At 40.0% G+C, this 121,330-nt stretch overlaps 11 protein-coding genes, 1 long non-coding RNA gene and 1 other non-coding gene across 21 annotated transcripts; 7 read left to right on the top strand and 6 right to left on the bottom strand.

The window, feature by feature from the left end:
* Positions 1-6,790: 6,790 nt before the first annotated feature.
* Positions 6,791-21,170, bottom strand: slc22a17 (solute carrier family 22 member 17). The gene is made up of 10 exons (XM_067486568.1): positions 20,707-21,170; positions 19,177-19,707; positions 14,118-14,221; positions 12,845-12,999; positions 12,574-12,739; positions 11,742-11,866; positions 11,214-11,319; positions 10,825-11,048; positions 10,091-10,202; positions 6,791-8,037 (listed from the first exon to the last, which is right to left on the bottom strand). The coding sequence occupies exons 2-10, from the start codon at positions 19,651-19,653 to the stop codon at positions 7,761-7,763; spliced, it is 1,746 nt and encodes a 581-aa protein (XP_067342669.1). The 5' UTR covers positions 19,654-19,707; positions 20,707-21,170; the 3' UTR covers positions 6,791-7,760.
* A 198-nt stretch (positions 21,171-21,368) lies between these two features.
* LOC137104826 (uncharacterized) lies at positions 21,369-31,619 on the top strand. Its single transcript, XR_010911744.1, has 3 exons — positions 21,369-23,201; positions 24,194-26,996; positions 30,171-31,619. It is a non-coding gene; the product is annotated as an uncharacterized lncRNA (long non-coding RNA).
* A 460-nt stretch (positions 31,620-32,079) lies between these two features.
* cebp1 (CCAAT/enhancer binding protein (C/EBP) 1) lies at positions 32,080-35,506 on the bottom strand. The gene is made up of 3 exons (XM_067486560.1): positions 35,359-35,506; positions 33,586-33,879; positions 32,080-33,484 (listed from the first exon to the last, which is right to left on the bottom strand). The coding sequence occupies exons 1-3, from the start codon at positions 35,359-35,361 to the stop codon at positions 33,179-33,181; spliced, it is 603 nt and encodes a 200-aa protein (XP_067342661.1). The 5' UTR covers positions 35,362-35,506; the 3' UTR covers positions 32,080-33,178.
* A 176-nt stretch (positions 35,507-35,682) lies between these two features.
* On the top strand, positions 35,683-39,653 carry ngdn (neuroguidin, EIF4E binding protein). The gene is made up of 11 exons (XM_067486550.1): positions 35,683-35,822; positions 36,061-36,120; positions 36,476-36,547; positions 37,098-37,235; positions 37,321-37,405; positions 37,497-37,549; positions 37,665-37,770; positions 37,991-38,165; positions 38,671-38,821; positions 39,187-39,250; positions 39,509-39,653. The coding sequence occupies exons 1-11, from the start codon at positions 35,802-35,804 to the stop codon at positions 39,526-39,528; spliced, it is 945 nt and encodes a 314-aa protein (XP_067342651.1). The 5' UTR covers positions 35,683-35,801; the 3' UTR covers positions 39,529-39,653.
* Positions 39,654-40,920: 1,267 nt separating this feature from the next.
* Positions 40,921-55,067, bottom strand: pabpn1 (poly(A) binding protein, nuclear 1). Of its 3 annotated transcripts, none has more exons than XM_067486551.1 (7): positions 54,612-55,067; positions 52,297-52,405; positions 49,695-49,762; positions 48,542-48,648; positions 47,651-47,738; positions 47,003-47,154; positions 40,921-41,196 (listed from the first exon to the last, which is right to left on the bottom strand). In XM_067486551.1, exons 1-7 carry the CDS (start codon positions 54,744-54,746, stop codon positions 41,001-41,003), a joined length of 855 nt encoding a protein of 284 aa, XP_067342652.1. In that variant the 5' UTR covers positions 54,747-55,067; the 3' UTR covers positions 40,921-41,000. The 3 variants fall into 3 exon arrangements, with proteins under 3 accessions (XP_067342652.1, XP_067342655.1, XP_067342653.1); XM_067486554.1 differs by lacking the exon at positions 54,612-55,067 and adding an exon at positions 54,188-54,354; XM_067486552.1 differs by having other exon boundaries at positions 41,188-42,106; positions 54,612-55,064.
* Positions 52,992-75,921, top strand: thtpa (thiamine triphosphatase). 5 transcript variants are annotated; one of them, XR_010911743.1, is made up of 5 exons: positions 53,020-53,872; positions 68,512-68,581; positions 68,826-69,314; positions 69,418-70,611; positions 70,823-71,167. XR_010911743.1 is itself a non-coding variant. In XM_067486559.1 (4 exons), the coding sequence occupies exons 1-4, from the start codon at positions 53,816-53,818 to the stop codon at positions 72,228-72,230; spliced, it is 627 nt and encodes a 208-aa protein (XP_067342660.1). In that variant the 5' UTR covers positions 52,992-53,815; the 3' UTR covers positions 72,231-75,921. The 5 variants fall into 5 exon arrangements, 4 of the variants coding, with proteins under 4 accessions (XP_067342660.1, XP_067342657.1, XP_067342659.1 ...); XM_067486559.1 differs by lacking the exons at positions 69,418-70,611; positions 70,823-71,167 and adding an exon at positions 72,220-75,921 and having other exon boundaries at positions 52,992-53,872; XM_067486556.1 differs by having other exon boundaries at positions 69,418-71,167.
* zfhx2 (zinc finger homeobox 2) lies at positions 55,437-66,836 on the bottom strand. Of its 2 annotated transcripts, none has more exons than XM_067486546.1 (5): positions 66,680-66,836; positions 64,463-64,621; positions 63,513-63,573; positions 58,969-63,176; positions 55,437-58,516 (listed from the first exon to the last, which is right to left on the bottom strand). In XM_067486546.1, exons 1-5 carry the CDS (start codon positions 66,683-66,685, stop codon positions 58,085-58,087), a joined length of 4,866 nt encoding a protein of 1,621 aa, XP_067342647.1. In that variant the 5' UTR covers positions 66,686-66,836; the 3' UTR covers positions 55,437-58,084. The 2 variants fall into 2 exon arrangements, with proteins under 2 accessions (XP_067342647.1, XP_067342646.1); XM_067486545.1 differs by lacking the exon at positions 66,680-66,836 and adding an exon at positions 66,119-66,633.
* A 553-nt stretch (positions 75,922-76,474) lies between the features above and the next one.
* Positions 76,475-92,452, top strand: dcaf11 (ddb1 and cul4 associated factor 11). 2 transcript variants are annotated; one of them, XM_067486548.1, is made up of 15 exons: positions 76,475-76,534; positions 77,008-77,233; positions 78,439-78,566; positions 82,740-82,858; positions 83,733-83,797; positions 84,033-84,133; positions 84,446-84,592; positions 85,742-85,796; positions 86,078-86,146; positions 86,412-86,469; positions 87,905-88,090; positions 88,261-88,414; positions 88,498-88,650; positions 88,737-88,843; positions 91,317-92,452. In XM_067486548.1, the coding sequence occupies exons 2-15, from the start codon at positions 77,022-77,024 to the stop codon at positions 91,443-91,445; spliced, it is 1,683 nt and encodes a 560-aa protein (XP_067342649.1). In that variant the 5' UTR covers positions 76,475-76,534; positions 77,008-77,021; the 3' UTR covers positions 91,446-92,452. The 2 variants fall into 2 exon arrangements, with proteins under 2 accessions (XP_067342649.1, XP_067342648.1); XM_067486547.1 differs by having other exon boundaries at positions 76,481-76,671.
* Positions 92,453-92,596: 144 nt separating this feature from the next.
* Positions 92,597-95,753, top strand: fitm1 (fat storage inducing transmembrane protein 1). The gene is made up of 2 exons (XM_067486549.1): positions 92,597-93,895; positions 94,922-95,753. Exons 1-2 carry the CDS (start codon positions 93,624-93,626, stop codon positions 95,598-95,600), a joined length of 951 nt encoding a protein of 316 aa, XP_067342650.1. The 5' UTR covers positions 92,597-93,623; the 3' UTR covers positions 95,601-95,753.
* On the bottom strand, positions 95,738-101,368 carry psme1 (proteasome activator subunit 1). Its single transcript, XM_067486555.1, has 11 exons — positions 101,153-101,368; positions 100,829-100,861; positions 100,678-100,740; positions 100,467-100,568; positions 99,580-99,637; positions 97,911-98,008; positions 97,709-97,777; positions 97,540-97,607; positions 96,612-96,666; positions 96,331-96,417; positions 95,738-95,981 (listed from the first exon to the last, which is right to left on the bottom strand). The coding sequence occupies exons 1-11, from the start codon at positions 101,189-101,191 to the stop codon at positions 95,901-95,903; spliced, it is 753 nt and encodes a 250-aa protein (XP_067342656.1). The 5' UTR covers positions 101,192-101,368; the 3' UTR covers positions 95,738-95,900.
* A 3,180-nt stretch (positions 101,369-104,548) lies between these two features.
* pck2 (phosphoenolpyruvate carboxykinase 2 (mitochondrial)) lies at positions 104,549-113,775 on the top strand. Its single transcript, XM_067486367.1, has 11 exons — positions 104,549-104,894; positions 108,741-108,953; positions 109,080-109,264; positions 109,365-109,435; positions 109,598-109,733; positions 109,833-110,020; positions 110,153-110,315; positions 110,419-110,634; positions 110,923-111,060; positions 111,601-111,696; positions 111,782-113,775. The coding sequence occupies exons 1-11, from the start codon at positions 104,863-104,865 to the stop codon at positions 112,249-112,251; spliced, it is 1,908 nt and encodes a 635-aa protein (XP_067342468.1). The 5' UTR covers positions 104,549-104,862; the 3' UTR covers positions 112,252-113,775.
* Positions 113,776-116,084: 2,309 nt separating this feature from the next.
* Positions 116,085-116,156, bottom strand: trnac-gca (transfer RNA cysteine (anticodon GCA)). The gene has a single exon. It is a non-coding gene; the product is annotated as a tRNA-Cys (tRNA).
* Positions 116,157-116,277: 121 nt separating this feature from the next.
* pomp (proteasome maturation protein) lies at positions 116,278-118,515 on the top strand. The gene is made up of 6 exons (XM_067486897.1): positions 116,278-116,434; positions 116,744-116,841; positions 117,266-117,326; positions 117,832-117,933; positions 118,031-118,124; positions 118,221-118,515. Exons 1-6 carry the CDS (start codon positions 116,432-116,434, stop codon positions 118,286-118,288), a joined length of 426 nt encoding a protein of 141 aa, XP_067342998.1. The 5' UTR covers positions 116,278-116,431; the 3' UTR covers positions 118,289-118,515.
* Positions 118,516-121,330: the final 2,815 nt, after the last annotated feature.

The following is a 121,330-nucleotide window of genomic DNA, read 5'->3' as shown; positions in this document are numbered from 1 at the left end:
AATACAGCAATAATGTTTGTTTCTCATGAGGAGCTACAGCATCAACCTGTCTGGGAACGTGAGTATTTTGGTTGCATTTATGAGCTGACTTTCATTTGCAATAACTTTTTCCTGCTGCTCAACAGTGAGTTTCCAATCAGCTAGTGCTACATTTTTATGGTGAATCTCAGATAATCATCTATAATGAGTTTATTTTGACCTTTTATCAGCCTCCCCCAGAAGCCAATAACTCTTTTTTCCCTTATCATTGCGGAGAAGACATCGTTGAGTGGAGCTCTTTGGCCATCTAATGGTGGATAAGTGTAGTTTACCTCAAATGCTTTAACAATCACACTCATCAACATGAGTTTTATTGCTTCATTTAACCTTTTTCTGACCCTAAACATTGTTAGTGCTTCACTGAATCATCCCTCTGTATAATGAGTCTGCGCTTGACCTTTTTCGCCCCTTTGATTCATTTCAGCTGTGCAGTCAGATGCTTACAGTAGCAGCATTGCAGGGTTTTGTCTCACAGAAACAAAGAGCAAAGGTTGAACTTGCCTCTTCTCATGTCTTAACACGAAAAGTTTGGATACTGTTGTCGGGTGGTGCTGCTTGAGTTTTAATTACAGCTAATTCCTCGCAGTGCATTTTTTTCATTTTGGTGTGATGATTCACTTTGTTGTCACTTCTTGTCTTCTTGTCTTTTTGAACTCTCCCCCACGACCTGAGTGAGTAAAATAAAGGAAATATTGCATCCAAAGCTTATTTTTTTCTTTATTCTACTCGTGTTGCATGGAGAACAAAGAAACTAAAATATTACAATTGTGCTACATTCTTGAAGATCCAGTGAAAGGCTTCATTCTTCCTCATCATGTGGTTTCTGTACAAAGAAAACAAAGATTAGGAAAATTATCAAGACATTTATTTTGCATCTTTCTGCACCGGTCACAGCTTTTTGTTCTCATCTTGTTGACATGGGACTCAGCGATGTCTTCTGTCTCTTCTGCTTCCTCAAGCTCATGCTGCAACCTGTGCAGCTGCCAAGATTTGAACTGGATTGTTCCTCTAAAACGAATATTAAATGTTAAGCATGACTTGGCACAGCTTCCTCTGCCACCTTCTTATATGCTTTGATTTTCAGTTGGAGTTTATCCACCAGGTCCTGAAGGCAGATCAGACCCAGTCTTCCTCTGCCGGTTAAATCAAATCAAAAAAATAGATAATTTTCACAACAACCTTTTCATCTTTTGTTTCACTCTTATCCTAATAACTGTGCTCTTTGTGTTGCCGTTCACACCTTTCACTGATTCAGTGTTTTTACTTAGCTCCACATCCAGTTCAATTTCCAGCTCCCTCACCTTAGAAACTGCAGCTTTAAGTCAAAGGCAGAGAATGTTGTGCTGTACAAAGTATTTAGATGCTGACATAGACCTGTGATCTTTCCAGGGCCTAGTCCTCTGATTTGGACAACTTTCTGACACACACTTATGACAAATTCTTTATTAATGAACCAATGAATTGTTTGACATATCATTCAGAAGGTATTTTAAATGAATTCCAATTCCATGTCCTGTAGGTGCCCAGAGGTGTGGGAGTGATGAGTGTAGATTCAGTGCAGGTGAGAGCTGTAGGGTTGAGTCTTTACCTGCAGTAAAATTCCTTTAGTCTGCCTATAAGTTCTTTGTTCTCCTCAGCAGGTGTGTAGGCCTGCTGGAAATTAAAATGTCCAGTTGAACATGCTCAAATTAACAGCTCAGTTTTCCCAGATGCAGGTGTCTGAAATGTTTAGGACACCGTTTAACATTATTTATAACATTTGTGATTTTTTTTCGTATATAAATGTTAATTCCTGAATCTAAAAGTACATTTATTTTCATCTTAAAAATAAATGCTATGCGTTATACCAGGCGCACACAAGAAAGCAGGAAATGATTCCGATAGTTTGTCATAACTAGTCATCTTTTGCATTCAAAACCTAAAAGCTAATGTTTTCATCTCATCAGCATTAAAGTGCCTCAATAATGTAAATGTTCCCTGAGCTCCAGCTACAGTAAACACAGCAACTATGCGCGCAGCTCTGTGCCAAAGTATCTGAACCGTTTTGTTTCCTCCACGGGATAAAGAAAGTCGCTTTAATCTGCAGCATCACTTATGTTAAATATAAATTACGTTGCTGCTTGTTTGTGTGTGGCGCACACTGCTTATCAGAGAGAATTATGGAAAACCATAGAAAAAGTTATTCGCACTTTTACAAAACATGCCCAGGTGCGCTCACGTGATAAATATGACAAAAACCTATTGTTGTTTAAAATGAGAATGAGAAGGGAAATACAGTAAACAACCAAAGTTAACCGCATTAATCTTTTTTTTTTTTAACAATTTACGAACATCATAGTTTTAAGAATGTTTATCTAAAATTGGAACCAGCTTGAGATGCTCTGCTCGTTATCACCAACAGCCTGTTAGAGGCTCTGTCACAGCCGTAGAACGCCTTCAAACCTGGGGGTGCGGGTCCGACCGCTGTCCGTGTGATGAGCAGCTCATCAACAAACCACAGTCACTTTACATGTGACGGAGCCAAAGGCTGAGGATCTGCGGCAGGAAGCTTCAACAACTCAACTTCTTTTCCATTTTTGGCCGAAACAACCAGAGTCTGAGCTCAGTATGGTTGGCAAGGCTGTACGTTGCTTTTCAGGAGAATAACTAATTTTATACATTTATTGCATTACATTTTATTGTATTGTTGCATACGATCACTTGAGGGTTAATACTATTTAATATTTAGAATTTAATTATCTGTTAAATTAAAATAGAGCATCTGCTTGACTTTAAAGAAACAAATATGAGTTAATATAAATACTTCGTTTGTGTCAGTGGACCTAATGAAATATGAAATTATTTTTAAACCCACATCACTAAGGCGGCACAGTAGCCATGGTGACGACGTCTAGTGACGTGCTGCTAAACCAGCAGAGCCTCGCAGTCCGGAGCTGTCGCAGTGCGTCTGGACGCTGACAGGAAGTGGGGGTTTGAAAAGTGGCCCTTCAACTTGTAACCAAGAAACCTCTGAGCGAATGAAACAGGGGCCGAGCTGAGGACATCTTCAGAAAAGCACTGTGAACTTTGACCCATAAGGCGCTTTGTTCTGAGCCTCTGTCACTGTCAAAATACAGCAGATTAAGGCGACCGTCAAATCAGTTCCTGTTATATATGTGCAAAAAATATTAACGCGATGATATTTTACGAGTTCACGACCGACAGGTGGAAAATATTTGATTATTATTGTAATTTTTGAGAGACACATCAATTTAGTTAATAAAAACCTGTGGAACATTGAAAGTATAGGACAAAGATGGCACCTGGGCCACTTAATGCTTAAATTCGGTTTGTTACAAGCGCCATGGAAACGACGTCAATTACTGGAACTAGCAGGAGCCGGACGTCTGAAGTCAGTGCAGTCAACCTGGGGTTGTAGTAAGTTTGCATGTTTTCATTGCTGGCGCAAGATTAAAGAAGCAAATGCATTAATAAAATGTGTAAACTCTGAGTTTCTCAAAATTAAAATTAGGAGCATTAGACAGATTTTACAAGTTTATGTCGCCTTCAAACCTGGGGGCGCGGGTCCGACCGCTGTCCGTGGTGATGAGCAGCGCGGCAGCCATGGCAACAGTACTGAATGACCCCCAACATTTAAAAGGAGAAACGAAGCTATATAAATTAATCCTTTTTTAAGTGGTTGAAGAGACTAATTTAAGTGCAGTTATTAGCATGAAGTTAAATAAATAACTATTCATTACAATTCATGACCATGATCTATTAAACTGCTCTCATTTTTCTCATGCCCCTTGTGACCATTTCTCAGTTTCATATACTGAAAAAAATACTTTAGTTTTTAAGGAGCATAATTAAGGCTCCTGAATCTGTGCTTTACTCTCAGTTCAATTCAACTTTATTTATATAGCGCCAATTCACAACAAAGTCATCTCAGGGCACTTTACAGAATAAAGTCAAGATTATAAAGAGGTATAGAGAGAAATCAACAATTCCCCCTTGAGCAAGTCCTAGACAACAGTGGAGAAAAAAAACTCCTTTTAATGGAAGAAACCTCCGGCAGAACCAGGCTCACGGTGGGAGGCCATCTGCCTTGACCTCTGCTGGTTTGCTGCCTTCTTTTTCAGAGGGGCAACACTATCGAGTATTGTACGTAGTGAGGCTGCAGAATTAACAAGTAGCAAGTTAATCTACTTGTGCAGGAGAAACATTAAGGAGACTACTTTTTATTGTATTAACATATGGTGAAGTAAATGATGAAAGAATCATTTCTTTAAATTTGTTAACAGCTTTTTCACTTAAGCATCTGCTATTGTGGAATTTTTCCCTAACTGCTATATAGTCCGTTATTGTAAATTCAAATGTTATTAAAAAATGGTCAGACAGAAGAGAGTTGTGAGGAAATATGGTTAAATTATCCGCTTCAATTCCATACGTAAGAACAAGGTCTAACGTGTGACTAAAACAGTGAGTGGGTTTATTTACATTTTGGGAAAAACCAATTGAATCTAATAATGAATTAAACGCAGTGCTCAGACAGTTACTGTCAGCATCTACATGAATGTTAAAGTCACCCACTATAATGACTTTATCTGTACTAAGCACTAAATCAGATAGAAAATCAGAAAATTAAATCAAAAACTCTGAATAAGGCTCAACTCTGGATTGTCATTCTTTTGGTTGTTTAATAAAACCAGCCATATTTCTGGATAAGAAAGCTGCACCATCTAAAGTAGGATGGATGCCATCTCTCCTGATCAGCCTGGGTTTTCCCCAAAATCGTTTCCAATTATCTATGTAGCCCACATCGTTTGCTGGACACCACCTAGACAGCCAGTGGTTGAATGACAACATGCGGCTGAACATGTCGTCACCGGTCAGGGGTCCAGAGAATGTTCTCTTACCCTTTGTCAGAATTTACTTATGCTGAACTGCATGATGAGCTTGATTTGTTAATGCACTTATAATTTTTACTTTGATTGGTGATTCTAAGGCCTTTATTTATTAAGTTGTAGTTTTGCATTCAAAGACCATTATCAATGTAAGTATGAATAAATGAACAGTATGTGAGTCAGTGTTTTAGCAGCCTGTCATCACCCCCACTGCTGTGCTTCCTCTTTTTCACCTGTGTTCTTATATGCAGTGTTGATTACACTGAATTGACTTTCTTGCTTTCACTTTAACATTTATTCCACAACTTGTAATGTAACAAGTCATAAAAAATGGCATTTTCTTGTTTATTCAACTAGTTTTATTTGACATGAACTCAGGCTATAGCATGAAGGGTATCATAACTCGTCACTGGACAGATCATTAGTCAAGTCAAGCCAAGTTAATCATACTGATAATAATAATCAGGATATAATTGTTAGGACTTAAGTGCAACATACAGGAGAAATTAAAAACAACCTAAAGCTGACAGAAGAAGTGGTCAGTAAAAGTTCATAATTCCTTTAAAAAAATCCTCAGCAGCACAGTGCAAGTAAAAACAAAACTCTCCTCCTCAGCATCACATCACACACCCTTACAACCAAGGAAAAAGACCTCAGCCCACCATCATCGATGAGGACTTCTGAAGACTTGCTTTGGTAAATCTATCATGACTTAACATGCTGTCTGCAACATGTCATCGGCCAACACGCGTGTGGATCAGGAGGTCTGGGGCCCTCTGCGGCTCCTGGTTTGGAGCCTAATCACTGGGCCCTTTCTCCAGCCACAATAAAAAAATGCATCCACATGTATCGAGTTCTGATAAAAGTCTATGGACAACTCCTCATTTTAACTTCTGCTGTAGTTTGTTTGTTCTTTGCCCCAGTACAGAGGTTTTAGGAAAGGAAAGCAAACAAAAACCAAAGTTGGTAACTAGTATATTTACTCAAGTACAATTCCAAGGTACTTGTACTTGTTAATGGACTACTTCCACTTTATGTTACTTGTACTCAACTACAATTCAGAGGGAAATATTGTTTGTTTTACTCCACTATATTTATTTGACAGCTTTAATTACTAGTTACATTTTGCAGATTAAGATTGTTCTAAACAATTTCAATAATAAATGCTAATGTAACAAACTGTCAGTACTCAAAGTTAAAAAAAAACAACTCCACCTCTGCTGCTTTTGTTATACATCAAGTTTCTATTGTAACACAGATGTTTGACCTAATTTACTGCTTACTATACATTTTCTTTGCCAAAATGTTTGCCATTTCTTTGCACTATCAATATGCTTCAAACTTATACTGTTGGCCTCCACTGTGACCCCAGCTCATTGTACAACACTGGCAGCAGTAAGATATTCACTTCTAAATGTATTTGAGCAAGGTCATTAGAGGATTTCTGCTTGATTGGTCTGTGTTGAAAGAAGCATTGTAATTTCATAACTACAACTACCTGAGGCACTGCAGACTATTTTGGAGCGTAGCAGGGCGAGGAGAGGCAGGGCTGGCCGGAGCACAATGGATTGATTTTTAATCTCATGCTAGCACTAGCTTAAGTTGCACATTGTGGTTTAAAGTAAATTTCTAAAGCATGTACTTTACTTGAGCAAAACAATTTGAAGTGGGGTTTCTGTTTCTACTTAAAAAGAGTGTAGTGTTCCAACCACCTCTGACCAAAAACAAGCCCTTTACCTTCTTCCAAACATGCAGATAGGAAAGCTGTGGCAGCTGCATGATCAGATAAATACATTTATTCCATGCTGCATCATCGCAACCCAATATTTTGCTTAATACCTAAAAATTCCAGGTATCTTGATAACTTATTGATTATGCATTTTAATACCATAAATAAGATATAAATAAAGCTGACTCCAGGCCAGTAGCTACATTCATATAGTTTTTCAGAAAGATGTCCATGTTCAAAGGGCTTATTTAATTTCGGGTTGTGTTGGATTTTCTGACCTCTGATTCCAATATCAATAATACCATCTTTTTGTTCATCAGAGGACTTAAAACATAAACTATGATTCAGAACACTGCATTTATTCCCTCTGTTAGAGGCTGCTTCATAAAATTAAGATGCCTCCAGACCTGGGCTTATACTACTCAATTACTGCAGTTAAACAAACTACATCTAGAGTATTTACAAAGCGTGTACTATCATAAGCCCCTCAGTCTGAGAACCTTGCTCCATCACTGTTTGAGAGTTGATCGGGAAGCATCAATTCACTTGTATATCACACAAAAGTATAAATAAATCTACTTTTGTGTACTTTTCGTACACTTTCTCAGCACTTATTGTGTAGTCTCGCACAGCAAATGTGACAAATAACAAACAGCCTATACAAGTTAGCAGAAGTGCTGAGAATAACTTGAGACTACAGCTAACATCCGTAGGACAGACTCACTGGAGAGTGGTGTGCAGCAGTGGATGCTGGTGTGTGATGTAAGTGGATCACCCACCCTCTGGTCAAGAAGAGGACAAGACATGGTACAAAAATGAAGACTTCTCCACCAAGGTGTGTGTGTGTGAACATGAACAAACACATATCTAAAGAGGAGAAAACAGAATGGTGAAGAAAAATGGCAGCTTGTGTTTGGAATGACTAGAGGTGATATGTTAGGAAGCTTAGAAACTCGTCTGTCCACGGTAATCGATGCAGCCCTTCAATGTCCATCCATCTCCCCTGTGCTGCTCGCTCCTTATTTCCTTCGCATGAACATGATAGATGAGAACATTCTTGCTGCATGCTGATTCAAGCACTGTCTATTCCCCACTTTCTGGGTCTTTTAGGTCTCTGGGTTTGGTGTAGCAAGCAGTGGGACGTTGTCCCTTCTCCTCCTGCCCAACGGGGGACGTCTGTACTGCTCGCCGTCGGCCAGCGTCTGGGGCAATGGCTTCCTCTTGCTCTCAGGGAGCAACAGAATGGACAGCACAGCCAGCAGCGCCAGTGATGAGTAGACCACGTGGTGCAGGAAGTAGCCGTAGTGGTTCCTCAGGTCCATGAGCGGGGAGCTGAGGCGACCTACGCAGCCCAGGGCAAGGACAGCGCCCACACCACTGCCCCTGTACACACATCCAGATGTTTTTACAGATTCATGACTTTTTAAACCAGGAATTACATGAAATGGGTGAGAATGTTAGTTTGTTTCATTACAACAAAAAGGATCATCATAGTTTCAATGCTAAGTTGACTTTGTGGCTACAACAGGTGCTGTGACTCCTTCAGATTCATAAATTGAGATATGATACACATGCTGTTAACTCTAGACAGAACCTGGCAAATTGTTTCCCGTTCACTGTCTTTAGAGTCCTAGAAATATTCATTTTATAATCCAAATTAAAATGTATTTCAACACAGCACTTTTATTGAAGCATTTCACTCTTCATGCTGTTATGTAACATAAGTGTGATCCCAGTTAATTAGTATTAATGTCAATGTCAGAAATCCTCTCCTTATTAGAGATTGATGTAGTGTTTCTTTCTCGTAATTTTTTACTAAATTAGTTTGGCAACACTTTAATCCTAAACAGGCTGTAGTAACACAGTTTACATCTTAAATTTAACACGTTACAATATATTCATATTAACAATGATAATAATTAATCAATCTACTTTGCTTTGCATAGCTCTTTCTCTCTCCATGCTTTGATACAGTTTCAAGAAGATGTAATGGCACTGATTAAATTTCCTGGATTTCTGCATAATTGGTCATTAAATGTAATCAAACTCTTACCAAAGTCACAAATATCAACAAACAAAATATTTCTAAGCAGATAAAACACAAACAATTATGACTAAAGTCTTTATTGAAGAAATCTATTAAACATACAAAGTGGCTTTGGACAGTAATGACAACACTAGGATTCTGATGTCAACTGGAGTCAGGTGCAAACCTGACTCCAGTTGAAGGGGGGTGGTGGCTTAGAATTACTTTGACACTATTAGATTTTTTTAAAGTCTATTCCCAGTCTATTTTTGTGCTATTCCCAAGCAGTATCAGCTTATGTGGCCCATGTCTCACAAAAAAGAGATCTGAGATTTGTATGTACAGTAGCTGGAAAGGCTTTCAGAGTAACCTCAAAGTCTTTAGATCTTCACTACTCAGACATATCCTCTATAGAGATCAATAGCTTTCAGCTTGTCCCTTCAGGAGTCACCACAGCGGAACGTGTTCCACACGCTGATTTGGCATGAGTTTATACACCAGATGCAGGGTTGCACCGGGTGGGGTAGGATTCAAACCCACGACCTTCTGCACCCCAACCAAATGCTCTCCCTACGAGCCACCAGGCCCACTTTGACATATTATCTATATATGGAGATACTACTAGAGCACATCACAGAATGTTTAATAAGGTAAAAAGAAAAGAAAATGACTGGAAGGAATCATTGTAGTTTTTTTTACATCCTAACAGTTATGGTATCCATGGCAGGAGACAACAGTGGAACCCTTGACTTTCCAAAAACAACACTACAGCACACCTTGAAATCCCATAACACTTGTCGGAAAATGTCTACATAGATGAAACTAAAGTAGAATTGTTTGATTGTTTGGAAAGAACAAAAAAAGAGAACCGTGTACTAACATGAAACTCGTGTATACTGGATAAGCATACCAGTTATTAAATCACTATTATCATTACTTTTCCATTATCAGCTTAAAAATATATTTCTTATTAACATTTGGCACTTTGATGAAGATCAGAGGTGGTGGAGTGGTTACAGCTGCTGCCTGCAGATTAAGTGGTTAAGATAGTAGATGGAGTAATGGATCAACATTAGATATTCAATGACCAATTTCTGTAGAAAACTAGATAATCTCAAGCAGTGCCATCACTTGTTTTTGCAACTGTATGCTCGCATACCATTCATGCTCTGTCACGTTCTGCACAGCATTTGACATATTATCATTATCAAATTACAATAAATAAGAAGCTACAAAAATTCTTGGATTGGTAAGAAGAGTGAGCCTCATTCAAAAACATTTAGAAATAATATCTGGGAAAATATTAAGAAGGCATTGTAAGAACCGATTCATATTAAGATATTTGGTGCAAGATTAGGGTAATATTGGGGTTAGGAATAGAAACCAGGTTGTGTGTGAGTGTGGTCGTACCTGATGATGGTGGGTATGACCTCTGCTGTAAAGAGGATGCAGAGGGAGGCTGTGGCCTGAGAGGAGAACAGACCCAGCACTGAAAAAACTGTGATGGCTGTCTCACTGAGATCTGGAAGGAAGAAATTTCAGCTTTTTACTTTCAGATGATATATCATGAATCATGATGCCCTGATGTGTTTCACTTTTTGAACCTATTCTTCCCCAGACTTCCCCGTATCCAGCAGTAGACACAGATCACAAGAGAGCAGCTTCTAGGAGGAGGTCCCCTAGAGTAAAAGCCCATCCATCTGCCCCCTCAGCCTGTGATGCTGAGTAAAACACAGCTTTGACTTTGCTACTACTGCAGTGTCCTACATAAACTATGTAATACTCATGTTCAGCCAAATGGGGGAGACTGAGACTCAGGCAAACACTGTGGAAAAACAAAGGCATCTGGATCATATTTTCTTATGGACAGGCCAGCTGGTTTGATTTTAATCTATTTTATAATGCATGAAGCACAGGGTCAATATGACACCCATGGTGAAAATCCATCCAGTATGAGCCCCAGTGTGAGGCCAATAGTAAAATCTAGTTTACATTCATTCCATTAGGATTTAGGGAACCGTGGTTTTTAAGCCTAACACAAAGGTCACATACTGGTTCTCTAACAACAAGGGGTATTTCTATTAGTCGCTTTCCTTATTTACTTCTAGGCTGACTTTATAAAAAAACAACTAAAGCCCACTTACACTCCATGAGTCCCAAGAGGATCAAAGAAGCAAGTCCTGTCATCGTCATGGAAAGAAGCAGGATGCCGCGGCGCCCGCACCTGTCCACAGTTGCCCAGAGCAACAGCCAAGCACCACCCCCTGCACACACAGACAGCAGGTAGGTCCAGTAGAAACTAGGGGCGGTGCCTCTGACATTACCTCGAAAGGAGCTGTAGCAGTGACTGATGCCATGCGAGATGAACCTGAGGGAGGACAGAGAGACAGAGTATGAGCAGGTGTGTTCTCCAAACAGGTCTTCAGTGGAAAATGGCAAGAAAAAACAGAAAATGTGAACATTGAAACACTCTGACAAGAATTTAGCAGCGCTTTAGTGTCAGTCTTCCATTACAAAGTGTGCTGTGACTTACGAGGTGAAGCCCAGCACACACATGTTCTTCCAGATGTTCCTGCTGTGGAAGAGCTCAGGGAAGGACAGGTGGGGCTTTGTTGAAGGGGCTGGCTCCGAATCCAGCTCTGCAGAAGAATATATTTAATCACAACCTGACTTTGTTTTTAATCATACCACACAGACTTATGTAGAGACCTCACAGTATTTGATATTAACGCTTCTGCTCAGTATTTGTAACTAGTATAAAAACTAAAAATGGTTTTAGGTATATATTTTTATTCTGGGGCTCTACTGTAATAGTTTTGGACAACTTAGAATTCCAAAAACTGCTTATTTTTCTAATATTAGACATTTATGCAGTACTTCTGCATCAAGTCTGTGCGAAATGCTTTGTCTCCTGTCTCGTTTAGCCTCGATTTGAGTCCGATAGCTATGTGTGGCTTGGATATGATATATCTGTTGTGACAGTCTACAGGCATATTAACAGCACAAAATATGTTCCTCCAAATTATAATTATAATAATTTGGAGGATCTAAGGTAGCCTACCCGTGAAGCTTTCGTCATCTCTCATATCTCTGTTGGAGTTTCTTCTATCACTGAATGAGTTCATGTCTGCAGATCGCTCTGAAAGAAGGAGCCAGCGAGGAGACTCTGGAAATACCCCTGGAATGCTGCAGGAGAAGAGAGACAAAACAAATGTCTGGCTTACACCCCTTGGTCACTGCTGACCTTACCCTAGCATGCACACTATCTAGATGCATTAACAATTAGTGGCTGTGACCCAAATTTTCCGTTTAGGAAAATAACCGTGTCATAAAGTAAAAGAGTTCTTTCCTTCATAATCCAGCTTTCCCCTTGCTCATATCAAAATCTGCAATTCATTGCCAGTAATCTTTCTAGAATCTCTGTTAATTTGATTTTGAAACTGCAACAAAGGCTTATCTTAGAACAGAGTTCTTAAAACAACTGGGGTGGCCCTAATGTGTTCTGACATGAGCTAATAGGCTCGTTGGTGACAAGGGGATTGGAATCGATCAGATCCAACAAAGCAAGTCAGCTGACATCAAGACACATCGGGTATCTGTCATTTCTCTGAACACAAGTTCAGGTCCAGAAAATATCCCAATGTTGATAATGATTTATGTACAAACCACGTTTTATAATCTGAGATTCATTAATTTTTGTTTGACCAATCAAATAAGCCAAGTTAGAGTTTGATGCCTGCAACATTCAAATAAAGTAGGAAATGATATTGGTTTGAAATGATATGTTGGGGAGATCTAACTATAGACAATATAAAAATAACAAGAAACAGCAGAAGCTTATAAACAAATACTCATATACAGCAACAGGCAAACAAACACAGACACCTTCATACCCATAGCTGAGAAACAACGTTAGTGGTGCGGCCCCAGCTCCCAGGAGGCCCCTCCATGACTGACAGCCCAGGGCAATGGCCAGCAGCAGCAGTTCTCCAGCTACAGTCATAAGCCCGGCCAGCATGGTCACTACAAGGCGCAGAGATGGTTCGCACAGCTCCAGACCTGAAACACAATCACAGTAAAACACAGTAAACCTTTTTCTGCATTGAATCTTTTGCTGATGATGTGTGTGTTGTTTTAAATACCCAACAATGTTAAAATACTCACGGGTGATGTACAAAGTGAGGTAGACTCCTGCACTAGCAGCTGCCAGACAGAAACGCATGACGATGAAGATGGAGGGGTACGGAGAGACACACACAAGTACCCCAAACACCACTGCCAAGGTCAGGGAGGTCAACAGAGTCTTAGACCTGCCCAACCTGCAGCCACACAAGAGAAACAATTAAAACAACACAAGTACTGCAGGAAGTCATAGTAGAGCTAATACATAATATAAACAATAAGAGGGATAAAATAATGCTAATATCTGTGTTACAAAAACAGGATCAGTGTCTAAATTCTACACTTGTAAAGCATCATTAATGCTGTTACTGCACAGCTAGTTTTATGCCATATACATATAATTCAAAGGAAAATTTAAGTTTATCAAAAGCTGATCAACTAAAAAAAATAAAGAGCTCATAATTTCGAACATAACTAAGGCGTGATTTTAATATAACTGACTTTTCAGTTTAAGATTACATCCAAGGATCTGCAAATACCCCAACTAAACAACCTACACAGATGTAACGTATGCTTGCTGAACAAAGCCTTCAAAAATAAAACAATGTGCCAATAAGCAGCTCAAGTCACAATCACTGCATGTGATGATCCACCAAATCTTGCTTCCTTCAGCAGTTTTGCTTCCAAGCTGCTGATTAGCTCTCTTTTATCTCTTTTACTCTCCCCTTTTATCTTCGTACACACTGTGTGTTCTCAGCAGGCTGCATTAGTTCACCAGTCTTAAACAACAAATGCTGTGCTCCATTGGTCAGCAAATTAACGATGGCTGTTAGCTGATTAAATTGTCATCATCTCCCTCACAAACCTCCAAACTACACCTTTCACTCAGTGGTTTACAATCAGACAAAACAGCAGAAACAGACTTATTTGGAAAACTTTGGGTACGTCTGAAGTCCTCATATCTAGCTAAATAAATTATACAATTTCATTTCTTGTGTGTAGTAATATATTTTTGTGTTTTTCTGCAGTAAATAGCAGGATTTTTCCCAAACAACGATTTCTTACTCTTGGCTCGTCTGACACAACACTCTTCCTGTCGACTGGTGGCCACAAGCTCCTGACTGCATGGAGGTAGACACAGTAAATCTGCCGTAGAGCTAATTTCATTTGAATAATAACAGCTAAGCTTCTACTTGTACTTTGTGTGTGTGTACATTAGTGTATGTGTGTTGCACAAAGGATGGCAAAGTAGTGAAACTGCAAAGTCAATGCAAGAAAGTGAAGACAGACAGACGTGTTTGAGAGTATTTATTACCTGTCAGCGGCATAGCCTAAGCCCAGACAGCCAGTCAGGATACCCAGGATGAAACATACTTCCTCCACTGGGACCAGCCAGTACTGACCACACACCAAACCCCACTGAATAGCAGAGACATGGGGGGGGTCTGAAAGTTATAGTCTGTTCGGGTTAGTACAACATATTAACAACAAGGAGAAAGCAAGGACAGGTGAGTAAACCCGGTAGATTCCAACAGAGATTTCAATGACCATATCAAACGCGTTTTACTTTGTGCAAACAAAGCTGCATACATTGTCAGTAACAGTGTGGAGTGTCTGCAATAAATCCAAATCAATGGCTTCTCCCTTCAAGGGTTGCTACAGCAGAATGTGCTCCAAACATTGATTTGGCATGAGTTTTTTCGTTGGATGCCCTTCCTGCTGCAACCCTCCTATTTTATCTGGATTTGGGGCCGGCACCAAGGTTGCCTTGGTGGCTAGGCTAGTGGGGTGGGATTTGTACCTGCAGCCTTCTGCAACCCAAACCAATGCTGTACCACTGGGCCACCAGTCAGGAAGTGTAGAAGTAGCTTTGCACCACGTATCATAGGAGCTCCTCATTGGGGTGTGTGTGTGTGTGTGTGTGTGTGTGTGTGTGTGTGTGTGTGTGTGTGTGTGTGTGTGTGTGTGTGTGTGTGTGTGTGAATAAGAAGCAGAGTCAAGCACTTTGAGTGCCAAAAGGTAGAAATCGCTATATTAGTGCAGAACATTTTAGACTTAAAAGTAGAGAGGGTGTCTCTGCCTCCCATTCTACTTTTGAAAATTCTGGGAACCACAAGTAGGCCTGCATTCTGAGATCGAAGTGGTCTACTGGGATGATATGGTGCTATGAGGTCTTCTATATATGATGGAGTCTGACCATTCAGAGCTTTATATGTAAGAAGCAGAGTTTTAAATTCTATTCTAGATTTAATGGGAAGCCAATGGAGAGAAGGTAAAATGGTAAAGGTAAAATATGATCTCTCTTGCTAGTTCCAGTCATTTGTTTTATATGTGACGTAAAGGACAAGTCCTGGTCAAAAATAACTCCACGGTTCCTTGCAGTAGTACTGGAGGCCAGACTTATGCCATCTAGACTAACAATCTGATTATGAAGTCATATTTCTGAGATTTTGGGGCCCAAATACTATGACTTCAGTTTTGTCTGACTTTAGAAGTAAATAATTGTGGGACATCCAGGCATTTATGTCTTGTAGGCTTGAAGCTTGATTAACTGATTTTTTTAATCTGCTTCCATAGATAGATATAGCTGGGTATCATCAGCATAGCAGTGGAAATTTATGGAGTGTTTTCTAATAATGTTGCCTAAAGGAGACATATGTAAAGAAAAAAGTATTGGTCCTAACACAGAGCCTTGTGGAACTCCATAGCTAACCTTTGTGTGCATGGAGGATTCATCATTAACATGAACACATTGAAATCTATCAGAGGTGGTTTAATTACAGCTTCCTTATAGGCCTGTGGTACATAACCTGTTTCTAAAGATAGATTGATGATATCTAATATGAACATATCTATTAAGGGTAAATCTTCCTTGAGCATTCTAGTTGGAATAGGCTCTAGCAGACAGGTTGTTGTTTTAGATGAGGTAATAAATTAGCTCAGTAAGATCTATGGGTAAAAAGCAGCCTAAGAGCGATTGGGGCCTTATTGATGATTCTAGCACTGCTGTACATGAAGATCTATCTGTAATTTTTGGGGGGAGGATCTGGTGAATTCTCTCTCTAATGGCTACAATTTTATTCATAAAGAAAGTCATGAAGTCATTGCTGCTCAAAGGTAAGGGAAAACTAGGCTCAGCAGAAATATGGCTCTTAGTCAGTCTGGCTACAGTGCTGAACAGAAACCGGGGGTTGTTCTTGTTTTCTTCTATTGTTTTTTTTTTTGTCCTTTCGGCTTATCCCATGAGTTCAGGGTCGCCACAGCGGATCATTGTCTGCATGTTGATTTGGCAAAGTTTTGAATAATATGCTGTTCTGGCATCTGGCATTTTTCCTTCGCCCTTTTTGATTGACTGTTGATTTTTTTTTTTGGAAACCGGTAAATTCTTATTATGGAAGCTGGCAGAAGGACAGTGGAAATGTTCAAATGACACTTGGCTGTAAAGTGTGTAAAGAGGACAACAAAAGTAAAGAGAACTTGCACTAACTTTGAAATGTTGTTGCCTTGTGTTCTACCTGTTTAAAGAACTCCGCCAATATGTGGAATATCATTGAGCATTTACACCACTTGGTAAGCAAGTCTGGCTTACTTATAAAGAAACAGGCTTTTGGGATTGTACTAAATTGCTGAACTAATTAAATAATTATTACTTTTAGGAGGAAAGTCTTTTTCTGTTTGGTTTTGGATATAAAACACATGTTTTGATTGTTGCTGTTGCCCTGCTATGACGTTTATGGAAAAATAATCATGTGTACAGTTGAAGGTGTGAACAGGATTGGATTAAGATCGGATCAGAGGGTGGGCTCAGAGAATGATGCAATTTAAGGCCATTAGACCCACGATACAAAACACAGGAAGATACAAGCACAGGATATGACTCTGTGTGGTCATCAAACACAGTAAGGTGTATTAGCGGTGTAGGTGTATTACTTATTAGTAATAAGAGTGGTACTACAACCAAAAGAGCAGCCATGCATTGCAGACAGTACAGTTACATCTGTTAAACAGAAAAACAGATATCTGCTCTCAGGTCTGACTTTTAATCACATTAAGCCATCCCACTGATTTGCACTAACAGCTGAGCTCTGCTAATGCCCCGGGCTGCTGAAACCAAAAGGTTTTTAATGATGTAAAGAGAGATATCGAGAGCAGTGGGCCGCTCATAAAAAGGCCTTGCATAATTGGAGCCTCTGCAGAAACATAGAAGCCTGTCACATAATATCAGCCAGTCTACTGGTTGCAACCAACTGGGTAAAGGGCGGGACAGCAACCTGTAGTGCTCGTACGGGTGGAATGCTGTGGACAACAGCAGGGGACAAAATGCACACAAACAGGTTCCGAAACTCCCCAGACCTGTTTAGTGACTGACTTTGAGTGCCAATCATGTTTGTACCTTTATGAAGGACTGAAACCTGCAGCCATCATATCAACAAGCACACCACTGTCCCTTTTGGTGAACTCAACTCCAACGTTGGTAAAACGTGTTTTGTCGGAATTTCTGTTCAGGTTTTTTAGTCAGATCCATGACCAGAGAGGTTTCACATGAAAAGAAACATGAAAGATGGTGACTAGAAATAGAACACATGATTTATATAAATATAATTATTGGAATTCTTTCAATCTATACAGCCACAATATTTACTGTTGGATTTAATGTGCTGGTCAGTGGTCACAATGGGTAAAATTCAATGCTGGCCATGATTGACAGGTGTGAGTACACATGGTGCTGATTAATGTATATATTGTAAACAGGAATATACTTTATTATACTGATGCAAAGAAAGCGACACAGTATTTACTCATTAGTGAGGTGAAGCTGAACAGAGGCTAACAGACTGCTGGCTCACCATGAGAGAAAGAAATACTTCGTGGACTAAAACTGACTTAGGTCCTTGTCTGATTATTCCCAATGTGTAAACTGAGAGATGGAAATCCGTATAATCTTTCAACTACATCTATATTGATTCGTATTCAAAATGCTCCCTCTGGCAGGGCTTTTCTATGTTCAACTTGCTGCAGTGGTGTGGGTGGATCTTTAGCAAACAGCCCTAATTCCACGGCCAAAAGGCCTAGGTGTGGTACCCGTATTAGTGGACACAGAAATGAAACAGCACTCAGAGGCCACAGGGTGAAAAACTGTAAACAACATTCCGGGCTTTGTTACAGATCACTGAAATACTAACTCTGAAAGAAAATGCAGGGTTTTTTTTCCTATGATCTTCTGGACTGACAATGCAAGTCAAAATGTCAAGCCCAGCATGAGTAGTCTACAAAGTGACAAAGTAATCATAGGCAATACGAAGCGTGTGACACAACCAGGATACGCTTAGAAATGTGAGAATCTGACCTAAATCTATCTTTACACTCCCATGGCAACCTGAGTTGATTGTTTTCTCTTTACTGTGTAACATCCTCCAAGAACGGGGTTAAGAATTTAGATGAAGAATCTAAACCTAAATATCTGTACAGGCTTCTTTTTCAAACTTGTCAATATTCCTGGTGTAAGACCCAATGCTATTTAAGGCCATGGTGATCTTATATTAACCAAATGTTCCCCTTTTCACTGGAGCTAATCTTCAACCTGTGTGCTGTCTCTACCAGGAAGGGAGTTACACTTACAAAGGTTAAAGATACAAAGTTGTGGGCTGAAGGTTGAGTGAGTGAGACAAATCATTAATTTTCCCCAATCCCTGTTTGAAAACAGTTGCTCTGGTGCCATTGGGCATGGCCTTTAAACACATTTAAACACATTTAAACACATTTAATCCCATTTACGTAGAACCTGCTACTGATCAATTCCAAAACCCAACTTTTAGGATTTACTGTATAGATTGGTAATCCCCCCTCTGTCTGCTTCAGTAATAATCTGGTGGTAAACAGGGAGGTCCCTCTGTTTTAAAGGAACTCTAACCTCTAAACTTTTAGACATGTCTCAGACATTACTAAAACCCTTCTTCTATAACCTCTTTCATACAACTTTACAGTGATTTAGGTAAAACTCATTTCTCAACTCATTTCCAGCAATGGTGGAGTGAAGGTCAAACAATGCTTGGTTTAATAACAAATAATTAAAATGCACTTCCATTAGTCCTGTAAGTAAAGTCAAGGCTTTGGAAAATCATTAGCAGTTATATAACATAAAAGCCATTTAAAGCATATGGGATGAGACCTAAAATTCACTGGCTTGGTCCTTTAAATCTTTAGTCTGACTCAAGGGTACCAATATGGGCAGCTGTATTGCAAAAAGAGAGACTCCAAGCTCAGCAAGACCCTCCTGTGGATAAATACAGGATTAGTTCAGTCCACACATAAAGAAACATCTTGCCTGAAACAGTGAAGTGGACAGGAAGCAGGATCCCCGGCCCAGGCTTTACCTCAGTAACGATGTTGTTCTTCAGCCCCTCTGTGACGTTGTAGTCCCAGCCGGCCTCGCAGTTAACCACAGCTGACTGGCTGCCATTGACATACTGCTTACACTGGGACAGGCCTCCCCTGTCCCCTGGCCTCTCTCCCTTCTCCCAGGGCAGAGAGGCATTCAGTATCTCCGGTGAAGGCAGGGGCCCTGGGAGATGGCAGCGGTGGGGCGGCGACAGGGTGATAAGGGGATCAGAAGAGAGGAGAAAGGCCAGGAAAAGGTTGGGCAAAATGGAAAGAGCAATCAGCACTCTCTGCTTCTTCCTGCCCAGAGCCAGGACCATCACCTCACCCGTGGGAGGTAAGGAGGGTGGGGCAGGCAAAGAGGAGGAGGACGGGGCTGGAGAGGAGGGTATGGGGGATGAGGGGAGAGACGGAGGGGGAGCAGGGCATGGGGAAGGCGAGACGAGTGGGGGAGAGTCCGGAGATGGCATCATCAGGGAGTTAAAGGTGGAAGCTGTGGTGATGGTCAGTAGAGAAATGTGGGAGCGCTGTGTGGAAGAAAAGAATTACACAGCATTAGTGTACATCAGTATATGCTAGTACTCTGACGGGTGATGTGTGGTTTTTAAAAGGGCAACGATGTTTAGGGACGTAGAACAGTTCAAATCCTAGGCTTGTTGGTTTGATTCCTGGCTCCTCTTGTCACATGTTGACATGTCCTTGAGCGAGAAACCAAATCCCAAATTAGTTGCTTAGCGAGTGTGTGCCAGCTGCTAAGCAGCTCCTTCACTGGTGTGTGAGTGTGTCATTGTGAGTGTGAATGGGGGAATGAGATGCAGTGGAAAGTGCTTTGGGTACCGATACGGTAGAGAAGTGCTATATAAGTGCAGACCATTTAGGAGACATGTAAAATATTTTATGTCATCTCTTTACCACCAATATAGCTTCACCACATGTTGTGCGTCATTTGCAGTGTGGACGTTTAAGGTAACAAAGCATTTTCTCTAACAGCTCCAGAGTAAGAGCTTGTGCACCAGGTCAGTGGACAAGTTGGTCCCACTATTTTAAACACAAAAGAATACTTCAGCTTATGTCATAGAATATTGAAAATCTTTGAAGATTTGAACTCGATAAAACGAATCACCTTAGGCTTGACCAAACTGTGATGATTCATTTACTCTATTTTATCCCACTATTGTAAAACTTAAACCGCACAATCTAAGCTATGTGGTTGGAATACAACAGCAACTGGGTGTTTTGCGTCTTCAGCAGCTTTTTCTGTCAGTGCACACGTCTGTTTTCCACTCACAGGAAGTCTGACAGAAAGGACTCCTACAGGGTTATATAAGAGTTTTGCCCGGGAGGGGAACGGACGTGGGGGAATGTAACACACCGGGAGCTGCAGGCCTCTGTGGAGGCACTGAAACACACAACAGGGCAATGTGTACACAACATAATGTTGTTTTTTTTAAAAACGTGGATTAGAACCTCTCCTGACTGACAGCTCTTATTTCAGCATTTAAACGATAAAACGTAATATAACTTACCGTTTAAGGTGATGCTAAATGTGTCCCAGGATCCAGCTGTGCGTTGTCTCCTCCAAATATCCAGACATGTCGGGGCGAGACGGTCACCGTAACGTTTTCTCCCCTGCGCCTCGATGCCAGGTTGCTTTGTCTGTGAAATGAAAATACATGTCTTTCCCGGAGAAGCGCTGCTCTTTCTGATAAACACCGGTTCTGCCTTTGGCACGGAACGGACAGCGAACTGCCGTTAGTCCCAAGACGAGCTGACGTTGACCCCCCAACACTTTGAGATGTGATGATGCCCGCTGGGGATGCTCCACTTCTCTCCTACCTACCGTCGCTGCTTTTCAGTCTTGTTACTGAGTCAAAGTTTCTCCCTGTCCACATTAGATATAATAATGAAATAACGCAATACTGTGCCCGACATAATCTTAAAGGGGAACACGTCGTCAGTGTGCCGGTGGCGAACAAAGAGCGACTGGAAATGCATTGGCAGAAGCCTTGTTAAAGGGTCCAGCAGCTTCGGTACACTTCGAGAGGAATCGGCTAATTCCGTCATAGCGACATCTCCTCGTCTCACCGCTGTCAAAGATCGTCTATAATGAGCTAGTTGGGGACTGTGACAAATTTAACCCTCCATGCAGTTTTGTGTACTTATCCGTCCCACTGCCTCTTATGTGCGGGTGTTGATGGGCTATATGTCATTTGATACAGTGCTTATAGACATTAGTAAGGAAACGATTTGCCATAAAATAGTAACTATTCTGAACCATCTTTAAAACCAAAATACCTCAGACTCTAAGAAAATGTGTCAGGCGTATTTATTATTTATGTATTATTCTTATCTTAAATTTACGTATTTTGGTGAACTTGAAAGTTTTTCTGATATCGAAGAGGATTTTGAAAAGGTTTTCTGGCTTTTACATTTTAGCATGACAACAGTGTAGTCACGTGTTTGTGCAATGGTCGATACATATTCTACATTATCAGTAGGTTCTAGTTTTCGTTTTAGTTTACGTTTATTGCAGTTGCCAGCAAAACGTTTGCACTTACCAAAGAAAGTAAAACAAGTACCACGTAAAGTAAAGCAAGCAACGTTTACGGTTTAAAAGTTTTTTGTTTCATTGATGTAGTGTGCCAGTCTCTTTGTAGAAACAGTAAAAGTAGTCCACAGAATCAGTGGCAGAGGGAGAAATCTGTTCAGTTTCCTCTCTGTACCAAAGGAGACTCTCGAGGTACCGCAATAACGACGCCCTCTCGTGCGAAGACAGTCGTACTTGCACGCGAAGTATGGCTCTGGGTTCGGCGCAGTTCCTAGTAGATATTTTTATTGACAAATAGTTTAATTGATATAATGTTAAATTAATACATAGTTTAATTTGAAAGTTATAAATCGATGACCTGTGTTTATAGCCATGGAAAATATAAAATATAAAGGGATAGAGACACATTTAACAAACGTGTCATTTGACGTCAAGTTGTAATTGGAAACGTTTTGTATTTGTAAAGAATTATGTTCTGTGTGTTCTGTCAATACACTCGATGAACTGGTGTAACCCCATTGATTAAACCACCGTGTGGAACTATCGAATTAAGCACATTTCCACTCCGCTTCTTCCTGTCGTGACGCGAGCGGAGCTGAGCTCGGCTACAGGCGTTGGTCTTCAACTTCGGCTGCGTTCGTAGATCACGTGACTAGCATTTTCACGTTCACGTAGTGGTCCTTTCGAGACTCCCTCCTTCGCGGGGTTCCGGTAAGATGGAGAACTGAGCAGGTGTACCTGTGAGTGCGTCGGACGTAAGTTCCTTTAAATACTGTATTGAAGCTCTCTTCCCACCGAGGTTTCCCTCTTATTGACAAATCTAGCCTCAGAATTATAAAAATGGCCCCATCAAAGTCTAAATGAGATAATATTAGTCCACTTGACCAAAAAGATGAACACGACTGCGCTAAAGCGGACCTGATGGATACTGACCAGTCCACCACATCTAAACCGTGCAAAGGAGCTCATCCACGAAAAATGACAAAACCAAATGAAGGATGAAGTCTCAAACAATTCTTGAAGCAATTAATTATCTACAATAAGCCTAAGCAGAATTGTGCTGCATTATCCAGCCTCACCAGGGCATAAGAGTTTAACGCAGCACAGTTCAAGGATTGTAAAGATAAACTGAAGGAGATGGGGGGGAAAAGTGGAACATTTACGAAAAGAAAACTGGGAATTACAAGGAAGGTCGAGAGAACCAGATCGTTATACACGAAGATGGATCGTCAGGATCAAAGGAATGATGGAGAAGATTAACGCAGATACAAGAGAACAGGTTTATCCGCCTGCTCGGCAAGATGGCTCCTAATTTGGAACAGAAAATGGATGACATCGTGGATACAGTGCACCGGGATGGACAGAAAACTGAGAACAGAACACGCAGCAGCATTGTCCAGTTCACAAAACGTCTCCACAGGGATTCGCCCTGCACGTTTGTGGACGATCTCACGAAGGAGGACAAGAGCAGCGGTGCGAGGGGGAGGGAGGGGGCTATTTCCGCGGTCCATTTGGATAAATAAACGGTCGTTTGATTGAGGTTTGAAACTAATTACGAAAGTCACCTTGCCAGACAGAATGACTAGTTATTGTTATGTGAGTTAATAATTGAAAGAGGAAATTCCTGCTTGTTCTTAAACTAGAACGTAGCTTTCTTTAAGTTATTTGTTTAACTGTTAATTTTTCTCCGTTGCTGCGTTGTTGACCAGATGGACACTTTGAAAGCCAATTTATCTTTTCTATCTTTGAATGTGAGGGGTCCCAAGGACAATGTGAAACGAAAAGCTATTTTATATTGTGTTGTCCTGCAAGAAAGTCACTCATGTACCTCAGATGTTACAAGTCAGTCGGGAGACAAAATACTGTTCAGTCACTGTTTTAATAGATCAGCGGCTTTTGCCATTTGCTTGAATCATCATCATTACATTGAAATGTAATTACACAGAAGACAGATGCAGTTGTTTTGAATATAGGTTCAATAAAGTTTCGTTTATGATTTTAATGAACATTTGTGGTTATAATAATTTCCAGAACAATACGTTTTTACTGTCAAAAATCTTTGATGTGGTTACTGAATTCAAGGATCTTTACAGTACTAATCTGGTTGTGCTCTGAGATTTTAACATAGCACCTGATGGTAAAACGGATAGACGTCCTCTCAGGATTTCCAACAGCCCTCATAACACATTTTTCCTTTACTTCTGTAATATCCACTGATTGATATCTGGAGGAACAGGGGGATACAAGCCAGTGTTCAGGCATAAAACCTGATGGGAATCTCAGATTCAGAAATTACATCAACACCTGAAATGTGTCAAAGGTCTATATATCAAGTGCACCTACCACTGATCATTGTTTATTAATATGCGACCAAAAATAGGCACCACCAAGAGAAATACTTTTTGGAAACATAATGCTGAATTGTATGTAATGAATTTTGTTTTTATTTATTTTTTGTCCTGTAGGTTTATCCCGTGAGTTCAGGGTCGCCACAGCGGCTCATTGTCCGCATGTTGATTTGCCCTTCCTGACGCGACCCTCCCTAATTTCTACCGGGCTTGGACCAGCACTGCACAGCTGGGGTTAGAATGTTGGGGGTTCAGTATCTTGCCCAGAGACACTTTGACATATAGCCAGGACAGGGAATCGAACTACTGACCCTGTGGTCTGTGGAAAAACTGCCTATAGCACTTGAGATACAGCCGCCCCATGCAATTGTTTACGATGAATACTGTAACTTAATTAGGGACTTAATGTGATAAAATTTTATTCGACAATTGGAAGCTACTGCAGCAGATGGGAGGTTTTAAAATTAATAGACAAATTTCAATTAACTTTGAAAAAATAAACAAAGAAATTAGACAACTTGAACAACTGGTGCAATATATTGATGAACACTGTCTTCAATGCAGAGTCATAAGATCCAGGGCCAAATGGATTGAAAAGGGTGAAAGAAATACTGCTAATTATTGTGGTGTGGAGAAAAGAAGAGAAGAAAGAAATGCTTTTGATACTTTTATGAATAATAACATTGAATGTAATAACCCTAAAGTAATAAGTGAAGAAGGATTTATACTCTGTGTTTGCCTTCTATACTGTTCTATAAAGCCTCTTATTCCAGCTATTAGTACAGACTTGATGAATTGACATGTTTGAACTGGACACTGAAATCCAACAAATGTCTTTACGGAAAGCTCCAGGTCAAGATGGCCTCACTTCAAACTTTTACAGTGTTTTTTTTTTGGGAAGACATTAGAACTGTTGTTCTATACTATTCGAGAATGTTGTGCTCTGACAGCTACTATGAAACGGGTTGATAACCATAATCCCCAAACCAGGCAAAGCACATTGCTGCTAACAGACTTAAAGAGGGACTCAAATTATCGGTGAATCACTGATTCCTTCCTTCGAGGTCGCTCCATCCACAACATCGTGAGATCGGAACATCCTTTTTTGTTAACCACACTAAAACACTTTGGGTTTGAAGAATATTTTAGTGGGATGATAGATATGTTTCATAATGATATTAATACTTCTGCTATTACCCTGGGGAACCTGTTGAAGATTGAAGTCCAGAGAGGCATCCGTCAAAGGTGCCCAGCTTCGTCCCTGCTTTTCATTATGGCTGCAGATTTGCAATTATGATCAATAATTTTTAGTCATTAGCCAACTGACTAATCATGCAGCTTATTTCTTAAAAATAAGGGTGAAATTCTAGAAGCTCTAAACACTATTTCGTCCTTCGCAAAGGCCTCAGGCCTGCACTTAAATCGGAACAAATGTGAACTAATGGCATTAACTACTATTCAAGACCCATTACAAATTAAGTCAAGTATTTAGGGGTAAGTATCTCCAAGGACTTTAAAATTGTTTTACCACATGGTTACAGAGAGACCTAAATATATTTGGAAGAATTTTACTATCACAAATGAAAGGTCTGTGATGATTCATCTTCCCAGTCTACTCCTTAGAAATCTCTGATAATATAATCCAATTGATTAACCAAAATAATTGCAATTTATTTGGAAAATTAAGCACCGTTATATAAGAAAGAGTGACCATTAAATCACTAGACTGAATTCCATTGATTTTCATCTTATGAATGGTTCCTTAAAACTCAAGTGGCTACAAAACTTCATAAATCAGTTTTGGTCTTTTTGGTTTAGGATGTAGAATATTTATTAAAGTGTGATTTTTAGATTAGTAAATTGCCAATTAAGTTATCACAATTCCTTGAATAAGTCCTCCAGTACTGAAAATTCTGTTTTAAACATCATGTCTCTCCCCATAAACTACCAATTTGGAATAATAAATGCATTTTAATAACAAATAAATCATTCTATTTTAATGATTGGATGGAAAAAGAATTAAGGTCACTTCAACATGTTAGACTGATGACTTCAGGCATAAATACAATATCACCTTTACTATTTAAGAGTTTTATACTGTTATTAATATAACTCCTCAAGCCCTTATTGGAACAATTGAGGGTTTTTTACTTTATTAATTAACAATATCTTAAATATATCCAAGATTGTATATTTAAAACCAAGACATGTAACAGGATGCACTTTCCAAAGAATGTTCTCCCTTCTCTCGAAAAAGCAGGTATCTAATGATGGGAGTTTGTCCTACAGATTGTAAGAAAGTTGGGTGCAAGTCTATTAAATTCCCTATTTTACCAAAAACTAAAGAAGTTCATTGTAGAAAAAAGAAAAGAAACATCTGAAATTTAATATCGAAAAGAATAGTTGTACTTTCTGTGAATCAGCGAAACGTCTTCTCTTTTTTTGTAATATTTCTCATGTATTTCCTGGAGGATTTTCATATCTGGACTTTGAATACCAACCTGGACATACAAATCATTTTAGTAATATTCAATTTAAACTCAATATTAAAGATAGAAAGTCAAAATTCTCACTCAATAATATAATTATACTTGCCAAATATTCATGTATGCAGTAAATTAGTCATTTATTTATCTTATTTTATTCCATTTTATTTATTTATTATCCATGGCTTATATTATTATGTCTATGTTATAATGGTAATTACTGCTACTAACTTTGTTTGATTTGTGTTGTAGCATACGTTTGCCTTTTCTGCTCACAGTCAAATGTTGCCTATGCAAAGAACTTAAATGCTTGTAATTCTTTAAAGGAAATAAAGTTATTTATAAAAAAAAATGTCTCCCCCTCTGCAGACACCTGGTGGCGCTTAAAAATCATAAACCACCACGGAAAGGGATGTGTTACACTGAACGTGCAGGTTTGTTATTTCCTTAAGAATAATTAAACATGCTTAGTATGTATGACATATTATATGCTCATGTATTTTCAGTCATATCTAGTCATTATTCTGCTACCACACTGTAAATTCATTTATAGCATTCAGTCTCAAAGAAACGAACTATTCAGATCAAATAACAGACTGAACTGGAAAATCCATTACTAGAAAGTATTGCAACATATTTTAACTTTTCTGATTATAAAAATTGAGGCTGAAAGTATTAAAAGATCAAATGAAAGTAAAGTAAGTTATTTTACTGATACCTTGAAAATAGCTTGAGGAAATTACGCACTGCAGTATTAATGTCTGAGTTACTTCATGTGCTTGAGTGACTGTGTTGCGTTTTCTTATGAAGAAAAGCACCAGCAGAACATTTGGTAATGACTGCTCAGCTACACTTGATGGCACCAACACTGTTCCAATGGAGCCTGTAGTGAATTATTGAGTGATCCAGCATGAAAGTTGGCAAATAAATCTGATTTTAGTTTACGGTCATGTGCAAAAGTCTTTCAATTCTATGTTTTTTGTCTAAATATAAAATACAAAATCATCTGATTGTAACATGGCTTAGTATTAGGCAAATATAACCTCAGACTAAACCTAGCAGCTTTTTTTTACCTTGCCACTGTTTTCCTCTCCACTGTTGCCTAGGGATTGCTCAAGGGGGATTTGTTGGCTTGCAGCTACATACTTTTATACTCTGGACTGTGTTATGTAAACGACCCTGAGATGACTTTGTTGTGGATTGTTTATTATATATATATATATATATATATATATATATATATATATAAGGGGCATTTGTATATGTCCTACCACAGCATTTCAGCTGGGTTGAGGGTCTGGACTTTGACTAGGCTCTTCCAAGGTTGGTGAGAGATCATTGTCCTGTTGCATGATCCAATTTCCATGAAGCTTAAGCTGTCAGACAGATGATCTGCCTCACATGTGCCTCTAGAATCCTCTGGTATAGAGAGGAGTTCGCGGATGACCAGGTGACAGCAAGGGGCCCAGGTCCTTTGGCTGAAAACAAGCCTAAATAATCCCCCCCAAAACCACCACCACCTTGTCTGACTGACACAATTAGGTGGGTTCTGTGTTTGGTTTTCACAAAACATGGCACTGGGCATGAAAGTCAAACAAGTCCACTTTCATCTGTCCAAAGGACATTGCTCAGTCTTGTAGTTTGTTCAGATGCAGATTTGTGAACCTCAGTTGTGTTATTTTTAGACAGATGCTTTCTCCTGGCAACTCCTCCAAACAAGCTGTACTTGTTCAGTCTTCTTCTAATTGTGCTGTCATGGACTTTAAAGGACACCTTCACTGATATTAACATTGCTTCTTTTGGTTCTAGTTTGGGGAGTAAATGTATATAAATGCCATTAAACTAACCGTTGACTCCACCGTAGTAAAATATCTTTCTCCTTCTAGCTGAAAAATGTCTCCAGATGACATCACTTGGAGGAACCTTCAGTTTGGATGATGTCATCTTGTTGCTCACACTATGAGTCTGTAATCATCATGGTCAACCTGCTTTCCAGAGCTCCTTCAGATGACATCACCTGAACTCCAAATTATGAAAAAACTCCTTTGGGTGATGTCATCTAAAAGAGTTTTTCAGCTCGAAGAAATATTTTCAAACAGGGAAGTGTCAAAGCATTATTGTACAGTTACACCCTAAACTAAAGCTATAGAAAGCAAGTTGAAAAATGTTGAAGTTGCCCTTTAAGAAATAAGATCCTTAGTGAGGCCTGTAGGGTTTGAGATGGAGCTCTTGGTGGTTTTTTTTGTAATGCTCTGAGTATTACATGGTCTGACTGTGGGGTGAATGTGCTGGGACGACCAGTCCTGCGAAGATGAGGAACCATTTTGAATTTTTTCTACTTGTAAATAGTCTTTCTCACTGCAGAACAGTTAACTCCAACGTAAACATGTGTAGCAACAATTGCTTCGCTAAGACCACTGTTCTTGTCTTCTTGACGTTGTGTTAACACACACACAGCAAACTGCCAGACTTCTGTTTTTATAGACCCCTGCAGAGCTGCAGGTCTGCAGATCGTCAGTTAATCAAGGGCTGATGATCAGCAGCACCTGGCTGCAACTTCCCCTTTTCGATCCTATGGAAACTTTGTATTGCCCACGTGTGTTTTTTTTTTTTTTCTCTTTGCTTCAAACGAAATAATGACCTATTGGAAAATTGTTGTTGTTCATCTGAGGTCAGAGTTGTGTTACACTAAAACCTGCTATGATCAGATCATTTTTGTTCTATGTTTTAAACACAATAAACATAGAATTAAAAGAGGATGTACTTACCTTTGCACACGACGGGACCTAGGTCAGAGAGAATACCCCATTCATTCTAATTATGGCGTTGATATTGATTCATTTTAATAGAAAATCCCCATAACCTTAAATGTAATTGTCTTCTGTTTTGACAGCATGACTCACACAAATCGGAAATCGCTGTTACTTCCCTTCCAAGATATCACCTAGATATGACAGATAGTGTTAATGTTTGTGGTAAATTATCTTTTGCTGTCACAATTTTGCTTCCCTTAAATCGCTTTACCGACAGTATAGCAAAAAAAAGTTGCAGCCGTTGAGTAGCATCATTATTATAGACACATTTGAACAATTTTTGGCAGAAAACAACAAGTGTGGATGTCGTCTTTAGACAGATGTGTAACTCTGTAACCCTTTTAGAGCTGTGAAGCTTAGAAAGCAGGTGTCCCCTGGGCACAGACCCCCCCCCCATCCCCCCATCCCTCTCTTTAAGGGCCCACAGATTCAACTTTTTTATTATGGTTTTATTTGTGTCTCCTTGTGATCATTCACATCTGTTTACAGTTATTTACATGTCTTTTTGGTCATTTGCACCGTTTTGTGACCACTTTGTGTCCATGTTCATGGAACAAGAAAAAGAAATATTAACTTTCACTTCATGCAACGACCTCTAAGGCCTTTGCCCAAAGGGCCTGATCTGTAAGCCCCCATGGAAGCTGCCTCTGGTTAAGAACATATCGGATTTTATATATAAAAGCGAAGAGCTAAATCTTTGAAATTTGAAATTGAGCTAAAACTTTATTCTTTTTTTTGGGTGAGACTAGATTTCGCTGTTTGTATGTTGACATATGATTTGTCTCTGCTCTGTAGACAAAATTGCTCCATTACTGCAGCCACCTACGAAGACGCACTACTTCATTAGGGCTGTGCCGGGGTTCATATGGGCTGCTGCTGTTGAGTAACTTGGTATGGATTCGGTGAAACACAGTCTTTCTTCACTCTGTGGAGATGTTGCAGTCCTGGGACCACAGATTGCCCCACACAACACTGTGGGACATTTCAACAGACATGGTCACACAACAAGTCATTATGTGCCTCTGAATACAAAGCAGGCTGCAAGAAACCTGTGTCACACTTTCACTCTCCTTGTTCATTACCAACGTGATAGAAAAGCTCATTTATCTAATCATCATGAAAATGGGATTCAGTTCGTAAAGTTGTAGCATTGTGTTTCTCTCATTGTCACTTTTTAGTTTCGTTGTGTTTTCACACTGTGATTTCAAATTTTATTTTAAAAGAGCCGTGTTGTTCTGAAGTACAAACTTAAATTATTTTACTTGAGTCTTTTCTTTTATGTAACTTTATACTTCAGCTTCATTATAGCTGAAAAGAACATTTTGTCAGCACTGCATTTATCTGATAGTTGTAGTTATTATTAACCTACTTTACAACTTAGGATCTTTGTCAACAGCCTAAAATCCCTATAAAATATGATGTTGACCTGATTAATGGATTCATCAATAAAGACATTTAAGCGGCAAATTCTTTGTTTTACATAAAACAACCAAATATGTCACACTTCCATGTTTTGCTATATTTCTTTTTTAAGCTAATTTAACGGTTTAATATTTCTGAGTTTTTCAATACAAACATAGTAAAGGTGTCGCTGTGGGCTCACTGGTTCCTGAATATTCAAAGTCATATTCATCAGCATATTAATATTTAATTTAAAAAAAACAATGAATTCCATACAATTGCCGTCAGAGAAGAAAGTACTTAATACGTCGCGTATTGTTTTGAGATGAGGAATATTTTAACGCATAAACCTTTGTTTATGTAATTGAATATTTTCACAACATAATTTTGCTTAGGTAAAGGGTCTGAACAGTTCCTCCATCACTGCCTTTAAACTGCTGCGACAACACCCGGTCATTACCAAGATTTGTAGCTTTTAATATCACGTATCTTTTACATAATAAAATCATTTTTAAAAATGACTGGATGGCATAAGATGTAGCTCCTGTCAGTAGGGTTTATTATATCTTCGGGTTTCAACAGCTTTCTGCTTCTAAAGCTTTCTTGGTTTGGTTGGTAACTATAATAAGGACAAATTAATGTTGTGTAAAAAAGCAAATCATCTGCATAAAAGAGAAGTAAACATCTGTATCTAAGTGTAAATTAGAAGTGGATGCACTTTTTTTTTTACATTTTGAATCATACACCTCTATGTTATTCTCATAATGTTAAAAACTATACAACTTTTGTTTTGGTGTGTATTAGATAATAAAAAAAGATTATGTGGCTTGCTGCCCCCACCCCCTCCTCTCTGTCCCCTATCTCTGTGTCCCTTCACTACCATCACAGCCACAGGAAGGCCCTGGCAGCCCAACACACTGATACTATCTTTGCGCTCCTCGTCTCCGTCCTCCACTATGTTGAAATCTTGCCCATCCCACAAAGGGAAATCGCTGCTGTACAACGGTCCATGGCATGACGTCCGTTTCTGTGGGTAGACAGCTTACGGTAACTAATGTGGCAGGTGCACGTCATGCTCCCCGATGGAGGATAGAGTGGAGAATCAGACAGTAATAAGGCACAGTGTTCATACTGGATGCAAATCACACCAAGTTGTGCTCTTTAAAGGTGCAGTGCACTGTAATCAAAGCTTCAGGCTTCTGCATCTGTAAAAGCTCTGTACTCAAGGTTCTGTGCAGAATATTGTGCCTATGTTTTCATATGTTTTCATTTTTAAGCATCACAAATAGTAAACGAAGGTTCATACAGGCAAAAGCAGTTTTTTTTTATTCAGCACAACATATACCACAGGATTGATTTAACACTATAACTTCATAAAACACATTCAGTCACATTAAAAGCGGCGTCTTTACATATTTAAATGTACTTCTGAATCTTTTAAGTAAACCTACACTCACATCAAGTATTATAAAGAGAGCGACACTTAGATTTCATTGAATCCTGTACAAACCACAGCTTGTTGTGTAACTGTGTTGGGCAACAACACTTACAATCATCTCTGGCGATGACAAGAAGTATCAGGTAGATGATAAGGACATGTTTGTTAAATCAGATCATACAATAATTCAGGTTGCTCCTCTTTTGAAAACAGTGTCCACATGCATCCAGCAGTAGCCACAACTTCACCCAGATGGATTCTGATGAATGTCTTCAACGTTTCTATATCTACACAAATTTTTCATGTGAGTTAAATTTGAACTGAGCCTAATTCAATCTGCTCTCAACTCTCAGTTTACAGTTTCTAACATACAGTGATCTATATTCAGATCTGCCACACATCCTCTTTATACAGTCAAATTCTAACAGTACAGTACTTTCATAATATTCAGACCTCTGGTTTGCTGGGTCAAAACCAAAAAAAGTTTCAGAAAGCCCAAGTCCATGCTAAAGTCCAAAAAGGAAGTCTTTAGTGAGTGTTAAGATAATGTAGGATCATTCTTTAAATCGTTTTAAAGTGTAATACCGAATCAACATGAACAAGCTAAGAAATCATGTATGGAACACATGAACAAACTCTTAATTCACTGTGTGGGTCAACTTTTCAAATCATTCTATTCAGTTTCATCAATTCAACAATTAGGAGTTTCGTAATAATTTCCATTATATATACATATATTATATCAAATCATCAGTTTCCTTACTGTCTATCCTAATATTCAGTTGTGAACACAACCAGTTGGCTCTTAGGCAAATACAACATTAGTGAATGTAGTTCAGCTGGCATTTTAAACACAAAACGTTGCACAAAGAAGATCTAGTAGGTTTCGGACTAAGTGTTGGAGGCCTGCCTCAACAACAATGTGATGCCTGTAACTGCTCGCTAACTGCAGGTGCTAGGTGGTTCACATTCTGGACTCGCCTGCGCCTCCATCCTCTGCTCCCTGCAGATGTCGCTGTGACAGGATGTGTTTGAGAGTGTCCAGCTCCTGTGTCAGCTGTCCTATTCTTATCTGCAGCTTCTGGTTCTCCTCCTGCAGCTGCACAGCTCTCTGCTGGGTCAGCAGGATCCTCCTGCGGGCTTTATCCCGGCTCTTCCTCACAGCGATGTTGTTCCTCTCCCGCCTCAGGCGATACTCTGTGCTGTCCTTGCTGATGCTCCGTTTGGTCACTGGGGCCCTCAGGCTGGGCAGGAGGAAGGGGGAGAATTCCTGGGGGTTTGAAAACACAAATAAATTCAGGGTGTGTGTTATTGGGATAAAGGTGGTGACTGAGGAGGATCTGGATTTGGGTCTATTGTCTACAGTCTCACCTGCTGAGTGTTGGCGTGGCTCTGGTGGTGGTTCGTGTTCCCGGCACTTGAGGCAGTGCTGACACAGGATGTGGGGTAGGGCAGGTACGACAGTCCCATCATCTGCTCTGCCACTCTCTCCTCAGTGCTGCCCCTCATCAGTCCCTGAGACTGGCTGTACGGTATCATGTCCATCTGAGTCAACTGACTGGTTGAGCCGCCCTGGTTGGAGCTGACAGGGTTGAGGGTGTGGGTCTGACCTGGGTATGTGCTGGCCCACTCCTGGATGACAGAGGACACCCTGGAATCAGACATCTGGATGGGTTCAGAGGCAGAATCAGATTAGTACTTCATTACATGTTATTATATGTACATTGTTACATTTACTTTATCAATGTGGAGCTACATCCCCATCACACTATAGTTAAGGACGTTGTTTGGTCGCTAAATATGCAATAAAGGATTTCAAATGTATTATTGCAACTTAGATGAGATGACAAAAAAGGTCCTTGTATTTTTATGCTTTTTAAAATAGAAGAAGCAACATACAAACAAAACCATTTGAAACAATAACACCAGAAGACTCAGTAGCTCCATGGTGCCAAAATTAGACAAGTGAAAGATGTTTGTTGTTTGTTTCCTACAGACATTTCACTTTTCCACTACTTTATACTTTTACTGCTGTGGTTCACTGAATATTGTTAGTAGTTCCTTGTAAAGTGAACAACAACTGGAAACCACAGTGCAAAATGCATCTAGTTTAAATTTCAACAACAGATAATATATATACACATACATTTGAACAGCTATGATATAGCAATAAAAATTAAATACATCTTAATGTGCTCATAATAATACTTAAATAAATTATAATCTAACTTCCTGAAAGGTTTTCTTCTGTTGTTTATTGTGGACATTAACTTAAAGAACTTTAAATACCTCTGTTCCTTTATTAAAGTAAATACCTTTGACTCTTAATGGTGTATAATCCATCTCTTTAGTTGAGCAAAGGTTTTTATTACTTCTTCTCCCTTTGTCTGACTTTTCTTTAAAAGTTGATGGTGGTTTCGTAAGTTAATATTGCAGGTGGATGAGCAGCTTTTTTAAGAACAGGATTTGGTTTATTCCTGATTTAACCAATAAAATAATAGAAGCAAATGTGTGTGAAACATCTTTTCAGCGCAGGTCAGAGCGAGAAAAACTGTTGATTAACCCTCATGAATGAGATTAATCTCTTGGTGGAATTAATCATTAAGAATTTTTATAATTACTTCATAATGTTACTTAATCTATAATCAAATGTCTTCATGTGCAAAATAACCTCAAAAGTTAAAGCTTGACAAATGTGAATATTTGCTGTCTTTCGGTTTTGGACCTGAAAAACACTGTGCTATTATTGGTACTGCCTTTACATCGTATATGCAAAACAATCTAACGAGAAAAAAAATATAAGAATAACTGTTAAGTTCAGTCCTACAATAGTAGAAAACAAGACTAAAAATGATATGATTAAGTACATATTTTTTGAGAGGTCTATGATTATTGTTGTTCTCTTTTTGTTCGCCACTCTATTTTTAAATGTGTGGTCATAGTAATAAAACACAGGAGAAACTATATTTCAAAAACAAACTTAAATAACTGAATTTGTCTGTTCAGAAAGGTGAAAGATGAGTTAAAGGCTTATTACCACTGTAAGACAAATGCCTAATATAAGCCACAAATGTATTCTTCCACTAGTTTCTTTAGGAGAATACATTTTTTCATCCAAACTGAGAAAGTTGTGATCTGACTTACCATGACTCTGCTCTGGGGTCTGAACTTTTCTTTAGGTTACTGTGACTACAAATGATGTGGAGACAGAGGCAGAGACAGGTAGCTGATGATCCCTGATTACTCTATCACTTCCTCTCTCTTTCTCTCTCTCTCTCTCTCTCACACACACACACACACACACACACACACACACACACACACACACACACACACACACACAGAAACACACACTCACACCCACACCCACACACACACACACACACACACACAAATTAACAGAGAAAGAAAGAAACAGGGGCAAAATGCTTCTTTGTCGCGGGTAATAGTGTTGTCAGTTTTTCTTAATAATTACGTCCTGCATCAACGTTCCACATCAGGAGTCATCTTTGTAAACCGTTACAATATGAGTGACATTACTGAAATAAAGTCCCTCCGTGGCTTCCGTAGATGAACATGAACTCAAAATGGCTGCTTCTGTTGACAACGTGAGTAGAGCTCAGCTAATTACTAATGAATAGAAACATGTGTTTTTTGTTTCATCCTTAATCTGAACACTTAAGACCATTATGGCGTTTGAATGTGTTTTCTGAAATTGCGATCAGCTGTTTTGTTTTAAAAGACGAAGCTAAGCATGTAGCCAGCAGCTAACTTCTGCTACATTGCTAACGCTGTGCTGCGTGTTGTAACGTTGTTTCTGTATTTGTGGATGTGCTTTGCCGATAGGATTTAATTGAAAGTGATCTGCCCAAATCCGTCCAGCTGCTGTATAATCTCACAGAACAGGTACGAGAATAACTTGCTATGACCATGTTATATTTATGTAGAGTGAGACTATGTAGCTGATCAAAGCTTTAGGTCCAACTCTTTATTGTTATTTTTTATCTTTATTGTCAGAATTGTTCCTATAAATCCTTGAAGATGACTAATGAAATGAAAAACAGCTGCAGATACATGTCTTTGTAGCTGACATCACAGCTGTAGATAAGAGTCTTATAGCTGACAACAGGAAGCTGTAAATACATGAGTGTGTGGTTTATTATGTGGGTGTAGATATAAGTACTTGTAGCTGTTTCTGGAGGTCTTGATATAAGTCTTTGTAGCTAACTCATGAACGATAAATACATGTTTTTTTCCACAGGTGGCCGCAGTCACAAGTCATGTCCGTGAGCTGCTAACCAGAGTCAAAGATGGCACATTTAAAACATCGAAGGTAAGCAGACAAGTTTGGAGAAAAATACTATATATGTAGTTCACAAGTGTACAAATACACTTTTTGTGTGTGTGTCTCTGTAGGGTAAGTTAAATGTTCTGCACTTACATAGCGCTTTTCTACCTATTGGCGCTAAAAGCGCTTTACACTGCTTCTTATTCACCCATTCACACTCACAATCACACACACTCATACACCAATGGTGGAGCTGCTATGCAGCTGGCCAACACTCACCGGGAGCAACTAAGTTGGGGTTCAGTGTCTTGCTCAAAGACACTTTGACATGTGACCAGAGGAGCCGGGGATTGAACCAACAACTGAGAGATTGGTGGACGACCGCTCTACCTTCTTGCGCCACGTTCGCCCATTGTGCCTTGCTGTCCACATTACAAATTCTTAATTTTTCATGTTTCCGTTTGTGCAAGGTCAAGTTTGTTCTCCAGCAGGATAATGTTATGATGGGATGGGAAGCATCTTGAGTGGGATAAAGTTGTTAAATGTAACGATGTGCTGTTGTCCTGCCTGACCTTCTGTTTGGCCTTTTCTGCAGGGTTTGTCTTTTTTGGACCTTAAGTATCACCTGCTGCTCTTCTACCTGCAGGACCTCACTCACCTGATCAGCATCAAGACAGAAGGAAGCAAAATAAAAGACAGTGAAGCGCTGAACAGAGTGGTCACAATCAGAACAGTGAGATGTTGCAATGAAAATGTTGTTTATTCTCATCAGTCCAGCCAACGCTGTATTTCGTAACCTTTTCTTTCGTGTTTCGAAGGTGTTGGAGAAGATGCGACCTCTAGACCACAAACTGAAGTACCAGATTGATAAAGTGGTGCGCACAGCTGTTACTGGTAGTTTAGGTGAGACACAAAACACAACAAGATGCTTTAAAGGTTTTATTAACAAAAGTCTAGTGTGTGTTTGACGAGTCTGGGCTTTTCATGATTTTAGCTGAAAGTGACCCGCTGCACCTGCGTCCTAATCCTGGAAATCTCATCAGCAAAGTAAGTGACAGGATTGAACTTTAACGTCTATGTGTAATATACAGGCTAAGAAATATTTTATATTAGATATTTTGTCATAGTCTGTTTTTCTATCTTTGCTTCATCAATCAACCAGCTGAGTGAATCTGAGGAGTCTGAAGATGAAGCTGAGGGAAACAAGAAAGCAGCTCACTCTAGTGGCAAGAAATATGTACCGCCAAAGATCGCCCCGATGAATTATGGTAAAGTTTCTGTGTCCTTTTCACACAGCGTTTTGCTTGTCATAGAAGTATTTTTGCACTTTTCTTAATGCATTCAAGACACTAGATTGTCTTTTTTATTTTGTTGTTGTTGTTCTGACTGTGTGAAATTTGATCCATATATATACTGTCAAGGAATTTTTATTAAAATAAACGTGCTTTTATTTTATATTTTGTTACTATTTGTTTTGTTTTTTTGCAGAAGGTGACCTGACCGAGGCCGATAAGAAGAAGGTTCAGGTGGAGCGTCAGCGACGAGCAGCTCTGAGAAGCTCTGTGATCCAGGAGCTGAGACAGCAGTATAGCGACGCCCCTGAAGAGATCAGGGACAGACGAGAGTTCCAAAGCGAACGGGAAAGTCGCGAGGAGATACACAGGTAGAGACATGAAGGCTGGTTTCTACAGGAAGGTACAGGAAGGTACAAATCCTTCAGAAAATGCCCAGCAGGACTAATAAGGTTCAAGAAAGCAGTGGCAGTGTCTACGGATTAGACTACAGATAGGAAAGGTCAAAGGAGAATATTACACAGAACGATGCCTCGTCACAATGAGTGATTTTGACTAAAACTAACACAAAGTTGCTTGATGAAGTCTAAATATTTCCACCCCTCAATATTAGAATACGTCACATTTTGACAGTTTGTGCCGTGAACCTGTCAGCCAGGCTGCTCCAACACAAGAATCCAAATACATCCAGCAACATTCTGTCTCTCTCTCTCTCGACCATGCTTCCAAAATTATTTGCTGCATGTAAATGTTTATTAATATTAACAAGGTTAGTAAAGTTAAGGGGAACACACTTTTTTCCAAAGGGAGAAGTTTCAATTCTACACTTGTCTTAACAACCGATAAGAACCGTCGTTTATTTCTTCCTGTTCACAGGAAAAACTATGAGGAGTCGATGATGGTGCGGCTCAACGTGCCGAAGCATCAGAAAAATGCCAGGAAGAGGGACATGGCCATGTCTGGCCAGCTGACCGGTATAACACACTTCAGTGACATCACAGCGCTGACAGGTGGCGAAGGCAACCAGGTGAGAACCTCACAAGAATACTGCTCGTTCTTTTGCTCAGGTGGAGTCACAGCTCCAGAGCTCAGATTGAGAACAGTTAATCCGGCTGTGTCCAAACTCAGGTGCTACTACATTTGATACTTTGGGGACTGTTTCCTGTTTCACTTCACTGTTTTAAAAAGCAGTAATGAGTAGCAATGAGTTTTGTTCAGCTGCTTGATGGAAAATGAATAGAGCTGAATTATTTAGAAGAACCATGCACTGTATTTGAATACTTTTAATTTAACACCATGAGAAGCAGATAGTAAATTAGAGCCTTGCATTTTTATTCAAATCACATTCTGGATGTGGCTGCCAGCTAAACCACTTTGAATTTATTGGTGCAGGATGGAGAAAACCCTCGTCCAAAAAAGAAGAAGAAACTCATGAAGAAGAAAACCAAAAGAAGAGGTGAGGATTTAGAATATAGATGATAATGTAGAGACAAACTAGTCTCAATTGACTCCTGCTGCAGTGTTGGCTGTCTAGTCAGCATTTAAATGTTTTTTCACCAGTCTAGATTTCCTCATTAAGGTCCTCAGCCTGCTTTTAAATGGAAACCATTAACTGATTGTTCACCATTTGCAGTTTAAAAAGCATATTCAGTTCACATGTAGCAATAAACAACCAATGCTTCTGTGTAGTCATGAAACGTCTTTTCTTTTGCAGCTTTCAAGAAGCACAGATAGATCTGAAACACTACATCAGGTGATGGCGTGAAGAGGAGTCCTTGCATTGCAGTTGATACAATAGCGTAGACGACTGCATGAATATCAAGTCTGACTTTTAAAATAAATTCTCTACTACTTTGAAATACAGCCTTGTACTTTCTTATTGAGTTTGTTGAGCTGTCATTGAAGTAAAATTCTGCTGGGGTGAATATTCATTTGGGATTTTAACAGTACACTGGGGATCCAAGATTTTCCTGTTGTGAAATGGTCATCTTTTTATTTTTTAGATGGAAATAATTTGAATAAAATTCAGTTTAACTGAAAATCATGTTAAAACTGATAATTTGTCTCCTACTTCAGTGACACCTGTTCTCACAAGTACACCAAATGTATAAACCTGCACAAAGCTGGTTTCTGAGAAACTCAAGACATTTGTGCAAATATAGCACCTAATAGAGTTTGAGCCCAAGAAAATTTCCTTTTGTAACTACCTCACTGCTGCAGATTGGCCTTATCATAGTGAATTTGCATTATGGTGTAAACATTTAAGTTAAAACCATAGCTGTGTACAGTCTGATCATTTGTGTCTCCCATGTAGAGGTGACATGACCTTCTGGGATAACGGCTTTTAGTCTGCAGAGCTCTGAAGGTCACCCTGCTTAAAACATCCTGTACAAAGCCCAACAAGGGACGTGGGAAAGCAATGAATACTCGAGTAGTATCAAAACTACTCTTGTGATGAGGATCCATCCTCTATTGAACCAATTTCCTCAAAAACAACAACAAAAACAAAAAACTTAATTTCTAGCAGATTAATAACCCTGTAACCAACAGATTGTACCTAAATCAGATTGTACCTTTTGACCCAGCTAAGACACAGAGTTGTGAAAACATGATCAATATGTCCCAGGTCAAATACTTTACTGTCTCTAAGTAGCATCAGTCAGGACAAACTCACACAGTCAGTCTATTTTTACACAATGTCTTTATTTTTTTTTTATTTTTTTTTCCTAATTACAGACTCATGGGTTAAAAATAAAAATAAAAAAGCGGAACATTTGTTCAACCCCACTCCCCCCTTTTTAAAAGAAAGGAAAAAAAAAAAAAAAAAAACCCTTCCCCACACAAACCCCACCCCTGCCCTTCCCATCCCTAAAGCAACAGCTCTCGCCCTCTCAATTTATTAAATTATTAATTAATGCAGTTAGCTCATCAGCCCTACTCAGACAAGCTGTGACTGCACTGTGTCAAGTCAGAGAAAGGTCTGCACTGTACACCCCACAATCCCCCCCCCCCCGCTCTCTGGTCCTGCCCTTCTCACTCAGCTGTGTTGGCTCCAGCTCTCAGGATAGAAATCATGTTGTAGATTGGCTGCTGGTTACGTGCCATCTGTACTGTGGTGTTTAACAGGTGTAGGTGTGTGTGTGTGTGTGTGTGTGTGTGTGTGTGTGTGTGTGTGTGTCCTTGTGTGAAAACAACTAAAATTATCATCAGCGTTTGCTGTTGTAGTAAATGCCCCCCGTTGTGGGCCTGTGGTCACCCTGCCCCCCTCCCCCGCCCCCCCACACGGACAGGATGGGGTGAGTGTGCATAGTGGGAGCAGAGAGAGAGATAGACGCTGCGGAGACAGTGGGGGGGGGCGGCGCCACCTGGGGAGGGGTCGTCAGTCTCCATTGATCTTGAAACCTGAAACGACAAGAAGTGGTCTAATATACAGAGAGAGGAGGGGGAAGGGCGGGTGAAAGATGGGAGACAGGGAGCACAGAGGGTGGGTAGGAGTAGGTCGGAGTGGGTGGGTGCTGCACTACAATGAACCCCATCCATGAGTTAAAAAAAATATATATGCATGTACAGTCCAACTGAACACTTAAGAATTAATACAATGGTTTGATTAGTGGAGGGGGGGGGGGGGGTCACGATGATGGGCAGAGGACAGAAAGCACAAAGGATGGAGGAGAGGGGTGAAATATTCTAAATCACAAACTTAAACAGTGGATACTGGTAACTTCACATATGAATGTTACATTAAAAACTTAAGAAATGAACACAGTATCACGTCCTGCTGCCCTCCCCTCTGTTTTTTTTTTCTTTTTTCCTGGTGGTGGAGGGTGAGTAGGTGGGCTGTGTTGGTGATAATGTAAAAGCAGGAGGTCACAGCCAGACCAAGGACACACATCTGCAGCCTGAGATACCATACCACTCCCCCCACCCCAACAACAATCAACAAATACCAATGAAGACATCTGCTACCGTTCTGCACCCACAACCCCCCGAGTGGCCAATTTATACCTTACCAGGGCTGACTGCATCAACCTCGGCACACGCACGCTCACACACAATCTCACACTGCGGCAGTCAGTCTCTGTCCACGACAAGGTTTTTTTTTTTTCTTTTTTTTTTTTTCCTTTTTTGTCTTTTTCTCTCTTCTGGGGTTCTCTTCTTTTTTTGTTGGGGAGGGGAGGGGGCTTTTGTTTTTTTTTTCATTGTGTGTGTTTTCTAAATTGGGACAGAGAAGGGTGATAGTAAGGGGAGTGTTGGGGGGGAGGGAAGGGGTGTTTAGTAAGGGGAATACCACGATGTTGTTCGCCCTCGGCCCCTGGAAAAGAGAGAGAAAAAGAGGGTGAGTTTTTTTCTGGTTGGCTTAAGAAGAAGCACCAATTTTCTGATGTGATTTCATAGAATAGGTGTGTGTGTGTGTGTGTGTGTGTGTGTGTGTGTGTGTGTGTGATCGTGGGCAGAAAAGGGTCTGCTGAAATTTCAGACCTAAAAGTGAAGTGAAGGGGAAAGAATATACTGATCTGATACTGATGATATATCACAACGAATCACAGTGTGGTGAAAAATCACTAAGTAGACGAGCAGGTTAAAGTTTTGTGCCTTTGATCAAAATCTGGAAGAATAAGACTGAAAGAAGCTGAGAGCAGCTTTATGAAGACAGGAAGTGTTTGATTTTCAAATATTAAAAAGTGAAAATGATCAGTGTGTGGCTGGGGGACAGCAAAGGCACTCTCTCGCCCTCTTTCTCTCTCTCTCTGTCTCTCTGAGCGAGAGCCGCCTCTGGGGTCACTGTGGGGAAAGACTGAGGACAAACAGCACCACACATACAGTATTACCCCCCACTCAGGACACAGCACACAAACATGTACAAACAATTGTCACCGTCAAACAGGCATCTCTCACTCTCACAAACACGAATTCCAGCTCCAACAGACAGGTCACACTGGGAGTAAACCCAGTGGTGAAAGCCTTGATGTTGAGGTCAGGCTGCAGTAATGAACCCTTGTATCTGGGAGTGAATGCTGTAAAAGGTGAACCGGACAGCGTGTGTGTGTGTGTGTGTGTGTGTGTGAGTGAGTTTACATGCAAATACACGCTGCACATAGACACAGGAAAAACAAAAAGCTTCTGCCATATTTCTGCTATCTAAGTGCTCAAATCCAAATCCTTCTCCCTCTGTGCCAACAATGACAATAATGGATGTAACAGCAGTAAATTGCTTTGAGCAGCCACAGCCAGACTTTCTGCTGGTGTGGAACAATGATCTGAAAGGCCAGAGCAGCTTTAGGCTTTGTTTATTGTCTCTTTCAGATGAGCTTCCACTCGTGCCGCTCAGCACTGATACTCGAATGACACCTGTTACTGGGACACTCATTTATAATCAGAGCCAAGACCTGTAAACTCCTCCCAGACTCAGAGTCCAGCCATTTCAACAGGCTGTGTGCGTCTACCATTGTTGTTCACTTATGGATGTTCCCACTACCAGACAAGGTGCCAAGGAAATGTTTTAACAACTTCCCTGCACACTACCTTCTATTACATATTAGCCACTTCTGTGAGATACCATGCAGATGTGCTATACATCTGCATGGTCAAATTAATAATGGAAACAGCAAAAACAATTTAATAACCTTGGATCTGCCATATACAGGTCTAACATAACCGTACAGAGCTATTAAGGTTTCCTGTGGTGTTTGTACTCCTCTGCTGCGTGGGATGGCAACTCCAGCTTTAATCGTCACATACTAGATAATCAGTCAGACAGAACTATCAAGTTCAACAATCACACTATATATTAACTAGGCAAATAATGCACACAGTGGTCAAACACTTTCAACTTCTGGAGACTTGACTTCATATCACAATCTCCACCAGGTTCTCCCAAAGTATGTGCCTTATCCTGCAGCTCAGACCAAATCCCAGTGAGTCAGTGGGCAGGGTTACGGTTTCTTGGTATGTGTGGGAGTACATCGAGTGATTAGAGAGATTCTGACCTTGAGCGTCAGACAATTTCTCACACAGAGCAATGAATAGGGATAAAAGCCTTTCTTGTGGTTCCTTAAAGCCGCCTCACTAAAATGGGAATCCATTCCACAAATGCTCGAGTCACAAGCTGGGTAAAAACAAAGTACACAGAGACAGATCAGACTAAATCAGGGCCCAACAGAACACAACTGCCTGGAAAATGTTCTTAGTTAACCATTAAGTATTAAACAGGAGCCAAGGCCTGTAGGTCACTGATCACAATCAAATCATAATCTCTCAGTCTGACCGTGTAGCGTATGTACAGGGGAGCTCAGCGTGCTGATGTTGGAAACCACATCTTCTGTATGATTTCCAACAGAAAAAACAAGATGGTTCCACAGATAGAGCTTCACCTAATTTCTTGCCTTGATTTCTCAGGGACACCCACAGTTTACAGAGAGAAATGTTAATTACACCCAAAATAGTCCAAATAATTTTCCCACCACATCATTTCTAGAGCGTAATAACGTTCATGTAAACATTTTATGTTTCAAGAGACAAACACTACACAACCTTGCAATGGAAACTAGACTGCAAAGACACGTCCCTACAGCAGAACTCTGAGGTAAAGACAGTAAGATTAAGACATCCTGGCTTGTTTTACAAATACTAAATTAACAAGGCCTCAAATTCCACTTCACAACATCATTCATTCCTGTGGTTCAATATGATTAACAGCAGTCGCAGACCAAACCTCAAATTGTCAGTCCATAAGCTCTATTAAAAGAAAACGAAGGTACACAAAGCACATGAAGAGGGAATTTCATGAAGCAGATTTAATGAAAGCTCTGCTCTGAGTTTTCACTTCAAAAACTAAAATGACACTAATTTAATCCATATCAAAGTTTAGATCTGAGCATTAATCTTAAACCTTTTTATTTAGGGGAACATCAAAAATAAATATTAATTAACTATCACCTTTAAACTAAAAATACAGCTTTTAAGATCAGTCAGCCATCAGATTTGAATATTCTTCTCACCTCCAGACACTCCAGTCTTTTTAACACTGACTTTGAACATAAGAACAACCAAACATTCACTCGACATTACCTTTTTGACCGTTAATAAAAATTAATAAATAAAATTAAAAGAACCTTGATGTGGAGAACCCATTTCTTATGTTGTGATTGGTTGCAGCTAATGTTCTACCATAATTATTTCATTCATTTTAGATGATGGGAATATATTTTGATCAGGATTGTTAAATTGTAGATGAAAACACTAAGTTTAAAAGTTAATAAAATGCTAAATGATAAATATCATTTTATCATTACTAGTAGCAGGTTTTACCAACAAACCTAAAGAAAGTCACCTGCACATCTCCAATATAATGATTACTGGCTATCAGGTAACAATCAAATACATTTGAAATAAATTAAGGTCTTTTGTGTTTGATTTCATTTGTTGCCATGAGAATGTCCCCATCAGGTTTCAGCTGAATTCATAAATTCATGAAACAAAGTATAAGATTGCACTAAAGAGAGCGCTACATAGAGAGCAACTACTATTAATCCAGTATTTATTTATTGACTGACAGTTGTGATTATCTAGAAAAGTTAAATGTGCTTTAATTTAACAAGAACATTTTAAGAGTATTTGTAGCTAAAATGGTGACTCTGTGCTTCTCTTTTTATCTGTTGTAGTGCGATTTATTTTAATGTAACACTTGCACTTCCCTCATACTGAACAAACCCAAGAGTTGACAAAGATGATCGATTGGCTGATCTGAAACAGAGTTCCCATATCCGGTTTATGTACTGAGAATCTAGGGTTAATTTCAGAGTTTCTTAAAGCTGCTTTCTGGAACTAACCACTGGGAAGAACAGACAGACAGAGTTTGTTTGCCTCTAATAAAATGATGATCACATGCAATTAGCTCCTCAGCCCCATAACTGTGCATGATTGGATCTCTAGCCTGGTTGAACAGCCTGGTTGTGTACCTGTCTTTCACTAATACCACCTCAAACTCAAGTTCATTTTTTCCATGATCAGTGAGACTGATGTCAAAAATCATAATGACGTTAAATGAGCTATAATATTGAGACAATGCACACAATTCTAATTTAAAAACAGATCACCTTCAGCCATACTGTGTTTCCCTTTACTATACTACAACTGTGACCATATCTAAAAACTTTCTCTTGCGCCACAATATTCTACTGAACCCCAAAGGACTGTGTTGTAAATACTGTCAAGGTGAAAAGGTCTGTGGGATTAGTAACTGTGCAGGAATCAATGCTGCTTGCCTGCCAGCCCGGAACAACACATCCCTTGTGGAAGCACACACAGCTAGGTCTAAAACCACCAGACAATCGTTTTTAAAGCATCTTATTATTGGCATTTATTAATAATGAAAATCAATAGGATATAAACACTTAAGAGTCAGTATTATAACTAGTCTACAGACAGGACCTAAAAGTGCTCCATGTGGCCTAACGTACATTACTACTGATGTATAAATGTAAAATTACAATGTTTCCAGTTGTTTCAGAATGAGCTAAATTACACTACTGTGACACCTCCATAATGCTCTTTTGTCTGATCAGACAATCCTCAGTGTCTTTGTTTTTCTTCCTCAATTATTTAAGGAAAGGGCAGTAAACTGGCACACTTGAAATACTGGACCCATTAAATTGGTATTCACACATACAACACAATAAATGCCTACTAATTAATTCTAAACATAAAGCACAAGAACCTCAAGTCTGTACATTATGTGGTGTCTCATTAAGTAAATGTATTAGTTACTACCACTGTTTTTAAGCCTAGTGTTTCAAACAGCTGTACTGAAGGATCATGAGGTTAAATACAGGCTTTGCTTCTATTCTGTTAATAGAATAGGATATAAGTTCTCCTAAAAAGACTTATCGAATGCTGATCATCAAATGGGACATTTACTTGCTTGTCCTGTTCTTTTTTTTATTACTAAAATACATGAAGAAAGTGTTAAGTTCCACTATGCTCCAATGGTATTTCCTCTCGGATGATGAATTAACTGTCCAAATCTGTTGTCTCCCTAGCTGCAGCACTACTTTATACAATACAAACCTAAAATATTTTAATTTTAATTGTTCAACAGCTTTCACTCTGGTTGTTCATGGTCTGTCTTATTTGTCCTGTGCTTTCCTTTTAGTGTAAGCATCCAGGTGCAGTGTTGTCCCAGGTGTGAGGTATCTCAGCATCAGCTCACCTGAAGGCCCGTCCTCTGCCTCTAGGTGGTGTGTAGCCACTGTAGTAGCGTGCACGCGATGAGAAGCTTCCTCCCCGTGATCGGAAGCGAGCCCGTGGAAAGCCGCGGTCTGTGGTGCTGATGCCTGGTCTGTTTGTTCTCTTAGCACCCACCTGAGGATAGAGGGTCAAACAGGACAATTACAGACAGCAACAAATCAGTATCCATCTTCTTTACTTGTCAGGTTTGAAGAAAAAAAATTCAAATACTCAGAACTTTTGTAAATCCCACCCAAAAAAAAAAAAAAAAAAAAAAAAAAAAAATCACATTGCTTCTCTTCAGTTGGGTATTGCAGTGACAAAAAACATTCAAAACCTCTCCATTTATAATAAACTATACACCTGCCAAAATCAGGATACAATTCTATAAACATGGCAGACAAATCTTTTGGGGTACAAGTTGGTAAAGCAACAACAGGTAGGAAGGTATGATCATGTTAACATGTGTATAAATGCAAACAGAGAACCAAGCAAAGTGACCCAAAGCTTGCTGGATTCTTAGATAACAGGTATCAGGTTTTGTTGCTTTCCTCATTGTGATTGAAATTTTGCCAATTCAGTTGAATGTGTAAATGCAAATGTGTAAAAAACAGAAAACTGAAAATCTTACTTTTATCTGCCTTCCTCTGAAAAGGGACTCATCCAGAGCCATGGCTGTCCTAACGGACTCTTTGTCTGCAAATTCAATATAGGCAAACCTGCAGGAAAGAAGGAAATGATGAATTACTATAATAGTACAGTATTATGTGATGCAAAATAAAGAGATAGAATAAAGACATGTCAGCCTCTTTCTCTCAAGAGCCGCACAGACACAGACAAACCTGTAACAGTTGTCCTAAAAACTCTTAACCTTTAAAATGTTTTGGTTCAAATTCTATATCATGTCAAGAAATCAATCAAATTGTAGCTCAGCTACTATTGCAAGTATAATCAAATTCTGTGGGAAACACTGAACCAACTGTAAGCAAATATTCTATGAAGCAGTGGAAGCAGATCTAAACTTGAATCCACTAAAAACAAAAAGGACAGAGTTGTTTCTTCCAACACTTTACAACATAAAAGAATTTGAAAACAGCACATCCAGAACTACAGACCAATGAGAGGCCACATGCTACTTTGAAGCCATATGTGTGACCACTTCATCAGGAGATGCAGAACATTCTATGCTGACTGCCACAGTTAACAGCTCGTATTGAAAACACAGATTAAAACACAGATTTCAGGTTGCCAGCAGGCAAACAGAAATGGAATGGATAAAAAACTAAATTAACTGCAAGTCCTAATATGTTACAATTCCAATACTGACTTAAAATCCACAGCTCAATCTTTCCATTTGTGGCTGACTCCAGTAAACATGTGCTACATCATTTGGAGTGATGCTTCATAAAATCTGTCCACCCACAGAAGAGACTGTGGTTACTTTGGAACAGAAGATAATGATGGCTTAACATCCACCCACCCATTTGCTACAAAGTGAAAAAAAAACTATATTTGTTATTACCCCTTGGGATGCCCTGTGTATTTGTCACATAGGATGGTGACTCTGTTTACTGAACCGCAGCCATGAAAATGAGCCTCAAGCTCTTCTGCTGTGGCACCGTAGTCCACCTGAAAACACAGGATAAGAGGTTACAACTCAAGTGACCTGCTTCACTTAAGTGAAATAGTGTTAACACAGACAGCAACAGAACTTAAGTCATCAAGTACAGTGGCTATTTAGAGTATTTAAATCCCTTAAGAAGTGTAAAACAAAACATGATAAAAAGGTGTATTTAAAAAGTGACACTGACACAGAACAAACTGAATGAAAAATTTTCAAACTGTCCTAAATCACAGACGCATTTAAAAATACAATAATTATTTTACAACTACTTTATATGGCCCAGTTACCTTTACAGGAGTGGCCAGTCTTTTGAGAAGTCATTAACCACAGTAAGATCACATGTGGGCACAAAGTAGGAAAAGTGATTTCAGGGTAAATAATAGGGCTAGAACCAAAGATTTGACTATTCAGGTAGGCATCTGCTTTTTCAGCTTTGGCATTTGTTCTTTCCCCTAATGTAAAAGTGTAAAACTACCATTACCTTCTCTCTGTACTCTCCCTAAACACACTAACAGATAAAGGCACATGCTATCTGGTTTTACTTCTTTAATGCAATAACATAGACTAGAGCTTAAGGTACAGGGAAATATCCAATTAGCTGTTTGATTACTTTAGCAATGAGCATCTGCCACACACCAATCACGCAAATGTCCAAACACTAATTGTTGATTGATCTAAGTTAGACGGACATGGGTAGGCAAACACACTTCCATAACTACACCCCCAACCCTGGAGATAAAGCAGCTGTGCGAACACAAGTTTGTCGCAGAGTAACGATGACAAAGCCACTTTTTGCCAGGAGATCACACAGGAAACTGAAATACATTGTTCATATGAGATCCAAAGTTAGCTGGATACATGCCATGTTAAACACAACCCAAATCCTAAACTCTCCTAAAACACGCAAACAGGTGTGTTGTTTCAGGCACTGTCGTTTATGATTCAGTCAGTGTCTAACCTTAAAAAAGAAAAGAAAAACAATAACCTGAACACTTTCTCTATCATCTTAACAGGTGGAGTAAGAAAAAACATGAAAAAAAAAACTACTCACATTTCCAACATAGATAGATCTGCCATCTGCTTCCATCTTCTCCTCAATTGACATGATGACGGGGCCAACTATGTACAAAAGAGAAAGGATTAATTTTAGATGAAACAATTTAAAAGCAAACACTCATAGCTCGTCCCCCGTCCCGGCTATATGTCTCTGGGCAAGACACTGAACCCCGAACAGCCCATTCCCCTCCCCAGCTGTGCAGTGCCGGTCTAAGCCTGGTAGAAATATGGGGAGGGTTTGTGTCAGAAGGGCATCCGGCATAAAAACGCTGCCAAATCAACATGCAGACAATGATCTGCTGTGACGACACTGAACTCACGGGATAAGCTGAAAGAACCAAAAAAGTAAAAATAAAGTGATAAAATAACAAAATGAAAAAAACGAAGTACTTATAAACTGTATTTATATATAGTATTTAATAGGGCTGCATGTAACGATTTTTTTTTGGTCAAATAACCTATTTATTCAATTAATTGAATAATCTAACAATTATTGTCCCATTTTTTTTTCAATTAATATATAATATAACCTAATATAAAACCTAATAATTTATTTAATAAAACTTACATTTTTATAATAATACAAGTCTGCAGCGCATTTTTCCTCCCACCAAAAAACAGGCAACTTTTAAGTGTTAATCTGTTTTTTACAGACTAATATGATGAAAATAATTAAAGCAAGAGGTTGTTCCATTCAAGTTAAAGGAACATGGTGCAATCTACATTTCCTCAGTAAACAGTCCAGTTTACTTTAGTTTAATGATTTTATCAGGTCAAGTTAAGAAGAACTCTGACTTTACCTAAGCTATATGCTCCCTCTCTGCTGCAGACAAGGACACTTGGCTAAGCTTCGCTCACACTCAGACTCAAGGGAGAAGAAGCTGCTTATTTTCATATTCGCTAATCTTAGTGGGGTCTTGAAGAATTCATACCTGGATATTTCAGCACACAAAATTTGTTTGTGCTCCGCTTAAACTTTAACAACTAAATCTTCACACTGTGAGGTAATTTCTTTATTGTTCCGAATCTTTGACTACTGTTAATTTCTAGCCCAACTTGCGAACCATCTAAACACTTTAGTAAATCGACATTTCTGTTTTTGATGACGTTGACACATCGCCCCATCCCTAGTGTTTAAGCAAATGCACTTCTCTCTACTGCAGAAATGTTACATTTTGTATAATTAGTCAAACAGCCATTTTAATATATGAACTCTGGACAAAGTCTATAGAATCAGCTCCGGTTATTGCCCTAGGTTTTCCTTTCACGTATGCAGCACACAGCAGAAGTCCCTGTAATACATGTTCTCATGTGGGAATAAGCTCCACTTGATTTGGGAGAGGGCTGGTGCCTGGTCAGAGCATACAGGACGTGACAAGACGTGTGCTGCAGAGATCATTCTTTAGTTTACAGCACATCAAAGCTAATAACACGACAATCTCTCACCTGAAACCCTCTGGAAAATGAGATGCTCTGCCCATCCATAGGCTCACTCCCACATTACCTGGACTAGTAGTGGTTATATCTGTGCAGCCTGACTTGGATATTTGCACTGTCAACGCCCCACAGGGTAATGCATGTGTAGTCCATGTTTAAAAGCAGTTTTCAGTTCCACAACCAGAGTTCACTTTGAGTTGCCTACGACTTCAACTCTGTTGCTTCAGGAGCTTTTCTGCCAACAAACCCCATGTTTTTCTCCACTGTCTACAGTCTTTTTTCCTTATTGATGTCAAATAATGTATCAAATACATTTTATGTAGACCAGTGTGATGGACAGCGCTCGCCACCACTATCTACCAAAGCCAAATGAGTGACACATATTTTTCTCCTTTAATTGCATCACTTGAATGTCTTGTTTGTTTGTTTACATCTTCTGTTGCATCCAGAAAAATGTAAATGCAGCTAAAACAGCTTTCCTTCACTCATTGCACTTCGCCACGCTCTGCACAGCCCTTCAAGTAGTGCTGAATATCCAATGCCATAAATGAGAATGTTACAAAAAGGTACAAATAACCCAAAATTTGTTGGTCTATCTTCCGATTTGTCATTGAAACGGACCTTGCTCAAAATGCTTTTAGCACTTCCAGTGCAGTTGAATGAGTTTGTGTCACTGAAGGTTTCACTGACATCTCAACTCATTAAGTGCAACTTTCTATTACAAATTTTAAAACTTTAAAACAAACACTTTAATTTGAGGGAAATTCACGCTAAAAATCTAGCTTGATACTGTTAACTCATTTTTTAACCTGAAGGCTCTTTTGCTGCTGCCGTTTTTTTTCTCCTTAGTTTTTTTATTAAGGTAATTGTGCATTGAGTTCACACATTTCCATTTCTAGATACACTGGATTAAAATGGAAGTTCTTTTTACTTTGTTTACCCATCACCATGGTGAATCATAGTATCAGAGCTGTATTAAGGAGCCTTTTTTTTCCCCATTTATCATACATGGATTTAACTCATTGTCATTTGACCCTAGATGGATGATTTGGAAGGAAAGTCAGTATCTTTGACTTAATAAACTCACAAATTCAAGCTCAGAATTTGGTTAACGTGCTATCGGAAAGACCTGCGGCCTACATCCAAAAATCTAAACACACCTGGTGGGGGACTGAGATTCATCTGTTTCTCCACCTCGTTCTGTAGTTCCTTCAGCTTCTCTGCCTCTTCCTCCATCTCTCTGACACGAGCTTTGATTGCCTCCAGCTCCTGCAACACAGATACAAAGTCCATTAGGGCTGTCGGCTCATAATGGGCACAATACAACACACACATTAGTAGTAACATGTGTCACACATGTATAACATAGAAGAGTGTTTCATTAAGCTAACAAGTAGTAAAACTGAACCTCATATGTGCAGAGTGAAGGAATGGTACAGCAGCAGGGAGAGGGTGAACCTGAGTGACTGATGCTGCTACGTGATGAATGAAATCTCAATCTAACAATGCAATTGTGTGTCTTTGGGATTACTGTTATCTAACAATGTCCTGCCTTAGTGGATAGCGTCTGTGCTACAGTTATACAGCCTGTCACCATCTTAAATTAAGCAAAGGCTACTTTCAATGGCTTGAACGTTCACCTTGAAGCCATGAAACAAAGTGCCTAATCGACCCATAATATGTTTAATATGAGCATATTGGATTGCTCAGAATTTCAAACTTAGGTTTTACATTTCATATGACTTCTTTGTGACTATTAAGTTAATATTAAGTACATTAATATACACAGAATCTAATTGTCTAGTAACATTTATAAAAGGCAGAAGTAGGCCTTACCTTTAGACATGCCAATCTTTGTTAAAAGCAATTTGAAGTAATAATTTTAGACTTATCTACAAGACTTTGCAGGTCAATAAATACACTGTATATTCATTAAAACCATACTTGCGGCTGTTCTAATAAAATGCATATTCAGTTAGGAGCCACTTTGGACAAGAGTATTTGGGTCAATGATGTTCTCATGTGTGAAGTCAAACGAAACACCGATAGCACCACAACACTGACTACCAACAAATTAAATATTCCTGTGGTGACCACAGAGATGGGAGCGGACCCTCCTGACTAACAGTGGTGCACTGCAGCACAGTGGGAGTCACTCCAGTTCCATACAGGGCTGTTGCCTGTGCTGACACGATTTGTAATATAACAGCTCTTTGTACAGACGGCTGCAGTGACACACAGCTCACACTATATGCAGGTCCACTCATCGGATGTGTAAACCTGACACACTGCACGTGATTGCAATGGCACCATTATTTCGCAGCTAATATCCATGTGTCTGATAAGGTGACACATCCAAATGTCAACAACCTTCAGCTGAATACATCCTAATGCGTGTCCACGTCGTGGATAAAGGACAAAGTAAGCCACATTTGCAGTAAGAAAGCAGTATTAACCAACCCGACAACGACAAGCTGTGCTACTATTTTTGTCGCATATTAGCTGCAAGCTTTTTCACTCCCCTCCCTTTCCTCATTCTCATGCTCTAGCAGAACGGTGAAGGATGCAAACCCAGCCCCTCAAATACCGCAACCCGCTGCTGCTGCGCTGTATACAAAAGTGTTCTTTTTTTTTTTATTAGTCCGACCGATCCAGATATTGCATCTTCAACTGCAAACAATGTTCCAATTGTGTGCAATTCTAACTGCGGCCCCGAAAAACGACAAAGATGATCAGGTGCACGTCTGCCATTTACACTACAGCTTTGTTAAAATCGGCTAGCTTCTCAGCTAGTCCTTGCCCCGTTATCGCATGCTTATAATTCTAGCTAGTGAGCTAATAGCATTGATGGATCAAATGCCGCATTTTTTCGTTTTGACATAAAATAACGGTTGACTTGTCTGGTGGTCGTTTTCAGTCGCAGCACTTGATGCTGACACTTGCCATGAGCTAACGTTAGCCTGCTGCCGCTCGGTTATTTGCATGAGCATTTGCCGGCAGTCGAAACGCAGAAGCACATCGGTGAAATTGTATTGAATAAAATGTTATTACCGTAAGCAAATCGCCTTCTCAAGCAGGTAGACTCGCACAGTCGGGGCTAATGGCGGCGGCCTGTCCTACCCGCGCCCCTGACTTACTCCTGCATCTCCGTATAGCATTTTTTTTTTTAGCGACGAGGATTCTCTCCCCAACGGCTCGAACTGCTCCCTGGCGCAGAGAAACTGGCGCCGCTATTGCGCCAAGATGGCAGCCAGCACCACGCATGTCATCACCCATTTCTACTGCACTGCGTGAACCACAATGGCGGTTAATATCAACCTGGCGATAGCAGTAACGCACACGGCATGTGACCCTCGATATGTAAAAAATAAATAAATAAAAATATCGCCTACTTTCACTAATAGATCGTATTTTGTTAAAACATGCCTCGGTATTTATGTGGCCTTTCTTTGCTGAAACAATACCGTTCACTTACCGGGTCTTCAATTGCGGCCTCTCCTTCTTCTAAACCCGGTTCTTCGTCACCTACACCCGGGTCTTCCAGTTCGGGATGTCCGGGGTCTGAATCTAGTAGGGATTCCTCCGCCAGTCCGTTACCGAACTCCGCCATCGTGCTGTTTCAACTGTACCGACGGTCCTCGTGGCCAAACCAACACTGCAGGCCCCAACTCACACACGGGGGTAACGTTTGAGTGAGCGGGGCGGCGGAAAACGCCGCTTAGTAAAGTTAAAATTGAGAATAAAATGCTAGCTACTGTTCCCCCCACTACTCAAACAGCGTAACACGACGAGCATAGATTGCGGTTTCACGCACTGCCTTTGGATAATGGTCCTAGTTTACGACAGAGCCTAGTTTATTTACTAAAATGTGTACATAAAAAGGCGAGGACTCAGCGGCGCCGTCCCTTCACTTCAGAGATGGAAGCTGGGGGCGGAGCCACGTAGTACTGCAGCCGTTAAAACTCTCGATCCTATTCGTTAGCGGATGATTCTACACAAACCTCTTTGGAGTCAGACATGTTCTCATTGGCTAATCCAGCAGGACGTCCCGGTTTACACATACCATGCGTGCCCTTAATTGGATTACGTTTCTGTCAATCAAATCCATGGCCACAGACAATTGTTGAACAAATTAATTCTGAGCACATATTTCAGCGTGACATAAAACCGTCTCCCCCAGGGTGATATTTGTTTAAATAATGTCACTCGGGTAATACTATAGACTATACAATGTTCATGTAAAGAATTTAAACCAACCAAACACAGAAAAACTAGTAACTGCCTCAAATGCACTGCAATTATACAGCCAGGCTTTGTTGTTCCAACTGATTTTATTTGTTTTTCTGTATATCAAAGAAAGCATAATGGAGACCAAACACAAAAAGGCAGGTACAAGTGAGGAGAAAAAATAAGCTTAATCAAAAATCTAACAATTCATAACAACACTGCCACTATTATTGTTCAATATTCAAAGGAATACCATTCTCTTAAGCAGAGGTGGCATTTAAAACCATTATGGATCAATAATAATCAAAAACAGTGATGAGTAGTAGTAATGATAAATCGTTTAAGTAGTAGTACAGTTATAACAATAGTGATAATCAAAGTGACAATGAAACTTAAGAGAATAAAAGCAGATCTCCATAAAAACCCTATCTAGTTTGGACAGTGCAACACCGTGTACATGTGTGTGAGTGTGTGTTCCCAGTCTTGAGGTTCAAGCACTCCAGTCCTTGCTTCACACAAGATACAGTTTCTGACAGGAGTACAAATTATTACTCTTGGAAGGACATGGTTACCTTCCTTGTTTCAAAAACCACACCTAGTGACTTTTAATGTTGTGTTGATGGCTGTGTTCATTTGAAATATCTGTAGCTTGTGCAAAAATTGTGGACTAGTGCAAGTGTCAAGTCATGGGATGTCCTTTACAGTTTGCATTTATAAACACCTCTCCTGCCGTCTGTCGACCTCAAGATTGCTTTTTGGTTTTTGAATGACAGAAAGCAAAGGGAGGTTTACTTTGGAATATCAGTAATTTTTTAATATATTTCTTTACAAAAGTTCATGTTTTAGTTTTGCATTTTGTTAAAACTATCAATAGTAACACTAATATACAAATTAAATTGAAGGAAAACATCTGTAGTATGTTATATGTCCTTCAACGCAGCACCATCTCATTAGCTCTCAGTCGACACATTAATGTTTCCCAATTAGCTTCTTAGATTCAAGTATCCTTCGTTCCTTAAGGATACTGGTAATACCCAACTTTCTCCCTTGTCGTGGTTTCCAGATATTGGATCTCATTGCACAGCATGTTTGTTACCAGAACTAGTAACTCAGAAAACAAAGCAAAAGGAGGGGACATCAAAGGGACATCAGGCCCTGTTCTCTTGATAGTTGTACAGGTTTGGCTTTGACCTAATGAGAACGCTGTTAACACAGGTTCAATTGCTTCTATTTTCCATTTGTATACATATTGAACTGAATGAAATGAGACCCTTACTTTCTTAAGCACAGTATTCATGGCAAACAAAACAATAATATGTATAACATTAGTCTGAGCCATCTTTCCAGATGTCTATGACATTATACAAAGATCCCCTGGACTTTTATGTACCTGGTGGCGTCTCCTCTCAAGGCCATTCTAAATGGTCTCAACTACCTACAATAGCTGAGTATATTTATCTTCCAACTGATTTTAAGAGCCCACCATAATGGGTTAAATAAATTTGGTGGGAAAGTGAAATCCACAGGCTCAAGCAAATATGTCTTTATTTGAAGTTCTTTTTGTCTGTTTTTTTTTTAAGTTGCTAAATATACTCATTGGCCAAGAGAATGCTGACAACTTTAAAATCACGATTGTCTATGTTCTAGATATAGGAGATGACATTCAGATATTTTCACCCAGAAATGGATATAAAAGCATTTTGGAACAGAGCTCTTCTCAATTTGTTTCCAGGTTTAGCACAATACTACCTAAAGGTTGTCCCATTACAGTAGTCAAAAATTATAACTATTGATGTAATTCATATTAAAGGCATCCACCATGCATTCACGTATCTTGCCATAAAAATACACTTGCATTAGAATGCTTAAAAACATTTCAAACAATCTAAAAGTGTATCAAAGTGCGGTATGCCAGGATTCTACGTTCCTCAGCCTCTTTTTTGCCCTATTTGGATTGTCATGAAAATTATGAACATGTAAATGGGGACAATTTAACAGCCCTGGTCTTTCTAAAGTACCTCTTATATCCCAAGTGAGTAGACAACAGTCTTCAGATCACACTCTTGTAGCAAATAATATGGTGAGAGTCAATACCAATACCAGTTCTTTCTCTCCCAATGGTTGAGTCCAGCCATGTTATATCCAAGAAATGTTTGCTGTAGAAGTAAAAGGAGGCATTTAAAAAAACAAAAAAAAAAACACAACAATTCCGCAGGAGTAAACAGGGAGTTAATAATGTGAGTATATCATGATATCCCAAAAAGTGTTTCTGGCATCACTGTCAAATGGCCACTTCCAAAGGGGAAACACTTTTGCATCAGTCTTTATGGTAGGACAGTTTAAGCATGGCAAATTGAGTGCCTTTACAAATTTTATGAAGGTCATTGCAGTAGGGTATTATATAACCACAGGATTAGGACCAAAAATGTTTGGATAAAGTATGTGAGGGTGGGGAGGCTTGAGATCTGTTCATCACTTATCAGACAGCAACTGATTAAGTAAGAAGCAGCATGAAAGCAGTCTTCTCTTGTATTGGATTCCAGGTGAACAGATTTCGAGTGAGTTAAAGTTAAGCAAAGGGTAGCAGGTGCAGGGGTGGAGCAGACTCCAAAAACCATTATTAGCTTCTGAGGATTAGTGCTCAAATTTGTTTATTAAAATCTGAGGAGCCCAAATGGGTCCAAGAATAGTCAGTGTGCAGACCAACTCTGATCTGAGTTTTTAACTGTTGCTGGTGGCTGTTGGCGGAGGTGACTCAATAACCATCTCCCCTCCAGAACCAGAACTGGTAACTGGAATGGAATGAGAGACCTGTGAGCCCGGTACAGCAATGCCAGGTCCATCATTACCAGTGCCATTTTTGGTGACGAGCGTTGTTGGCTGGCCGAAATTTGTGGTTCTCAGAGTTGCCAGATGACGTGGGGAGAAGACGTGGGCCCTTGCTGCAGCTCTGGATTCAAAGGAGATGTTACAGGCATCACAGCGACCTGTCAGAGTCTCCTTTGGCACTGGCTGGCCGGCTACTGTAGAAGTTGGAGAGTGAGTAACTGTCAGCTGAACGGGTTTGGGAAGAATGGGACGATTGGCTTTGAGAGCGTTGTACTGCAGGTAAGTTGCTGAGCTCATGTCCACCTTTTCCCCTGACAGAGGAGACTGAGAAAGGCAGGGTGGAAGGATAGACAGGACCAGACAGAATTTAAGTTTAGAGTCATATCCATTTAAGTTTTTTTTTTTCAGTGAATCTTCAAGACATTCATATTATCTCACCAAAAACATGCACAATTTAGCAAGTCTATTTTAAATTCACAATACTCATGCATTAGAATTTTATTACAGTAATAATAGATGGCAAAATGCCTTTTAGCTAGAATTTAAAGTCGTAAAAACTAAGTAATTTTCTCTGAATAACAATGCTGAATCTTGACAGTACGTTAAGGACTTTTATAGTCAAAGTAAAAAAGACAAAAAAATAAATTTCCCAGTCACCGTAAAAAGTGAAATATTGCCAGGTCACTGGGGAAAAATATCAAGTAGCTTATAAAAATAAGACCTCAGTGACTATATTTTATACACAGCAATAGTGTGGTAAACTTTAGTCTACTTACCAGTTTTTCTTGCTGCAACCTCCAGCGCTTTTCCTTGGCTCTGGTGTTTTGGAACCAGATCTGCACTACCTTCAGGGGTAGGTTAAGCTCAGTGCCAATCGCTTCACACTCCATGGCATTAGGGTGAGCGCAGGTCTCATAACAGGACTGCAGAATTGACAGCTGTAGGCAGGACAGGTGTGTGCGTGGCCTGCGACTAGATGAATGGGGAAGAAAGCTGCTTTCTGTTGGGCTTGATTTAGCGACAACAGGGGTGGAGGGGCTGGCCACTTTGGCAGAGTTGGGGGTATTCGGGCTAACTGGTGCAATGCTGGGGGTTGGAGGAGGGTGGATAGTACGAGGAGGCGTGTGTGTGGGAAGAGCCAGTTGTTCTCTTGACAGAGTGTTGATCTTAATTGGGACTTTGGAGGTCCAATAATTAAGCCCATTCTGTTTTTGTGGCACAACTGCTGAGCCAGATGGCCTGTTGTTGATGGGAGTTGTGGGCAGCTTGGGCACCATGCGGTTAGTGAGCCCCGGTCCAGGACCCATCTCGTTTTCATTGTCCCTCTCTTCATCAGTCTTTTCTTCTTCACTGTCCTCTTCCAATTTACGTTTCTGAGCTGGTCTTGGGGCAATGGGGACTGGATCCTTCGGTGGAGCTAAAAGGACAGCTGTATTAACTTTGGGTGCAACTTTGACCATAGTGACATTGCTGGTAGTTTCAAGCTTGGTCTTTGGCACTGCAGAAGCACTGCTGCTCACAGGAGACACTACAGTGGAGGAAACCAGCTCCTTAGGCTTGATTGGAACTGGGGTTATTTTCTTTATCACAGGTGGTTTCCCCAGCTCCTTTCCAGGCTCTCTCTCTGTCTTCACAGGTGTGCGAACAATGGGAGTAGCTGTAATACACCCAGAATTGTTTGAAGCAGACTTGTTGGAGAATATAGGTTTCGAAAGAGGCCAGGTAAATTTTATGAGAGGTTTCCCAACTGCTGCCAGCGTCCCATCACTGATGAACCTGACTTCACCCTTTCGTTCCCTGGCCCGCATGTTCTGGAACCAAATCTGAACAACCTTCTTTGGAAGATGGACCCACTCTGAAATCTGTTCAAACTCGTGTTTCCCTGGATTTGGGTCTTTGAAGTAGCAGCCATAGAGAATGTCAAGCTGTTCAGCTTGAATAATTGTTCTTGAACGTCGCATATCCCGATACCTTTTACCTTTGGACTTCCTCTGTTGTTGCTCTTGCTCCCTCTCCTTTTCCCTCTCATTTTCTCGTTCCCTTTCCAAAAGTGTAGCATTCATTTTCTCTGCTGCCCTCACGTAAATACTAGACTTACTAGACATGTTATTGCAGTTGACTAGTCCCATACTGCTGTTGGAAGAGGGCATGGTAGCTAGAGATTCAGGCTTGACCTGGACAACTACCAGACCTTTAGATGTGGGCCTCAGACCAAGCCCATCCAGTAACTGGCCCTTTTGTGCTGCAATTTTATCAGCTAGAGATGAGGAAGGAGAAGATGTGGAGTTGTTTTTCCCCATGCTAAGATCAAGAGCAGACTCACAGTCGCCACCATTGGAAAGGTAGTGAGATGTTTGGTTGTGGGATGAGAGAGACTGAGAGAGAAGAGAACTGGAGAAACGAGTTATGGTTGGGGGGTTGGGAAAGAGAGGTAATTTGTTTCCATCACCAACCACTGAAGGTGAAACAGAAAGAACATAGGGGCTGAGGAACCGAGTAGAAAACTGAGTGAGGGATAAGGGAAGTGAGTGCAGAGCACTGGTTGGAATCTCAGAATGGTCCACTGAGTGGGACTGTGAACTTGGAGGATCACCCTGTGCCTCTAACTCTAGATCCACATCTGAATCCTGTCTCTCCTTCTTTATCTCTGTGTCATCTCGTTCAAAGTCTTCCTTACATTTTTTTCTCTTAGCCTTTCGACCTCCTCCACTCTCTTCATCTTCATACTCATCCTCTGCATCTGATAGGAACACAGTTGTGGAGCGCAATACCTTTCCTCCAACTGACCCCTTATCACCATGGGCCTCCCGCTGTGCTTCAGCTTTATCAGGGCTCTCAGGACCTTCTCTCAAAGACCCATTCTGACTTTCCTCATCAGACATAATAACTGAAGTGTAAACCTCATTTTCTGAGTCAGAAGTGAGGCAGGAATCCCCTTGACAATCTCTTCCAAAATCTCTCTGTTTACGCTTCCCGCTTCTACTAGACAAATCTATTGCCTGACTCCCTGAAGCTTCAGCTTCATCTTCTGCTATAACTAATGAGCTTTCCTCATCATCATAGTCATTGTCTGAACTTTGGGCAAGCATTGATGAGCCTTGGAGGTGTTCTGAATCTGTTGTTCTCTGCCTTTGTTTGGCATGTCGAGCTTGGCTCAGCCACCTTCGTACCTCTTCCTCAGAAAGCCCTACCTCTCTGCCCAGTGCCTCACAGTCCTCATGAGGAGGACTTGCGGCATCAGCCTCACTGCGCGACTCCAAGAATGCCCAGAGAACTTCTGACTGGAACTCTGATAGCACTGGAAGGTCTGGATAAATGGATCCCATTGTTTTACAACGGGGTTGTGTTTGGTTGCAAGTTAAGGCATTTTTGTTCGGGCTGGATTTTGGGGTGCCAAGGCAGCCGTGGGGGCTAGTGCCTGATTGTGATTTTTGAGGAGTAGAATCAGGGCTAAGTGTAAGGTTTAAATTTACAGGACTGAGGCTTGAGTTGCTGGGCACAGATGCAGAAGGCGAGACATTGTTAGTGTGGAGTCTTTTCTCTGTGCCCACTGGGGAGAGATTCAGGCTAGCTGCTTTATCACCTTCCAGGTCCAAATGATCAGTCGAGCTTTCTCCATCTGTTGTGCTATCTCCGTGTGCCTTCCCATTGTCTTCATTATTATCAACCTTCACTTTGCTTTCTATATTAGGACACTGTGAAAATTCTTTACTGTCCTTTTCTTTAAGTTTCTCTGTTTTAATGTTCTCTCTAGCCCAGTTATCCGTGTCCTTGATCTGAGCAGAGACCTTCTCTTCAACTGTCTCCTCACTGTCCTCTCTTTCTTGTACTCGCTCACACTTTAGAGCCTGTTTTTGCTCTTCTGAGGAGGGCTGTGTGTTTGTTGGAAGGCCTGCAGAGGGCCACTGGTTCTGTAAGCTGTTAAGTCTTTGGGTTAGGACGGCTTGCTGGGTTGTGCTGAGGCCTACGAAGGGCACACACTGAGTGAGAAGCTGGCCTTGCTGGTTCTCTTGATGCTGCTGGGTTTGGGCTTGCAGCCCATTCAAGATCAAGGGCATGACCATTTGAGGCTGAGGCACGAGCTGAGGCGTGGTGGCAGCAGGAGCAGCACCAGTCGCAAAGAGGGAGGGAAGGAGAGAGTGTGAGAGAGTGTTGGGACTTGATGTGAGGAGGGTGAGGAAGGCTGAGACTGCCTGAGCTGAAGCCACGGGGGAGGTGAGGAGGGAAGGAGCCACTTGTGAAGACTGATTCTGCTCTCCGTCTTTTGTAGTAGTCATCATTACAGTCCCAGCTGCAGCAGCACAGTTGGTGGTGGTCACTAACTGACTGGATCCACTTCCAGATGTGCTCACTACAGCATTTGGAACACTGGTGGTGCTACTTCCCAAACCAGCAGGAGCCACTGCATTGTTTGCAGCATGTGCCATTCCAGCGTTTCTGCTGCGGGTCTGGTGCAAGACAGATTTCATATGACTCTCCAGTGTAATGGCGTGATTGTAAGAGACTCGACATATAGCACACTGGTAGGGTTTGCTTGTTATGTATGGCCGAGACAGGACAGGGACTGAGGAAGCTTGGGGATCACTTACCACACCTTGTTTTGCACAGCCTGATGTCATCCTCTGAATGTGGGATGCAGAGTTGTAATGAACACACAAGGCAGTTCTACTGGGAAAAGTTTGAAGGCAGGCATTGCATTTGAATGACTGTGTGTTATTTTCAGCTAGCACATCACTGTTAGCAACAGACTTTTCACTGAAGTCGGGGATTTCTGTGTTGTCTGTTGCATTTTGCTGTTTGGTTCCTGCAAGTTGCATTCCTGCCTCCTCGGGCTCTGGCTCCACTTCACCTCCCTCTTGTTCATGTATTCTGTCTTTCTCCATCTCTTTGTCTGCAAGTGCCTGAGTAGTCTCTGAAGTCTCACTAGATTGGCATAGATCTAAACCGATGTCTTCAGTGTGCTTCAGCTGTGGGGTTTCAGCATCTGTAAAAAATATATAAATATAATATTGTTTAACTGCTTTCTCTGCAAATGCAATTATTAACTTCCATACCAATTTTTTCCCCCCGCACCAAACACACGAGGAGTAATTCCACTGGATATGCATCTCTTTTACTCTTCTTCTAAAAATCACTTTAAAAAGATAGACATAACACCAAAAAGATAATAATCTATTTATAGGGTAGAAGAAGTTTGCCAGCTAAAACAGGTCAGTCATTACAAGCTTAATCAGTAAACATGTACCTACATTAGTTATTAAGCTGGAATTTCAAGAATCTTGTCATGTTTCAAAATTATTTTAAAACTTTTCACCCTCACCTGATGACTTTTGAGCACCTTTGTCCTCTTCTGCTCCACTGGCCCCCTGTTTCAGAACAGCCTGTTAAAAGAAAATGAAAGGAGTCAGAGAGTCAATGCTATGTAGCTTTTCAGCACCACAGCGTTTGGGCGTGCCTCATTGATGTGTGGTTATATTACACATGGTAAGCCTGGCTAGCCTTTAATTTACAAATTACCCCAAAGGGATAAAAGAAGCACTGTTTGATCAACTCACTTCCCAATAAAATTCCTTCTATTTCTTACATCTCAATACTAAATTGTTAAGGGCCTATATCAAATTGTTTGTTCATTCAAGTGCTTATTTATACTTTATATTCAGATCAGGATTTTAGTAAAAACATATTGGGTAATTTGTGGGAACCTACCTTTGTTATTAAAAAGCCAACATGTGGCGATTCATATGGCATGTTGAACGAGATAAAAATGAGATAAAAATGCTGCCAATCTATGGTGACCTCTCTCGTACCATAAGTACTACACAGAGGCAAGACATTAACAAAAGCAAATTACAATAGAGCAGACCAGCTGTGAATACTCAAGGTGAAGCTCATACATTTATGGAGGGATTTTAAATTAATTTTTGATACATTTTCCCCAATCCACTTCATATCATTTTGCGTAGTTTACTGATGGTCCCAGCAGCTCAAGCATACTTTTTTTTTCCACCTGGATGTCTCAAAAATAACCATCAAATTAAATCAAAATCTGAGTCTGACAGAAAATTAATGTAAATTTATATTTACAGCTGCACTAAACCACTGCAAACCACTGTACACCGGCCAGCAAATGGCCGCTTCATTAAACATTATGGACATACTTGCTGTATCACCCCAAAGTAATCACATTTAATACTTTAAGCTGGGAAAAAAGTGAACTCATACATATGACATCTTTGATCTTTTTTTGCCATTCTGTCCAGTGCTACTTACAATGTCCAGCAGTCTGTTGACACAAGATGGAAGTACGCTGTGTTGCTCAGTGAGATGTAGAGACAAGGAGGATTTGTCCGTTTGCCCTTGTTGGCACAGGGGGCACAGCCAATCTGCCACCCCATTGCTTTCACTGCTCACTGTCTCTCCAGACTCCTCCTGGGAAATAAAAACGACAAAAGTCTGCTATTATTTATCCCAAATGCTGTATAAAGTATTTTCTCAGAAAAAGTAAGTAAGGAACTAATTTCATGTGAACAAGATAAAGTATACGGTTACTCTGTGGTCCCACACCTCAGCCAAGTGACCAAAACTTATCGTGCACTACAATGTTTACCCTTTAAATCCACCATCAGAGGCCATGTATCATACCTTTTAATAAGCACGACATGTTCTTTTCTACTGTAAAACTAATCCTAGAGCAGTATTTCATTCTAACATGTCCTTGCAGTTTCACTTGTGACTCCCCCCCAAACATTAACTATGTTTCATAAGGAGGTTCCCAACATTTTGCCTGCAATGATCATATCAAATTACGCCCCTACACAACTGTCTAAAATGACACCTTAGTAATATAGAAGAGTACTACCCCTCTAACGCTTTCGGCAGGTTTTACGCTGCACTGCTGTAAACTCCAAATTGGTTGTAGATCCATAATTTCAGACCTCTTTGTATGCAATCTAACACCACGATCTGATTCCACATATGCACATAGAATATATTAAATGCACAATATACCAGAGCGAAAAAAACAAAAATCACGTTGTGCCTCAAAATAAATGATTACTACACTGTCTCTGAAGCCGCTAATATTAACCTCAGTTTGGGCCAAATATGTTCTGATATCATCTTTTGTGCCACACCTCTGATCAAATAACCATTACTCCCAGCTGTTTAAAGGAAATCCAAATAAACCAGTAGTCAGGCTTTGATGTATTTTCTGCTAAAAGTCACATTCCAAGACGCAACAAAGACAGCAATTATCCCCATGAAGAGAAATACCAACACAGCTACAATTCTCACTTCCTCCTCATGCCAATTAGCAAGCTAGCATGCTTATTTGACCAGATAACATTTCTGCAAGGTTACATCTGCATAACAGAGTGTTTGAAAACTCCCCATCACCACTTTTATGTTTAACAAACGAGTTGTATCTAAATTGACGTACCGTTGCTCATAGTTGGCTAATTAATGAGCAGACTAATTAGCTATGCCGACCAGAGAATCAATTAGCTAGCAAGCTAGGCAGAGAAGCCCCCTGTAAACGTCGCATTACGGTGGTGTTTCGGAAAAAGCTGGGTAGCTGTTAGTTTTAAAAACATTTTCCTGCAGTGATAGTCACACACTTATCTAAAACTGCTAGAGACAATACAAGCATCAGCATAAACAGGGGCTGGCTCCATCTAGAAACGAGACTGTCATTAAATTCAAAAACAAGAAGAGCCCGAGCTATTAACAGTCGTGTCACTTTGCTAGCTAGCCTGTTAGCACACAAAGATAATTAACGCTCCTCAAAGTGTCTCCGCTCACAGTACAAACTCTGCCTGGGCCAGGTGGGAACTGCAGCTTCAATTCGCCGTCAGACTTCACCCGAGTTAAAAACAAAATACACTGACTCGGCTTTAGATCAACCTCGGCCTCGAGTTATTTCCTTACCCCGCTGATTGTGGGCTGCCAATCGGGCATGTAGTGTTGCACCGCCCGCCGCCTGCTGCTCAACAGCACAAATTGAGGCCTAGCCGGACTAAAGCCATTTAATTAATGAACGTGGCTCCGTTTACAGATGTGTTAGAAAACACTCGCACCCCCTCCTCCTCGCCGCCCAGCAGACCAGCTTTTGACGCGTCCTAGCGCTCAAATCCATACCATAAATACTAACGATGCAACACATGGTCATTTAAACTATAATTTTAACAGCTTCAAGCCGTAATTGGCCAAAGAATTAAAGGCTAAAAAGCTAGTTGAAGCGGAGTACGTGCTCCGCGGTCGGCTCGACGATGGGGGTGGTGTAGGGAGAGCAAGCGAGAGACGAGAGGCAGAAAAAGTTTGGGCTTTAATGTTGGATTTCTGTAAGGGATCGGATCAGTATGAGGCACAATCTGTCGTTTGCTCGATCCTCTATCAGTCGCAGGCCACTCTCCGCGCTCATATCAGCACAATTAACCGATCGCAGTGACCTTTAATTAAGTTGAGAGCAATTAGCTAATGCGTTTTTACCTGCATGGTCTCCGCTCCAACACGCACACACGCACACGCTTCCTCTGTGGCTCCTCAGAAGTGAAAAGTTTTCTTTCCTGCCCTCCCTCCTTCTCTCTCTCTCTCTCCTGTTCTCCCCCTCCCACTCTTCAGTCGCCCGATCCCTCTCTCCTTCCCCACTCCCCTGTAGTAAACAGACCACAGCTCCCCCCGAGGCTGACTACTGACATTCAGACCGACACACGGATAGAAAGCCTTACATAATCTGATTATTAATCAATATTCAAACAGCGATCACTTCTTGACCAACACACAAGAAACAAGAAAAGACAAGAAACACGTCTAATAAACATGTCTCCAGAAGGAGCGTCGATGCCCAGATAACATGGAATCCCCTCCCATCCCTATGTTCACATTAAATGTGAATAAATGAGGCCTCATTCTGCCAACTTGGACTGTCACACACTGTGAGCCGTTAATTAAGGCTGGGTAATAAAGATATGACGTAGAAAGCTGTATTCACCACCACCCGCACGAATTCCTATACGTTTTCAGTCCAATGAAAGGTGAGGTGAATATGGGAAATAAATATTTATGAAGCACAGCGGATTAAAACTGCACCATCTGTATGCCCCTGCGTTACTGGGACAGGAAGTGATGTTCCTCAATACTCTGATAGCTGTCTGTAATTGCGCCTGTGCAAAATAAACTTTGCTGACGTGTAGGGCGCGTTTCGGACTGATCTCTAGCACCGTTTTTGATGCCGAATTATTCTGAATTAAGGACCTAATCTGTGAAGGTTTGTGTGAGAGCGATTCGCTATGTCAGATATTTTTCTAAAACCTTCTGTGCTTCAATTTGATGATATTGAGTTGTAGTTCATGCATGACTGCATGCGGTAGCATCGGGGGCTATGATAAGTCTGGTAAAAACGACAATTTCTTACTAATCTATTCACCATGTTAGCATTTACCTTGCTTACAATAATGAGAGAAAATATATGGAAACATTACTGCGAAGTTTTAAAAAGACACAATCTAAAAATGGCAATAGGCTGGGAAAATGCAGGTTAAATACAACTGAGAGTACCTCTCATTTTTCATCATAATAGTATTCTATTAGCCACAAATACAAGTAAAATCATGTATTTAGAAATTCTAAAACTACACAAGAAAATATATCATTGCATAATTAATATAACTCGCATATTGATTAATTAGATTTGTACTACAGTGCTGTGTATGATGTGTTTTGATCTCGTAACAGGTTAAACACGCATTCATTTGAATTTGTATACGTTTTTGTCTAAAATGTATGTATCCACAAAGTAACAGTAATTAAAATCGTAAAAAGGAGGAAAAAGCTACAATATCTCTAATATATGAAACACGGTCATTGAAAATGAAACAAAACATAGTAAAATGACTATTACTAGTGTGAAAACTGTTGGGATGAATGCTCTAGGTTCAAACTATGTGTACTGCTGGGTGCAAAAGTCTGCATCCCCTCATTTTTTGAAAAAGCAATTACAAATGTTCCTTCATCATGAATTAAAGTTAAAAAATGTTTTACATATTCATCACAGGACAAAAAATGTTTAACATTTTGACACAAAGTTAGTTATTTTATTTATTTGTTACAAGAGATGCCACATTTTGCTGTCATTTTAATTCTTTTACTGTAGCATTTTTATACATTCTTTGATAAGGTTTGTTAGTTCTGATGATAAAAAATAATTGTACTGCCATTATATTAGGTTTAGGGTTAAGTTTGCATCCCCTTGCAGCAAAAACACATTAAAGTTTAGATTGTAAACTTACAGTATTGCTGATGAGACTGTCATTTCATTTCAGATGAGTGTGGAAGTGGAGAGAAAGTTTGTATTCAGTGCTGACACGCTAAAAAAGCTAGATGAGATTGGAGGTATGTGTTTAATGTGTCTACAACACATTTAGACATCGGTAAATAATATGATCCATGTCGAAATATAAATGACCACTGAAAGGCTTTTCCAACATTTAATGAGTAATTGCTGTGGTTGTTCTGTAGCTGTCCCTCTGTCTCTTGTTAATAAAGTAGTTTAATTATCTCTATCAGCTATGTTACTATCTTGTTAGTACCCTGTTTTAAATCATCTCTCACTCTTCCTCCCACTTCTTCTCCTCAGCGGTGTGTGTTGGTCAGCAACAATTTCAAGACCAGTATTTTGACACCCCGCAGTTTAACCTGACTTTAAGAGATATGTGGCTGCGCAAACGTAAAGGATGCTGGGAGCTCAAGTGTTCAATGGCAGAACTCAGCAGGGCCAAAGAGACTGGTGGGGAGCAATTTAAAGCAGCAGCACTGTGCACTCGCTACAAGGAGATAACCAACCTCCCTGAAATTCAGCTGAGGGTTCAAGAGGTCATCAAAGACAGAGACACAGAGACAAGCCCCTTACTTCAGGATGAGTCATGGCTGAGCACAATGAATCTGGTATGTTTTGCAGACTTTACAACAGTGCGGAGGTCATTCACTTTGGAGGAGGAGGGGGTGCAGATAGATCTGGATCAGGCTGACTTTGGCTACCAAGTGGGAGAGGTAGAGGTGGTCGTGCCACAGGGAGGAGACATGCAGTCTGCTCTGGAGAGGATTGACAGAACAGCTCAAAAGCTGGGTGAGCTCAGACCTGTCCAGCTGCATAAACATTTAATATCATGCATTACTGTAACCACATAAGCTGTAATTTCGACATTCTGTGCTCTGCTTTATTCTTTTAGGTCTGACTGGAGATAAGCGGGTTGAAGGAAAAATGCATGTTTACCTTAAAAGAAATCACCCTGAACACTACGCAAAACTACTTAGTGAACGCATTTTATAAGAGATATTACAAATGATCAGTGACAGCTAAATGGTTTTTGATGTGCACAGTTATATCTGTAAAGTAAAATATTAGTTATTAGAAATAATTAGTTATAAGATAATAATGCCACATGTTTACATTGGTTGACCAAAGAGACGCCACTGCAGAGAGAAGTTCCTCATAAAATGTGAAAAGACAACTTGCATTCTCATCCATTCCTGCAGTACTGTAGCAACATTTAGGATTTCTCCATAAGAGAGAACTAGTTATAAAAATTAGTTACTGCAGTCGCGTATTTATGATAATTTTCAGTTTCATTCTGTGACAAGTCAGGTGGAGATGATGGAGAAGTGGAAATGTCTCCGATTAATTGTTCTTCTGGTTGTGTAACTCCTGTCTCATATCGAGCATCTGTTGTGGCCCTTTTTATGCAAAAACCTGTGATACACACACACACACACACACAATAAGAAAGTAAATACAACAGAGGGTATTGTCGTACATAGGGTTTGTTGTTGTCACAGCTGGGTCCCTACATCCCTCGTTTTGATGACAGGTAAAAGCATCTTTTAATTGGAGACAAACGATTTTTTAGTTTTGTAGATCATTGAACATTGTTGAGTTTATTAAAATTAAATCATAAATGTGCAGTAAGCAAAAACACAATATGCTGTATTATGGACATTCTCTATAAAGTTTGATGAGCTTGTGTAAAAGCTCAACTAAAAGTGCAAGTACTGTAATTCATGTACAGAAAATATTTATTTTAAGGTTTTCGCAGTTGCAGTGTAAAAAACTAGGTTGAGGTTGCTGTGTTCAGAATTAACCAATCACTTTCAAACGGATGTAAAATAGTAGTTATAATATATCTGACATTAATTAAAGGGACTGAAAGTTCTGGTGTTCTAGGAGGAGATTAAAGGCATCAGCCAGAAGAAGGCATCAAATGTACAGAACCATGGAACACAGTGAAGACAGCATTAACAAAATATGGCCCAACAGTGACTTAACTAAGAACTGGACACCCCTAACATCCCAACTGATGAAATAACAAGAAGAAAACTGATTCAGGAGGCCTGAAGCAACATTAGAGGAGCTGCAGGACTTTCTGGCAAGTAGTAGTTGTGTAATAAAGCAATGCGAAAGTCAGGAGTAAATCAGGAAGACACTCTATGCCCCTCACCCTTTTTATCCCCCACCACTTCCAACTCAATCAGCTGACTGTGGGTGTCGCTCTCTTACACAGTCAGATGACTGAGGTTCAGTTTCTGCCCCAGCTTCAGCAAATCAATCATCATGTAGCTGTCAACCTGTCATTTCAGTGTTGGCCGGTGCAACCTTCATCGGGTCCTCATTGGGCTGATCCCTGCCGACCTCTGCATCACCTCATCTCTACCTCGGTCACTTCTTCTTGCATCAGGCTCCAGTGTGCCATCTCCTTCCCTCTCACGGTTCATCATTGGCACATTAGACTCTGGCCTTCTTGTTTCTCCATCCTCATCTACATCATCATCTCTCCATCACCATCAGGGAGTTCTCTCTGCTCCCTTCATGTCCCATCTCTCTATGTTATAAGTGGATTCACAAAGAGGTTTAAATGCCAAATTGTCCCTTTTCAGTCATGCAAACTTGATCAATAAACTATAATTTGAGTTTCTCTGAATTAATGTTCTTGTCTCTCCTGATTGAACTACATATGACCGAAATCTCTTGTAAATCTTCATATGGTTGAGTTGTTGAGTCTTACAAAAATAAACATCCAAGACCTGAAGCAGGTTGGGCACAGGACATGCCCTGGAGTCTGAAAGAATCTTAATGCTTTTTTGAGGAAAAGTGGACAAAGATTCCCAAGGCAAGGTGTCTCTTGCTGATAGAGTCCTACCTCAAAAGACTGAATACTGTGAGGAAATTAAAGGTGCTTCAATGAAGTCTTAGTTTAAATGTGTACTTAGTGAGTCAGAGCTAAACATTACCCCAGCGGTCCAGCTTGTGCTTTTGTTTCCTCCACCTGCTTTGGAAACATATTCTGGCAGCTACATTTCAATGCCCCTCAGTAGGAGATACAAAATCAGTTCCCAGGGAGTGACTGTCACTTATGATTGGTTCAGGGTAAGACCTGTCACCTCTCCAGCATTAGCATTACAAACATTGTGTGAAAATATCACACACTTGTGAGATGAGGTTCTTTGAAATACCAGCAAGATTGATAACATCATTTTCCACTGTTAAAATACAGTCAGAGGCGGCTGTGAATGAATTAGAAAAACAGGTTTATTAAGTAAAAAGCCTCTGCTGCTCTGTGTCCTCCTAGTCCCTCAACTCCTCTGTCCTCTCTTCGCTGTCCTTTCCTGTCCTGTAGTAACCCTTTTCCATCACAAGTGGAACCAATTCACCTGTTTGATGGGCAGTGTCATCGAATGTTGCCCATTTGTCCAAGTGCAAGTAAAGGAAACAAAATACAAGAACACAGCAATCCAACAACAATAAAAGCACAGGAATCAGCATTTAACCCATGAGATATTAAGAATAAATAGAAACAATCATAGTTAAAATAAACAGGAACATGCAAAAAAAAAAAAACTGTAATGCACTAACCCATACAAGTAAAAATACAATTTTCTGTCTCCATAGTCATGAAGAAGTCGTGTGGGAAGGTAAAAACACAGTGACCAAGAAAGGGAGTTTAACCACACAAGTGTTTTCTGTGCTTTGCTTGCAGCTGTGCCATGATGGTCATCTGAGTCAAGGAAGTAACAATAAAAACAGAGGACAAGGAGCTGGAGGACGGTGTGTGTAAATGTCTCCTTTGGTGATGTAAACAAGCATGGGATTTCTGATTTGCCTGTTCAAGCACAACACTTCACAAAAGTAAAGGATTCTGTAAGACCCATAATCATTCAAACTGATGGATGTGCAAAACATCTAAAGCATGATGTCTTTCAGGAGTATTTTATTTCTCCAAACAAGAAAAGCAAAAAAGATAAAAAAAAAAAAACTTACATTTCACAGAGCAGCTTCATAATATTAGCCATATGTATAGTAAATTTAGTGCTTTTATTATGAAGGAGCAGCAAACAGAAATTTAATGTAATTTAATTCTGAATATTCAAAACACATTGTGACAAAAAAAAAAAAAGATGTCTGCTATCATCACATTCTCGGATTATGACTAGTCCAAATGCAATTTCAGATATTTGTTTTTGTCTTAAGTAAAATTATGGCTTATAACAATTGGACTGTACTAATGTAAATTGAGAGTTATTCCTAAGAATGTTATTGCAGATATCCTGAAAGTTCATTCTGAATATCTAATGTGATGTGAACATCTAAAATTGAAAGCCCAATACACAAGAAGGAAAGTAGTGAACTAATTAACCCTAGGAAGAACGATGTTCTGGATATCTGAAATAACAATTGTTGATATATATCTGAATATCTGAAATGTTGATTTAAAGATATCCTGCTATTAAATGTTAAGATTGCAGCTCATATTTCTTTGGAGATTTATACGGCTTTACCTTTGCATTGAGTAGTGAAGTCAAAGTTGTAAGCATCCTGAAATACAGTTTCTACTAGTAAAAATCTAATTGTAGATATCGTTATCATCACCATTCTGACTGTAATTATGACTAGTGGAAGTGCTATAGATACCTAAATCTTAATAACAGAGAGGAAATTTGATTTAATGTTAAAACCGCTTTCCATAAACATAAGACTAGTTTGAAGCGGGAATATATCTGAGAGCCAGCACAGTCAAAATGATCTGCCTTGTATTAATTATTTTTGATGTATATCACAGGAAAGATGAGTAGAAATCAGCTGGTCGGAGGCCAGACAGTCCAGTCCACTGTGTTTCTGTTCCTGTTCATGGCTGGTTTTGTTGTTGAAACTCTTTGGCTGAGTATAGGGTCAAAATCGTCTGCTAAATGACAATGTACTTATCAGTGTAGAAGTGATCTGACTCGTATCTGATGGTCCAACAAGTACTTCACTCCGGTGAGCGTTGCATGACGAACACTGAACATTTATTGTATTTGTCTCTCAACTTAGCCGATAACAGACTAATTTTACAGACAAATTTACAAACAGTAATCTCACAAACACGTTCACAAACAGTTTCATCAACAAGTTTCTCAAAGTATGTCTGAATCCACAGAACTCGGTAAGAAAGCGTGTGTCTCCACAGCTACACACTGAACCTCTCACTTCTACCTTGTTGTGGTCCACACCACCTTGTAGTCAGTTCCTTCGCTCCAGTTACTGTCTCTCTTATAGTCCACATCTGTTCCTTTGAATAGCTGAGTCTCTTGTATCATCAGTACACCTATACTTATACCTCTTAATCTAATTAACCTTACAATACACAACATAAACAGAGGAAACCCTGGTTGGCTCATACAATCAGTGTTGCACTTCTTTGTTATCAGTGATGATTAAGTATGATGCATGTTGCAGCAGGAGCCGTGGCTGAATTTGTGGTATTGACTCTGACTAGTTGTTTCTTTAGTAGTGAAAATTCTGTCATATCTGATACCACTTTGGATACTGCTCTCAAATGTATTAAACATTGTGAATTTTACTTAAGAATTATGATGCAACAGTTACAGAAGCTGGCTGAATAACCGGGGGCTGCATCTCCAGCTTTTGCTGCTTCAAACTTATATGGCATAAGTTTCTCTAAAGGAAACTTGGGACTGAATTTAAGCAAACAAATCAGCATTAAACCCAGGCAGGTTTTGCACATCAGCCACTGTTACAGATGCTTGAAAATGTTTACTCTTACATCTGGCTCGAACACAATTCTGATATTTGTTCAGCAGACACAAATTTACAGCTTTGGTACATTTAAGAAATCTACATTAAATCTACACTTTCTTTTAACTTAAACTAGACCAAAATTAAAAAAAAAAACTTCATTGAGACCTTACAGTTTTTTGGGCCTAAAGCTATAAGATGCAGCTTGGGAATAAGACAAAATGTAGCATGAGACCTAAAATCAGTGCACACAGGTCATCAAATACTGACACTGTGTCAAAGTCTGTGGCATCTCATAGATACACAGAATTTACTTTTTGACATTTTCATGTGATGACAGAGTTTCTGTGATTAGTTTGAAGGATGAGCCGTGCTAAGGAATCTTTAGAAGTAAATATTCTTCATTGCTGCAAATGCTTCTCTGGGGGTCGGTTGACTCACTTCAAATTCATAAGAAATGTGTTGAGAGGATAAACCCTTATTACACAATGTTCAGAGGATGGTTTTAATGTTTCAGATTATCAAACTATATTTATCTATATTCAAGACAAGACTACATTGCCTAAATAGTGTTTAGTTCATTTCTGTCTTCATAATTCCCATTGGTTCTGTATTCCTAACTTTGTATTTTGTCAGTGTGGTGATATGAAGATGTTTGTTTTACTGTAATTTTAGTTTGGGTAGTGTAAATTACCTTGTTAATGTGCCAAATTTCATAAACAAACTATTATCACTTTTAACTCACCCCACAGATGTGCATTTTTTTAGAATATTGAACATGTTACTTAGAAAAACAAGATCTGCGATTGTGCTCATTTCAGAACTCCTAAATGAAATGAGGGAGTTAGCTTCTGAAAATTTTGTTTGATTAAATGTTTCTTTTGCAGCAGTGCTTGAAATAATCAGAATTAGTCTCATTAGAGCTTCAAGCATCAAAGCATCAAGTAAGCTTTTCTCAGGAGTAAAGCTTAGACAATAGATTGGTAAAGAAGTGCCTTTATTTCTTTTTAGAGTTGTAAACTTTTCTCATTAGAACATTTCATAACAAGAATATTTAGACAGAATTTAACTAACTTTTCATCAGCATATAGGACGAAATATTTTCATATTTAATTTCAGGCCAAATGTTTAAAATTCCTTTGTGTTGCTTGTGCAAAATATAAGTGTATTCTTCATCTAACTCATTTTACCTGCTCTGTTCTATTTTGGACTGTAAGTCTGTGGTAACTGGGTTAAGTCGTAAGATCGTGGTTGTGTTTTTAAATGTAAAACTAATAACAGTGAAAATGATAGGTCAATAAAATTGGGCAAATATTATATTCACAAAGCCAAATTTATCTTGTTTCTTCAGACATTTTACAATCCCGTCTGTATAGTCTGCAAAACGAAATAGTAATAACAATTATTTTAAAGACATCTCATTTTGTAAGAAGCATTGTGGGCAGCATTTTCATAACATTTACAATTTGCTTTCAGTTTTTTTAACATATCTTTTACATTTATTTATTTTATATTCTAATACTTCGAGTACTGTTTTGCCATGAGTTATCACAAATTTGCAGTAGTAAAAACAAGTTTCATAGAGTTCATAATTTGGAGCACGTCGTTTGTAATTATTCTTGCAAAAACATCTTTTTGTAAGAGCTAAAATATGCAGAATAAATAGTTGCGACATCTTCAGCATGAAAGTGTTTTTCACTGGGGGTTTTGTAAACCAGTCAGCACAATAATCTGCTAATGGATGAACAGGACAGATGTTTATCAAAAAGAATTAAGATAATAAACCAAAAAACGTGAGTTTTCATCTAAGCAGAATGCATGAATTGGTGCAATGTTCCAGTGTTCCACGTAATAATCATCAGTTATGCTTGACATGTACAATGTAAAAGTTGTACATGTTTTATGCTGTTATTTGTTTTTTATTTTGTTTTGTTTTTTTTGTTTTTATTCATTAGTATATTTGGCAGGGACAATGTACCTTAATAAGTATTTTAACAAATGTACCAGAATATTTTTTCATCAGTCCCTTGTCTGTTTCTATGTTTCTGTGTAAATTGTTTACTATAATTCGGGTTGCATACAAAAAAACTCTATTAGAAACGAATAATAGCTGCTGTTAAAAATGTCGCAATTATTGTTTTCAATTGATTTTTGGTAAGCGAAGGTGCAGATCACGTGACAGACTGCACGCGCAGGGTTTTTTTTTTTTTCTCCCCAGACTTTTGTAAACAACATGGCGACTGATAGACTGGTCTTGCTAGCTGACTGATCAAACACTGGTCCGTCAAACCTTCGATTTTTGTTCATTGCAAATCTGTCTGTTGCAGAAGTTAAACATCTAACACACTGTTAAGGGCCGAGCGAAACGACCAAGAGCTGGGCTGTGCTGCCAAGAAGACCGTTTGACAGTCAAACGGTAACGTTATCGTTCAGTCGTTAGCACTAATGGCTAGCTACACTAAACCCACTACACTCTGTGATATAATCGCGGCGCACAAACAGACAACAGTGGTACAAATAAACGATTGTTATGCAGAACATACGGTTAATCAGGTCGAAGTAGAGGGAGTGTTGTGGCTTGTGCGTAAAACTTGTATTGAGGCCAGTCTGGCTGATGCACATCTGTGTTCTCTGGCCAGTAGCGTTACCTAACTTGTTTTTCCATTTGTGGTTATTAGCGCGTGCACCTGGGTGACTAAACGCAGCTCACAGCGCCAAAAAACGACTAACGTCTCGTTATTATCCCCGCCAGGCCATCTTCAGTCTATGGGCTCACAGTCCAGTTCTGGGATGTCTGGTGGAAGGATTTCTTCCAGTGACAACCCAGCTGAGCGGTCTGAAGCATCAGAAACGAACCGGAGCGGCGGCGGCGGCAGCAATCGGGGCCGCAGGACGACCGAGAGGCAACAGGCAGAGAGTCAGTCGACGTCAGAGGAGGACGTCGACTTAGCTGAAGTACTGGCTTATCTACTGAGGAGGTGAACTGTTCAAGAGTGACACTGGGGTTCACACTAAAACCCGTTATTGTTCATCCATGTTGATGGTGGTCGGTTTTTTTAAAATAGCTGCATCTATCAGAAGATAATCCAGCTTTTTCATGCATGAAACATAATTATTGACTACTGTCAATGATTCATAACCCTTTAGGGTTATTAGGTATGAATGAGTCCTTCTAGAGAAATTAGTAAATCAGTAGGTGTAGAAAAAACTCACTGGCCACCAGAAAAAACTATGTGATGCAGTGCACTGTAATATTGTAGCCAAGCAACATGGTGTATATTACCTTGCACAAATGTATTGGACCCTCTGCAGGATTTTTTTGGTTGCTTAGCAAATATGAGTAGCTTTAGTTTGGCTGGATTTCGTCAAGTGTACAGACAGTTAGAAATGGATTATGTCCACTTGAGATTTTAAGAGTAGATACTAGGGCTGGGGAAATTAATGCCTACATGTTTGCGATTATTATGAACAGTTTACTGATTAAGAAAAAAAAAAAAAGACTACTGGCAAAATTAATGCAGTCCACATCCTTGAAAACTGACTTACACCCATATGCAGGAAGGATCAAAAACACAGACCCAATACAGGATATAAATTTGAGTTGCCAGTTACTCTTGGATTTGGCTGTGACGCCCTCAGTATTTGTAAGACTTTTGCAACTATTGTGGCCAAGGTGTGGCCAAGGTATGTCCTTAAAAATCTTTCCTCTGACCTGCCATGTGAACCAGATGACCTCGGAGTTTGAGTCCAAATTCGGGTTGGTCAGCAGTTAGTAATTTGCAATTTCTATTCCAGTTTTAATGCAATTAAAGATACTTGGACATCGTTGAATCCGCCTGTGTTCACAAGTGAGTTATGACAGTGTCTGGACTTAGTAATATCAGCAGGTATTGAGGATTCAGTTACCATTGAGCAGGCAACTGATCATATGTTTGTTACAGTGGTGGCTCAGTGGAAAACCATAAGTTTACCCAGCATGAGTTTTACCCACGGTACATTAGTACATTGTGTCTTATCATTAAGACTAGTTACATTTTGAAACGTTGTGGATCTGATGTCAGAATACTTCAAGCATTTATTTTGATACACAATCAGTACTGTTTAGGTTTTTTCTCTGATTGAAATTGTTCTTTATGTATGCAATTCTTCTAACTGCCTGGTTGTTGAACTGGTGTGTATGCAGGGGCCAGGTCAGACTGGTCCATGGTAGTGGAGCCACAGGGCTGCAGTTGGTCCAGTCATACTCTGACTCTGATGATGACAGCGACGGAGCTTGGGAGGGGCGACTGGGAGACCGCTACAACCCACCAGGTAATCACCCGCTGATATTTGTCACTGTAATGTTCACGTTTGAAGCTGAAACCATGTTTGTCAATTTAGCCAGTAAATGCAGTGTCAGCACTGGCTAAAAATGACTAGCTGCTGCTGAATGCATTCCACACTGACCTTTGAAACGGTCTACCCGAAATTTTCTGCATGGTGATCCATCTTTGTTTTGACCATAGCGGTGCCATGCAGAAGCCTGTTACTCCACCGACTTTTTCTTCCAAATGTAAAGATGGTCATTATGGGCAAACAGTTCAATTTTAGTTTCATTTAAACCACATGTCATTTCTCAAAAATTAAGGTCTTTGTCCCTGTGTGCATTTGCAAACTGTATTCTGGGTTTTTATGTTGCTTTTGGAGTAATGGCTTCTTCCTTGCTGAGTGGCCTTTCAGCCCATGTCAGTACAAGACTCGTTTCACTGTGGATAATGACTTTCTCTTACCAGCTTCACCCAGCATCTTCACAAGTTGTTTTGCTTTTGTTCTGGGGTTGATTTGCACATGGGCCGACGTCATATTAAACCCTATGGGTCTCACATGGGTCTAAAGGCAGGTGAGCGAATACTTTTGGCAATATAGTGTATGAAGACTTGAGATTCCCATGGTGTTTACACTAGCATATAATAGTTTGAACAGATGAACAGTGGCACCTTCAGGCATCTGGAAATTCTACCCAAGTTTGAACCAGACTTGTGGAGTCCAAAATTCTATTCCTGATATCTTGGCTGATTTCTCTTGATTTTCCTATGGAGTCACAAAAGGAAGCTGCGTGTTTGAGGTGTGTCCTAAATATAGATCCATGGGTGTGCCTCCAATTAACTTAAATGTTGTCCATTAACCAGCAGAAGCTTCCACAGCCATGACATCATCATCTGAGCTTTTCCAAATTTTTTAAAGGGTTAGTGATCAGGCTGATTTATTGTCAGACAGTGAGGAAAAAAGGTTGTGTGTTTTGAAACACTATGTAAACATCTGAAAAATATTTTACTGTAGGTTATTTTGGAGACTAAGGCAGATTGCCACAGGGCAAGAGCAACAAGGTAGTAGTGGTAAGTTACATGTGTAGCTGTGGAGGTAACTGGATCAAATATGACTTTCCTGAAGGTGTCCAACAGGAGGAGGCATGTCGTCTGTTTTAGTGTGTCATTTATCTGCTAGAATGGTAAATTGACACTACTGTATTAACCTTCCATTAAAGGACATGGACATATGGGAAAAATGCCTAACAATCCTGCCATGGCAGAACAGTTTCTCAGTGTTCCTTCATTTAGAATGGATTATATTGCCGTCATGAACGATACAATCGCAAAGGGATATACAGTGAAAGTTCCAGATAAGGACCTTGGCCGCAGTGATAGAAAGGTTTGGTACATTTACTATCACGGAGCAGATTACCCTAAAAAGCATAAGCTTTGTGTGCTACTCTGTGGTGCTTCTTATCAGGGGGGCCTCATTAAACGAGCGGCTTCTTCAAGGCGCAAATCTTACCAGCACAATAATTGGTGTTTTGACTAGGTTTGGTCAAGAGCCTGTGGCAGTAGTGGCTGACGTGGAAGCCAGGTCAAGGTCCCGCCACATGATGCTGACCTCATCACCTAGTTGTTCAAGCTATGGCTCAGGCGATGTCCAGAGGACAACACACATTGATGCCTGCAAGCTAAATACGGTGTTGCAAAGTTTTTATGTTGACAACTGCCTAAGATCAGTTTAGTCTGTTGAAAAGGCAAAGTCTCTTTACCCCAGTTTGAAAGTTATATGTCCGATGGGTGGTTTTCAAGTTATATAATTGGATCTGTAACAATCTTATGGTATTAGCAGCCATTCCATAAGAGAAGGTGATAGAAATAAAGGACCTAGATTTGGATCAAAATGCACTTCCCATGGACTGATGCATTCAGTCAGATCAATTCAAGTTCAGAGTTGTTGTCCAAAGAAAGCCCCCCACCAGAAGAGGGACCCTATCCATTCTGAGCTCAGTGTATGCTCCATTTGGAATACTTGCACCTGTGAACTTATATGCCAGTAAAATTATGCAATAGCTTTGCACAATGAGATTGGAATAGGATGAGGCTGGACCTAAACATCTTGTCCAAAGGTGGTTCCATTGGGTAAACTGCATCATTTTGCAGATCCAAGATTTAATAACTTAATGATCCCATGTGGAAAGTGTGTTGCCTTGTAACAACTGCTCTCTGCATGAAAGTAGAACAATAAACAAACACAAGATACGGATCAATAGATAAGCTGGAAAGGTGAGCTGTAGGCCTCTTTAACATTTGAGTACATCAGTACCAGTGTCTTCTCTCCCGTGGTGTGACAATCCACATACTCTATGAAGGTGGGGAGGGTCTCGGAGAGGGTTGCATGATTAAAGTCACTGAAGATCATATTGAGGGCATCAGGATGTTTCGTCTGGAGGACACGGTGACAACACCAGAATGACACAACCTGTTGTTGATGTACACAACCACGCCCCCTCCTGTCCTCATTACCACTCTCCTCTCTCCTCTGATCCACCCGGAATGTGCTGAAGCCGCATGATGCATGTGTTAGGCATACTGTCCTGAACCCATGTCTCCGTGAAACACATTGGACTACATTCTCAAAAGATATTTTCCTTCCTCACCAGTGCAGTCAACTTGTCCACCTTGTTCTCCAGAGACCTCACAATGGCCATTATCAAAGATGGGAGATGCGGCTTCAATCTTCTCACTCTTACTCTTGATGTTATCTCTTCCACCACTCCACTCTTTATCTGCTCAGCAACCTCTTGCTGTTTTCCTCCTCCTTTTGTCTGGGATGTTTAAAGGACGAACAAAACTTAAATTTCCGGTGCCGGTCTGCTGCAGCCCGATCGGCTGTTCCAAATTCTAAAAAAATAAGCAGAAAAAGTTCTGCGATAATCAAAACAAAGATAAAACAGCTCAAAGAGCTGAGCTCAAAGAAATAATTCATCACTGCCAGCAGAAGAATTTTCATCAGCAAATACATAAACTTAATCCAGTGCTTCAAGATGGAATTCTTTGTGTAGGTGGTAGGCTCAGCTGAGCTGCCATGCCTGAGGAATACAAACACCTTTCTGGCTTAGTATCATCGAGCATCACAGCTCTTACTGCATGAAATCCACAAAAAGGTAGGCCATAGTGGTCGCAACCATGTTTTGTCTACTTTATGTCAAAGGTACTGGATTCCAAATGCAAACATCAATGTATGGATGAAGAGGGTCTGCCATCATAAGCGGTCAGCCAATAACTACACATTCCAAAAATCCAAATGCAAAAATAGATGCATGCAAACCGAAATTTTGTTCCTGGGGACTTTGTTGATGAGTCCCGAAACTCATGGTTGATAGCCAAAATCATCCAAACAATAAAATATGGTCTGTTTTCTTCCAAGAACCAGAATGAAACAGTGGTTTCATTACGACCAAAAGAGGCTGGTCGTTATAACATAGTTTTTTCTTACTTTATAAGTCATTTAGTAATGGTTTGTAATATTGGAGAACAATTAGGGCATGGGTATTTGAGCCAACAAGGGTTTTGTCTGTATTTGTTCTACTTTTGTTTTTTCTATAGTCCCCGTGTCTTGAAAGGTTACGTAAATTAGAAGTGTCTGTATAAGAGTGCAATGACATCCTCTATGACATGACATAACTGCCTTTGAAGGGTTTTGCCTTTGAAGTTTACTTAGCCAGTTGCAAGGAAACGCTGTTTTGTTTGGGATGTTTTTGGCGCTAACGGACGGGCGAGAGCATCAAGGTGTAGCAATGGAAAGTTGTGTTTGTGTGTAGCTGTGGAGGTTTCTTACTGTGTTCTGTGGGATTATTCTTTGAAACGTGCTCTGTGGAATTATTTTGTTACCAGCTCAATTGTGGAACATGGAAATCATAAATGTTCAGTGTTTTTCTCACAAAACAACCTCTGAAGTTGACAATTGGTGGACCACCTTACATGAATTGAGAAACAACCAGCTGAAACAACCCGTATGTAAAGCTCGCCCCAAGTATGTCTCATTCATGTCATCCATAGCTTTTGCATATTTAGCAGGTCATAGTGTGACTATATATAATCCTTCAGACGACGTAAACCGGAATTTTTGAACTCGGAACCTTGCTGGTTGTACTGTCCCCTGAGGCTTGTTGTTTGTGTTTTCTTCTAGTGGACACCCATCCCGACACAAATGAAGTGGATCGAAGTGAGATCCGAACTCAGATCCTGCTAGCCACTGCCTCTTCTGCCCTGAGAGGCCGACAGAGTTTCACCCACATGTTGACAGAGGTTAACCCTAAAAACACGCACACCCCCACAGAATCACCTTTCCATAACTTCGAGGGACATTACACTGTTTCACACTAATTTCCCCGAGACTTTTTTTCTAACCCCAAGCATATCCACTAAAGGCTTAACCCCAAACTTATCCCAATCATATCTTAATCTTAAACCTAAGAATCACAGTAAAATTCAATCATTTTTACGGTGACAGCAGAGGTATCGGAGACCAGAGTAGATGTCAAGTTGCCGGGGTTTTCTGCTTCAACAAGTGCCCAAACTTAAAAAAGGCATAAGCCAACCACAAGAGATGCAGGACTAACAATTTCTTCTGCTTTTGCCTTGTTTATTTAAGCTTTCTTCAGTAACACAACGGGCTAAAAACAGACGCAGAACAGGACCGAAACAGTCAAAACAGGATAGAAACAGTGATAACATACCAGTGACATCCCTATGGTTAACCACACTGATGAAGCGTCGCCTTATTCCGGACTTTTCAACACTTTTAGATTAAATTCAACAACTCTTATCTTATGGGCTTTCACAAGCTCTGCTGCAGCCAGAGAACCTATACTGCACATATGTTTGTTTTCTGTATCCCTGGAAACCGTGCTTATGTAGTCACCTCCCCTTTCTTTTACCATTGCTTAGCAACTGATTTTGTGTTTTATTTATCCCATTTTAGGTTAACGTTACATCCTTCCAAGTTCCACCTCGCAGTAGAATTGGCACAAAACGCAGCTAAAAACAGCTCTGCTTTAACACTGACCTTTTTCAGCCATTTGTCAAAATTGAAGATATTTTTAGTTGTGTGTTTTGTCAGCCACTCAAGGTTATTGACTAATGTAATGTTTTCTTTTCTGATGAACACTTTGTGGTTTAGAGAGAACAAGGCAGATGTAAAGGCTCCAGTTTTTCACACGGGGAATGCAGTCGTATCCGCACACAGTAAGCTGTTCAAACACATTTCCATTATTTCTTAATTAATTTGGTAAAACAAAGAAAGAATAAGCCAAGCCAGAAAAAAGACTAGTATGTTCCGAAAGGCAACAGTCTTGGTTAACCGTGTTGTATTTTATTTGAGTGATTGGTGTATATAGAAATCTATAATCCACTAGGTATGTTTACAACAAGACTAATGCTGCTATGAGTCTATAATATTGACCTTTGTGTTCCTCTATAGCTTCCTGCCAAACTATGTATCCCACAAGGATACATACCAGCAGAAAGCCTTCTGTGGAGTGTACAGTGAGAATGGCAACATGTTCCTCTCTGCCTGCCAAGGTAAACAACTCCAGATCCAACATGAAAACCTAGAGGACCTTGTGCCCGTTTCAAACTGCTTAGAAATCATTTTTGCCATTCATATACTGTCATAGACAGAATATTGTCAGCCACAGAAGCACTGTTTGACTTTTTATTTTAATTCTGGGTTGTTTTTGCTAACACTGAATTATGAGTTAAAAAATGTTTTAAACTGTTTCCAAACTTATTTTGAAAGTTGTCATAAAGGTGCATTACTGATAATACATAACTTTTGTTTTAAAGTACATTAGCCAAATCCAGTGTAATGTTTTTTTCTCTTGCTCGCTGCAGATCAAAACATCCGCTTATATGACACCAGTAGAGGGCGATTTAGTCTACAGCGAACAGTGAAGGCACGAGATGTGGGCTGGAGTGTGCTAGATGTCTGCTTCACCCCTGATGCTCAACATGTGCTGTACTCCAGCTGGTCGGACTACAGTAAGGCTAGGGGTCCCGTCTGAAATAACTCATGCAGTGTGTTTTGAGTCAGGCTCACCCTTCTAACCAATCAAGGAAGTTCAATGATTTTTGCTTGATTATGAAGTTTTATTGATTGTAATTTCATAATTACTGAAGGGCTTTGCAGATCATGGTAGAGTGTAGATGATGGTAGAAAAGCATAGCGGAGCAGCAAGACCTGAGTGCAACAGAATTATTGGTTTTAAATATTACACTAGAACTAGCTTAAATTGCATATTGTAGCTCTAACATTATCATGACGGTGTTATTGCATTGCTTCTAATTATTTTATTTATTTTATGTTTTAATCTTAAAGGAAGCAGACACTAGAAGATTGGTCTAGAGCCCACACCACTCACTTTTATTTCATACTAAAGGATTTAGAAAATTACAAAATTTGACTCCAAAGCCAGGAGGTGTCCTGTGGTGATCATCTTGTCAGCATGTCAGCTAGTAGCCCTTGTGTGTGTTGTTCTGTACTTGGAGAGTAAAGCAGTACAGGATTCCAAGTAGTAAATTCAAAATTTAAGCTTGTTGGGAGCTTTAAGATCGTGTCAAAAGCCCCCTCACAGTACTAGATCATTTGATTTCCAACCAGCCTCCAGTCAGGGAACCACCACCCCACCCCATTGTAGTGTCTACTGCCTTAAATAACTTTCTTTAAAGGAGACAGAGATGTGTTTTTCTATCTCAGATATATCTGCGTTAAGCCACATAACTTCTACTACATTGTTTTCATACCAAATAACATTTCTGGCAAACTATGTTTTAGTGGTTTGTAATTTATCTCTTGGAAAAATGTAATTGAGTGAGAGAGAGGGGATTATGGATTTACGTGGTTCCTTTTAGACAGTCTCAGTTTAACTTTTTGTGCACTGCTCAGATCGATGTAGCTAAATGAAAAAAACTTCCCAAAGAAAGAAAATACATAAAATAAACAAAGAAAAAGTCAGAACTGTTTAACTCCCAAGTAGTCTCAAACCTGAATATATTCAGTTTGCTCCTATACAAGGAAGGAGCAAATGTTGAAAGATGAAACCACTGAAATGTTGATTGAAACTGGACTGTATGTTGCTGTTTTAACATGTTTTCTCTGTGTGTGTGTGTGTGTGTGTGTCATCCCCACAGTTCATTTCTGCAGTATAGAAGGAGACAGTGAAAACCACACCGCCTTGGACCTCAAGTTAGTGTTTCCCTCATAGTAACTTATACAGGGCAGGTAATCTGTCGTTAGCTCCTGGATGAATAATGCTGTAAGACCTTGTCACCTCAACGTCCATCCTCTCGCACTGTGTTTATGTGTGTGTCCCTTCATTATTTCAACAAAGCACTTCCATTACATCATAGTATTGGTTGACAGCTGATGTGAGCCTTCATCACTACAGTAGACAGAGTAGTTGTGAATTTATAATGGTGCTATTGCTGCAGTGTTAACCTCCTTCAGTGTTTTTGTGCTGTTTATAGTCCAGATGAGAGGAGGTTCTGCGTATTCTCACTGGCTGCGTCCACAGATGGCAAAGAAATCCTGGGAGGGTGAGTACAATTTACTTTCATGTGTCAAGGCAGTGACTGTGGTGAAACCTGGCATCTCGTTCATCTTTCAGAATTGTCATTTTAAGCAGCTCTTCTCACCTCAGCTGTTAGAGGTGGATGTCAAAAGAGAGTAGGGACAGCACTTTTTAGGCCAGTGATGTGAATGCTCCAATTATGATATCAATCCCCTATTTAAATATGAATCACAATTAATTATGTTAAAATACTTTTGATTTCATTCACTTTCTCTGTTCTCTCTTTGCAGTGCAAATGATGGCTGCCTTTACGTTTTCGACCTCGAGCAGAACAAGCGAACTTTGAAGGTCAGTGTGTGTGTGTGCACATTGGTTGTTTGTGTTTTCCTGTGCTTTAGCCTGTGTGCGCTTGTTTCTGCATCTATTTGTGCCTCATCCTGCAGTCAAGGTCAACTGAATATTAGCAGACCTGAAAGTGTGCCAGCTCACAAAGTTTTACACCATCCTGGTGTCGGTAATGAAGTAGACGAAGTCCAACTCCACCCTGCGGTGGGACAGAGGGGTTAAACCCACCTTACTCCTCCTGCTCCTCCCACTACCACCTACTGTGTAGAAGTCAGTAGCTGACCTCTACCATCTGCTTCAGCATGATCTTATACTTGGTCTCATTCAGCTCCTCCCATAACTGTCAGGGATTTAGCGCTTAATTTGTTCCTGTTTCAATTTTTGCACGTAACTAACATGTCTGGCGTTGTAGGGTTTTCTAACTATGAACAAATCTCCTAATACAGCAAACCAGCACTGAATGTCTCTAACTAGTGTTAGTGTCAAAATGTGTATTTCTTCTTTCTCTGTGCCATAGCACCACTGTAGTCGTCAAACTATTAAAACTAAGATCTGGGAAACAATGCTAGGCTGTGAAGTAATGGCCAAACCATGTTATTACAGCCTCTGTAATCACATAACACACACTGGTTCAAAAGGCATTTTTCCCAAAGACTCAGTTTTACTACTTTTATGATCAAAATTTGGTTCAGTTGTTGTTATGTGCAAATTCTTGAGGAGCTGTAGGACAATTTGTTTTCTTCTCCAGTTAAGCCAAGATGATCTATGGCCCCAAAAATGTTAAATCGTGCAGACCATCCAGTTAATGCAATTGCTGGAATTTGGAAGAGTGAACATTTTATTTTGAATGTGGTTGACTGAGAAACTTTGATAGAACGGAAATAGTCCCAATCTTATAATTCAGTTCTCTTTCTCACACCCGTGATTTAAACTTTTCTGTGAGCCACTCTGTTACTGTCATGCTGCAACAAATGCTCACCGAAGGACTAAATTTAAGTCAATCCTTTGCTTCTCCTGCTTGTTTCATTCAAATCTGTACTGACCTGCCATTTTATGTCGTTTTGCAATTTCCCGTGGACTCTGTACAGTACAGTCTCTGCTCTGAGGGCAGCACTGGCTGCATGATCTTAACCATCTAAAAGCTAATTAATATTTGGAAAGTATTACTATACAAACAATAAAATACTGCAAGCTTGATAAGCTTTACTAAAGCAAGGTAGATGAATCCGTTCATACCAACCAATCTTTTAGATTTCTTAATCTGTGTCTTTTAATTTTTAAACAAAGCTGCATGTGTCACAAAACAAAACAAAAACTCTAGATACGTATATCACGATTAGTTCCTCTGTCACATTTCCACATAGCTATGTATATCCCACAATTAGTCATCTACAGTCCCCTGGCTCTGAATTCTGGTGTGTTCACATTTTCTCCTCAGATTGATGCCCATGAGGATGATGTGAACACGGTGGCATTCGCTGACAGCTCTTCCCAGCTGCTTTTCTCTGGCAGCGACGACGCACTGTGCAAGGTGTGGGACAGGCGCACACTGCGGGAGGACAGACCGCAGCCTGTTGGACAGCTGGCTGGCCACCGAGACGGCGTCACCTTCATTCACAGCAAGGTGCTGGTGATTTTTCAAGCTGTCATTTTCCAAACACCTACAAGTAGCTCGTTTTGATTGACTGGTTAAAATCCACTACATGCTAATATTAGTCCTGTACTCATATAATTAGTGAAATACATTGAATTTTAATTTGTTTCTCATTTTAAAATCTGGCCATCTTTGATCAGGGTGATGCACGCTATCTAATCAGTAACTCGAAGGACCAGTCCATCAAGCTTTGGGATGTCAGAAAGTTCTCACCCAAAGAGGGGCTGGCAGCTTCCCGCCTGGCGGTAACCCAGCAAAACTGGGATTACCGCTGGCAGCAGGTTCCCCAGAGAGGTAAGAGGGAGGAACTGGTGAATGCTTTTTCTGTTTTATACTGTTGTGCTAATTTATCCTGTGGGATGTTTGTGTTTTTTAAGCCTTGAAGAAACACAAACTGACAGGGGACACCTCCGTGATGACATACCGTGGTCATGGGGTTCTGCACACCCTTATCCGTTGCCGTTTCTCCCCAGAATTCAGTACTGGGCAAAGGTTCATTTACTCAGGCTGCTCCACTGGAAAAATAATCAGTGAGTCAAATGAAGATGTCTGTGCACCTCATATTTTTTTAGCACATGTTAACTCTGCCTAACTCTGTTCGTGTGTACGCGTGCAGTTTATGACATACTGACGGGCAGCGTGGTGTCAAGATTATCCGGCCATGATGCCTGTGTGAGGGACGTCAGTTGGCATCCATACGAGGACAACATCGTCAGCAGTTCTGTGAGTTGTGTTATATTAAATCTGAAGAAATCATTTCAACAAACATAGAAAACATTGTAATTGAGCAGAATCAAAACAAACTCCTGTAGTAATGATAAATCATGGATTATGGGGTAACTTTAATCATCTTTTCAACAATCTCCATACGACACTAAAATTAACAATGAATTTCCTCTATTCACAGACAATTTCTGTTTGCAACCTGAATTAGGTTCTTTGTCTCTGCTATAGTCCTCTCTTGTTGTCCAAAAACTATTAAAAACACATCAGCCACTCACGCTTCTCTACTGGATGGCGTGTTTCTTTATCCCAAAAAGTGCGATTGTGAAATTAAAAAAAATTATTGCCTAAATGTTCCAGAGCATTTGAGGCAATGTTTGTTTATACCAATTTCAACCAAGGGTCAGTGAAACACGTCTGGCTGAGGTGTTTTGAATAGTTTTTGGACCACAATAGAAGTCCACCATAAAGAGGAATAAAATGATCTAGGTTTCAGACTGACAGACACTAAATGTGATTAGAGGACATTCACTGATGGTTTTAGTGTCAGTATGGGGCTTGTTGAACATACAATTACTCTAGAAAATTACAGAGCAGAAAGTAGCATAGATAAGTAAGACTGAAGTGAGGAGGACGTTGAAGAGGATGAAGAGGCAGTTGGTCCTGATCACAAACCTGTGGAGGTATGGAAGTGTCTAGGAGAGGTGGCAGTAGAGTTTCTGACTAGTTTGTTTAACAAGATCTTGGAGAGTGAGAGGATGCTGAGGACTGGAGGAGAAGTGTACTGGTACCAATTTATAAGAACAAGGGAGATGTGCAGAGCTGTGGCAACTACAGAGGAATAAAGCTGATGAGTCACACAATGAAGTTGTGGGAAAGAGTAGTGGAAGCTCGGCTAAGGGCAGAGGTGAACATTTGTGAGCAGCAATATGGTTTCATGCCTAGAAAGAGAACAACAGATGCAGTATTTGCTTTGAGGATGCTGATGGAGAAGTGCAGAGAAGGTCAGAGGGAGTTGCATTGTGTCTTTGTAGATTTAGAGAAAGCGTATGACCGGGTGCAGAGAGAGGAGCTGTGGTATTGTATGAGGACGTCTGGAGCGGCAGAGAAGTATGTTAGAGTGGTGCAGGACATGTATGAGAGCTGTAAGACCGTGGTGAGGTGCTGTAGGTGTGACAGAGGAATTCAAGGTGGAGGTGGGTCTGCATCAAGGATCAGCTCTGAGCCCCTTCTTGTTTGCTCTCGTGATGGACAGGCTGACAGATGAGGTTAGACAAGAATCTCCATGGACTATGATGTTTGCAGATGACATTGTGATTTGTAGTGAGAGCAGGGAGCAGGTGGAGGAAAATCTAGAGAGGTGGAGGTCTGCTCTGGAAAACAGAGGAATGAAGCTTAGCCGCAGCAAGACAGAATACATGTGTGTCAATGAGAGGGACCCAGGTGGAATGGTGAGGTTACAGGGAGCAGAGGTGAAGAAGGTGCAGGACTTTAAGTACTTAGGGTCAACGGTTCAGAGCAACGGCAAGTGTGGAAAAGAGGTGAAGAGGCGAGTGCAGGCAGGTTGGAACGGGTGGAGAAAAGTGTCAGGTGTGTTGTGTGATAAAATAGTATCAGCAAGAATGAAAGGAAAGATGTTCAAGACGGTGGTGAGACCAGCGATGTTGTTCAGCTTAGAGACAGTGGCACTGAAGAAAAGACAGGAGGCAGAGCTGGAGGTAGCAGAGCTTAAGATGTTGAGGTTCTCTTTGGGAGTGACGAGGATGGACAGGATCAGGAATGAGGACATCAGAGGGACAGCTCATGTTAGATGTTTTGGAGATAAAGTCAGAGAGGCCAGATTGAGGTGGTTTGGACATGTTCAAAGGAGAAACTGTGAGTATATCGGTAGAAGGATGCTGAGGTTGGAGCTGCCAGGCAGGAGGTCTAGAGGAAGAGCAAAGAGGAGATTTATGGATGTAGTGAGAGAGGACATGAAGTTAGTTGGTGTGAGTGAAGAGGATGCAGAGGACAGAGTTAGATGGAGGCACATGATTCGCTGTGGAGACCTGAAAGGGAGCAGCCGAAAGGGGAAAAGAAAAAACAATGTAGGTTTTTAAGAGCAGTTGGAGTGTTTGAGTTTTGTGTAGTAGTAACAGAATCACATAGACCATTTGCCGAAAACAATGTTTATTATATATTTTGTTTGTAATACAAATTTCACCCATTGCTCTTTATAGCTGTTAAAAACGCTCATACTGCAGCATACAAAGTGTGAGTGCAAAGTGCCTATGTAGTGAGAAGTGACTGAATAGTAGTGAAAGACAGGAAGTTAACACTCCTAAAACTAAATACAGTTCAGTTTTAAGAAATTCCCCAGAATTGTAAATAAATGAGACAGATAAGCTAAGTTAAAGTCACTGACGCAGGAACATGAACCCTGTGGGACTTCAGTGGCAATAAAACATTACCTGTGATTCTTGTTTGTCCACAGTGGGACGGAGCCGTGCAATTGTGGGAGCACAGACAAACCCATCCTCTAGAGGAGGAGCGAGAGCGGGAAGCGAAACGGATGGGAAGGATGTCAGAGGAAGAGGCCGAGAAGAGCCGAAACTGGCCCTAAAAAAATAAGAGACTTAAATATCTTTTAAATTCAATGCTGGATATTAATGATTACAAAAATAGTGTGGTTGTGAAGTGTTCATATGGAAGGAACTGTAGCCTTATATTACCAAGGTCAGATTAGGTGTCTGGGTTGGGCTTCTTTTCCTTTCCCCCCTTTTTTTGCTTTTTTGTATTGTTTTGAAAATATTTTTTTTTTCTTTTTTTTTTTTCTTTTTTGTCAAACAAGCAGGCCAAACGCTTTTGAATATGGCCGGAAACACTTCACTCAAAATTTGCAGATTTTGCTGAGCACTGCACTTACTCAATGAGCTGTTGAAATGTAATGGTAAGTTAGGGAATTACAAATTAAAGTTGCTTATTCCAGGGAGAAATTCATGATGATAATTGTGTATAAATGTAAAGTATTTGAATGGTATGTGGATTCAGGGAGTGTATTTAGATAGCTGTCAGTGTGCTGCTGATTTGGACACAATTTTGACTTTGCTGTTATGAATAACTTGAACTGATTCCTATTTGAGGGGAGTGCACATTGAAAATGGAGACATTCAGAACTTTATTTGCCAAAACCATATTCCTTATACCTTTGTCACCACCTGGTCAGGTCTTTGTAGCACTCTGTGCACTAAGCAGACCAGGCTGCGCAAATGTATTGTTTTACTGTCAAACTCCCAAAAATAATTTTTCTAATCGTGTTTGGAGCCTCTGTAATCTAAGGTTGCACCTGTATTTAGACACAGCAATGGTCTAATCTTGGTTCAGCACTCAACTCTAAACACAAGCGTTCAGAAAAAAAAGTAATTGTGTTGGTCAATGTAAGCCTGTGATCTCCTCAGAAGATGTGTGTGTGTGAGTGTGTGTGTGTGTGTGTGTGAGAGAAACAGTAAAAGTCGGGGTTGTGTGCAGATAAAATGTACACACTGAGCTGTATATGCAATTTTTAGGTGTTTATATCAAAACCCAGCTTTGACTGTTTTCCAGTAACAATAAAATTTTTCTTTAAATGTATCACAAAGAAGCAAATTTGTTCACTTTTTTTTTTTTTTTTTACGTTTCCTATTCATTTTTCTAATCCATGTGCCAGATCTGCATTGAGCAGCCAGGACTGGCATTTGGCTGTTACAGCGATCAGACTGTGGCCTGAAGGTCAGTGCCATATGGAAGCAGGGCAGTAAAACATTCTAAAATTAGATTGAGATTCTTTGCTATGTCTGGAATTACAGCTCATACTTAATACAACAGTTTACACCCACAAAGAGAGAGTGTTTTACATTTTATTGATATTGTTTTAAGGTTGTCATGGTGTCAGAAAATGTAGCTCCATCCACTGTATAAAAAAGTCCATGTTACAGTTTCATTTTAATACGTTGTAGTTTTGGTTTGTGAGTGAATTTAAAGGAAATGTGTAGGGATACTGTTTATCACAGAAGCACACCAGCAGGATTCCTGCAGGATGGATTTGGAAGTGGTAGAGGAACCAGTTAAAACAGCTGAGCATGAAACCCATCCAATGACTAAATGTACTCTCATTTGTCTAAGGCCTGAGAACTGTGCCTGGAAATAAAAAAGGCTCAAAGTGCTGTGACAAACAGCTGTTCATAGTGCCAAATGTAGATTGGCAACGGTTTATAACTTGAATAAATGTTGGCTCCAGCAGCTGATTCTACGAATGGGGGAGTAAAAGAGAAGGAAAGACAGAGCCAGTAATCTGTTTTATCTCAATGATTTGTTTAGATAGAGCGGATGAGATGTGTTTGCATCTAACTGCACATGTTGCATAACAGCCGTGTAGATTAGCTGTTTTAAATTGTTGTGGTGAATGTAAAGTTTTTTTTCAGACACATATTCAGCTTGGTATCATTAAGGACTAGTGTTGGATCATTGTTGAGAAGAATGGGGTCAGTTCCAGCAGCAGCCATTACTGTCTCCACTTTCACATTGTGTTGTGGACGGGGAGGGACCTGGAGAGTGAAGGGGACAGAGGGGTTTTATTTTTATAAAGCATGTGTTCCACTGCACGTCTGACAGGGATGAAGCAGAAGGGTCTCAAAAAGGGAGCAGTGGGCCCTTCACAGACTAAAGAAAGTGAGACACTGGGCTGTAACTGGATACAAAGAGACGAGAAGGGGACAATTTCACTGTTGCAGCTCTAACTGAAGCTACTATCCAGAAGAAAAATATGAACGTGAAGACTGAAAACTTCTCAAATGGTTTCACACCAGACATCAACAAGGTGGCTGCGGAGATGATGCAGCCGGGAAAGTTGATCCTCAGACTCCTGGATAGTGCTCTGGAGTTTGTAACAAACCTGCTGGCCAGAATGTTAGGAAGCAGCCTCGTCCGACAACATTTTCACCTGATGCTGTCAGGCTTGGTTCTGTTCGGACCTCTCCTCAGTTTCTGGGTGTCAAAGTACAACGTCTTTGCAAACAGCAACCACTACTTGTACAGGTGAGATGTTTGGAAAGTCCACACTGTAAGATCAGTGAAAAGATCATTTAAATTACATGAACTCTATGAACTACAAAGCAGTTCATAAAGTTATTAAAAACCTGCTCTATCTTCACTGGCTGCTAGTGATTATCATGTACTAGTAGTTAGAATCCTTTAATATAAATTATTTTTGAAATTTGCTTATTCTGCATGAGTGCTTTTGGAAAATGTATTTAACGTAATTGTACTTAATATTTTGGGGCTGTGTAGCTGTAAACCCTTGTCCTACATGATTTGTGTGTACACTTTTTCATATGTAATTGATCTCAGTAATTCTTCAGTACTCAGTACTCTACATGATTATCATGGCTGATCTAAAGATAAACAAACTTAGTCCCCTTATTCATCTAATTTGCACTTAGAAATGTAAGTAAATCCAGGGGTATTATTACCACTGTGTAGTAAAACTGTGTTATATGTAAAAAAAAAACCTTGATATTCTAAATCTAATAATTATATTCAAATTATTTACGTACTGTTAGGTGTTTTTGGAATTTCACACTGGAGATGATTTTATTATTATTCAGATTCCACAAAAGTGAAAATGAATGTAGTACAGTAAAAGTAAGATGTTTGCCTCTGAAATGTAGTCAGAGAATGAAATCGAAGAAAATGGATAAAACACTGGTAGAAATCAGTATTAACTGTTCTTTCCATCCCTGAGTGTATCATTTTTAATAGTGCAGCTACATGAATTTCTGCTTTACTGTTAAAATAAGCAGCTCATGGCTCATCTGCAAAGCATTAATACATGTGGCATAAATTCCTTAAAATGTATCACGTTTTAGAGGTTGAAACTGAACATCTGTATGACTTTAAATGCTCATTATCTTTGTTTTGTTATATGGAATCTATTAGCATCAGTTCTCCTTTGCCTGGTTTGGATTCTTTATATTCAAAGCCAGTGTGAGCTGTAAGTCATTATTTGATTGTGCTGTGAATAAGCTGTTCACGTTGAAACTTCCGGATTCATCTCTCTCACAGGAAGTTTCTAAAATCCACTTGGGGTTGGACATGCATCTTCACAGGTTCCTTCATCCTCCTCCTCTCCCTCTCCGCCCGTCACTCCCTTTCCCTTTCTCTGCGCAACCTTAGCCGGATTGGAGTAGTGGGTTTGCTCTGGCAGGTGTTTCAGCTCCTCCTTACTTTGCTGGAGGATGCAGCAGGAGCCTGTTATGAACCCGTAAGTCCTGCACAGGTCACTCTGAGCTCTGCCTCTGCAGGACTGCAGCCACTGCTCCTCCACGATGACCGGACCAAGGCCTCGTGCCTCAAAGCCAACATGGTTTGGAGGGGTTACGAAGCATCCCAGGACGTCCTCATCCTATGCTTGTGTTGTCTTCTGCTGGTCGAGGAACTGTCCGTCTTTGGCCCTCACCTAGCTTATGTGAAGCCCCTGCAGAGACGCCCAGGAGCCCCATTAAGATTCCTCTTCCTCCTGTGTGTAATTATTCTTGTTGTATGGATGTTCCTGCTGCTTTGCTTGCTTTCACACTTCCCCAAGTTCCCCTCCCAGCAGCTGGGGGGAGCTCTGGGCTATCTGGGGTGGAGAGGACTCTACCAGGGATGGTACAGACTCAGACCAAGCTGGGGCTGTCCAGGTTTGCCAGGTCAGGGACTCTTAACCTCTATGGACACTGACAAACAACCACAACAACATTAAACTCTAATGAAATCCTAAGTGGTCAACACCCCTGATGACTTCGTACGTCTGGGATCATATGAATTTGCAGGTTACTGTCATTGGAAGTTAAAGATATATGAGCAGCAGATTTTGGACAAAATGAGTGCGGCCAGAGGTTTAGGAATCATGTTGCTTTATTTGCTACTCTGAATACAAACAGATGTGCATTAAGAAAAAGAAGCCATTTCTGTCAGAGTGGGTGTTTTGTTACTGGAACAGAGTGTCATACTACACTTATTGTATCTTGTTAGAAAGCCGGTGAGTGTGATGGTGTCAGCCTCAGTAGATGAGAGCTTTCCCGTCTCCTCTGGGCCTCTTAATCTTGTCATAGTTTTTGTTAATGATGTCAAACAGCACAGCCTGCACAGAGAAACAGTGACAAGAATAAACAATTTGAGAAAGAATATGAGACCGAGAGGTTAGAGCCAGAGTCAGAGATGTGCTATAATGGAGTGTTACAGGAAGGAGACACACGGCGATTAATGGACCAATCAGATGAACACAATCACAGCAACTACCATTTAGCCATCGTCCCCGCTGTGTTGGTAGGTTTGTTGAGAAGTCAGTAGGTGTATTGTAGGTCGCGTTTGACACATGTACGCAGACTTAAACACACTCGTAATCCTACTCAAATTACTTCCAAATTTTTCAATACAAATGTCTGTAGAAACCAACATGTTTTTGACAGTAAACACAGTAAACATCTTACATATGTGTTGCGCATGTCCAGAACCACCAGGCGGAGCTCACAGTACTGATACTGGTCCAGCTCATGAACCAGCTGTCTGTAGTCTCCCTGCAGCACAAAACACATGACACATTCAGTCTGTTGCCAGGTATTTATAGTCTTATATTTGAAACACAGACATGATTTACTAGTATATATATATATTTTCCTTAGTTTTACATTATTATTAGTCACAGTGTGTGAGCATTACAACACGGAATCATGTTGAATATTGATCAGAACACACAGAATGACATACTGACCACATGGGATTGTTTGGAGGCTTTGGCCACAGCATCACCTCTCTCGCTGTAATATCTGACAGAGCCAAGAGGAAAGAGAAGTTTCTTGTCATTCACTTGGACGATCCTGAATAGCATCCACTGCCATCTAATGATCTGAATAGTTCTACTTTCAAAAGTCCGTCTCACATGTACATTTTCACACACATCTTCATCTTCAGAGCCACATTTTCATACTTAGTATGGCTACTGTCTTCTCACGATTACATCTGTGTGTGTTAATTTTCATTCTTATTCTTGTCATGTTGTCTATTTATCACACATTTAAAGCGTTGTTTCCCAAAACTGGTATTTTAGGCTCATTATAAAATAGAATCCATGCATATTTCCTAAAATAATTGCTATAGTAAGTTCAATAAAAAAGTTTGGTGAACCACATTTGAGATTCAGTGCTCCTGTGCCCAATGCAACGCTAAGCTTTGTCAACTACAGTATAAAGACCATCACAACCACTATGAGCCAGTTTCCATAGCAATTCACTAGAGTTGTTTGAAAATGTAGCAGCAACACAGCTGAAAACCCAGAGAAAGAAGTGATAAAGAAAGAAAGAAACAAAGCCAATAACATCCTGTCAATATCAGAAAGAGTATGTTTTAATGGGATTTACCTCAACAAGCTACAAGTAAGAAATCTGCAGCGCTGTCTCTGTTTTTTTCCTACCAAAAATGGTCATAGGGTACTAGGCAGAAAGAATATTTCCAATGGGGTACACTACTGAAAAAAGACAGTGGTCTTACAATCCCCTGAAAAGACCACAGCTGTGTGTGGGAGGATGACAGAGGATAGTGACTTCCACTGTTACATCAGCTTTTTGGCATAATTTCATTTTGGCCTCAACATCATCTTTTCGATAAAGACTTAAAGTAGCTGCGCTGGTGTGGGCTCTTACTTTGAAATCTGAGTTTGGAATGCCTCAATCTTGGTGCGTGTGTTGGTCAGCAGCTCAAACACTTTCTCCTGTTTGACAAAAGCAGAGCTGTCAATCCTCAAAGATCATGAAATCATAAAGCATACTAACATCGTGATACTGCATCAGCACAGTAGCAGCTGTTACTGACCTGCACAGCCACCCCAAAGTTGTTACCGTCTTCAATTTTAGGAATTTGGAGCTGCACCCACATTGACACCTGGGGGAAAACAGGTATTGTATTTTCTCCTTGAGTCAACTCATTAAGGGCACAAACCGTCCTCTTTTAAACCAGTGTTAAAATTGAGACAAGTGAGTTTTCTCCTAAAATAAACCAGGAGACACAGACTGACCGTGTTGAGCTTCTCCTTCAGTGTCTGGATCTGAGGCTTGACCTCCTGGAGGAGACTCTCCACATGCTCATTGCAGCAGATGGGCCCACAGGGAGGCCCTGGCAGACAACACAATGCTTCATTTACTTACACGCAACAGCAACATTTTTTGTCCTTTAAAAATCTTAAAAGGAGTTTTCTTCCTATCACAGGACACACAAACGTACTGATGAATGCAAAACTTTACATTCCATTACTTTCTTTTTACTTTCATCACCATAATATTTAATGCTGATAATAAGAATCTTTAACACTCTGTATGTTTTTCCTTTGCCTCTGTAACCTCCTCCAATCTCTTTGGCCTTTCAGGTGTATTTAGTGGAATTCCATTTTAGTTCATTTGTGTCATACACATTTAAGTGACCAGACACCATAAATGATACTTGCATCCATGTCATTATATATAAAGTTCAACTTAAGCTTACTATTATATCATAGACACAAAAAACTAAGTCTGCTTTCCTAAGCTTTGTAGGTAAACCACATAAAATGATTCCTTCCTCAAACAAAATTTAAGTTTCTCATAGTCACTGATCCAGTAAAACGGATCATCAATCGCACACATTTTACAAAAAAAGCACATGTCCTACATCCTCATAGAATGAATAGAGAATACAATGGACGTCCGTCTCCATCTCACCCAAATCCCCCAAACAACAAAGTATTTCCTCCTCAGAGAGCCCATTAAACCACCTGCTTCTGTAGCTAAAGGTAATGTACCTGAATGCTTCACCTGGCACTACACTAAAGTTGTCTTTTATCAAACTATCTGTCTGTAGTTTAGGTTTGTGTCACACTTTCTTAAACCATCTAATTTAGCACATACTTATGATATAATTGTTAGTCCGTCAGATGCTTAGTTGTCCACCATGTACAGCCTTCTTCAGATGTATCCATACGTTTATAATGACATTTTAAGTCTGAAGACTGGGAAGACTGTAAAACATTCACTGTATTCTGTAGAAAATATTCATGAGTTGCCTCCAAGGACTTTGTCAGGCTCCGTGCTGTATGTTTTGGATTCTTATGTAGCTCTCAAGCATGTTTTCTAGAGCACACCAATCTTTTTTTTTTCTACAATTACCTGTACTGTTGATATGGTTTGTATTTAAGTTCCTTTTAGTTTCTGTTTCCACTTCAATTGTTTAATTTCACTTTGATTTTGATTTCTATTGTTCTATTGTTTAAAGATGATCCTTCCTTTATGTTATTATTTTGTATTTATCCACTGTCAGAAGGCTGACATCCCATATTATACATAAGTAAGACTTTAGTATTTTTGGGGAACGGAAAGCGGAGACACATGGTATAAAAGCACAAAAACACATAATATTCATATCTATGTGTCAAGCGAACAAAAATGAGAGATTTTAAAGTTATATCCAGCGACTGAACAAGAAAATTAATCACAAAGTTTAATGTCTCATTAAGTCAAGAGTTGTCTCCCCACACATCTGTGTTCAGATGGTTTTTTCTTGTTAATTCTGGGGAACATGCAGTGTGTTGTTCACTGAAAATATTCTATGTACAACTGGTGAACAGACATCAAGTCAACTCATTTTAAACTTTATGGAGTTTAATTGTACTTTATTTTGTGATCATAAGTCATCACATCTGTCTTTGCATTTACCTGAGTCTTCATCCTCTTTGTCACTGTCCTTGTCTTTCTTCCCCTCCTTGGCTTCTTTCTGCAACATAAGAACAAAAGGTCTAAAGCCAAAGACGTCTCACTACCTCTTAATGTTAAGAAGAGTCCCTGCTCGTTGCACGGCACATGTAAAGCAAAAATATTTCTCAGACTCGTTTCCCTCTTCGCTCTACACTCCCCTCAATAAAGGTTAATAGAGGACTTCTTGATACACAAGGGGAACAACAGCCACGTCTATGATTGTGCTGCATGAACACAAGAGAGAGCTTCCAATCCCCGCACAGCTATTCTTCCAGTGCTCATCTAAAATCATGTACATTCAGTAGTAACAATTGACCTTAATATGATTTAATGCAAAAAAAAAAAAAAAAAAAGTTAGGGTTGAGGCAGTTATTCAGATTTCCTTTAACAATCCCCCTGAATAACAGACCCACTCCGCCACTTTGACAAACAGCTCTTGGAAAGTGTGCACTGATTGGTTACTATTATAGCTAGTGAGTCAGTCTGGCTGTTTGCAGTAATGAAACTATAAATAGAAAATCCTGGCTGAGGATCCCAGCTGATTTTAAGCTTCATGCAGCAGCAGTCCTGTACAAATTCAAGGAAAAAGAAAAGGAAACAGAAACAAACTAAAACACACTATACACACACTACATTAATCTAATCAGTGGTGTTTTTTTCAATTTTCAACGCAACCTTTTGTCTTCATTTACCAATCCTGAAATGTATTTACTGTGCCAAACAAACTCAGACGTGTTAAACCATTGCAGTGATTGATCTGAACTTATTAGACCCGCTTATCTCCTAAATGGGAGTTCTCTCAGATTTCCACACAACAGAGCCTAACACCTATAAGGTGTGGGAGCTACCTCCTCCTTCTTCTTGCGCTTGGCCTCCTCTTTAGCTGGGTCAGGTATGGGGATATCCAGCGGAGCCTTCAAAGAGGCCAGGTCTTCACAGGTGAATGATGTCTAAGGGCGAAACACGAGACAAAAAAGTCCTGTTATGTCTGATAGACGGATTATAAATATGAGCCATCATTTGATCACAGGCTCATTCGTAATGTGTGCAAACTGATACCTTCAGTAGCTTGTGCAGCTCTTCAATCTTCTGAGGGAAAAAGTTGGAAACCAGGTCTTCTGCCTGTAACCGAACACTATTATTAAACTACAATTCAAATCAAAAGGGGAAGATTTATGGTAAATGTTTAAAAGACATATTGAATTGTTACCTCTTTTGTGAGCTTCTGACAGAAGTCATCCACCTGCAATCGAGGGATCACACAGGTTCTGATCATTTTCCATTTTATTTTGATACAGCCACCACATATAGAGTACAGCTTTAGTACTAGTTAGTAGCAGTAATAGTAGTAGAAAAGTGAACAGGCCACGGAGCAGCCGTGTGCTCAGCTCCGTCGCACTCCTGCTCTGTTTGCCCCCCAAAAGCCCCACACTTACCTGGACACTGGCTCACCTGAAAGCAACCCGGTGGTTTGAAGCGACCGTGGATGGACAAAGCTACGACATAACACATGCTAGCTGACAGTCGGACTCACCTGTTTCTTCGACTTGTGGCCAATGTCCATTGAAGCCATGTCGTTCGTGCAGGTTGAAAAAGTTGGTTGGTGAAGTTTGGAAAAGCCTTCAGATTTCTCCCCAGCTGAGGAAAGACGATAAGCGTTTTATTTGGGTAATTCGACGCTCTGCACGACACGGAAAACACTCACAGTTACTCAGCATAAAAAGCGAAAATGAAAGTAAAACGCATTTTCACTCAGTTCCGTACTTTCCCAGTTTAATGTCAAACGGTCGTGTTGCATTATGGAACTTGTGGTTTTTAGTTTTTTTTATTTTTTACGTTCACAAGAGACTTTACAGAGAAACTGGAGCTCGTACACATACAGTGACAAATACTTTATGATAAAAGCTGTTTGTTTTTTGGAAAGCTCTGCCCTTTGCTCGATTATATTTTGCAGAATAATTAATATGTGAGCTACAGGCTCCTCCAGTGTCCACGTTCAGTGTGACAGCGATCCTTGGAAATTAAAAAAAGAATTGTCAGGGTAACAATGAATTATCCTTGGATGTAGTCCTGAAGTAGTATGTGACTATTCTTACATTGAAAAAAAATAATATTTTTGATCCCTATACACTATGGCATGTGGATCAGCTTTTGTAAAGCTGGATTTTGGAATTTTGGAGATAATGTGACTTAATGTGAGAGCTGCCCCATGTTTGAATGATCACAGCAGGTAACACCTGTTTGCACCTGACTGATGTTTTAAGACAGTCTTGGAAAATTGTGAACTTGCCCCTTAAGAAATTCTTGGTTCTCATAACGTTTTAAACAATGGAAAACATTGATCCACAATCACCATCGACTACAGTAACACATCTGTTTCCAATTATATAAAGCTCCACCCCACAAGTAATAGCATCCTGTATATTGTGACAAGTTTGTAAACCAGTATTTTCCCACAGGTGATTGACTTTATTCCAGTGTGTTGTGTAAGTCTGCGTGTTTCCACTAGATGCTGCTGCTGTTCTCAGTGGAGTAACTCAAACGGCCCCAAACAGATAATGATTAACATGAGCTAAGTAGCCCTGTCGAGTAATATTTGGTTTATGTTCTTTTATCTTTACAGCAGATGTTAAGACCAGAATGTATGAAATCATCTTTCTTGATGACACAAGGAACCTTAAAAAAATATTAATGGAGCATTTGTCATCCACAGGCAAAGGAAGGAGCTGTGAGGACAGAAACACTGCTAACCCAGTCAGGTCAAAGCTTAAAACAAATACAAGATCCATAGTGGACAGAAAAGACGTCAGAGCCCCCCCATTGTAAACACAGACCTGTTCCATGCTCTGTGTTATAGAAGACAGGTAAACCCAGCGTGTCTAATCACATCAGCACATGGGCCCATGCTGATTTCATCTGCTGGATGATAAATGTGTGATATAGACTGTATGTTTCCCCAGTGTTGGGGTGAATAATGACTGTTTTGGTTGCAAAGGCTGCTCCAGAAACTGTTTTCATATCTGTGTGAACATCTGTTGTATTTCATGCCCCAAAGTAAAGTACAATAATGTGTTACCAATCCGGTATGAGGTATATTTCAAGGTTGGATCCAAAGGCCAAAGGCAGCACTTGTTTACAGTGCAGGCACCATTAGTTATTGATTCTGGGATTTGATTGAGTGAGTGATTCAAACTGTCAGTGTGTTATTAATCTCAGGGAGGCTGTTGAGAAATAATAAGGACAAAGGTCACACTTGAGAAGAAAGGGGTGTGTGCATCTGTGTGCATGTGTGTGTGTCTATGTGGTGGTGGTGGTGGTGTATAGAGAGAAAAACTTGTCAGTAAATTATCTGATTGGACTGTGTACTTGTAAAGGATTTTATCAAAAGCCTTCATTACTCCACAGCAGTCTTCAAAACACAGTACTGCAGTACAGTACATTGATATGCAGTGCAACAAAGTGTGTACTGTAAGTACATTTCCTCAATGCTCTGCTGTACTTTACTTGTGTGTATTGAAGTAAAGGAATTAACTATACACTGCTGCACTACATTCTTTTTTTCTTCACTATGTTGTTGAATTACTCTCTGTGCTGAGTACTTTTGTTTATATGTAAAATATTTAGAAATTATTAGAGATTAAAGGCCCTTAAAGGTATTTTGCCACCACTGGTGAAATGTATGACATGTCCAGATTTTTTAGTGTGTGATGTTGCTTTTTTGGATTTATTTAATAGTACAATCACTATCTGTTAGGTGATCAGATGAGTCACTTTAAAAGATAAATAGCCACAGCTCAGTACACTAAAAATCAATCTCTGTAACTCAGAGGTCTCTGTACAGCCAAAGGATTAATCACAGCACTGCATCAAATGGTGTTGTGTCCTAAAATCAGCAGTTGTGGTCTTTAGCATGTATACGCACAGACATTATGACCCCCTGTGCAACTTAATACAATCCAGTACAGCGGCTCTGCCCGGAATTCAACATTTACAATGTTATAATCTCTCAGTTTTTAGGTTGAGACTGTCAGAAAGGTGATTAAAAATTATTGAGGTCCAAGTGGAGCTAGTGGAGTCATATTCTAGTGCATTGTAAGAAGAGGTGGTCCTATGTTTTGGGCCCCTCATTCATTTTAAAATGTGATCGGTGTATGTTGAATGTTTGTGTGTAATCATGTGCACTGAGAACCAGCTGCCTCTGCAGAGCCAACCAGAGACCATGAGACAGACTAGCTGATGTTTGACCAGACTTGTAGGACTGTTTTATTTCTCTGCAGCTCATATTGTCCTGTTCAGTCCTCTATTTATTTGCTTCCCCTCTCTGTCACAGCGTAACAGGAAATTCATTGTTTGAAAGCCAGAGGCAGACACACAGCTCTGATATAAAAGACTATATACCTACTTCAGGTTTAAATCTGAATGTTAAAACTATTTAATTCATGCAACAAGCTGCCAGTTGTCAATGTTAAAGGTCATCACTGAAAGGTGAAATGAAATGATTAAATGCACAAGGACTAAACAAGTAGCTATTTGAATCCAACAGATATAAAGGATCCAAGCACTTGTTTTAGTGTAAGTTTTTTTGTGTCTCTTAAAGTAAAACGTATTGACTTGGCTCAGAAAAAAACAAATCTGTGCACTAAATTGGCTCCTCTGCTGGGAAAAGCTGCTTCTGAAAGTGCAACATGAAATCACTTGAATATTCTAATGAATGACCTCAGTAAATCTGAGACACCACATGATGTGACCAGCACTAAAGGAATAAAGTAAACCGTGGAGAATTCAGGCAACACCACAGCATTTGGAAACGTTTGGTTTTTTTTTCATACACAGAAACAGCCACTGTGCAACTTTAAGAGAAAGTTGAAGACTCGGATCTGTTTCCGGGTTGTTTCTCCGCGCTGTTTTTCAGTCTGCTGCTTGTGCAGCTCTGGGGAAACTTGCATCATCCGGCTGCTGGAGGATAGACGACAGGGAACAAGCAGACCTCCTCCTCCTCCTCCTCCTCCTCCTGTCGGTGACCAGTGTTGAAACCGGCCGTTTTCAAGCAGCTGGCGGACATCAGGCTATCAGCAGGACAGCGTCCACTTGCGCGGTCACATCCCAGTGTGTCGGTGTGAACAAAGTGCAAGGTCCTGTTAACAGCTCATATATGATCCGTGAGCAGCTCCACTTCTCCACACAACGTCCATGTGCCTTCTCACACTGTCACTTTCTGGAAGCTAGTTTTCTCTTGCACCGAAGATGTCGTGCCTTTTACTGGGAGTCCTCAGAAGGTGAGACTTTATTTAAAAAGCATCGGACGTAATAATGGAGCGTCACGTCCCTTCAATTGCACTAATGCTAACAGCCTTTTTATGGTTAAGCTACTTGTTTTTTCATTTAGTAGCTTGTCAGTCACATTTGCCTGTTTAAAGGGAAAATTACACACTGAATTCCAGTGAATTTAGTCACTTTAAAATCTTACATGCAAATGCAGAAGTTCTTTGGAAATGTGTTGTGACGTGTTCAGTTAATATGAATCATTTTCTGATGATTTTGCTAAACAGGAAACCTTATAACTCAAAATTCCGTTCAATGTCACTTTTATAAATAAAATATAAATAAGAAATAATAACATATACATAATATAGATAGTTTTTGCCACGAGACTGTATTGTTGCAGCAGCCTTTTTATTTATGATGATAGATGGATGTTTTAAGCTTTCTTTCCTGTACCTATAATAAGTCTGACCCTCATTGTGAAATGTTGATTATTTTCCAGCTGCTGTGCTGACTGCAGCCACAGACTTGTCAGACTTGATCTCAGTGACAGACTGCAGATCAGGTGACACAGAGCCGAGGCCTGTAGGTGTCTTTATAGATGAAACAACAAGGCAGAGCAGTATGTGATTTGAGAAAAGCATCTTCCTATGAGGCTCTGTTGAGACCAGTCACATAGGGAGCACTCTATGGTGTGTGTGTGTGTCTGCACGTACAACCTTTTATTTTGGCATTAAGTAGTGACTGCCGCATTGTTTGAGCATGCAGCTTAGTGACAGGAGGCCTGTGGACCTGTTCCCTCTATTTATATTTCTGCTTGACAGACTGTCACTGACTGGAGTCATCGCTGCTCTTTTTGCCTGAATTCCTTGGAGTGTGTGTATTTTTTTTTATTCTTTTTTTTTTTCCTGTTTACTCACTAGCCCATTTGTGAGGAGAATGCATGAAGCACGTATGCGTTTTCAACCTGATACTCCAGCTTAAGTTTGCTACGTGTGTAGACTCTGTCCCAAAGAGTCTATTGACCAGGATCTGTGAGGGCGGGAAGAGAGGGGGGTTGTAGGTGTGTCAGCATGTGGTGTGTGAGGATTGGCTTGCTGGTTGAATGTGCATTTGGAAGCTAGAGACAATCAGGGGGCTAGAAAGCATTTTTAAAAGTTGTTTTTCTTTTGATGTTCCTCATTTTCTGTACTGGATCTTTTTTATTTAGCCTGTTTCAGTGTTTCAGATGTGTGCAGATGTGTGCTGATGTCTCAAATAATCATGGGAAAATGTGTCAAATGTAGCCATGCGTGTGCTCCTCAGTTAAGGGGGATGGGCTGAGCAATAGAAGAAATGCACAAAGGGAATTGACTGAGTTGATGGGAGATTGGGAGCAAAGGTCATTGGAGTTTCTAAAAGTTTTCGCTTGGCACAGTGAAAACATGGGCTAATTCCACATCACAGCCTCCTTCATCTTCTGCTCAAGTCAGCCACACTCGAGCTCCAGCCAGCAATGCAAACATTAGAAATCAGTTAGGGTTCATTGAGTCTGGCTCATCTCCTTTCTAAGTCCTCAGGACACTGGATTGGTTACAGTTCGCAGTGGTGTGACAGGATGGATGATGAAGAGTGTGTAATTGGTTTATTGTGACGGGGAAATGAGAATAAAGAACAGAGGGGGTGATTTAAGAAGACATTTATTATAACACAGAAGATTAATTACAATTTGATATTTAATCGTGTGGGATACAGTTACTCTTTAGTTCCCCTTCAGCTAATAATGTATTTCCACAAAAAACTGGCAACGACAAACTTTCTTTTGACAAAGAGGCTGTGTGTTTGAAGGATGAAAGCGTAGGGAAACATCACCCATCCCCTCACCTCTTCTCCAGTGCCACTACGACATTTTTTTGTTTTACTGAAATGTCTCCACCGCTGTTGGGTGGCTTGGCACAGAGGTTCGGTCATTCATCTTCCCCTTCAGGGTGAATTGTAAGAACTCTGAAGATTTTCTTTGAAGACATTTTTTCTTCAGTACCATCCTCACAGTCAGTTCAACTTTATTTATACACTGTAGCACCAAATCACAAGGAAAAAGCAGCAGGTACCATTTACCTTTTGGCTTATGACCATTTGTGATGAGGTAAACACAAAATCAGCATGTTAGCATTGTCATTGTGATCAATACAATCCAAATGACATCACACCTTTCTCCTCAGGGAGGAGATTGTGCTAATGCCTGAGCTAAAAACTGCGGTTAGAGAAAAATCCAAATTATCGACACGACTACACAATTTTAAGAATGAAATGCACTTTAAATCTGAACATGTTGACTTGAAAAAGCGATCGCCTCACTTTTACCAAACAAACTTAAAAAACAAATATAAGCTAAGTTGGTAATCAGTTAAAAATTAATATAACATAGAGTTTTAGAATAGTCTTCATTTAAAAATCTAAGTAGGATTACTTGAAAAATGCAGGTCTTCTTGTAAATATTTAGTTATCATAATTAAATTGTAAATTATACAATTGGAATCCACACTAACACTGGTTAAGTAATGGAATTAATCACTTCTTTTTGTTCAAGTAGTGTAAACCACTGTTACGTGCTTTTTGTGAATACTGAGCCCCAGATAGTTAAAGCAACGTGATTATTGTTCAAATCTAGTAAACTTGCTTAGTTAACAATTATTACAAACCTGTCCACCTGTCAGTGAGTCAGCCTTTCCGGCAAAACCGGAGTTTGTTCATGATTAATTCCTCTGTTGTCGAAGTTTAACCCTGAGATTGGAATTTCACTGTTCTCAGCTCACTGTGACATGTTGTTTTCTTTCAGCGTGCACTGTGTACGAGCAAGAAACAGTAGATGTGCAAAGCTGACATACAAGTAATTACACAATGTGCTGCCAAGAGGAAAACTTTACAGGAGACCTTGTTAGAACTTTATTAGCCACTGTTCTAATTAACTAGCTGTTAATTTGAGCTAAGAGGGTTAATTACAGCTCCTCTGTGACTCTGAGCGTACACGATGTACATTTTATAAATGTTTAAAAGGTCTCATCGTTGACACGGTCCAGTCTTTTCCACACTCATACACAGCACCAGCCCCCTGCAGTGACTTGTGTTTGTGAATCTCACGCTGACAATAAGCCGGTACCCCTCATTCCTCTTTATGTGATGAAGTCCGTTTGAGGGTCTCAGGTTGAACTAATAACTAGCCCAGGGCACACTGCTGCTGTCACATGGAAAACACACAACTCCAATTCCAATGTAGCACCTTGTATTTAAAGTCCTTGTTCTCCCTCCACCCCATGGCTCTTGTGTGGCCCCTAAAACCAGTAATATTCCCTGCTGCATTAAATGAGTAGAAAAGCCCGGATGATTCTGCAAATCTCTGTCATCAGAGCTCTGAAACATTATGAGCACAATGAAATAAATCATCAGAATCTGGCGTCCACAGCAACTGCGTTTAACAGAACTGAATGAAAGAAATGATTGAGTGAGTCTGACCAAAGGATGTTTGCCTGTTACTGTTCCCTGATTGTGCCCTGGTGAGGGCCCTGTGAGGCAGCTCTGAACTTCGCACAATGGGAGGCAGACTGTAAAGACTGATTAAGGCCTCTCTGCTTTATAGACCTTTCAATCAGTTCTGTTTGTGTTGGGACAAAGGCTACTGCAAATGGCCTATTAAATGAAATCCACTTATCTCTGGAATGATGACTGCTTTACCATCAGCTCACTGATTTACTGTGTTTGGTGTAAAGGACTCAGTACTGACTCTTAACAATGTGCTTGTCATGGTTTACTTTGTGTGCAGAAGTTACAGTTGCTTTGTGATGATCACTGAGTCAGATGTGTAATAAGTTCCTCATATGCAGGCATGGTGGTGTTGGGGCAAGTGTTGGGGTTCGGTCCCTGGCCTCCATCCCTTCGCTACCGCCAGCGGTGGCTGACTTTGTAAAGGCAGCAGTGGACGAGTGTAAGCCCTCTGGTGTGCATGTGGTGACGGGGACACCGGAGGAAACAGCCAACTTTCTCGCCTGTCTGGAGAGGGATGGGATGGTCAAGAAGCTTCCCAAATATAAAAACTGGTAAGGCTCTACCCACATATATGCATTCAGTGGTGTATTACTAAGTATATATGAATATATAGTCATCTTTAGTTGTAAAAGTTCCTTATATATCAGTGTTTTTTATTTGTATTTTATTAACACCAGCTGGTTGGCACGTACGGACCCGAAGGATGTGGCTCGAGTGGAGAGCAAGACTGTGATCGTGACCAAAAACCAGAGGGACACCATCCCCATCTCAGCTGCAGGGGTGAAGAGCCAGCTGGGCAACTGGATGAGTGAGTCAGACTGGCACAAAGCCAGAGAGGAGCGATTCCCCGGCTGCATGGCAGGTACAGTGGTGAATGGAAACTAATTATCTGGCTTATTTTTCTATGTATGTCCTCCAGCTTCCCAGTGGTAAAATATACTCCACTCGTGTTTTTCCCTTAGGTCGGACCATGTACGTGATTCCCTTCAGTATGGGTCCAGTAGGCTCCACTTTGAGTAAATATGGTGTCCAGGTACTGACTGTGCTCATTGAACACTTGATACTCAGGGAAAAGCAAATAAACCTGCTACGTTGTACCCAGAAATTCTCTACTCTAAGTATTAATTTCATATATTTGGATTTAGTTGTATATGTTTGAAAATTGAAAGTTAAGAAGACTTTGTTGTCCTTGAAGGTGACAGACTCTCCCTATGTTGTGGCCAGTATGGGCATCATGACACGTATGGGGACCCCCGTCCTGAAAAAACTGGCTGAAGGAGTGGAGTTTGTGCGCTGTCAGCACTCAGTAGGACGTCCTCTACCTCTCAAAGGTACAGCTTCCAAGAGCTTAAAGCAGATTTATTAGGCCTGATTTGTATAACATGGATAAGATTTTACACAATCGTCTTTCCCTCTCTGTTCTTCTCCAGCCCCTCTGGTCAACTCGTGGCCCTGTAACCCGGAGAAGGTTCTGATATCTCACCTGCCAGACACCAGGCAGATCCTGTCCTTCGGCAGTGGCTACGGCGGAAACTCTCTCCTGGGGAAGAAGTGCTTCGCCCTCCGCATTGCTTCACGCATTGCCAAGGACGAGGGTTGGCTGGCAGAGCACATGCTGGTGAGAATGAAGGGCGCCTACAATTTTCTAGGATAATTGATAATTTAGAAAAGGCAAACGTAGACTTTTTTGATAATGAAGTTGTAGTGATTTGTCCATAACATCTTAACAGCAACCTTCTTCTCTCATCAGATCCTGGGTATCACCAACCCTCAGGGTGTGAAGCGTTACGTAGCGGCCGCCTTCCCCAGTGCCTGTGGCAAAACCAACTTGGCAATGATGAAACCAGCTCTGCCAGGATGGAAGGTCGAGTGTGTGGGAGATGATATCGCATGGATGAAGTTTGACAGCAAAGGTGAGAAGAAAGAGTAGAGCTCACAAATACGCACCCGTTCGTGTTGCTCAATATGTCACGTGGTCAGTGTTTAATGTCAACTCTGTCCCACGTGTCTCTGTAGGTAAACTGAGGGCCATTAACCCAGAGAATGGGTTTTTTGGTGTAGCTCCAGGCACCTCAGACAAGACCAACCCCTATGCCATGGCCACCATTGCGGAAAACACGGTGTTTACCAACGTTGGTGAGACCAGCGATGGGGGAGTGTGGTGGGAAGGACTTGACGCACCTGCATCTGGTGTCACTCTCACAGACTGGCACGGAAAAACCTGGAAGCAAGGTATCAAATAGAGGACGTGTGTGCTGCTTGTAGTGCAGGTTCAGCTTGAATCTCAAGTTTGTTTTTTCCCCATACTAGTACAGATATGAAACATTCTGATGTGGCTCACCCCCTTTCATCAGACTTTGAATTAAAGAGGAGGAAACTGAGCAGCCGTAGAGTATACAGTGCCATCTAGTGCTATGTCCAAGCATTGTTTGGACAGAGATGCAGTCACACACAGTAGGAAATGATATTCAGATGTCGGTGTTTACAAATCTGTGCCATTTGTTTCCTCTGTGAAAACAGGAAGCTCGACTCCGTGTGCCCACCCAAACTCCCGCTTTTGCGCCCCAGCAGCTCAGTGTCCCATCATTGACCCCCAGTGGGAGAGCGAGGAGGGTGTTCCCATCGATGCCGTCATATTTGGTGGAAGGAGGCCAGAAGGTTGTTCCTGCTTTTCATTTCGTTCTTTAAAAAAAACAAAACAAAAACAAACTGCAATACATTTGTTATACGTTTTTGTTTTTGGTTTTTTTTACCTTGAAACATGTACATTTTTATTTAGCATAAAAGGCTAAATTGCTTTTATACTATATACAGACTGGAATCATAAGGGAGGGGGGAGAGCAGGGAACTTATTTTAGTTGTCTAACCCAGAAAGCCTTAACATTCACATTGTTTATAGTTGGATCTCTTGTGGTGTGAGAAGTCATAGTTAAATACAACCCATTTTCCAGAAAAGTTTAAATAAGGAGAGAATGCAGTGATGTGAAAATATATTATATTGTGCTTTTAATGAGACAGTAAATAGAAGCCTTTTATGATTAGCTTGCAGGTGACTATAATTAATACTTCCCTAGATGAAAAAGTGTAACTTTATTCAATACGGCAAGAACTTGTGTTACACATGAACATGAGAAGTCAAGCAACATTTTAAACAAAGGTAGCTGTAAACTAAACATGATTGTATGTTGCTGTTGTCAGGGGTTCCTCTGGTCTACGAGTCTTTCAGCTGGCAACATGGAGTCTTTGTTGGGGCTGCAATGAGGTCCGAGGCCACAGCAGCTGCTGAGCATAAAGGTAAAATGAACTGCGCCCGTTGTATTGCTGTTTTTAAGCCAAACCACCAGAAGCCTGAGATGGTTATTTTAATGTTTTCCTTTAGGCAAAGTAATCATGCACGACCCCTTCGCCATGCGGCCATTCTTCGGCTACAACTTTGGCGACTACCTCGCTCACTGGCTGAGCATGGAGAGCAGAAAGGCCCCCACTCATCTGCCCAAGATCTTCCATGTCAACTGGTTCAGAAAGGATCCCGCCACCGGCGCCTTCCTCTGGCCTGGCTTCGGTGAAAATGCTCGCGTGCTGGAGTGGATCTTCAAGCGCTGCGGCCGCGAGAGGGAGGACGAGGCGGCCAAGAAGAGCATTATCGGCTGGCTGCCCGGAGATGGTGCCATCAACACAGAAGGCCTGAGCAGCAACGTGGATATGGGCGCCCTGTTCAATGTGCCTAAGCCTTTCTGGCAGAAGGAGAGCAAAGAGTTGAGAGCCTACTTCACCCAGCAAGTCGGAGCCGATCTGCCACCTAAGGTGGAGGCTGAGCTAAGATCACTTGAAGACAGAGTGCACAAATAAAACCCAGACCACTCTCAAAAGCTAAGATTATTAGGGTGCAATCAGCGTCACTGACTGGGTTTTCATACACAGAGAAGGAAGTTCTGAAGTCGGGGTTAGTGGGTTATCAGCGCTCATCAAATTTAGCTCAGCTGTTTTGGTACTTTACATGTTGCTCACTTTGAACCTGGTTGGATCCCAGTCGTAACCTATGGTGCACAGCTAACCACATTTACTCCAGGGAACAGTTTAACAACTAACCAATCAGATCACTGGTAAAACAGTCATTCCAATAGGAACCTGAAAGAAAAGAGTTTACTATAAAGTGATAAATAATAAAGAGCTGCTGATATTTGGTCATTCAACTGTAATGGTTATAGCTTAATTTTAATTGTTCAAACATTCTTTAAGTCATGTCATTTATCTTTTGTGAAATATGCCCCGTGATTTAAAATCAATGAATCCTTTTAGCTTCTGTTCTTTCTTCTCTGGCAGATTCATGTTTACTATTCACCTAGTGGAATATTACTTTCCCCACACGTGATTCAAGTTTCTATTCTGGGTTCCAATAGTGTTGCTTACTTCATATATAGCTACAGGAACAGCTCATAAGTTCATAAGTTTTGTGGTACCAATTTTCAGGTAGAGCCATGATGGGCTGAGTGAAGCCGCAGAGAGCCAGAGTAAGTTGTAGTACAAGCCCATGGTTGGCTAATATTATAGGTATTGAATTTATACTCTTCAAATTATGAACCAGGTTAGGATGACGCGACTGAAGACCCAAAGGTTTTCATACAGGTTAAGTCGTCGTCTATTTTCTCAGGTTGACAAAAACATGGCAGAGATGTAGTATGTGGAAAAGGTAGAAAGCTAGAATTTCATCGGGTGTATTTAACTTCCTCTGTGCATGAAAGTGCAATCAGTGACTGCCAAGTCTCTTTAATGAAGAGAAATAAGTTATGAATGAAATCTCAGGTGGAAGCAGGGGGAAACTAATCATATCAAATCCAGTACAAACTGTATCTTTTGGACATTACTTTACACTAATGCTGCGGCACTGACAGCCTGGTGCCTGGTTGGTGGTGGTGGCTGGGAAATGTGATTCACTACATGAAGGTTTCTGTGAAGTTATCACACTTGACTGTACTGAGTACATTCTGCTTGCTGTAGTTGTGCCTTTGAGACCTGTATTAATGAAATAACCCACGTGCTAATGTTTACAAGCTAAAACCCAAAGATCTTTTTATGACGTGTGCCAACTTGTATTCCCATAAAAAGGTTTAGAGTTAAGTTTGGCACCAATTGTCTTCTTAATACTTAACAATATTGTAGCATGTTTCCAGCGAAACAGGATTAGAATGCATTATTCATCGGACCACTGTTGTAATGCGTGTAATTCAGTGTTGTGATTCCAGCTGATCTAGAGTTTACACGCACTATGTCAAATGTTGGACCAATAAAAGCGACTAAGATTAATAAGCATTTTTTGAACTTGTATTCCAATGTTTTTCTTACAGTGTAATGAATAAATATATCTTCATATGATTTGTGGTCATTTTTGCAATACTATATTTATTTACCCGTAAGTCTGTACACATAATAAAATTTAATGAGTAAAATGGGTATTAAAGTATTCTCGTACTGCTCTAGTGATGTGAGCAGCTAGAAGCCTCATCCCCTTTTGGTCCACAGATCCCCATTTAGAGCTTTGAATCAGTCCCACATGCAGTTTATAGGCTTACAACAATAACAATATGAGGTCTGCACACTAATATGAGTATGATGGCCATGATGAAACCAGCTCTGTGGACTCATGGTTTTCTGCTGCTTCCCACTGATGTGGACCATAGTCAGTCCAGATCTCTTGGAGAAGTCCATCTCTCCATACGGGCTGTCATTTTCTGTTTGAATGGCTACGATTTGAAGAGTGAGCTTATCCCCTGCTAGATAATTTCTGTCCATCATCTGTCCATTTGTTGCTAGGCGACATCTGTAATAAAAAGTAATACATTTAATGCCAAGCCAACAACTAAAGACGTAGTATTATAAGGTTTACCATCGGATTCAAAGTGTAAAATGAGAATACCTGCTAATGGTAAGGTGACATTATTTGGGCTAATGTTATCTTTTTTAATCTGCGTTATGTTTTGGGAAATTCAAATACTGTTATTTACTATCATTTATTTTCAGTACAAGATTGTCTAGGCACTTCAATGTAAGCAATAATCGCACACAGTGCAGTGCTGTAATGCCGAACTGAGTCTGTTTTGGAGTCGGAGTTCAACTTCAACCTCCTGTTTAAACACTTTTTATTATTTCTTCTGTGTTTCAGATTAAATCCACAAAGTTGTAATGGCGACTCATTAAAATAGACAATATTGGATATGCATCATTGAAAAGAAAGATTGATAATGAAAGTTAAAGTTACACTGCATTGTGTCAAGAGCTTTAATTAGACCTACTTACCAACCACAAACAACCAGGAAGATGAGTGTGAGGACAATGATCCTTCCAAAAGTGGAACCTCATTGTAGAAAGCGATCATGTGTCTCCTCACACAGAAAAACATTGTTGACGGTTATAAATCTGATTATTAATGTCATTACCTGTAGTTATCTATATTAATGTGATTATCCTTTAAGTAAACATGTTTTATTTATTACAGAATAAACATTGTTTATGTGTTGTTGATTTCACAGTAAAATACTGACTCAGTTGCTGAATTTAAAAAACGTTTACTGGGCTTAAGATATTTAGTAAGTATTTAAATGTGAAAAACTAACTTTATTTTATTATTAGAAAATGAAAGTAGTGAATATGTATTAAGGACACACACACATTTTAAACTACAAACAAGAAGAGTTCTGAGTTTTACCTTTGAAACAATGCTGGGAAATCTGCTAGTTTTATTTCTTTAATTACTATATTTAATAACTGAACTGTCAGCAGTTTTTTCATTCAATGCATCAACTCTCGACTTAAAAGACATCAAGTCAGAACAACACATGTTTATTAGTTGTGAAGGCTCCAGAATGAAAACCTTCACCAGTTAAGATGAATATAATTTTAAATTAACAGAGCTTATTTACAATATCTACATTTACTTAAAAAGCCACAATTAGTTGATCCCACTGATTATTTGTATAATGTTTATTAACACTGATTATTTCTGTTGTTATCAACTCGTGCCACTTGTAGGTACTTCATGTGATTTTAAATTTCACAATAAAGAGTAGTTGGCCATGTTGGCATCAAAGACCAAAAACCATTATGGCCATTATGGACTGATCAAAGTCTCCTAACTGTAGTGTGTCTGTGTAATTTGTGAGTGAGTTAGAAAACAGAGCAGTCCTGTTTTTCTCCCCAAGGTTTTCAGTAATAAGTAAGAGATAAGTGTTCATTTAATTGCTACTGTTGAAAATAATATATTTTTATTGTTTCCAACTGTGGAGTCATTTTTAATCCACGCTCCAGAGATCTTGTAGCTGTTTCTATCAAAGCTTTGTTCAGGTTCAGGTTTAAATTTACATGGGATTTGTAAACAAGATCTATTCACTGCTTCCATCATCCTCTACACAAGAAATACATAGGTTTAACCTTTGATGATAACACAGCACCTGTAAAACCAAAATTATGTTTAACAAAATGTAGAGCAAAACAGAAAGTCTGTGAAACACTAACAAGAGTTTCATTTCATTTTGTAATAAAAGATGTAAAGACTGTAACCAAAATTCAGGGTTAGTATAATGTAGGGTGTTAAGTGTTTGTGTGAAATGATGCAACCCTGCTTTTATGTAAAACAATGAAATTCATGAAGGTTTAAAAGCTAACGAGTGTGATGTAAAGACAAAAAGAGGGGGCACCCGGATTTGAACCGGGGACCTCTTGATCTGCAGTCAAATGCTCTACCACTGAGCTATACCCCCACACATACATATACTGAGACGGGTCATTTATGAAGTGTCTATGTGTCCATGAATAGGTATCTATGTCTATGTGCATTGCTTTGTTAGTCCCTGATAATGTTGGGATCCATATTTTAATAAATGTAACCAATGCGCAGAAGTAATATAGTGATTGTATTTATCTACCGCTGTGTCGCAGTAAAATGTAACCTGCAGCTCAAACCGGATGTGTCGTAATTGCGAACGCGACGCAGCCGGAGGTTGAAGGAAAAGAAAGTGGAAGAAACATAGTCACAATGGTGTGGTTGGTTTAGCGTTTAATATGTTAACATTTTGCTTTTATAACCGTTGTGGTTATCACGCTGTTGTCTGTAGATTTAGGCATATTTATTTTACCTCTCTGTACCTTTGTCCTGTTAATATTATCTGGGGAGACCAGTAGTTTGGATTTTGATTAGTCACTCGAGCTAATGCTAGTTAACGCTAGCGCCTAACGTTAGCTGTGATGTTGCCTTTTTCATTTCAGCTTTCTCTGTTAATTTGAGTTTATATTTGATAGTACAATATTAGCAGATATAAAAATCGACTGCGTATGTTGTTTGTTGCAGAATACCCGAGGACTTCGCTCTCAGCTGAAAGACAGTGTACCTGTGGCTGGTTTGTGTCCACAGGGAGCGTACGGAGTCCAGGACTCTCTGCGGAGCGGGTCAGACAAATATCCCGAATCTGATAATGCTACGTGTATCACCTTTTGTTTCTACAAACACACAACAGTATATGTATTTTGTTTGATGAATGCCACTACATAACAAGACAAATATCCTGAAGAAGTAGTGTAACGTTAGGTCATTTAGAAACGGTGTGAACGAGTGCACCACTCTGTACACAGATCTTCAAAGTCATTGTTGACATTCCAGATAATGTTAAATGATATATTTTGGCTTATCAGTGATTTTCTAGCTTATCAGTAAGTATAAAAATCAGTTGACCAAAATATACTGCACTGTTGTACCAAGTATCAGAAAATGGACAGTGAGTATTGTTCTAGTTGTATAACAGTTAAATAGCTCACTGACTTTGAACCAAAGTTCTGATGTTCACTGGCTTGTATTTGTTCTTCTGTTGAGCAGCTTTACAAGTGTCAAGAATGAGCTTCTTCCCAGCCACCCACTGGAGCTGTCAGAGAAGAATGTGAGTAACGAGCCAAATGTTAAACACTCCCTGTCGTTTGACATCAATATTTTATCCATTTCTGCCTCACTGGACCTGTCATGACTTTAAAGCACGTAATCATAGTGGATTTGGAAAAACGCAGGTGGAACAAATGACACCAACAGTTGTTACGTTGAAGTGTCCCAGTTGGTCGGATTAGGACAATTAATGTTGATGGTGATGCTTGTGATGTTCCTACTGTGAGGGTCACATGTACGCATGTTATACATATTCACTACAGATGTGGATAGGACTGTTATTTGTATACATGAATCAGAAAAAACTCTTTGTGGCTTTCATAATAAAACTAATTTATAATCACATTCCCACTTTATTATAGTGCCTTTATTCCTAATTATACAGAGGGCTGCATTTTAGTTGTGAAAAGCAGATCAGTAGTTTGATTTTAATTCGGGACGACAAGGGAGTAGGTGTAAGTCTGATCACTCGGGTACTGAGCTTTTGTGTGTTTGTGTGCATGCAGTTCCAGCTGAATCAGGACAAGATGAATTTCTCGACGCTCAGGAACATCCAGGGTCTTCATGCTCCTCTCAAACTTCAGATGGAGTACAGGGCAGCCAGACAGGTAATTGGATGTTTCTGGTTCATGTCAGCAGCCCCCAGTACTTCCCCCCTTTTCCCCCCTACTTTCTTTTAACACTTCTTACTGATTGTCCTCGCAGATTCAGCGCCTGCCGTTCTTGCAAAGTTCAAATCTGGCTCTAGACACACTGCGAGGCAGCGATGAGTGCATCGGCTTTGAGGACGTCCTCAATGGTGATGAGCTTTACCTCTTCCCTCTTTACACAGTCGCTGACAGTTTAAATGCTAAATCTTACCACCAAACTCTGTTTCTGTATGTTAACCTTTCAGATCCTGCCCAGAGTGAAAGGATGGGTGAGCCTCACATGATGGTGGAGTACAAACTGGGGCTGTTGTGAAAAAAACAAGCCCAGATGAAGACATAGGTTTAGATTTCATATTTGTCTGCATACATTGTTTTTTTTTTCTTTGCTCAATATCAAGGTTGTGGAGAATGGCAGTCATGTTTTAGGAAGGTTAGGGGTTTGGTGGGGGAGTCTGGGCGGGTGAGCCTCTAAATACCATGATGCTACTTCTGTACAATTCTAGTCCATTTGATAATTCTAATAAACTATCACCTTTCTCAGTTGTGTTTAAACATGTGCTCATCTTGTAACTTTGGATCATATTTTTAAGAATAGTAAACAAAACATATAATCTTTTGTAAACGTGTTGTGACCAGTAACTATCAGTATAGTATTTATTTGACCTCTGTGAGATGTTTAAAACTGCAGCTAAACTTCTGACCGGGCAACTTAACAAAGTGTAACATTTTATACAAAAGGTATTTGCCCATTAGGCAAAAACACACACACACACACACACACACACACACACACACACACACACACACACACACACACACACACACACACACACACACACACACACAGAGGAAAGTAGGAATAAGTGATTCCTAAATGGATCAAAGGCTACAAAGAATTCCTCCACATTTAGAGGCTAACTAAATGTCACTATGTTACCATCAAACATTAAGGAAAAGCAATTCATCGCCTCATAAAAGTTATTAAAGCTAATGTGTAATGAGCTGTCTGTCATCACTGGGGATAAATGGTGAAATAGAACACAAATTGACATGGATCAATTAAAAGTTTTAGTCATTTAGCTCGTACTTATGGTAGGTTTATATTCAAACAGTCAATGAAGCAATCAGATCCAGCAGAGACTGTTCTGAGACTTTAAGACAATAATACCACCCAGGGATCAACATCACCTAACATTTTATATCATACAATTCATATAATAAAAATACCTTCAAACGCAAAACTATATTAATATTAGCGTGAACAAGGCATTTTTCATTTTCACATATTAAAATACTGCCACATTTCTCAGCAATAGCCTTCAAAAAACATAGCTGTACGAAAACAAGTTGTTCAGCAGATATGTCGATTAACTGCGTTGTTGTTAAGCAGATAAAAGGTTAGTCAATGGCGGTGGTGAGGGAGGGGAGAGAAGAAACGTAGAGGTTCTGTAACTCACTGTAGCAATCAATTGAAATCTCACCACCATCGGACCAACCGAGAAGTAGAGGGGTTGGCCCGAGTACTTATAGTATCACCGGAAAGTGGAGATCTAAGCCAGGGTGTGGAGTCTATCACGACGACTCAATTCATGCACAGGTGAATTTCTGAAATGTTGTTGAATAAAATCGAGCGTTGTAAAATAAAAGTATTTTGTGTATAATAGCCAGAATGCAATATATGAAACATTCCCCTTAGCGCGGAGCATGCTGGGAAAATGTGACAAGAAAAGCCGCTCTGTTTAATCCGCTCTACTTCCTGGTTTTTAAACGACATTTACAGTAATAACTTCTGCTCTTTAGAGGAACATTGAGCAGTTAGATTCTAGTTTTAAACTGTGATATAAATTAAGATCATATGTGCTTTTATCCTACTTCGTGAGAAAATAGTTTTTCTGACGTTAGCGTTATGAAACGGAGAATATCATAGATGATGTGTGTATCGAGAGAGAAATCTTCCGTGCATCCGGGTTTGGGAGTCTTTGGCGTTAGACAAAGTAATATCTACGGTTTGTGGCCGTTTTGCCTTTTTGGTTGCAGGTTTGATTTTTAGACATAGAATGGACATACAGGAGCAGGAGACTTGGCCAAAGTCTGTTCTGGAGCTTTTTAATATATTTAAATTGCAGCAAACAACAAACAATTCCGCCAGAAACATTAACAAAACGTAAATGAACAATCACACAACTTAAAGGCAACATTTAATATTTAAAATGTATTCCACTAATTCCACCTCCATGCTCTAAATGTGGAAATTGAAAAAGTATATTTTAATAATTTTATGGTTTCCTATCACTAAAGACATGTATGGTAGGTTACTTGGTGAATCTAAAATTGCCCATAGGTGTGAATGTGAGTGTGTATGTGTCTCTGGGTTGGCCCAGAGATAGACTGGTGTCCTGTTAAGTGTGTACTCTGATTGTAGCTCTATGACAGCTGGGAAAGGCTCCAGCCCCAAATGGGATAAGCGGTTACAGATAATGGATGGATGGATTGGTAATCAGGGTGAAGTGCCCTTTAATTTGATTTAAGGGAATCTCTGAACCCCCCAAAGCAACAGTCTGTACCCCATTACACTGCTAGTGATAGTTGATATAATAAATAAAAAAGTACTTAACTGCAAGTAGAAGTACTAACTTAAATTCTGTATTCAAGTTAAAGTAGCATCACGGTCTAAAAAGTGCAAGTTGCCTAATACACTTAGTTTATTGTGTTTAAAACATCTTACTTGAGTAAGAGTAAAATTTTTTGCATCAAAATATACTGAAGTACCAAAAGAAATATCGTCTTTTGGAGAATCATTATGATATTGAATTCTATGTATTGATGCATTAGTGTGTAAACATCATCAAAGTTGCAGCTTTTAAAGATGAAGGTAACTTTATGTACTAGCAGGTGGTGGAAATATAATTAGACATAATATTTCTGTCGCTCGTATTTTGTGTTTAGAATGTACATCTGCAAAAAGTAGTCATTTAAGCTGTGATGTAAAAGTCCTCAATTTTCCTCTAAATATTAGGAAGAGAAAAATAATGTCATATTCCCAAGTAAAGTACAAGTACCTCAAATTTGTAGTGCACTACAAAAGGCAACTCAAGTAAATGTACTTATTTACTTAGTGACATTAACAGCAGCACGGTTATTATAATAATACTGAAACAAACACAAAAATTACAGTTTTCTAGTTGAATTGAAAACTAAAGGCAAAGCAGATCGGACTGTTCGTCATCGCCATCAACTGTTTGATTTTTCAAACGGTTCACATTAAAGTCACCATTGAACTTCAAAACTTCACCTCTTTCCATCTGTCTGAATGACACAAAGCTGGTGCCTTAACCAATTAATGAAGCAGCAATGT

The sequence above is a fragment of the Channa argus genome, chromosome 19, assembly GCF_033026475.1.
Source record: "Channa argus isolate prfri chromosome 19, Channa argus male v1.0, whole genome shotgun sequence".
Classification (NCBI taxonomy): Eukaryota; Metazoa; Chordata; class Actinopteri; order Anabantiformes; family Channidae; genus Channa; species Channa argus.
Note: the sequence above shows the minus strand (reverse complement) of the source record. Positions and strands in the feature narration are given on the sequence as shown.

What these genes read in the sequence shown, in the direction of transcription:
- slc22a17 (XM_067486568.1), bottom strand. Translation starts at nt 19,653, where the DNA reads ATGATGCCATCTCCGGACTCTCCCCCACTCGTCTCGCCTTCCCCATGC. An exon ending in CCTCACTTTGTACATCACCC is followed by an intron (nt 12,740 to 12,844) that starts GTGAGTATTTTA and finishes ATTGTGTTTCAG; the next exon opens with GTCTGGAGCTGTGCGAACCA. An exon ending in GTCATACCCACCATCATCAG is followed by an intron (nt 8,038 to 10,090) that starts GTACGACCACAC and finishes ATGTGTGTACAG; the next exon opens with GGGCAGTGGTGTGGGCGCTG.
- cebp1 (XM_067486560.1), bottom strand. An exon ending in GCCACGCCAACACTCAGCAG is followed by an intron (nt 33,485 to 33,585) that starts GTGAGACTGTAG and finishes TCAAACCCCCAG; the next exon opens with GAATTCTCCCCCTTCCTCCT.
- ngdn (XM_067486550.1), top strand. Translation starts at nt 35,802, where the DNA reads ATGGCTGCTTCTGTTGACAAC. An exon ending in TGTATAATCTCACAGAACAG is followed by an intron (nt 36,121 to 36,475) that starts GTACGAGAATAA and finishes TTTTTTCCACAG; the next exon opens with GTGGCCGCAGTCACAAGTCA. An exon ending in GATCGCCCCGATGAATTATG is followed by an intron (nt 37,771 to 37,990) that starts GTAAAGTTTCTG and finishes GTTTTTTTGCAG; the next exon opens with AAGGTGACCTGACCGAGGCC.
- thtpa (XM_067486556.1), top strand. Translation starts at nt 53,816, where the DNA reads ATGTTCCAATTGTGTGCAATTCTAACTGCGGCCCCGAAAAACGACAAA. An exon ending in AAAGCTAGATGAGATTGGAG is followed by an intron (nt 68,582 to 68,825) that starts GTATGTGTTTAA and finishes TCTTCTCCTCAG; the next exon opens with CGGTGTGTGTTGGTCAGCAA. An exon ending in CAGAACAGCTCAAAAGCTGG is followed by an intron (nt 69,315 to 69,417) that starts GTGAGCTCAGAC and finishes TTATTCTTTTAG; the next exon opens with GTCTGACTGGAGATAAGCGG.
- pabpn1 (XM_067486551.1), bottom strand. Translation starts at nt 54,746, where the DNA reads ATGGCGGAGTTCGGTAACGGACTGGCGGAGGAATCCCTACTAGATTCA. An exon ending in TACACAGGGCATCCCAAGGG is followed by an intron (nt 47,739 to 48,541) that starts GTAATAACAAAT and finishes TCTTTCCTGCAG; the next exon opens with GTTTGCCTATATTGAATTTG. An exon ending in GGCAGAGGACGGGCCTTCAG is followed by an intron (nt 41,197 to 47,002) that starts GTGAGCTGATGC and finishes TTGTCGTTTCAG; the next exon opens with GTTTCAAGATCAATGGAGAC.
- zfhx2 (XM_067486545.1), bottom strand. Translation starts at nt 66,148, where the DNA reads ATGCCCGATTGGCAGCCCACAATCAGCGGG. An exon ending in TCAACAGACTGCTGGACATT is followed by an intron (nt 63,574 to 64,462) that starts GTAAGTAGCACT and finishes TTCTTTTAACAG; the next exon opens with GCTGTTCTGAAACAGGGGGC. An exon ending in AGGTGCTCAAAAGTCATCAG is followed by an intron (nt 63,177 to 63,512) that starts GTGAGGGTGAAA and finishes TATTTTTTACAG; the next exon opens with ATGCTGAAACCCCACAGCTG.
- dcaf11 (XM_067486548.1), top strand. Translation starts at nt 77,022, where the DNA reads ATGGGCTCACAGTCCAGTTCTGGGATGTCTGGTGGAAGGATTTCTTCC. An exon ending in TCACCCACATGTTGACAGAG is followed by an intron (nt 82,859 to 83,732) that starts GTTAACCCTAAA and finishes TTTGTGGTTTAG; the next exon opens with AGAGAACAAGGCAGATGTAA. An exon ending in CTCCAGCTGGTCGGACTACA is followed by an intron (nt 84,593 to 85,741) that starts GTAAGGCTAGGG and finishes TCATCCCCACAG; the next exon opens with TTCATTTCTGCAGTATAGAA.
- fitm1 (XM_067486549.1), top strand. Translation starts at nt 93,624, where the DNA reads ATGAACGTGAAGACTGAAAACTTCTCAAATGGTTTCACACCAGACATC. An exon ending in AGCAACCACTACTTGTACAG is followed by an intron (nt 93,896 to 94,921) that starts GTGAGATGTTTG and finishes TCTCTCTCACAG; the next exon opens with GAAGTTTCTAAAATCCACTT.
- psme1 (XM_067486555.1), bottom strand. Translation starts at nt 101,191, where the DNA reads ATGGCTTCAATGGACATTGGCCACAAGTCGAAGAAACAG. An exon ending in CAAAGAGGATGAAGACTCAG is followed by an intron (nt 98,009 to 99,579) that starts GTAAATGCAAAG and finishes GTTGTCTGCCAG; the next exon opens with GGCCTCCCTGTGGGCCCATC. An exon ending in TTCCAAACTCAGATTTCAAA is followed by an intron (nt 96,667 to 97,539) that starts GTAAGAGCCCAC and finishes TGGCTCTGTCAG; the next exon opens with ATATTACAGCGAGAGAGGTG.
- pck2 (XM_067486367.1), top strand. Translation starts at nt 104,863, where the DNA reads ATGTCGTGCCTTTTACTGGGAGTCCTCAGAAG. An exon ending in CTTCCCAAATATAAAAACTG is followed by an intron (nt 108,954 to 109,079) that starts GTAAGGCTCTAC and finishes TATTAACACCAG; the next exon opens with CTGGTTGGCACGTACGGACC. An exon ending in GGCTGGCAGAGCACATGCTG is followed by an intron (nt 110,021 to 110,152) that starts GTGAGAATGAAG and finishes TTCTCTCATCAG; the next exon opens with ATCCTGGGTATCACCAACCC.
- pomp (XM_067486897.1), top strand. An exon ending in TGGAGCTGTCAGAGAAGAAT is followed by an intron (nt 117,327 to 117,831) that starts GTGAGTAACGAG and finishes GTGTGCATGCAG; the next exon opens with TTCCAGCTGAATCAGGACAA. An exon ending in AGTACAGGGCAGCCAGACAG is followed by an intron (nt 117,934 to 118,030) that starts GTAATTGGATGT and finishes TTGTCCTCGCAG; the next exon opens with ATTCAGCGCCTGCCGTTCTT.